This window comes from Neoarius graeffei, chromosome 5 (assembly GCF_027579695.1).
Source record: "Neoarius graeffei isolate fNeoGra1 chromosome 5, fNeoGra1.pri, whole genome shotgun sequence".
Lineage (NCBI taxonomy): Eukaryota > Metazoa > Chordata > Actinopteri > Siluriformes > Ariidae > Neoarius > Neoarius graeffei.
Window position 1 is genome coordinate 39,271,493 of NC_083573.1, and position 139,796 is coordinate 39,411,288.

Below are 139,796 nucleotides of genomic sequence, written 5' to 3' on the forward strand. Positions count from 1 at the left end.
AAGCTGGAATTAAAATGGATTTTTGAAGGGTTAGCACAATTTGATTTACACAACATGTTTACCACTTTAAAGGTAATTTTTTTATTTTTTTGCTGTGACACAAACAATAATTAAGATGAAAAAACAGAAATCTGGTGTGTGCATAGGTATTCACCCCCTTTCATATGAAACCGTTAAAGTGCATATCACGGGTAAATTCAGGAGCAAGATCAATGTAATTCTCCTATTTTATATTAAACTTTGGTCAAATATCTGTCACATTTTGCATTTTGTGCAATTTTTTTTACCTTGCGCAATACCAGAAAAATTCAGTTGAAATCAAGCCATTTGAGGCGAATTCGTCCGCCTCTGAAAAAACTTGGCATTTGGATTTCCCAGCAAACATTGATTTTCATGACGTCACGTGCGGGACGCCTCCCTCTGAATCCTACATCAGCGCTGGTTTGTTTATGAGAAAACGACCTGGTGGTTTTCTGCAAATTTCTTCAACGTTATCACGTAATTATTAAAATGGTTAACAGATGTATCGCAGGAGGGTGTAGCAACAACAATCATGATGGGATTAGTACTCATCGTTTTCCAAAAGACCGGACAATGAGAGAGAAATGGGAGCGCTTCGTGCGAGGCACCCGGAAGCCAAGGACCAAAGCAAAGCCGAGAAAAAGACCCAGGAAATCGGCGATTCACAAGTCAACTGTTGCCAGGGTAAGAAATAAGAGAGACTATATTCTAAATTAGGTGTTCCTCTGTTTGTGTGGTACACGGACAATGTTATTTATTGACACACACAAAAGTAAACAACACGAAAGCGCTGGGCGATAATACACTTACAACCCCAATTCCAAAAAAAGTTGGGACAAAGTACAAATTGTAAATAATAACGGAATGCAATGATGTGGAAGTTTCAAAATTCCATATTTTATTCAGAACAGAACATAGATGACCTATCAAATGTTTAAACTGAAAATGTATAATTTAAAGAGAAAAATTAGGTGATTTTAAATTTCATGACAACAACACATCTCAAAAAAGTTGGGACAAGGCCATGTTTACCACTGTGAGACATCCACTTTTCTCTTTACAACAGTCTGTAAATGTCTGGGGACTGAGGAGACAAGTTGCTCAAGTTTAGGGATAGGAATGTTAACCCATTCTTGTCTAATGTAGGATTCTAGTTGCTCAACTGTCTTAAGTCTTTTTTGTCATCTCTTCCGTTTTATGATGCGCCAAATGTTTTCTATGGGTGAAAGATCTGGACTGCAGGCTGGCCAGTTCAGTACCCGGACCCTTCTTCTATGCAGCCATGATGCTGTAATTGATGCAGTATGTGGTTTGGCATTGTCATGTTGGAAAATGCAAGGTCTTCCCTGAAAGAGACGTCGTCTGGATGGGAGCATATGTTACTCTAGAACCTGGATATACCTTTCAGCATTGATGGTGTCTTTCCAGATGTGTAAGCCGCCCATGCCACACGCACTATTGCAACCCCATACCATCAGAGACGCAGGCTTCTGAACTGAGCGCCGATAACAACTTGGGTCGTCCTTCTCCTCTTTAGTCCGAATGACACGGCGTCCCTGATTTCCATAAAGAACTTCAAATTTTGATTTGTCTGACCACAGAACAGTTTTCCACTTTGCCACAGTCCATTTTAAATGAGCCTTGGCCCAGAGAAGACGTCTGTGCTTCTGGATCATGTTTAGATACGGCTTCTTCTTTGAACTATAGAGTTTTAGCTGGCAAAGTCGGATGGCACGCTGAATTGTGTTCACAGATAATGTCACATCACACACATCACATCACATTATCTCTAGCCGCTTTATCCTTCTACAGGGTCGCAGGCAAGCTGGAGCCTATCCCAGCTGACTACGGGCGAAAGGCGGGGTACACCCTGGACAAGTCGCCAGGTCATCACAGGGCTGACACATAGACACAGACAACCATTCACACTCACATTCACACCTACGGTCAATTTAGAGTCACCAGTTAACCTAACCTGCATGTCTTTGGACTGTGGGGGAAACCGGAGCACCCGGAGGAAACCCACGCGGACACGGGGAGAACATGCAAACTCCGCACAGAAAGGCCCTCGCCGGCCCCGGGGCTCGAACCCAGGACCTTCTTGCTGTGAGGCGACAGCGCTAACCACTACACCACCGTGCCGCCCACAGATAATGTTCTCTGGAAATATTCCTGAGCCCATTTTGTGATTTCCAATACAGAAGCATGCCTGTATGTGATGCAGTGCCGTCTAATGTTGCTTTTCCACTACAAACGCGGCTGAGTTGGGCTGAGCCGTGCTGTGCTGAGTTGGGCTGAGTCGAGCTGAGTGGGGCTGTTGGAGTTGCATTTCGACTACAACCGTGCTGAACCGTGCTGGCTGGAAGTGGGTGGACACATTGGGTGGAGCTAGCGAAAGTGGGTGGACGTCACATGATGTCGTTAGGCGGCGCAAACAGTGACATCAGTGATCTTTTAAGCGGTAGTCTCACGACCCGGATAGTAAACGATAAACATGGAGGACATGGAGTCGTTAGTGTTGCTGGTCTTGGTGCTGTGGCTTGTTGCCACCGACAACGCCAACAGATACTGGCAAGAGCGTATAGATGAGGCGAGGCGCATAAGGCTTCAGAAATTCTCGTAATTCTTCTTCTTCCGGGTTTACGGTGTTTACAGATCCCAGCGTGCTCGCGGGGCGTGTGTGGGGCGTGTGAGGACACTCCTCCTCACCAATCAGTGCACAGGGGAGTGTCTGCTCACGCCCCTAGCCCCACTTGGCTCGGTTTGGCTCACTTCAGCCCCACTCCAAAACGGTGCGAGTTTTGGGTGCTAAGCAGGGCTGAAGCGAGCTGAGTCATGCTGTTCTGAGATAGTCGAAATGCGAGCCGTGTCGGGCTGAAGTGAGCTGAAGTGAGCTGAAGTGAGCTGAAAAAGGGTAGTGGGAAAGGGCCATAAGGGCCCGAAGATCACGGGCACCCAGTATGGTATTCCGGCCTTGACCCTTACGTACAGAGATTCTTCCAGATTCTCTGAATCTTTTGATGATATTATGCACTGTAGATGATGATATGTTCAAACTCTTTGCAATTTTACAGTGTCAAACTCCTTTCTGATATTGCTCCACTATTTGTCGGCGCAGAATTAGGGGGATTGGTGATCCTCTTCCCATCTTTACTTCTGAGAGCCGCTGCCACTCCAAGATGCTCTTTTTATACCCAGTCATGTTAATGACCTATTGCCAATTGACCTAATGAGTTGCAATTTGGTCCTCCAGCTGTTCCTTTTTTGTACCTTTAACTTTTCCACCCTCTTATTATTACCCCTGTCCCAACTTTTTTGAGATGTGTTGCTGTCATGAAATTTCAAATGAGCCAATATTTGGCATGAAATTTCAAAATGTCTCACTTTCAACATTTGATATGTTGTCTATGTTCTATTGTGAATATAATATTAGTTTTTGAGATTTGTAAATTATTGCATTCCATTTTTATTTACAATTTGTACTTTGTCCCAACTTTTTTGGAATCGGGGTTGTACTTCACATGTATCAAGGGATATGCGTGTCAGGGCTTGAGATCTTGGGACCTGTCAAACACATTAAATGTATATACAACCCTGCTTAGCCGATTCCATGTGTGTAGCTTATGAAATCTTTCTCCTACAGTAGCCAGTACTCTTCTAAATGAAGAAATATATAAATACATAAAAGTAATTAGAAAAAAATATGATTTATGTAACAACAGATAGATGAGCATTGATACGTGAATCCGTGGGTTTCGAAGCTCAGGCGACAATTCCATATTTCAATGCAAAATCGCTAGCTGCTAAACTTGGTTTACACAGACTGTGCACTGAACCCATGCAAGCTCTCTCAGCCTGCTGGTGGATCCGCACGTGATGTCACGAATCTGGCTCCAGACTTCCTTGGGATTTTTCCAGATGCCTTTTGTTATTTTATTTTTTTCTGCTGTAGACAGATGGCCATGTGCAAAATTACCCTTCTGGATGAGTGTGTAAAGGGACATTCTTTCATATAAAAAACACAAAATTGGTCCAGGATATGCACTTTAAATAATAGCTGGTCCATCCAATTCACTTCATAAGTCACATAATTAGTTGATTAAGATCCACCTGTGTGCAGTTAAATTGCCACATGATCTGTCACATGATGCCTGTACAAATCAACCTGTTCTGGAAGGACCCTGACTCTGCAACACTACTAAGCAAGCAACATGAGAACCAAGGAGCACTCCAAACAGGTCAGAGACAAAGTTGTGAAGAAGTATAGATCAGGGTTGGGTTATAAAAAATATCCCAAACTTTGAATATCCCAGGGAGCGCCATTAAATCCATTATAGCAAAATGGAAAGAATATAGCACCACTACAAACCTGACAAGAGAAGGCCACCCACCAAAACTCACAGACCAGGCAAGGAGGGCATTAATCAGAGATGCAACAAAGTCACCAAAGATAACACTAAAGGAGCTACAGATATCCACAGTGGAGATGGGAGTATCTGTCCATAGGACCACTTTAAGCCGTACACTCCACAGAACAGGGCTTTATGAAAGAGTGACCAGAAAAAAGTAATTGCTGAAGAAATCACGTTTGGAGTTTGCCCAACAGCATGTGGCAGACTCCCCAAATACATGGAACAAGATTCTCTGGTCAAATGAGACTAGAATTTATCTTTTTGGCCATTATGGGAAATGCCATGTGTGGTGGAAACCCAACACCCTGAGAACAACATTCCTACAGTGAAGCATGGTGGTGGCAGCATCATGCTGTGGGGATATTTTTCATCTGCAGGGACAGGAAAGCTGGTCAGGACTGAAGGAAAGATGGATGGCACTAAATACAGGTCAATTCTGGAGGAAAACCTGTTTGAGTCAGCCAGAAGTTTGAGACTGGGACGAAGGTTCACATTCCAGCGGGACAATGACCCTAAACATACTGCTAAAGCTACACTGGAGTGGTTTAAAGGGAAACATTTAAATGTCTTGGAATGGCCTAGTCAAAGCCCAGACCTCAATCCAATTGAGAATCTGTGGCATAACTTGAAGATTGCTGTACACCAATGCAACCCATCTAACTTAAAGGAGTTGGAGCAGTTTTGCCTTGAGGAATGGGCAACATTCCCAGTGGCTAGATGTGCTAAGCTAATAGAGACATACCCCAAGAGACTTGCAGCTGTAATTGCAGCAAAAGGTGGCTCTACAAAGTATTGACTTTGGGGGGTGAATACCTATGCACACTCCAGATTTCTGTTTTTTTTAATCTTAATTATTGTTTGTGTCACAATAAAACAACAATGTTTACCTTTAAAGTGGTAGGCATGTTGTGTAAATCAAATGGTGCTAACCCCGCAAAAAATCCATTTTAATTCCAGCTTGTAATGCGACAAAACAGGAGAAACACCAATGGGGATGAATACTTTTGCAAGACTATCTATCTATCTATCTATCTATCTATCTATCTATCTATCTATCTATCTATCTATCTAAATTTAGAGCTTGGAGTTTCAAAATTCCCTTTATCGTTCTTTCCAAAGTGACCCAAAAAGACATGCACACATTTGGGTAGAATGCGTGAACTCAAAATGACTGACTGGAAAGTAAAGATTCTTCACTGTCTTAGTTGATTCGATGTGTGTAGGGCTGCATTATTAGTGTTTTTTCGCTGGTGTACTGAGCATCACAGAAACTAGAGTTTTCCTCCAAGCAGGAAATGTTACTGACAGCTGATTGTAAGGAAATAAATCATGTAAAAGGAAGTTTGTAAAGTTTTATGGTCATATCACTGATCGCAAGAAGTAAAAGTAATTACAAAAAATAAAGACTGGAACATTTTCTTTCTTTCACCAGCCAGTTACAAAAAAAAAAAGCAAAAAAAAAAAAAGCCAAAGTTCGGCTAGCTTAACGGGTGATTGTCAAAGAGGCAGAAAGTCACACACACACACACACACACACACACACACACACACACACACACACACACACACACACACAGCTACTGTATGAGTCATAGCCATGCAGTGAGGTAGAGCTCTGCTTCAAAGAGAAGCCACCATTCAGCAATTACATGCTCTCTCGCTCTCTCTCTCTCTCTCTCTCTCTTTCAGAGATCATTTTCAGTGCATTATGACATTCTTCTGCAGTCCATGTCAGACATACACATGATTCTGGAAAATTGTTTAAAGCATGAACAATGCATGAGAGCAGAAAGAAGAGGAGAAAAAACGGGGAGAACAGAGACAGAGCTAAATAACCAATGGTCCATGAGAATGCGACTGTAGTGAGTGAGAGGGAATGTGAGAACTTCACTGTGAGTGTCTATTGGTTCATATTCTCTCAGACCTCTTCTCTACCACTGACCCCACATGCTGCTCTCAGTCCCTCTCTCAAGCTGATCAATACTTAATTAATGACAGTTGTGCCGTTATCTGTTCCTATTATACGTGCTGGCTTGAACACGGAGTTTAAATGACTGCTATCATAAAGATATTTGACTGTTGTGAGAGAGTGACTAAGATATAAATGCCCTATTATAGGCAGAGATAAAGAGGCAAAGATCATGTGTATGTTTCTGCATATGATTGTGTATAAATCCGCATATGAATGTTTTCACAGTTATCTCCTGTCTGTCTTCCAGAGCTGGTGACTCAGAGCAGCACCCTGAGAGACAAGAACAACGTACCGCAGGGAAAGAGAGTGTGTGTGACAGAGAGAGAGCATGTGACAGAGAGAGAGAGAGAGAGAGAGAGAGAAAGAGAGAGAGCAGCAAAGGGAAAAGATATAGCAAAAGGAACAAAAAAGGGAGAGAAAGGGAGGGTAAGGCAGAGAGAGATGGAGTGACAGGATGGATACAAAAAACCGAAAGAGACAGATGATGCAGATGCAGGCTATAGGCCATCTGCAGGGCTTGAGCTGATAATCCTGTAGAGTAAGAACTACATCAAAGTCCAACGGAGGCCATCACATCCACCACAGCCATGATATATGAACATACATGACTAGATTGATTAGAGCATGCATATTAATTTAAAACAGGGAGAAAGTGAGACATGGATAAAGTGGGATGATTAGAGTCAGAAAGAGGGGGAAAAGCTGAGAGAGCCATCAGAGACTGCTACAGTGCTGCAGTTCTGCCTGGCTGCTAGAGGAAACCTGCTGGGTAAGTGTGGCGTGTGCCAAGCTCTGCATGGACAGAAGGTTTCTAAAAAGGAGGTTTAGATGTAAAGCCAGGACTCTGTGTGTCTGGGCATGAGGTTTGTTAACGACAGGAATATTCCTATTCGTTCACTGTATTTAACTTACAAATCTTATCCTGGCTTATTCTTCTTTGAGAGCAAGCGTAATAAAAATGTATTAATAAAACCATCGTGTTAAATGTGTCAATCATTAAGAGTCAGATAAGAAAAGTAAGAAGGTAAAAAAAAAAACACTACATGCATATTCTTTTAAAGCTTCCCTTACAAATACTCTTGTTTAAGAACCTCCCTCCCTCACTCACTCACTCACTAATCCATACTAACCACTTTACCCTGGTCAGGGTAATGGTACACTGAGTATAACATGGAAATCAGTGTTGTAGTCGAGTCACTGAACCTCAAGTCCAGTGTCAAGTCCCCAGTGTTCAAGTCCGAGTGAAGTCCAAATCATTAAAGAAAATTTCAATTTGAGTCCACTATTGATCCGAGTCGAGTCCAAGAACAAGACTCCAACAGCACCATTTGACAGTGGCTGTTGCTGCCTTTATGTGAAAGCGTCTCTGCTACTGTGTTGGACTAACTTTACTGCTCGACTGCACCATTTTAGTTAATAGGCTACAGATAAAAAAGCTTGTTCATCATTCAGCAAGCGCTGCTATCAACAGAGCAATGAAAATAGCACGTCACTTCCTTTTCTGGGTGTAGTCTTGCCAAATGATTGAAGTTCAATGTTCCTGTTGTCTCCTCAATAGTTCTTCTACATATGGAACACATAGCAGTGCATTTTTTTTTTCCCACTGCACAAGAAGTCTGCATAAGCAAAGCGGACAATCCTAGGGGTGTTCTCTCCAGGCATTTTAGTGCCATTAATGTTAGTTTGCTCCTGAACATGATGTATGAACAGGTGAATGTGTGTTCTCTTGCACGAAATTAGTACAACAATTAATGTAGATATAAACATTTTAAGCCAAATTATTATGGCATGTTACAAAAAATAAAGAAAAAATCTGAGTCCTCATCTCCAATTTACGAGTCCGAATGCAGTTAATGCACGAGTCTGAGTCCAAGTCTCAGTCAAGTCACGAGTCCTTAAAATTAAGGCACGAGTTGTACTCGAGTCCAAGTCTTGGACTCGAGTACTACAAGCCTGATGGAAATACACCCTAGAAGGGATGTGTCCATTACAGGGCACCATGCACACACACATTCACACTTTGGGGCATTTTATCTTAGCCAATTCATCGACTCACATACTTTTTGGGAAGTGGGGGGAAACGTGAGAACCTGGTGAAAACCCATGCAGACACAGAGAAAGAAAATACAACACATACAAAGAAAAGCCAGACAGACATTAACCTGAGCTCAGGATCCAACCAGGGACCCTGGAGCTGTGAGACAGCAAAACTACAAACTGTACCACACTTGTTAAAGAACCTATTAAAGCTTTTAGTGTGTAAGTACAGGACTTCCATGTTTAAAGCTCAAATTTACAAGGACCACTGGATCACTGCTAACCTGATATTTAGGTGTGTGTGTGTGTGGGGGGGGGGGGTCATTCGCACCAATGTGGTGAAACGGATATATTAGTGTGTTTGGTTCCTGTACAAGTGTATCATGCACTGTTACTTTGCTAGCAACTTTAACAAGTCAAAGTCCCTCCTGTGCCAGAACCTGGTCTTCCCAGGTAGTCTCCCATCCCAGGACTAACCAGGCCCTTAAGGTGCATTGGGCGGCACCAATTTCTGCTTCTATGGACCCTTTTCACGTGACGTCATGACAAACGTGGCCGCCATTTTGGACATGTACTACCAGTAGTTTACCACAGCCAACATTGAGGAACGGCAGCAAAGAAAGTGTTTATTTTCAGCAAGACTTCCATCATGCCACTATATTGTTGTGCACCTGGATGTAGTAACCATCAACAAACAAGGCAAGGGTTATCATTTTATCGGATCCCGGTAGATGCTGACCGACGGAGAAGATGGATAGCGGCATACCAACGCTTGTGTAGTGACCACTTTGTTGGAGGTAAGACGAATAAAATTAGCCAGAAAAGGCATTACATTGCTGTTAACATTCCATTCTAGTTTACTGTAATTATGATCTGGCAGCTATTTACACCGGATCCAGTGTAAATAGCTGCCGGAGCCAACGTCCGAGGTTCCGGAGCGCGCGCGCGCTAGCTCGCAGCCCCGGCCGGGAAGCGCGCGCGCTAGCTCGCAGCCCCGGCCGGGAAGCGCGCGCGCTAGCTCGCGACCCCGGCCGGGAAGCGCGCGGCTCCGGCAGCTAGCTCGCGGCTCCGGCAGCTAGCGGGCGGCTCCGGCAGCTAGCTCGCGGCAGCTATTTACACTGGATCCGGTGTAAGTAGCTGCCGGAGACAACGTCTGAGGTTCCGGAGCGCGCGCGCTAGCTCGCGGCCCCAGCCGGGAAGCGCGCGGCTCCGGCCAGGAAGCGCGCGGCTCCGGCCGGGAAGCGCGCGGCTCCGGCCGGGAAGCGCGCGGCTCCAGCAGCTAGCTCACGGCAGCTATTTACACTGGATCCGGTGTAAGTAGCTGCCAGATCATAATTACAGTAAACTAGTAAATACAGTTTTCTGCATCTCGCTCCTTTTTCTTTTATGTTTGTCGCCTTCCTCGCATTCAAACTGATTCGAGCCGAAGTCCACTACATGTCCAAAATGGCGGTCGCGTTTATGAAGGTCACGTGACTGAAAAGGGTCTATAGCCCTCAGCCTCTCATACAGCTAGGGTTACAGTGGGGGGTTAGTCCTCTGGTAACCATGAGAGTTTGACTCCCCACTCACATCTGTATTGCAGCGTGCCTTGCCAGACAAGCAGTAGGTACCATTTTTATGATGGTCTTTGGTATGACCCAACCGCGAGTAGAACTCACAATCTCCCAGTTGAGAGGTGGACATGCTAACCACTAGGCCAGCTTGTGGTATGTATTTTGCTCTGGTGCTTTTTTATTTCTCTCCGGATGCACTGGTAAACCTGTTGGACTGGCCACTGTTACAGAGTATGATCCTTATCTACATACAATCAGACACTTAGATTACCATCTTAAGCCAGAAAACTAGATTTGATTTATGTTTACCACCTTAAACCAAAAAGATCCATGAAGTATTCTTTGCTGGAACTGTATTAACATTATTAATTGGTGTGTATCCACTGTGTCAAGGAGATGGTGTAGTTGAGTATGTCAGGTTGGTAATTGCATTCTTAGGTTTTAATAATGAGAAGATTTCTCAATTGTATACTTTATTATGTCCCGGTCGAGAGGCAGACACGCTAACCACTAGACCAGCTCACGGTCAGGCACTCCTAAATTGTTTTTTGTATAGCTAGAGAATATAGCTTATCTTTTTTAGGCATGTATATTCTCGAGTGATAATTGGTCATTGATTATTGATCAGATCCTGGCCACAGAGCAGTTGGTGGCTGGCTACTGGCTACAGTTATTAATATGTACCTGGAAACTGCACCTAAAGTTGCAGCTAATAAATTAATTCATTCATTTTCATTTGTTCACTTCCTGGTGGGGACCTATGTGCATAGCAGCAGGCTGAGATGGTACAGATTTCAACATCTACTGCAGGATCCCCAGATGTTCCCCAAAGTATTTGGACACCTGACCATCATACCCATATGTGAGCCTTCCTGAAAGTTTCTAGCAAGTTAGAAGCACACAATTTTCTAGAAATTCTTTGTATGCTGGAGCATTAAGATTTCCCTTCAATGAAACTAAGGGGCCCAAACTTGTTCTGGCATCAATGCCACTGTGCACAAAGTTCTGGCCAGTTTCAGTTGTTTCCGACTATGCCAAGTGAAGAGTGTCATTTATATGTGATTGAGAGGTGGGAGTGTCGTCTCTTGAGTCTGTCCAAGTTATTCTGGTGGTTATGTCTGATCCCTTGATGGAGGCAAGTACGCCATCTATGCCTGTCATGAGCAGTACTGGTCCAGCTGGTGGGTTCTATCTTGAAGTCCTTCAGATTGTGCTTCAGCACATCCTTATAGCAAAGAGGTAAGCGCCCTATAGGACGAGTACCCTCCTCCAGTACACTGTGTAGTACATCATGAGGGATCCTGGTCTTTGGCATCCTCTCAACAACTCTCAACTGTACACAAAGTGACATGCATAAAGACATGGTTTGCCAATTTTGGTGCAGAAAATCTCAAGTGATGTGCACAAAGCCCTGACCTCAAACTCACTGAATACTTTTGTGATGAGCTGGAACACTACCTACATGCCAGGCCTTCTTGCTCACCATCAGCACCTGATCTTGCTAATGCTCTTGTGGCTGAATGGAAAATCCCCACAAAATTTAGTGGAAAGATTTCATGAAAAGTGGAGGATGTCATTACAAGAAAGGGGCAGTAAATCTGTAATGAGATGTTCAAAATGCACCTAGGAGTGTGATGGTTAGGTGTCCACATACTTTTGGCCATATCGTGTGTAATCTCTCAAGTGGGTCCTTGATTTGGCTGGAAGTTTCTGTCCAGCAGGTCACACCTGATACCACGGGGTTATCCTTACTGAAGGTTTAGTATGTAATCTTAAGCACTTGATGAGGAAAGCAAACTGTTTAGCCATATAAGATTTTCTTCGGTTGATCCTAGGTTCTAGTTGCAGTTTTTTTTTCACTATTCAATTTGATAATATTTTGACACACTGGATTACTAAATAAACTGATTTACATACAATATTACATTTATTACTTACAAATCATAATTATTTACAAGAACACAGAGTATCAGAGAACAATTGCCTTTTTTTTGATTCTGTGAATAGGTTTTAAGTAAGCACACACACACACACACACACACGATGTGCTTCAGCAAGGAATGCAAAATAGGGCAAAAACCCAGATCAAAATAAGTAACAGGGCAGCTATGCTCACTGGCCGACTAAACTAATTATCACTTTTTTTTTTTTATAAGAAAAAGAGCTCACTGAATTTTTGAGTTTTGAGGAAATCTCATTAATCAACACAAATACCACCACAGGCTAAAACAACAACAACAACAAAAAAAAAAAACCCTGATTGCAGTACTCCAATGGTTTGCTGTGCTTTGCTGCTTTGTGTTTCCTGGAGCAAATAGCTAAATTGCATTTGGTTTAAGTATAAAAATACTTCCACCAAGGTTTGGGCTTCAATAAATCTAATTTAGTTGGTATATTTCTCATTCTGTGCTTCTGTGCTTCAATTCTGTATCATTCTGTGCTTTTATGTTTTTGGTTATGCTGGTGGTCTTGGATGAAAACTGAATAAATGTCATTTTTGCCTGAACTATTTGGTTAAAACCCTGATGCTCACGGAGTCATGTATTATACACATTTAATCCGTACATGTGTATGAATAATTTGTTACTCATCCTTTATAAGTTAAAGTAATAAAATTATGAGCTACACAATACAAAGCTAATGCCAAAAAAGTTGTTGCATGCTCTATTTTGAGAAAACATGATTCCTAGAACCAAGAGTGCACAGAATAACCTTTCAGCTCCACAGGACAACACTCCTGTCCTTATATGACAGTTCAGAGAGGGAGAGAGAGAGAGAGAGGGGACATTAGGCACCCTACAGCTATTGTGCGCTCCCCTCAGGCTGTGTGTGCTGCTGCAGCGAAAGGCTATGTACTCATGTAGACTGCAGATTTTCTCATTTTAATTTTAACAAACACAGTCTTTGGCTGTTCAGGCATGTTGTGGGACTGAATCAGTCAATCTTCATAATAAAGGACAAAACAGAAACCATAGAAAAGATGCTTGTACATATTTAAAACCCATTTGAGAGAGAGAGAGAGAGAGAGAGAGAGAGAGAGACTATGAGCCGTTACATTAAATTTCACTTGAAACTGCATCATAAGCTTTGCACAAACTCAGATATACCTGTTTATGTCAGCAGTGACTGATCAATCTTGTTAAAGATTAAGCGATCTTGGGTCTGTGAAAGGTGCTATATAAATTAATAATAATAATAATAATAATAATAATAATAATAAGTGTTGCCAGGCAAAACAAACCTCACCCGGTAGCACCTATGATGAATATGAAGGAAGATATCACGAAAAAAAAAAATAGGTACCCTATTGGTACATATTACCCATACATACTGCTTATAAATAAAATTGTTTTCTGATACCATGTCCATACAGTAAATATAGCATATATATTTACTCTATGAGGCAGTAGCCACAAAAATGAAGCGTAATCCAAAAATGAACAATTTAAAAATCACAGAAGTAAAATATACCAAGTGCCTGTACTTTTATATTATTCTACTCTTACCTCTTAGAGTTTTTGAAACTGAAACCTCTGAACCAAGGCTGGCATACACACTCTGTCGTCATGACCCAAACTCTTATTTCCCAGAAATGGCCCGGCGCTAGAGCTCAGTGGAACACACTTTCCCGCTGTAATAAGCATAAACATGTCTGAAAGCGATTTCTTTAGTCCATTTATTTCAAATGGTGAACCGAATTGTATACACTCACCAGCCATTTTAATTGGAACACATGTATGCACATGCGCAGTGTGCGATTGTTACACTCTTACATTCTTACACCATGATGACGTAGTGGCTAGCGCCTCTATATGAGGCAGTAGACACAACAAAAACAATTTTAGGCCCACTTTACACGGGGACGGTCTGAAACAAAAACGCAAAAGTCCATTTTCGTTCTCACTTTTTTCCGCGTCTACACAACCATTTTCAAGGAGGAAATCTGCATCTATACGGTGACGCATAAATGTGTGGAATTCAATTGGATGTGCATGCCAGGCGGCTAGGTGGTGCTGTGAAAGACCTCCGCTATGTCTGCACGCATGCGCAACGTCTTCCGTCTTGTCTGACCTGCACATCTGTGCCGCGAAAACTTTGACTACTCTGGCTATGGTAAGTAAGAAAGTAAGTAAAAAAGTAAGAGCATACTATACCCGCCTCTGTTCATTAACGGTATATGTGCAGATTTGGTATAGATGTTCGAAGGACTCCTGGACGTTTATTAAAGCTGCCAGAGCAGCTTGAAGGTCTGTTGGATCGATGTAATCAAACATGCTCTTACTTTTTTACTTACTTTCTTACTTCCCGGGCTGGCATGTACAGTATATGACATATGTATGACGTAAACGCGTACCCGACGTGAGCAGATCCAAGCAGAGTTTCGCGTATTGGGTAGTTTAGACGGATATGCAATGGGGGCTGTTTTTAACTTATCCACTCTGGAAGGCGTTTTCAATTTTTTCCGTTTTTCAGCCTCGGAAACGCCGTCCCCGTGTAGACGAAAGGCACTTCCGATAAAATATTTAGTCGTTTTTACCCGACAGCGTCCTCGTGTAAACGGGCCGTTAACCTTGACCAGATGACCCTCAAAATGTTGGAGGTTCTATCTGAGATCAATAGCCATCTATCCTGAAAGTTTCATGAAGATTGATCCAGCCGTTTTCCTGTAATATCATTAACGAGAAAACAAAGAAACCTGACCGAAAACAATACCTCGCCCCCTGGTGGACTCCGTCCTGGGTGAGGTTATAATGTTACTGTTATTTTGCAGTGCATCTTCACTGTTTATTGAGTCCAAGATAAATTATATTAACATTTAACTACCGTACATCTTGCCACACTGACTGTTAACACTATTTTGCTCTATAACATTACAGTCACCACCTTCATCCCTTTAAGAGTGTGAAATTACTTAGAGGTGCATGAAAAAAAAAATTGAAAGTGTACTGAATCAAAAAGCAGACCAGCTTTTCCCAGGCCAGTGTAACTTGTCCACTTTTTTTTTTTTTTTTGCCTTTTCCCTGCTCCCATTACACCTGCACTATGTTCTTGGTGTTCTTGATTGCATGGTTTAGGCAAGTGAGAATAACACCATCATTCAGTAGTCAGACAAAAAAGCGACTGATTGATAATGGAATGGTAATAGTAGGGGGAAATTTTGGCTTTGTGCTCCATAGCCAAGCTCCCTACTGAAGAATCAAAAATACAGGCAAGATTTCATAACAATTTATGATGTACTTTTGTATTACGTGGAATATTAAAGGCTGCATATGTTTAAGCTCTTAAAGTTCCACATAAATGGTTCATCTTTAGTAAGTGCATTGTGCGCAATGTGGGAGAAATCACCCCAGATGGGACAGGTTATTCGTTATTTTGTTATTTATCTTAAAACACATTCTTCAGTGGTGCAGTTCGAGTCTGAGATTGGGTTATTAGCTGTGTGTAGATTTTGTGCGTGTTCTCCCCACTTCTGCTTGGTTTCCACCCTGGTTTCCTCCCACCTCCCAAAAGCATGTGAGCAGATGGATTGGTTATGGTGTGAATACGTGTGTATGGTGCCCTGTGATGGACTACGTGTGTATGGTGCCCTGTGATGGACTGGCATACCATCCGTGGTGTGTCCCCCACCTTCACCAACACCCCATCCACACCCCCCAGAATAACCAGATCCATTGCAACCCCAAACAAATACAGGGTGAGTCAAAATTATGTTAACACTAATGGATTATTTTTCTCCTGAATGTGTAGTGCACCATGACCTCTGCTGGCATAATTGGGCCCTACTTTTTTGACACCCCAACAGTGACGTCAGATGTCTACTTACAGATGGTGCAGCAGTACGCCATTGATGAACTTCCACTACAGATCCGATTGGTTTCTACCATTTAAGTGTTAACATATGGTAATTTTGACTAACCCTGTATAAAGTGCTTATTGAAAGTGAATGCGAGAGTAGCTATGAATTATTCTGTAACTATAGTGAAAGTAATAGGAAAAGTATACCATCGCCAAACTGAGGAACATGGTAAGAAGTCTGCACTCATCAATGGATTCTGAGAGTTTAAGGGGTTAAATTGCTACAATGAACGAAGAGTGGTGTTTTTCCGTGCTATGTTACCTCAGGCTCATCTCATCTCATTATCTCTAGCCGCTTTATCCTGTTCTACAGGGTCGCAGGCAAGCTGGAGCCTATCCCAGCTGACTATGGGCAAAAGGCGGGGTACACCCTGGACAAGTCGCCAGGTCATCACAGGGCTGACACATAGACACAGATAACCATTCACACTCACATTCACACCTACGGTCAATTTAGAGTCACCAGTTAACCTAACCTGCATGTCTTTGGACTGTGGGGGAAACCGGAGCACCCGGAGGAAACCCACGCGGACACGGGGAGAACATGCAAACTCCGCACAGAAAGGCCCTCGCCGGCCATGGGGCTCGAACCCGGACCTTCTTGCTGTGAGGCGACAGCGCTAACCACTACACCACCGTGCCGCCCTACCTCAGGCTTTGGGATAAATTTATAAATTCATATTCAGTATGTAAAATGTATCTCTAGAATTAATATATTTCAGTAAAGCTGCTTTCTGATGATGTCCACTGTTAAAAGAGCTATATGAATAAAACTGAATTGAATTGAATTAATTCAGACTCACATGAGAAAGCGCACCTGCGAAGTCAGATGTGGACTTTCAGAGGCTTGAATGAAACAGGGGATGTCACATCAACTAACTTCTCAATTTATCACAGTCTGAGAAATCCCTAGCAACCAGAATGTGACTGGCGTGGGTGAAAGTATTAGAGTGAAACAGGGACAGAGAGTGCAGGCAGGAGGGAGAGATAAAGTGTGTGTGTGTGTGTGTGTGTGTGTGTGAGAGAGAGAGAGAGAGAGAGAGAGAGAGAGAGAGTCGGGGATAAGGCTGAGGTATGGGTATGGAAAGTCCTTGGCCTAAAAAAATGAGATCAGACCAATGAGAAAGTGCGCGCCTGCTCGGGAGCGCGCTTAGTTCAAGCATAAACTACTGCAAACGCTCAGCCCCTGACTGGCATCTTCATTCTTCAGTGTAAGCTATGAAAATGCTGAAAGATTGCCACACGTCATGGCAGACTCTAATAATGAAGTAGTAAGCCCAGTGAGCATTCATAAGCACTGCAACACTGCAACCTTGGTGCTCTTGGTGCAAAAAAAAAAAAAAAAGACACAATACAGTATATAAAGTCAGCTATTAATCACACCAGCACTCACACATGCTGTATAAACTAACATTTGATTTTCTTATTTATGCTCCCCATGTTGTTTTTCTTTTCCTTTTAACACACTCCAGGATTTACCTTACATCATAGAAATACTGCATCTGTCAATATGCGTCATCTATGGCAATTAAACTCAGGTTTATCCTACAGAATGGTTCTCTGATCCATACAACACACTGTCCAGTCCACATCTGGTCCCTGTGCTTTCACTGACACGCATGCGGCACTGTAGCTACTACTGTACTGTACTTACAGAGAGAGAGAGAGAGAGAGAGAGAGAGAAAGAAAGAGAGAGAGAGAGAGAGAGAGATTACAGCACTGACTAGAAAATTCCTGCAAATTCTCATATACACACAGGACTCCAGAAGTGCAGCAAATACAGTCGCAACATATTCACGCAGCTGGAACATCTGTGCAAAGGGCGGAACTCCTGACATGCAGCTTGTATGCCTATACGATCTAGTAAAAGCGTGCTTGAGATCACGACAAACACCACACACACACACACACACACACACACACGGGTTAAAGATAAATCACGAACTCACCCTTCCCAAAGAGGCGACAGGATCCTGCCAACACAGCCGAGATTCTCACAGCAGAGATGTCCGGTTTAAAAAAAATCCCTGCTCTCTCTCTCTCTCTCTCTGTTTCTCTCTCTCTCTCTCTCTCTCTCCTCGGGTGCGCATATTTTCCCGCTCTTCTTTCTCTCTGCGCACTCTCTACTCCCCATACTGGAGTGATGCATAAGCGAAGGTAATGAAAATCTTTTTTTCTTTTTTTTTTCTTTTCCCAAGACTATTCTCCACTTCACTGTGTTCCACTGACTTATAAGATGCTGAGATCTTTTTCTCTCCCAAGCCAGTGGGTTTTTAGAAGAAGACTGCAGTGCACCTGTGCACAGATCCATGCTTTTCTCAAGATATAAAAGCATAAACCATGCGTCACTTCACACATCCATAAACATCAGCTCTGCATAGGGAATCAGTGAGCAGGAGAAATTTCACACTCCTTGACCTGGACAAATTTCATTCTCCTGGACAATTTCGTTCCTGGGCTGGGGATCCCCTTGTCTCATCAGAATGCTAAGTGAGTACCAGAACTCAGAGTAGCAAATGAAGTCAATTCATATTTCAAATAAACAGTAGCTAATGATAGCAAATGAACCCGAAACAGTACTTCAGTTCTATTCTACAACACAGTATTTCTCTTTCAGAGAGTGTTCCAAGAAAACTAAGACCCCATAACTATCCAGAGATCGTTCATATTAGTATTTTGCTCTCAATGACAAAATATGATGTTAAATCAGATAAAAAACTGCAGAAGAGACTTGCTGGATTGAAAATCGTTTGTACACTTTCAGGCAAAGTTCTTCAAAGGTCTCTTTGTATTATAGACCATTAGGGAGTGTGTACTTGTACAGAAACATAGACTAGAAAATGTCGTTGGAGTTAAGGGAACGGCTCCTGGCTCAGGTCTTATATAATTTATCACTATCAGTTTGTTGATGTAAGTTGTGATTTTTCTATGTATACTAAGGTAAAGTTTGGTGTTCCACAAGATTCTTTCTTATGCCCACTGCTTTTTTCTTTATACATGCTACCTCTGGGTAATGTTATTCATAAGCATGGTATTAGCTTCCTCTGGGGGAAGCCATAGCCTAATGGTTAGAGAGGGAGCTTTGGGACCAAAAGGTTGCTGGTTGATTCCAGCAGGAAGTGCTGAAGTGCCCTTGAGCAAGACACCTAACCCCCAAATGCTTCCCAGGCTGCTCTAGGTATGTTGTACATTGCTCTGGATAAGCGTGTCTGCAAAATACCATTAATGTATTAAGTTAAGGGTTCTTAGCTTCCTAATGGTGAGTATACACTGTGCAATTTTAGGCTGTTCCAGACCAAAGATAACCAATGTGGCAATATCTTTGGTTGCGGCTCCAAAACAGCGGTCCGACGTCACACTGTGAGGTGAGAGACGTTCAAAGATGGCTGTTGTCATGGTCTTGAGACCAAAGATAGCCTGGAACAAAATTCTGACAATGGCAGAAATTAAGGATGACCATCTCACAATGCAACCTACATCTGCTAACCAACTAATAGGAATGCAGCATATTTCATTCCTGCATTGATGCACTGATCAGTGTGGCACCTTGCGCTCAATTCTTGCTAAGCTTCCTTGTTTACCACCATAATAACGCAGATGGACGATGCACACAGATAACGTTATAGTCTCGTACAGACTGTGATGGAGTCTATGATTCGGTAGGTGTCATCATCGTACATTCCACATACATCAAACTTGATGCCATACCCAAGTTTATTAGAGCCATGTGGCATGGTATGGCTAGCAATAAACTTATACGATTGCTGAAATTTCAGTCTGTAGGCACCATTAAGGAGTTTTTACATGTGCAGAAAGAAAGACTAGAAAATGATAGACTGGAAAATATTGTTGGAGGTAAGGGAACAGCCCTCTCCTGGCTCAGGTCTTATTTAACTGATCATTATCAGTTTCTTGGTGTAAATGGTAATTTTTCTATGCATACTAAGGTCAAGTTTGGTGTTCCACAAGGTTCTGTCTTAGGCCCACCACTTTTCTCTTTATATATGCTACCTCTGGGTAACATTATTTGTAAGCATGATATTAGCTTCCACTGTTATGCTGATGATACACAGTTGTATGTTTCAGCAAAATCAGATGAGAGACACCAGCTTAATAAAATTGAGGAATGTGTAAAGGACATTAGACACTGGATGCTTATTAACTTCCTTCTACTTAACTCTGACAAGACAGAAGTACTAGAACCACATGCAGCTAGAAGTGAGTTTTCTGATTACATAATAACTCTGGATGGCCTTTCTGTTTCATCATGGGCGGCAGTAAAAGACCTCGGGGTGATCATTAACTCCAGTCTTTCATTTGAAACTCATATTGGTAATATTACGAGTAGAGCTTTCTTTCATCTCAGAAATACTGCTAATATAAGAAATATAATGTCACTACATGATGGAGAAAAACTAGTGCATGCCTTTTTTACTTCTAGGTTGGATTATTGTAATGCCGTACTGTCTGGATGTTCCAGTAGGTACATAAACAAGCTCCAGTTAGCTCAAAATGCAGAAGCAAAAGTCCTTACTAGAACTAGAAGATAGGGCCACATCAACCCTATCCTATCCACACTGCATTGGCTCCCAGTCAAATTTCACATTGATTATAAAATACTGCTCTCAACCTTTAAAGTACCAAATGGTCTCGTGCCACAGTACCTGAGCAAACTTCTGTCGCCCCTCACTTTCATGAGTTCACTTGGGCTTGTTGACGGTGTAATGGCTAGATGCTTTATGTCCCCGGGTGCCCTCATGTCTGTGTTACCTTCTGGCTCTCCCTTTTAGTTATGCTGTCATAGTTAGTCTTGCCGGAGTCCCCGCTTTGCACTCAGCGCAAAATGTATACTGTTCTTAACCATTAGGTGACAACAGGCAGATGTAACAACCTGTATTCTCTCTCTCTCTCTCTCTCTCTCTCTCTTCCCCCGTCTCTCTGTCTTTCCCTTTGTCTGTCTCTCTCTGTCAAGTTACATATCGAACCTGAGACACCAGTGATGCTGACCTCTCCTGCTCTTCAGACCTGCCTGATCCATCCGGATGCCCTACTTCTGGATGGAGTCTCTTCATCATTCCTGTGGAGGATGGCCCCATATGGATAGTCAAAAGTCGCACTTGGAAGATGGCTCTGGAGACTTACAGTTTTGCTATGATGTCTGAGGACTACAATTGACATGATAACTTTCATGAACAGTTTTGCACTCAAGTCTTCATCAATGAACAATTGATAACTTCAACAAAATACAGTAGTGCTTGAAAGTTTGTGAACCCTTTAGAATTTTCTATATTTCTACATAAATATGACCTAAAACATCATCAGATTTTCACACAAGTCCTAAAAGTAGATAAAGAGAACCCAGTTAAACAAATGAGACAAAAATATTATACTTGGTCATTTAATTATTGAGGAAAATGATCCAATATTACATATCTGTGAGTGGCAAAAGTATGTGAACCTTTGCTTTCATTATCTGGTGTGACCCCCTTGTGCAGCAATAACTGCAACTAAACATTTCCGGTAACTGTTGATCAGTCCTGCACACCAGCTTGGAGGAATTTTAGCCCATTCCTCCGTACAGAACAGCTTCAATTCTGGGATGTTAGTGGGTTTCCTCACATGAACAGCTCACTTCAGGTCCTTCCACAACATTTCCATTGGATTAAAGTCAGGACTTTGACTTGGCCATTCCAAAACATTAGCTTTATTCTTCTTTAACCATTCTTTGGTAGAATGACTTGTGTGCTTAGGGTCATTGTCTTGCTGCATGACCCACCTTGTCTTGAGATTCAGTTCATGGACATTTTCCTTTAGAATTCGCTGGTAAAATTCAGAATTCATTGTTTCATCAATGATGGAAAGCTGTCCTGGCCCAGATGCAGCAAAACAGGCCCAAACCATGACACTACCACCACCATGTTTCACAGATGGGATAAGGTTCTTATGCTGGAATGCAGTGTTTTTCGTTTCTCCAAACATAACGCTTCACATTTAAACCAAAAAGTTCTATTTTGGTCTCATCCATCCACAAAACATTTTTCCAATAGCCTTCTGGCTTGTCCACATGATCTTTAGAAAACTGCAGATGAGCAGCAATGTTCTTTTTGGAGAGCAGTGGCTTTCTCCTTGCAACCCTGCCATACACACCATTGTTGTTCAGTGTTCTCCTGATGGTGGACTCATGAATATTAACATTAGCCAATGTGAGAGAGGCCTTCAGTTACTTAGAAGTTACCCTGGGGTCCTTTGTGATCTCACCGACTATTACACACCTTGCTCTTGGAGTGATCTTTGTTGGTCGACCACTCCTGGAGAGGGTAACAATGGCCTTGAATTTCCTCCATTTGTACACAATCTGTCTGACTGTGGATTGGTGGAGTCCAAACTCTTTAGAGATGGTTTTGTAACCTTTTCCAGCCTGATGAGCATCAACAACGCTTTTTCTGAGGTCCTCAGAAATCTCCTTTGTTTGTGCCATGATACACTTCCACAAACATGTGTTGTGAAGATCAGACTTTGATAGATCCCTGTTCTTTAAATAAAACAGGGTGCCCACTCACACCTGATTGTCATCCTATTGATTGAAAACACCTGATTCTAATTTCCCCTTCAAATGAACTGCTAATCCTCGATGTTCACATACTTTTGCCACTCACAGATATGTACTATTGGATCATTTTCCTCAATAAATAAATGACCAAGTATAATATTTTTGTCTCATTTGTTTAACTGGGTTCTCTTTATCTACTTTTAGGACTTGTGTGAAAATCTGATGATGTTTTAGGTCATATTTATGCAGAAATAGAGAACATTCTAAAGGGTTCACAAACTTTCAAGCACCACTGTATTTGTGAATGTGAGTGTGAATGGTTGTTTGTCTTTATGTGTCAGCCCTGTGATGACCTGATGACTTGTCCAGGGTGTATCCCACCTCTCACCCATAGTCAGCTGGGATAGGCTCCAGCTTGCTCACCCTGCACAAGATAAACTGTTACAGATAATGGATGGATGTTAAAATCTGTATTTTTCTGTAAAGCTGCTTTGCAACAATATTTGTTGTTAAAAGTGCTATACAAATAAACTGACTTCACTTGATTTGTAACCCGCTTTGAATGGGAAAAACAGTTTGTGTTCAAGATGTAACCTTTCATTGGTGTGTAGCTTCCATGGTCATTCATTCATTCATTCATTCATTCATTTTAAGCTGCAGCTTTATCAGGGTTGATTAAACTTGCAGTGGATCTGGAGCCTATTCTGGGAGCACTGGGTGCAAGATGAGGGATACACACCCTGGGACATCTCAGGGTAACATGCGCACACACACATTTGCCCTTATTCCCACATAGCATATCTAGTCCACCTACTGGAATGTTTTTGGGAGGTGGGTGGAAACTGGAGAACCTGGACCCAAGTGGATATAAGGAGAAGGTACACAGAAACTCAACACAGACAGAAGCCCAAGCTCAGGACCAAACTAGGACCTTGGACCTATGATGCGGCAACACGACCCATTGCAATATCACTAATAATCAGAAGTGATCAAAAGCTCTTTCATACATGCTTAAGAACCAAGTGCAACAGTATAAATCTACATGTGTATACATGTACCGTACATACCCACTTTAATGTATATTTTCTCTCTTTTTCTCTCTTTTCTCTCTTCTTTTCCCTTGGGTTCCTTCCTTGATCTCTGTTGAGGAAATCTTGTATTTTTAGAAGCTACATCAGTAGCATACGGTACACTCTGACCCCAAACAGATTGAGACCTTATTATAAGATGAACACAGATTTTGATACAAGAATAAGATCTGTCAAGATTTGTCAGTTATTTGCTGAAATTGCTTAATTTATTCACAGTGTAGTCATACTGTTATACTGTACAGTATGTCTGTGTTCAGACTCTGGCTTGCAGAGATTAATACACACACCTGATACCACTTATTTAACATGTTCAATATGTTAAAGTATCTTTATATTATGACCAGTGAAGGAGGAAGAGTTTATATTTGATTATCCAGATGCCTTTTAAATGAACAGAAGCCCTTGTGAAATTCAATAGTTAAATGGCTCACAGGGTGACGAACAGATGAGAGGCAGGGACAGTTACAGTAAGGAGGTTATGTTGGATTTTAATAGGCAGGGGAACTGAGGGTGTCCCATTATATCACTCCATACCCTCCGGGAGACAGCCAGGATGAACTGACAAGAGGAGGAAGAGACAGAGTAGGAGAGGTGAAATGGAAAGTTGCCGAGAGAGGTGGATTTGCTTTCTCGACAGCCTCATCAGCAAGAATGTATAAGTCAACTGCTTCAAACAGCAATAAAAGACTGTGGCAGGAACAAAATACCTCAATAACAAACATTATTATACATACAGGACACTTTTTTGATGGAATAAAAACTTATTCTATTTCCTTCTAACAGATTTCATTCATTTGGTTTGATAGCATACAATATTGTTATCATATAGTTTATCCTACATGTATTACATCACTCTACCCAATGGAGAATGAGCGTGCAATATTGTTACGATATTGCACATTGTCAAGACAACACGATGTCACACATCAGAGTGTGAATATCCAATGAAAAACTTCTGTTGCGCATGCGCACAGCCATTTCTGTGTTTGCTGGGAAAGAGAAAGACATGTTGAACACCCGAAAGGCTACCAAAACTTCATTATGCTTCATGCATATTTACAAGAGAAAAACATACCAACGGACATTGAAAAACTGGAAAAGAGACACGTTGGAGATGTAAAACTTCTGCGCTAGCAAGCAACTGTGACAATTTATAAACCTACATGGCTGCCAGGTTTGCTTCGTTAAATATGGAAGATTTTGAGAGAATTTTGGCTGCTAGGTCGTTCCGTTGTGTGTAGTTGTCGATATCGATTTTAAAAGTAACTAAGTAAATTACACAGGGAAATTAATACTTAAGTATGAGTGAAAATACTGTGGCGAGTGTGCATGGAAGAAGAGTCTGGAGACAGAACTCTTTGTTTCTCGGTCGTTAGCCTATGCTACTTGCTCTCGATAGGACTGTGTGGCAGCGGGGGCGTGGTCAAGCGTCGGTCTGTGACTGGAGGGCGGAGTCAGGGAAGGTAAGTGGCAGAATCATTGCACCTGATGTTAATTAATGTTTGTGTGTCTTCCCCAATGACCGCGCCCTATTTAAGGAGAGAGAGTGAGAGCAGAGGGAGCTCTCTCCCCAACCAGATGACTGGTGCGTGTGTGTGCGCGTGCATGTGTGGCTGGGAGAGTAAATGTTGGCACTGAAAAGAGTTTTGTGAACTCAGTTCTGGCCTGCCGTCCTTCTGTGCGCCACCCATCCATACGAACTGTCACAGACTGGCTTGACAACATTATTAGCTTTCACTAACACTACTGATGAATGCTACACTGGCTGGAAGGTGACTGCACTGTCATGCTAACAGCACCAAGTCGTGGGTAAGCTAGTGTTGGCCTTCACTAACACTACTGATGAATGCTACACTGGCTGGAAGGTGACTGCACTGCCGTGCTAACAGCACCAAGTCATGGGTAAGCTAACGTTGGCCTTTGCTAACACTACTGATGAATGCTACACCGGTTGGAAGGTGACTGCACTGCTGTGGTAACAGCACCGAGTCGCAGGTAAGCTAGCATTGGCCTTAACTAACACTACTGATGAACGCTACACTGGCTGGAAGGTGACTGCACTGCCGTGCTAACAGCACCAACTTGTGGGTAAGCTAGTGTTGGCCTTTGAGAATGCTAATATGCTGATATGAAGAGAGTGTGTATGTATAATAATAATAATAATAATAATAATAATAATAATAGCTTTTTTCATGGTATATCAGATATATTCTATTCAGCTAGCATGATACTGAACTCGTCTTCGACTCGTTCAATATCATGCTAGCTGAATGGAATATATGATATACCACTCAATGCCAGCTAATATTATTTAATTATTGAATCCTTTTATCATATTTGATTGTGGTTCATAACTATTGAGAATATACAATTTTTGTCTTGTAATTTTTATGCAGTAGTGTGTTCTCTAACATCATAGTCCTTTCTTTCATGCATGTTAAAATCAGAACAAGAACTGCAGTAATCTGACAAGGTCAACAAAACATCATCAGTTATTTGCAGTTTGTTGAAAGGCACTTTATGGCCTTGGCACAAAGTATGATGTTTGGGATGTTTGGTGGAACCCCAACACTGATCATCACCCTGAAAACACCATCCACACAGTACAGCATGATGGTGGTAGCATCATGTTATGTGGATGCTTTTCATCAGCAGGGGTTACAAAACTGGTCAGAGGACAAGATGGATGGAGCCAATCCAAGTCAATCCTTCAATAAAATCTGTTCAAGTCTGTAAGAGATTTGAGACTAGGGTGGAAGTTTAACTTCCAACAGGATAATAACACTAAGTATATTGCCAAAACTACACAGAGTGTTTCAGAACCAATAATCTAAATGTGTTAGAATGGCCCAGTCAAAGACAAGAACTCAATCCAATTAAGAATCTGTGGGAAGACTTGAAAATTGTTATTCACCAACAATCTCCATCCTATCTATCTATCTATCTATCTATCTATCTATCTATCTATCTATCTATCTATCTATCTATCTATCTATCTATCTATCTATCTATCTATCTAGAAACAAGGTTGAATCTAAAACCCTAGAGGGGAACTTTTAACCCTTATGTGATTATATTGTCCATACAATATTATAATCAATCAAATAATGGTAATTTCTCATTAATCAACACTTTATATTAATAATATGCAGTAGGGTGCAAAAATTTGAGAGGATTCATGAAAATACTTCTATTTCTCAGTCTTTTCTAATTTAATACAACAATTTTCATTACAAATTATATTACTGACAACAACCTGAGGGAAAAGTAGAATCTTTGATATGGACTCCACAAGTTTGTGCAAAACCTTATGATCCATTTTAGATCAAATCAAACACAGCTTCAGTAGGAGAGCTTAGAAATGAGGAAAATCTGACCTTTTGGTTAAAGCAGTTAACATAGTACAATATCATTAATTTGCTTACATTTAAACAGGGACCTGGCATGGTGGTGTAGTGGTTAGCACTGTCGCCTCACAGCAAGAAGGTTCTGGGTTCAAGCCCAGTAGCCGACGGGGGCCTTTCTGTGTGGAGTTTGCATGTTCTCCCTGTGTCTGTGAAGGTTCTCAGTTATCCAGGTCATCGTAAACCATAGGTGTTAAAGAAGGCAACTGGACTTGCTTGAAATTCTTGAAGATGTTTCACCTCTCATCTGAAAGGCTTCTTCAGTTCTGTCTGACTAGTGGGGAGTTATTTATCCTCTAGTGGACCAAAAGCAAACCTAAGAAGAGTTGTTGAGGTCACATGGGTCGTTGACACTCTCAGTCGTCCTGTAGGTGTTAGGGTCACTGGAGGCCGAATACCTACACTGTTTGACTCTCACCACCCACTGGAACACAAATTGGGGGGTCATTAGAACCTTACATCACAGGGCTCAGAATATTCCTACAACAGTAGAGGGAAAAGAGAAGGAGCAAAAACACCTCAAGGAAGCACTTCAGAAGTGCAGGTATCCCAACTGGGCTTTCGTCAAGACCAGAAAAAGAAACATAATGGACAGGGAAGAAAACAACAACAAACACAAAAACTTTGTCGTTCCCTACATTTCTGAACTATCTGAGAAACTCAGGAGGATCTTCTACAAACACAACATCCCTGTACACTTTAGACTGAGTAACACTTTGAAGCAGAAATTGGTTCACCCTAAGGACAGAATACCCAGACACTAACAGGACAATGTAGTGTATGCAATTCAATGCAGTGAGGAATACATGGGCCTGTACATTGGGGAAACAAAACAACTGCTTCACAGGTGCATGGCTCAACACAGGAGAGCCAGTTCCTCAGACCAGGACTCTGCAGTCTATCTTCATCTCAATAACAAAGGACAATCGTTTCAGGACTACAATGTACACATTTTAGCCAGAGAAGATCGGTGGTTTGAAAGAGGAGTAAAAGAAGCCATTTTCGTCAACTGGAACGACCATCACTGAATAGAGGAGGTGGTCTGAGATACTATTTATCAGCCACCTACAATGCAGTCCTTGGCACACTTCCCAGAAAACTGAATACACATCCACACCAAGACTCAGCTGACTTCAATGACTCACATGATGGCAGAGAGAGTCAACGACCCACAGATCACCCTAATGGCCCTCTAGGCTGCTAACACCATTCAAACCTGGCCTCCAGTGACCCTAACACCTACAGGATGGCTGAAAGTGTCAATGACCCATGTGGCCTCAACGACTCTCCTTCAGGTTGCTTTTGGTCCACTAGAGGATAAATACCTGGAACTCCCCACTAGTCAAACAGAGTCAACAGCACCTTCAATTTCGTTGTACCTTTGGAAAAGTGACAATGACAATAAAGACTTATCAAGAATTTCAAGCAAGTCCTGTAGGTGCCTTCTTTAGCACCTATAGTTCTCCCTATGTCTGTGTGGGTTTCCTCCGGGTACTCTGGTTTCCCCCACAGTCCAAAGACATGCGGTTAGGTTAACTGGCTACTCTAAATTGTCCATAAGTGTGAACGTATGTGTGTGTGAATGGTTGAGAGGAGAAAACCTCTATAATAATCCGGTAGAGGGAAACCACTACTGTAATTTTCCCCTAGTAACTTTGATGGCTGAAGCAGTCAGTGCAGACCCACCATCAGGCAGAATACTAAAAAAGAAGAAATGGGGACCTTGAAATAGTGCAAAAATCTTGTATACTCAAGACTCAAGTTATTGAAAACTTGCTTTCATTGTTTGAAACATTTCAAAATTCCAAAAACTTTGGTTTATTTCCATCTATATAATCAGTGGCAAAGTTTGTTTGTTTGTTTGTCTTGAGCTAACATCGCCATTTCTCAATGGATTTTCACCAAATTTGGCAAGTCTGGGGATGACCTGGAATTTTGCATATATAAACAAAATTCATGTACGGGCCCCAGGGGGTCCCTGCTGGGCCCCTGGTTGGTGGATGTTTGGATTTTTGTTTGACTTGAGTTAACATCACCATTTCTCGATGGATCTTCACCAAATTTGACATGGAAATCTGGGGGCAACCCAGAATTTTGCAAAACCCAGACAATGCTGGGTAACCTGCTTGTTTAAAATAAAGACAAACCCCCACATTTTCAGTGTGGTCTCAGACTTTTGGACCCCAATGTATGTTAAATGTCTTTCACGTTTCCCTCCAGCTCAAGTCTGTGAAAGTAAATTGCATTAGAAGTCTTTCTTCAAATTTACTGCTTTCCTGTGTGTTGGCATATGGCTGTGCAGTTGGCACATTACCACTTCTCTGGATTTGCCTTTCTAATGACATTTTCTGTTCAATCATTTCATCTTTACTGATTTAATTTTGTCTTCTAGTGTCCTTTTGTTTTTACTCTAATATTTCGTTCCTGATTAAGATGAGATCCCCTCCTATCCCTTTTTACTCTTCTCATCTCAATTCCAGATCTTTCCTCTCCTTGCCTCTTCACTTCTCTCCTACCCATTACTATTCTTTTCTCTCCTCATCTGTCAACTTACCTTTCTTCCACTCTCTTCTCCTTCTTTCCCTTTTTCTTTGCTCCAGTCTTATCCCCTCCTTTCATCTTTCCTCCCTTCTCATCTCCCTTGTTCTCTATGGACACCATATCTCGCTGCAGTTCTGCTGCATGTCAGTGGAGGCTTCGGTTGTGACGCTGAATAGTTTTAGATTCTTTTCCAGGTCAGGTTTTCTGACTTAAACCAGGCCAGGCCTGAAACTGCACACACTGTTCAGACAGCCTATAGAGTCTCCCTAACCTCATTCACAGCCTCAAAACTAAACATATACACACACAAGCCTGAATATTCACTCCAAATATGTAATGCAATCCATCATCTGCTGATCTTTTGAGGTGATGTTACTTACTTGTGTGAAATTAAGCTAATGCTATAATGCAATGTAAAATGTTTTAATGAACGAATTGCTTTAATTTTTAAATTTTTTTTTAATACGAGAGTATCCATTTACTTCACTGTTACCAAGACGTATCTTGAATATTTTTGCTAAATCTGGTGACATTGGTTTGATTATTCAAATAGCAGAGTTTATAAGTGTTTGAGTAAATAATATTTTCAAATGTGAATTAATTGTGCCATTATAAGAAAATAATGAATGATGGAGTGGTGTGATGCATTACAACAGAAAAAAATTAAGTTCATTTCAAGAATGAGCACTTGAATATAAACCTGTGATTATGCCTTATCGCCAACGCTACAGTCAGAGCTGTACTGTGATAGAAAATTACACAGAAACTTCTGACCAAGCAGCTTCAAGAAATCAACAGTGCGATAATATGCAATAACTGTGTTGATGGCGAGAATCAGGAAAAGCCTATTTAGTTTTCCCTGAATTTTATGATTTTTTTGAAGGTCTAACTGATCTAACTTTCTCGTTTCCCTTCTTCTCTAAAAACCTCCTTCCAGATTTGCGCACAATTTAGCACTAGCCTTCATACTTCAATGGTCACCATTCACGGTTTCACTCCAAAATCTTATTTTCAAACAATAGTCACTTCAAAGCATATATTTATTTGAATATATTTCCTGTATGCAGAGATTTGTTAAGCATATACAGTATACTTTAATTCATGCAGCGATACATATATTTGCTTACATAACAGAAATTTCTAAAGATAACAAACAAGTGGCTCATCAATATACATTTGTTGTACATTATATTTGTTCAGAATACATTTCATATCTCCTTATCACTTATGGTAATAAAGACAATATAAGATGAAGTGAGATTGTCATTACAGAATGAGCTGAGATATTCTTTTTCTAAAATTCTGTGAAAGAAAAGGAAGTCATCAGCTTTAGACATCAACACACCGTGAAGATCTGTAACTAGTATTCTCAAAATGAAAATGAAATATTAGGTGTTAGCTGACTTTAACTTAACTAGCGACTTAAAGAAGTTATTCCAGTGGTTTTCCAGACACTATGAAAAATAATTTCCAGATACAACATTACTCTCAATATTCCATTAGATTTATGGAAAGACCTTCAATCTCTGTGCAATTATTTATATATATATATATATATATATATATATATATATATATATATATATATATATATATATATATATATCTCCATTATCTGTAGCCGTTTATCCTGTTCTTCTGGGTCGCAGGCAAGCTGGAGCCTATCCCAGCTGACTATGGGCGAGAGGCGGGGTACACCCTGGACAAGTTGCCAGAACATTGCAGGGCTGACACATAGACACAAACAACCATTCACACTCACATTCACACCTACGGTCAATTTAGAGCCACCAATTAGCCTAACCTGCATGTCTTTGGACAGTGGGGGAAACCAGCGCACCCGGAGGAATCCCACACAGACACAGGGAGAACATGCAAACTCCGCACAGAAAGGCCCTCGTCGGCCATTGGGCTCAAACCCAGAACCTTCTTGCTGTGAGGTGACAGTGCTAACCACTACACCACTGTTCCGCCTCCCATTTTTTGTTTACCACATAATTCCATATATGTTCCAGATGTTATTTCATAATTCTGATGTCTTCAGTATTGTTAGACAATGTAGAAAATAGTCAAAATACAGAAAAACCTATGAATGAGTAGGTGTATCCAAACTTTTGACTGGTGTGTGTGTGTGTGTGTGTGTGTGTGTGTTTGTGTGTGTGTGTGTGTGTTTCACTGGGTAACTTTTACTCTTTTTAGAGAGGGACCAAATGTTATCTGGTGTAGAGTATAATTTTCTTCAATTTCAGTAAATTTTACTCAGGCAAATTTCCTGTGTAATCTTTGTATGCTTCTTGAGACAACAAAACGTGCACCAGTGCTTGTTTGCTCTCTTTTCTTCTTTGTCTTTTTCTGACACTAATGATTTTGGTGTGCTCTGATTTTGTTGTCAATTTCAACAAATCTAAGCAATATTTTCAAAGTCATATGACTTTTTCTGTATTCAGCACATGTTCAGCTACAATGATATCTACGTAGTACAGTATGTATGTCATGACTGTACTTAAAAAAATACCAGATAAATGAAGATGTTGTAAAAAGCAGTTTTAGAAATGTGTTGGAATGTGTGAAAAAACATGACCTTACCCATTGTGATGAGCCATTTTTGTCACTTGAGGTGATTCTGTTCAGTCTTAGGAATGTATCAAACACAAAAACTTAAATCTGCTCCATTGATTTGGACAAGTAACTGGCCATCAAAAAGTTTATGTCCTATCGTTTTGGGATAAAGGGTTGGTAGTGGGAAGGGTACTCACTGAGAAGAGTAAAAAAAATCCATTCCATTCAATGAGAAGAGTAAAAAAATCCATTCCATTCAATGAGAAGAGTGAATACCCCTCCCACTGCAATGTTAATCCCATCAGGTCAAGTGATCAAAATGGTTTGTCACAATGGGTAAGGTCACGTTTTTTACACATTCCAACACAGTTCTAAAACTGATTTTTTATAAAAGCTTCATTTATCTCTTATTTTTTAAAAGTACAATCATGACACATATTACATAGATATTATTGTAGCTGAACTTGTGCTGAATACATAAAAGTCACATGACTTTGAAAATACTGCTTAGATTTGTTGAAATTGACAAGATCAGAGCATGCCAAGATCATTGGAGTGCCAGAAAATACCCTCAGACCCCAGAGGATTAAGAAAAGTATTTCAGAAGGGGTAGCATGGTGAAGATACAGCTTTCTAAGAAATTAAATAAGACATGCTTCACTCTAATGGCTGGGGATCATGAAGGCTGTATTCATGGAGAATAGCTTGTGATGCCTTATGGTCTGCATGGCAATGACAGTTGGAAGCTATAAATATGAGCAACCAAATAAGAATATTAAGTAAATGACATGCATTTAATCTCTTCACGTCCCAGGACCAATTATGCTTGGCAAGGAGTCACTGAATAATTAATGAATTAATGAGAATGAGTTAATGCTTCACTCATATTTTGTGTCATGATTGTGATGGGCTGTATGTTCTCAATATCAAAAATAAGACTATTTAATTTTGTCACATGCAAAATGCCGATTTAGGAGATAGAGAGGACTGCATTTAAAGCTCTTTATCATGCAATATGATAATATTATCATTTCTGTATGTGCTCTTTGAGTAGATAATATATCTATACCACTAGAGGGCCTGTGTGAAGAGAACGTTCATCAATGTTTTTATATCTAGTTTCCTAAAGAGGGAATCTGTACAGGCCCAGCTAATTTAACACTGGCCACTTTACTGTACACTAGCATGTTAGTAAAATATCCATTTTGAATAGTACTTACTGGAAAACACTGCACAACTCATGACTTTTGTAGAAGGTAGGTTTTTGTGATGTAGGAAAATCATAAATAGCGGTTAGTTTGGATAGGAACATTGTTTGTCTGTGCTGTGTGATCTCAGACAGCAGTGAGAGGGGTGCCAGGGAAATCAGGGTTTATGTAGGTAAAGTCCTGGAAATCTTCCTGATCGATGGCTGCAAGAACATCTGGATCAGAGGGCGTCAGGGCTGCGGAAGCAGCTGTGAAAAACTTGTCAAAATTTTCTCCTTTTTTCCCTCCCTATAAGACAAGGGAGAATAAGCAGCTATTATGTACAAATTCACAGACACATATGCTTACACACACACACACACACACACACACACACACACACACACACACACACAGTATACATATACACAGCAGAGTTATTTTACTGTCGAAAACAGTCACCTCTAAATACAAGGATGAGATAATTTTATGAATTATAATGCCATAATCAGATTTGTAAATCTTTTGCTTCTGATTGGAACTTTGTGGTTCCTCATATTACAGCAACAAATCTTAAATTACATCTTTACAATGCTCATAATACAATCACAAATCACAATTTATTAATTTACAGCTTTGTTTGCGAATCACCAGCTACGCTGACAGCTCACAATTGCAACTTGTGGGTTTAGAAATATCTCAAAATAGTTATGTTTTGAGGAAAGTAGGCAGGGTTGACATGAAACATTATGAGTTGAAACTATATACAGTGTAAAATCATCATATTAAGTGCTGTGATTTGTGAACCTATTACATGAGACAAAAAAAAAACCAATCCAAGCTTGATGCATGATTTATTACTATGCAAGTCAGAAAAGAAGTGCACACAGAATATTTGTGTTCAAGATGCAGGTTTATGACATTGACCTATACTTCTATTTTATATATATATATATATATATATATATATATATATATATATATATATATATATATATATATATATATATATATATATAAAACTATTATAGTTTCTGTGTTGTATTTACTGTATGTGCAATTTCTTTTTATCACATACAACACACAAGCTCACATACAATATACAAACTCTGGACACTACATGATACACACATACACACATACACACACATTTCTATCTTTGTAGGGATACTCACTGACATAATGCATTCCCTAGCCCCTAACCTTTGCCATCACAACTAAATGCCTAACCCTTACCCTAATCCAAACCTAAACCTAATTCTAAGCTGAACCCTGAAACTAAGTCTTAACTCTCAAACATCCCTTTAAAGAAGTGAGGACCAGTCAAAATGTTCTCACTTCCCAAAAATGTCCTAACTTTGTTGCTAAAAAAAACATATTCTGGTCCACAATATGTAGCAATTACAGGTGCGCGCGCGCGCGCACGCACACACACACACACACACACACAGAGTGCGCTAAGAGCTACATTATTGAGGGGAACTGACAGGCCTGGGCTTGAATGGTGGTTGAATCTCCAGTCTCTCCAGTCTGTCCCAGTCTATCCAGCGGAAGAAAGGATGCTCACGTATCTCTCTTTCTGCATCCTCTCCCCCACCCAGACGCTTCGCTGGATTCTTGGTCAAAAGCTAGAGAGAGAGAGAGAGAGAGAGAGAGAGAATGCACCATCACATTAAATATAATAATTTTAGAGCCAAGTGATTCTCTAAACCCTAGCTCAGAATTGGAAGATTTGCTGCAGCAGACACTGTAGACTTTTGCATTTAAATTGGTTTGTGGAGATTAATTTTTTTTTTCATATACTTGAGTAACTGTGCAAGTTTTATTATTTTTTTATTTTGCTTCTAAAAGCTCAGTGAAGTTAAATTATATTTCCTTTCTCACTCAAACAATTGCGTATTCATAGCCCACACAGTCAGTTGACTGAATTTAAGTTCATTGTAGATGCACAGGTTAATATACTTGAATAAAAACACAAGTGGATTACCCCTTTGCAAATGGCAACAGCCTCACGAGACAGAGTCTTCGGATACGATACGCTTTGCTCCATGATGGACTGGAACAACTCCTCTTCATCGATCCCATCAAATGGAGGCTGTGAGAGAGAGTGAAAGTATTATTATCATTATTGTTATTTTTGATTTGATCTTCTGTCCTCTTTATAGGCATTCTTTTATATAAGTAAATTTATTTGTTAAGTACAGTTCTTCACTTTCCCATGATGCTTTGGCAATTTTGTAACTATATGAGATCATGCCAATAAGCCATATTGAAATGAATTAAATTCATCCATACAGCAATTAACAATGAACCACATTTAGTACACAACAGTAAATAATCAGTTATACAATGGTAGGCATATCAGGTGAAAATTCAAATTCAGTCCAAATTGCTTGAAATTTGTCTCATTGAATTTAGAATTGAATGCAGAACAAATACTTTTTACAGAATTAAAATATGTTGCTCTGATCTTGAGATATTACAAATCATAGATTGAAGAAACAGCTTAATTTTAGAAAACTGCTGTAATATTATGTATGAGGATCACATGGTCCAAAATGGACCTCATTAACAAATGAGATCAAAAGTTTTTTCTAAATAACTTTTTTTTCAAGGTATTTACATGGAAATTTGCAGGCACATATATGGCTGTATACTGAATACAAAGTTTAAAAAAATAGTCAAAAACAATTATGCAAATTAGTATTTAATTAGTATTAATTATGCTAATTCGGTAGAATTGTTTAATCGGTACTCTCTTCTTCAAAGTTTCACCAAATTGCTTTATTTGTGCAATATAAAGCTGATCTTAACTCTCATTTATACATCACAAAGAAGGAGAAATGATAAAATATGCATAAATAAGCATTGAATGTGATTCACATCTACCATTCTCTATCAAAATAAAAAAGTAACAAAAGATTATTTCTAATACCCTCTTTGTGCTCTGTAGGTCTTTGTATTTCTAAGCAGGGCCTACTAGTGTTTATATGAAAGAATATAAATGATTATTTTGATTAATATTCACAGATTTCATGGCTAACCTCGAAAAAACTGTGATCACCATCCAGTAAACAGCTCCAGTTAATTGAATTTGACACTTGCGTTTCTGACTTCCGTTTTTTAAAAATCTCATTCCGACTACAAAGATCTCAATATTTTTCATCAAAACAACTACAGTTATACTCTAAAATAGTTATTTATTTACACGAATCAGTTTGATTTGAAAAAAAAGTAGGTAAAGCTATGAAAACTTACTTCAAAATCTCCCGTGAATCATAACATCAAAACTAGCTGATGGAAAATTTTGCTGAATACTTCATCAGAAACAGTGAGAACTAGAGAACATCCCTATAAAAGTTATCTGATTGATGTTCACGAGTAATCCAGTTGGAAACTGATCAGAATAGAGAGAGCCTGACCGCTTTCCCGTGACTCAAAAAGCACCGGCAGTTTCCCAACATCGCGTGAGCAGAGTTTTTACTCTGTTGTATCAACTTCAACCTGCCGTTACTCCCAAAATACTGAACAGATCTTAATGAGATACATTTCTTTGGAAAGCAGAGATTATAAGCTTTTTAACGATAGTATTCATCATAGAAAATATTCAAGAGTTAAGCAATGACAGATTTGGAAACTTTAATGAACGTCTGCATGGACAATTTTCACACAACAAACAGTGAGCATCTGATATGCCTAACAATAGTAATTCACTTTTATTTATTGTCTGGAGTAAAATGAGGTTAAAATTAGGGTTAGTGGTTATAAGTTTTGTTACACCTTATAAAAAACTATGCTTGCTGGGTAGACTCTCTAGGAATTTTCTGAGAGATTAGTTTCCTTACTTTTCCAATCTAAAAATACATTGTTATTTTCATAGCTGTGTGAATTGCACAGTGTCCTACTTGCCCATTCAGACATATCAAATGTCTATTTTTGGATTGTACAGCATGAGTCATTTAAAGTAAATGATCAATAATGTAAATAAATGCCAACACTAACATCTGAGAATGGAAATCATGTTACCTTAGAAAAGATAAAAATGCAGGGGGCAGTTTAGCAGATTAACCACTGGTCACTTATAGTTAACCACAAAGCCAACCGTAATCACTTAAATAGTTTCAGGAAGTATTTAAATAGCATTTTATAGTTGTTTTATTAACCTTTTGATAATTACTTTCATTAATATGTCAGTAATAGATATGAACGAATCATTAGTTTTCAGAATTTGACAATTGACACATGTTTATAACAAATGTCAACATTAACAAACATCAACAAATGTATTACATATATTACAATATACAGTACCAGTCAAAAGTAATCATTCCTCAGCTTTTCTGTATTTTGACTATTTTCTACATTGTAGAACAATACTGAAGATATCAAAACTATGAAATAACAGATGGCACATTGTGGCAATAGGGGCGTGGCCAAGCGGCAGTTTGTGAATGGAGGGCAGGGTCAGGGAAGGTAAGTGGCTAAATCATTATGTCTGATGTCAATTAGTGTGTGTGTGTGTGTGTGTGTGTGTGTGTGTGTGTGTGTGTGTGTGTTGCAGGGATGGAGCATAAAAGGAGGAGGAAAAAAGAGAAGAGCTGACTCCCGACCAGAATGCATGTGTGTGCATGTGTGGGAGTGAGTGAGGCTGAAAAGCTATATCTATAGAAATAAAGTTTGCACAAACTTCAGTTCCCGCCTGCCGTGCTTCTGTACTCCACCTGCATCAGGGATTCTCTACAGTGGTGCCAAAACCCGGGACGAGTATGGAAAGGAACCACCCCATGGAGTCCTCCCCAATGATGGAGCTCATTCATGCTCTCGCTGCTGCCCAGCAGAACCAGCATCAAGTGCTGACTGCCCTCCGAAAGGAACAAAAACAACGCTTTGAAGCCTTGATGCTGGCCCAGTGGGAAGATCACCAAGCATTCCGACATCTGCTGGTGTTGGCAGGGGCGTCCACCATTACCACCATGAACTCACGTCATCCTCATGAAGATGGGCCCATATGACGAGCCTAAAGCTTTCATTGCCCTCTTTGAGCAAGCGGCCCAAGCGTGGGGGTGGCCAATCGAGCAGTGCATGGCTCGCCTCCTCCCGCTCCTGACAGGTGAGGCACAGCTCGCAGTGCAGCAGCTCCCTGCCGACAGCCAGCTCAACTCCTCCGAACTCAAGAGGGCCATTTTGCAGCAGGTCGACCGCTCCCCGGAACAACATCGCCAGCGGTTCCGGAAGCTGACACTGGAGGAGGTCGGCTGACCATTTCCATTTGGCCAACAACTCCAGGATGCCTGCTGGCGGTGGCTGAGGGCAGAAGATGGCGACGCCGACAGGGTCATCGACCTGGTGGCACTGGAACAGTTCATCCCTTGGCTTCCGGAAGGAATGGCAGAATGGGTCCAGTGTCACCGCCTGGCGTCGCTCCAGCGAGCCATTGAGATGGCAGAGGACCATCTGGCGGCGGTTCCGATGACAGGCAGACGAGGTGAAGGCGTCCCTCCTCGTTTCTCTTCTCTCCCTCTCTCTCTCTCCTCCCTCTCCCCCCATTCCCCCACTGCGGAGGCAGGGGCTGACTCCTCCCCAGCCGGCCCATTGCACCCGTGGTGTTCTCCCATCTCCCTCTTCCTTGTCTGTGTCCTTCCACCCTCAGGTGAGTGACGCCCATAACACTGGTGCAGAGGGAAAGCCTGGGCTGGTATGCTGACGCGGTGGGGAGCTGGAGCATCTCCAGAATCGGGGCTCCGCAAGGGAGGTGGAGGCCATGATCTGGATCCCCAACGTGCCAGAGACCGCCCCCTATCGGGCCAGAACATATCGCATACCGGTAAGTGTTCAAGGGGATGCATATCACACTTTGGTGGATTCTGGTTGTAATCAGACCTCAATTCACCAATGCCTGGTGCAAGGTGAGGCATTGGGGAGAGCACAAGTGGTGAAAGTGTTGTGTGTGCACGGGGATGTTCACAATTATCCCTTAGTGTCTCTCCGTATTCTATTCCAGGGCAAATGCATAGAATACAGGCAGCAGTTAATCCTCGTCTCACCCACTTGTTGATTTTGGGTACTGATTGGCCAGAGTTTAAAAAGCTGATGGAATATTTAACACGTAGTGGGTCCTGCACTAGTAGGTCACAGGAAGATCCTGGTGTGGCATTGACTGGAGAAGCTGTCACAGAGCCGTTTACATCAGCACCGCAGCAGAGTGAGGAGTAGCCCACCCCTCCTCCCTCTCTTGGGGATTCCCTTGAGGATTTCCCATTAGAGCAGTCGCGAGATGAAACTCTACGACATGCGTTTGACCAAGAGAGAGTAATCGATGGTCAAACTCTTCAGCCCAGCGCGACACCAGCCTTCCCTTATTTTGCTATTATTAAAGATAGACTGTACTGAGTGATGCAGGACACTCAAACTGGTGAACAAATAACCCAATTATTAATCCCAAAAAGCCGTAGGGAACTTGTATTCCATGTGGTTCACTTTAATCCCATGGCTGGACACTTAGGGCAAGATAAAACACTAGCCCAAATAATGGCCCGGTTCTATTGGCCAGGGATTCATGGGGATGTCCGTCAGTGGTGTGCGGCATGCCATGAATGCCAATTAGAAAATCCTGCAGCCTCTCCAAAAGTGCCTTTGCACCCTCTCACTCTAATCGAGACCCCATTTGAGCAAATTGGGATGGATCTCATCGGGCCATTAGATCAGTCAGCACGAGGATATCATTTTATTGTAGTTCTGGTGGACTATGCAACATGATATCCGGAAGCAGTGCCTCTCCTCAATATCTCAGCACGCAGTATTACAGAAGCACTCTTTCGTATTATCTCCTGGGTCAGGATTCCAAAATAAATCCTGACAGACCAAGGCACTACATTTATGTCACGCACACTGCACGAACTGTATGGGTTACTGGGTATTAAGTCTATCCGCACCAGTGTCTGTCACCCACAAATGGATGGCTTAGTGGAGCACTTTAACCAAACACTCAAAAACATAATCCGGAAATTTGTAAGTGAAGCTGCACGTAATTGGGATAAGTGGCTCGAGCCCCTGTTACTTGCAGTACAAGAGGTCCCACAAGCTTCCACAGGGTTTTCTCCATTTGAATTATTATATGGGCATAAGCTGTGTGGCATTTTGGACATGCTATGAGAAAACTGGGAGGCGGGACCTTCGCCTAGCAAAAATGAAATTCAGTATGTTCTTGACTTGCACAAAAAACTCCACACCCTCATGCACCTTACCCAGGAGAATTTGTGGCAGGCAGAAGAACATCAAATCCGGCTGTATGACAGGGGCACGCACCTTAGAGAGTTCACGCCGGGAGACGAAGTGCTCATATTATTGCCCACGTCGAGTTCTAAATTAATTGCCAAGTGGCAAGGGCCCTTTGAGGTCACACGGCAAGTCGGGGACGTCGGCTATGAGGTGAAGCAAATGGATAGGGGCGGGGCATTGCAAATCTACCACCTCAACATTTTAAAACGCTGGAATGAGGGGGTCCCTGTGTCAAATAAAAGCAAGCAGCGCCGCGTTGGCATCAGTAGTTCCAGAGAAGGTGGAGCTGGGGCTGGAGGTAAAAAAGATAACATCTCGAACCACTCCGGTCCCTTGTGGAGACCACCTCTCACTGGCCCAACTCACGGAGGTGGCCAAATTGCAAAAGGAATTTTCCGACATGTTCTAGCCCCTTCCCGGTCGTACCCACCTCATAGGACACCACATCGAAACACCCCCGCTGGTGGTAGTGAGTAGCTGCCCTTACCGCTTGCCCGAACACAAAAAAAGGTGGTTTGGGACAAACTCAAGGCCATGCTTGAAATGGGCATAATCGAGGAGTCCCACAGTAACTGGAGCAGCCCAGTGGTCCTGGTTCCCAAGCCTGATGGGTCGGTCCGGTTCTGTGTGGACTATAGAAAGGTCAATGCGGTGTCCAAATTTGATGCATACCCAATGCCTCGCATTGATGAGTTGCTTGTTCAGTTAGGCGCTGCTTGCTTTTATTTGACACTGGATCTAACAAAGGGATATTGGCAAATCCCCTTGACTCCTCTATCCCGAGAGAAAACGGCCTTTTCCACACCGTTTGGATTACACCAATTTGTCACACTCCCTTTCGGGTTATTTGAGGAGCCTGCTACGTTCCAGAGGCTCATGGACAGGGTCCTCCACCCTCACGCTGCCTACGCGACCGCATATCTAGATGATATAATAATCTACAGCCATGATTGGCCATGGCACTTGGAACATCTGAGGGCCATTCTAAAGTCACTGAGGCATGCAGGCCTCACAGCTAACCCAAAAAAGTGTGCAATTGGGTGGGTGGAAGTAGGTTTCCACTTGGGTCACGGGCAGGTGCAGCCCCAAATTAACAAGACTGCAGTGATTGCAGCCTGCCCAAGACCCAAGACCAAAAAGGAGGTGAGATGGTTCCTGGGGCTGGCTGGCTATTATCGTAGGTTTATACCTAATTCTTCTGATGTCACCAGCCTGCTGACTGATCTCACTAAAAAGGGGGCTCCAGATCCGGTCCAGTGGATGGAGCAGTGCCAACAGGCTTTCTCTGAGGTAAAAACTGCACTGTGTGGGGGGCCACTTTTGCACTCCCCTGACTTCTCTCTCCCCTTTATTTTGCAGACTGATGCATCGGACAGAGGGCTGGGGGCCGTTTTCTCCCAGAAGGTGGAGGGTGAGGAGTGCCCCATGCTGTACATCAGCTGTAAACTCTCGATACCTGAAAGTAAATATAGCACCATTGAGAAAGAGTGTCTTGCCATCAAGTGGGCGGTCCTCGCCCTCCGATACTACCTGCTGGGGCGCCCTTTCACTATTTCTTCAGACCATGCCCCCCTCCAGTGGCTCCACCGCATGAAGGATGCCAATCTGCAGATCACCCATTGGTATCTCGCCCTCCAGCGGTTTAAGTTTGAGGTGGTTCACAGGCCGGGGTGCAGATGGTGGTGGCAGACTTCCTGTCCCGTTGGCAAGGGCGGCTGGTGCATAAGGGCGATTGGGCGACACACTGCCAAAATGAAAAAAAAAAGTTTTTTTTCTTTTTTTAAAACAAACTTTCACCAGCGCTGCTTGAGGCCGTTTTAATCTGTCTCTGGGTATCATTGTCCAATCAGGGTGGTCTTGCTTCTAGAGTACCGCCCCTTTTGGGGCGATTTCAGTCACGCTGAAAATCGCCCAAGAGTTCACTGATAGAGTCCCATGTTAATACATATATATTTTTTCTCCTAACTGACACTTCAATGCAATCTCTATGGGTTCCGGGGGGGCTTGCCCTAACGTGCTTAAGTCACTGCGAAGCGCGGTAAAGTTGCGTTCGATCCGCTCAGTTTCTGAGGTGAGATGGATGTGGAAAGCAATTCAGTGCAGTCCTTAAAAGAAGTTCCATTTAGTCAGCGATCAAATCAAGCTAAATTGGCAACAAAACAAGCTGGACCCCCCTCGACCAAATCTAAACATAAAACAAATTTTGACAAAGGGGGGGAAATCATATACTCGAGGTTTTACTTCAACATGGTCCCAGCGCAAATCCTGGTGAGCTAGCTGCGAGGACGCCTCAGCAGTTTTCTGCTCCCCCTGCTTACTTTTCCACCCTGGAGGTGGCTCCACGGACAACACTGCTTGGACTGTCACTGGAGTTTCGGACATGCATCGTTTGTCGGAGAAAATAAAAAAACATGAGTCATCAAAGATTCACATGGGCAGCTGCCTGAAATTTTCAGCTTTTGGGAGAGTGAACATCGCTACACAACCGGATGAGGGCTACAGGCTAGCAGTTCACCGCCACAACGATGAGGTGAACAAGAACAGGCACATATTAAACCCATAGACATATAAACATAGACGCCGCCTTCTGCGTAGAATCATACGTCATCCTCGCCGCCATATTGGATGTGGCAAAGTGGAGATTCTTCAACCGTCTCTGGTATAGCGTCTAGACAGTAGCCGAGAATAAAGATGCCTCATTCATGTGCTGCGTTTAACTGTACCAACAGGTTTACCATCCAAACGAGATCACATGGGATTACCTTTCACAGGTGAGACTGGAAAAATACTTTTCATTGTATTTGGTCATTATAACGTAATTTTACGAACAGATTTTTCTGACTTTGTGGCTAATATGAAGGATTTTGACAGAACAGGTCAGACAGTCAGGATCAGAGAGGGAGCTGTTCCTTCAGTCTTCAGTTTCCCAGCTCATCTCCACCGGGTAGGTGTATAGTTATAAGCAGTGAGAATTAGATAATACAGTGCCACACTATGATGAACGTTTTTGAACGTACGATGAATGTTTTTAACCTTTCTGAATGTGAAGGAATCAGTGATGTATTTTGTTTTGGTATGACGTTAGAACCTGGCCGAACTCAGTTTGGCGGTCATTCAGCTCACTTTATTCAACGAGAGTAGGTCTGTGTGGTGACTCAATAAATAAAACAGTACATTTTTATTTTCATTCACTATTTCCAGTTTTTCCACTATTTCCATCATTTATCATATTTAGTCTTGTAGGTTGGTTATTTTGGCCTCAGGTTTTGGTAGCTTGCTACGGTATGCTGACTGATTAGCTTACCTGAGCTATCTATCGCGTATCTGTCACTAGTTTGCAGTGTACAGGGTATTTCGCACACTATTTATAACCATCACATTAAAAGTTATATGTGTTGTTTTGATGCCTGTTTGTTTCCCAAATATATACGTGTGTGTCTTAATAGGTGAATAAAAGGCATTGAGTTAAATATTATTGTAGAAAGGGGCTTTATGAAGTTCAGTCCATTTACTTGCATTGGTTTACGGGGAAGATTTGCCACATCAAATATGGCGGACACTCTGACGTATCCCAGCAACGGGGCCACCAGCTCAATGTGGCGTCTACGGTATGTTTATATGTCTATGATTAAACCGGCTCACCCAATGTGTGAAATTTTGTGGAGTGTTCGAGTTAGCTCTATGAGGCAAAGACGAAACTGAGGGCTCCAGTCACCGTGGTGTTTTTCTGGGTTTGGTTGACTATTGACTTGCTACCTAGGTCAATTTACTTCAGTCCTGTGGACATTTATGGTCTGTGTAGACATAACGGGGAAAATTGCTAGCCTGGGCCCGCCCATCCTAAGGGTGACGCAACACGAGGGCCTGTTGCGAGCTTAGTCTGGCAAGGCAAGCTATCTCCAGCTCTTCCAAGCTCCCGAAAAATCGGGAGCCAATCAACTTTGAGCATCTCCAACGGCCCTGGGTAGAGGCGTGTTCAAGGCAGTGACGTAGTAGAACTGCGACCGGAAGCCATAAATTGTTTACAGAATCTATGCCGGAAGCGCTTCATTCACTAGAAACATTATGAACATGGAGCAGCGGCAAGCCTTTGACACAGCGGTAGATGCTGTATTGAAAGCATTCAACGGGAAGTTCTCATTGAAAATGGAGCAAAGAGCAGCCCTGGAGGTATTTATCTTCTTCCTGTTACTCAAGCAGTTTCCGTCGCGTCACATACGTCAGAGGAAAGAGTGATGTGATTGGTTTAAGCTTCGTCACAGCCTTTTCTGGCTTTGACCAGTAGCAAACTGAGGCATTTCAGGGAGGCGGGTCAACCACGCCTTTGGGAAACGGTTGGGCTTAATATCTTTGCCAGACCAAATGCTCGCAGAGCTTTGAAGTCGCGTTAGCCAGACTAGAAAATTGCCCCCCCTGAAAAAAAATTCAGGAGCCGCCACTGCCCGTCGGGGGAGGAGTCTGCTTCAGGCCGGACGTCTCCCCGGCCTGAGTCAGGTGGTGGGGGTATGTGGCAATGGGGACATAGCCAAGCAGCAGTTTGTAAATGGAGGGCGGGGTCAGGGAAGGTAAGTGGCTAAGTCATTACACCTGTTGCCAATTAGTGTGTGTGTGTGTGTGTGTGTGTTGCAGGGATGGAGCATAAAAGGAGGGGGAAAGCAGAGAAGAGCTGACTCCTGACCAGAATGCATGTGTGTGCGTGTGTGGGAGTGAGTGAGGCTGAAAAGCTATATCTATAGAAATAAAGTTTGCACAAACTTCAGTTCCCGCCTGCCGTGCGTCTGTACTCCACTCACATCAGGGATTCTCTACACACGTAATGGAATTATGTGGTAAACAAAAAAGTATTAAAAAACAAAATATGTTTCATATTTTAGATTCTTCAAAGTAGCCAACATTTAACTTGATGAGATTTCTGTTTTTTCATCTTAATTATTTTTTGTGTCACAACTAAAACAAACAAACAAACAAACAAACAAACAAACAAACCCGACAACAACAATTTGCACCTTTAAAGTGGTGGGCATGTTATGTCAATCAAATGATGCTAAACCCCCCCCCCCCCCCCCCAATCCATTTTAATTCCAGCTTGTAATGCGACAAAACAGGAGAAACACCAATGGGGGGGGGGGTGAATAGTTTTACAAGACACTGTTTGTAGGTTTGTTATCTATCAGTATATGCATCTCAAGCTCCTGTGCATGTTAAAACAGTATTAACTGTATATTACAATCAATATTACATATCATTATACATACAGGACACTTTTCAGATGGAATAAAAACATATGTTCTATTCCAGGGGTTTTCAAAGTGTGGGAGAGTCAGCCCCCCCTCGGAGAGCAAATAAACAACAGCGCCCCCCCTTACAATTTTTGTTGTTGCTATACTTAATGTTCCATTCGTATTTTTTAAAAATGGTTGTTGTTGTACACATTATTTTTTTCTTTTTCACATTTTAAACATCTGTGCTTTTTAAAACATCTTGTTTTACACATTTTAAACATCCCATAGCATCATTAGCTAGCACCTCTTGGCAGACAACACACTGTGGCAGTGGAGCATCTTCAGATCCAGTCCATGAAAATCCAAACTTTAAATAATCGTGGTCATACTTCCTTCTTTTTCCAGTCCCCCAGGATTCCGCGGGCCTTTTTTGTGATTGTTATGGGCTAAAATGTCTGATGTTGCGGGGGGTTTTCCAAAAAAATTGCGATGAAAGTTGCGGTGTTTTTTAGGTTTTTGTTGCGATTACATTGCGGGAGGAAGTGAAAGTTGCGAGAAATTGTTGCGATTTTCTCTTTTTGTGATTAAAACTGAGTGATATGTTAAATATTAAGTTATTACTGAAAAACTATTGATTAAAAAAACAAAGAGAAATGGTCCTATAAACAACTTTACCAATATAAAAGATTACCAGGACTACAAAAATGCAGAAAAATAGGCTTTACTTATCCAAATGCACCTGTTGGTTCAAAAGTTAAAGTGCATAGAACCTCACAGCACAACATGAAGTTACCTTAAAATATAATATAAATGCCTCAGCTTTTATGTAAGAAAAAAAACTATTAATACTAGTACTGTGTGCAGGCAGTCTCTCCTGAAGACTAAATTAAACAATAATTATAAACTAATAAAATAAATGGCTCAGGCTTCATAGAAGAAAAAAAACAATTTGAACAGAATCTCACAGTATGATGCTGAAGCTGCCTAAACAATGGAAAATAAAATACCATTTTGGCAAAAATGTTGGCATCCATTAATTTCTTGTATTAAGTAAAAAAAAAATAAAGTGCACAGTCCTTCAGTGTAAACATAACACACTTTCAGTGTTGCCAGATACTGCTGACATTTTCCAGTCCAAAATATGTTCAAAACCCGCCAAAATGCACTTGAAATCGCCCAATCTGGCAACACGACGCACATGCTGCTTCTCTTGAACACACGGAAGTAAGGCGGAAGGTAGTTTGTCGACGTCACCTCAAGACGACGCCAACGATTGGTCAAATTTGCGGGAAAGTTGCGGTGATTGGATATAATTGCAACACCGCCCTGAATTTGCGGGGATTGGTTGAATTTGCGCTGAAGTTGCAAATCGCAACATCCTGGAGGCTCTGTTTTTTTACTTGGCCCAGACTCTGTCTCCTCACTCACTGTAGCTTTAGGTACTAAAAACCGATCCATTTTGTCTCTCACGTTGCGCCCCCCCTGAAGAACTCTGGCGCTCTCCCACACTTTGAAAAGCCCTGTTCTATTCCCTTCTAGTGGGTTTTATTCATTTGGTTCGATAGCATGCAATATTTTTAGCATATCGCTTATCCTACATGTATTACATCATTCTACCCAATGGAGAATGAATGTTGAATATGGTTTACGATATTGCATAGTTGTCAAGACAGCATGATGTCACACATCAGAGCTGATGTGAATATCCAATGAGAACGTTTTCTGCTGCGCATGCATAGAAGCATTTTTTTATTCACCAGGAAAAAGAAAGACATGTTGAACACCCGAAAGGCTACCAAAACTTCATTAGATATTGTTCACGCATATTTACAAGAGAAAAACATACCAACGGACATCGAAAAACTGGAAAAGAGACACATCGGAGACGTAAAACTTCCATGCTAGTGAGTGACAGTGGCAATTTGTAAACAAACATGACCGCCAGGTTTGCTTCATTATATACGGAAGATTTTGAGAGAATTTTGAAAGAGAAAGACATGTTGAACACCTGGAAGGAATGTGTATGTATAACAGTAATATTATTGGTTGGCTTTTTTTTTTCATGGTATATCAGATATATTCCATTCAGCTAGCATGGTACTGAACTCATCTTTGACTTGTTCAGTATCATACTAGCTGAATGGAATATGTCTGATAGACCACTCAATGACACCCAGTATTACTTAATTATTGACTGCATAAAAATAATGCCTATTACATAATATTACAAAGAAAATTTACCCTACAAGAGTGACCTTATCCACCCTCAATAGAAAATGGTTTAAAAACAAACAATTGTTCATCACTTTTAAATGACTAGTTAAAAGAGTATACATACATGAACAATGAAAAAAACATGACATGAACAAACATATAAAAATTCTGAATAACTAGTATCTATCTATCTATCTATCTATCTATCTATCTATCTATCTATCTATCTATCTATCTATCTATCTATCTATCCACATTATTGATGTATTTATGAAAAAGTTATTATAAGATGTTACCTTAACATCTATAAGAAACTATTTCAATCCTTTCGGAAATTATTTAATTGAGTATTTCGGTTAAATAAACCTGCCAGTGGTTAATCTGATAGGTTGCCACCTGCACTTCTGTTATTTCTAAGGTTACTTTACTACATCAGATGTGATTGCTAGCTCTTGTTGTTGTTGTTGTCAACAGATTTTTTTTGCTCATTTACATGCAATAAACAATGATATGAACTATCAATTTAAAATGTTTTCTTAATTGCCAAATTCTGAACAATTTATTGCTTATTCATATCAATTATATAATGTATTAATTAAAGTTATTATCTAATCATTGGAGTGATCATTGCAGACAGTATTTTCTGAAATAGTCAATCTACTGTTTTTTAAAACACTCACATAGTAATCAATGACTGCATACACATTGTGTATACACATACACAATTTTACCCTCATAGGAGTTTATAATAGTTATGTATAAGTTACTTAAATTGTGGATAAAATAGTAGCTGCAAATAGCTTATTAGACTGAGCACTAAAGAAAGAGTACTATTACTTTCTCATTCTTTGTTTCTTGTGGTATATAATAAGTTCAGTGTTACTTTATTAGTGCTTTCAATCGTTTAAACAAAACTGGCAGAAGTGCATTTAAACTTTCTGGATAATTACAGCATAGCTTATACTTATACCTGGAAAACAACCTGCCTAACACATATTCAAATCTGCATAGAAAATACAACTAAAAGATTCTGCATGTATTCTGCCGTTACTTTCATATTTATGTTAATTACAAACTATTTCAAAGAAAGCATCAAATTATTCCTTGAATCATTCCCTTGACAATGTGCTTCATAAGTAGACAATGAGAATGTCTTTGTTTTTCCTGCTACTGTAATTGAGTTTGCATGAGGATGTATAATGGAAATTTTTTCAACTGGTTTAAGCAGTTGAGTAAAAAAAAAAAGATATTTGACAGTGATACTGATTACTTTGGGTGGCTCTTCTAAAAACAGTGAGCCGGAACCAGTCCAAATTGCTTGCAGTGGTTTCAGATGAGCGAACACAGAATTATCATCACATTGCAGGCCTGGGTGACTCATCTACAAATAATCTGAGGCTAGTTTTTAGAGTGTCTGTTTTAAGAACTTTGTTTCAGGAATTGAGTTCAAGGAATTTAAAGCATCTTTATAACAGTAAATTATGAAAGAGGGTGTATGTTTGCATACCTGCCCAGCCAGCATCTCATAGAGGAGAACCCCATATGACCACCAGTCTACTGCTTTACCATATGGCTGATATGCTACAATCTGATAAATGAACAGATAAACTAATAATTAAACAATGCTCCTAAAACAGGACTGTATCATGCAACTTAAAGGACAAGTCCACCCTGAAACACATTACATTTGTTTCTACTGAAGAATATATGATGTGTTTAACAATTCTGTTGGTAATTTCTTGGTTGATGCTGTAGTTTTATTTAACTCTGTGACAACTTTGTGATTGTCTGCCACTCTGACACAGGAGAATGTTGCTAGAACAGTTACGACAGAAGTTTTCAACAATCTGAAACATAACAGTCTCAAACCATCTAATTTGGCTGTTACCTCCTAAAAAGATACAAAGAACAACAGCTTATTTTCTCACTCACCATTTTACAGCGACCATCAAATCATAGGATTTCAATACATCTCTAGGATGTCCTTCATACAACCATTTCATCTGGTTGTAGCCTTGGCCAGGAGTAGATGTCATCATGTGGTTCCCGACCTTCAACAAGTGCTTTGACCATTACTACAAATTTCTCGAGCTGGTGGATCTGCAGTGGTGGTCAAAATCAATGTCCCTCTTCTAGGTTCCAGTCAATCCCTTTCCTTCTGTGCTAAAGCCAAAAGGAGACTCTTTCCATAGCTTCTGCAACCTCCAGGCAGCTGTTTTTCAGTCACAATCTCTGAATCCCATCATAGTCAGCAGACTCCAAATTGATTATGCAATTTCCCCAGTCTGATCTCCAGACTCCTTGATTTCCTGGGTTTAAAATTCATCCTGGCCCAAGTGGCCATTTGATTCAGCTGCTTCAGGACCCACCTTGCCTGAACTTGGAGTGATAATTCCATCCATGAATCCCCTGAGGTGGTTTTTGGTCCTTTGGTGCTGTAATAATCAGGTTAATTCCCATAACTAACAATATTGGAGACATTATGTATCCTGTTATGATATATTTTTTCCATGGACTGCTACTCTGCTGTCAACTTAATGGTTTGGAATTAGAACCTAATGTTTTTGAAGTAACTGGTAATCATGTTCTCAATGTGGTCTGGGATGTGGCAAGCCACGCCCAAGGCTGACAGGGCCTTATGTGTCCAAACTGCTTCACCTTTTGACTTGAGCAAAGACACTGTTATCCCCCTGTCTTGCCCCTAATAATGTCTCAGGAATTAAATCAAGATCCGCCTCAAATCTGGACCACTTTTTGATGATCATTTTGAGCCACTGGAATCATTTTCTTGGAAGTTGGGATAGGTTTTCTGGGGTGGTGGTGGTCTGGTCCTGCATGTGATTTAAGGAGGAAGTACATGTACAGTGTCTTGCAAAAGTATTCATCCTCCTTGGTGTTTGTCCTGTTTTGTCGCATTACAAGCTGGAATTAAAATTGATTTTTTGGGGGGTTAGCACCATTTGATTTACACAACATGCCTCCAACTTTGAAGGTGAAAATTGTTATTTTATTGTGACACAAACAATAATGAAGATGAAAAAACAGAACTCTGAAGTGTGCGTAGGTATTCAACCCCCCCCCCAAGTCAATACTTTGTAGAGCCACCTTTTGCTGCAATTACAGCTGCAAGTCTCTTGGGATATGTCTCTATTAGCTTAGCACATCTAGCCACTGGGATTTTAGCCCATTCCTCAAGGCAAAACTGCTCCAACTCCTTCAAGTGAGATGGGTTGCATTGGTGTACAGCAATCTTCAAGTTATGCCACAGATTCTCAATTGGACTCAGGTCTGGGCTTTGATTAGGCCATTCAAAGACATTTAAATGTTTTCCTTTAAACCACTCCAGTGTAGCTTTCACAGTATGTTTAGGGTCATTGTCCTACAGGAACAGGAATCTTCATCCCAGTCTCAAACCTCTGGACGACTCAAACAGGTTTTCCTCCAGAATTGCCCTGTATTTAGTGCCATCCATCTTTCCTTCAGTCCTGACCAGCTTTCCTGTCCCTGCAGATGAAAAACATCCACACAGCATGATACTGCCACCACCATGCTTCACTGTAGGAATGATGTTCTCAGGGTGATGGGTTTGCACCACACATGGCATTTCCCATAATGGCCAAAAAGTTCAATTTTTGTCTCATTAGACCAGAGACTTTTCTTCCATGTTTTTGGGGAGTCTGCCACATGCTGTTGGGCAAACTCCAAACATGATTTCTTCAGCAATTACTTTTTTCTGGTCACTCTTCCATAAAGCCCCGCTCTGTGGAGTGCACAGCTTAAAGTGGTCCTATGGACAGATACTCCCATCTCCAATGTGGATATCTGTAGCTCCTTCAGTGTTATCTTTGGTGACTTTGTTGCATCTCTGATTAATGCCCTCCTTGCTCAGTCTATGAATTTTGGTGGGCGGCCTTCTCGTCAGGTTTGTAGTGGTGGCATATTCTTTCCATTTTGCTATAATGGATTTAATGGTGCTCCGTGGGATATTCAAAGTTTGGGATATTTTTTATAACCCAACCCTGATCTATACTTCTCCACAACTTTGTCTTTGACCTGTTTGGAGTACTGCTTGGTTTTCATTTTGCTTGCTTCATAGTGTTGCAGAGTCAGGGTCCTTCCAGAACAGGTTAATTTATACAGACATTATGTGACAGATCATGTGACACTTTGATTGCACAAAGGTGGATCTTAATCAACTAATTATGTGACTTATGAAGTGAATTGGTTGGACCAGCCCTTATTTAGGGGTTTCATATGAAAGGGGGTGAATACCTATGCACACTCCAGATTACAGTATTTTTCATCTTAATTATTGTTTGTGTCACAATAAAAAAAAAAATCAAATTTAAAGTTGTAAGCATGTTGTGTAAATCAAATGGTGCTAACCCCCCAAAAATCCATTTTAATGCCACCTTGTAATGCAACAAAAACAGGACAAACACAAAGGGAAATGAATACTTTTGCAAGACACTGTAGGTGTGGAGAGATCCCAAGTTCTGTGGTGTGCTTCCTGATTGTAGTTTTCCTGTGTCTCATGAGCCTCTGTGCTGCACCTGCTTCTCTTTTCTTCCACATTTGAACCTTGCCTGTTGTATCTTTAGCCCTGTTGCTTTCTTGCAGATTTTAATAAGACATCCAAAATAGAAATAGTGGAGACAGCAAAATGTAACCTTTTGCACAACTGAAGATCATATACTGATTATAAATACTGATAAACTGATCATAAATACTGTCATTCAGGGTGGATTTTTTTCTTTAAGCCTATAAAAAGAAACTGTCAGTAGACAATTACTGTATGAAGTTGATATGCCTTAACGTTTTAAAATATTTACTACAAAGATTATATCTTTGTTAATAAGGAATAACAGAGAATACAAGGAATTGTTCCTGGGTGACTCCATCAGAGTAGATACACTGCTGTCTTGAGTCTATGAAAAAATTATCATAACGAAATTAAATGAGCTTAGTTAATGAGAAGGAAAGCCTAAGTGTGCAATTTAGAGGCCAATATATACACAGTATTTGTGTGTTTTGTGTGTGTATGAGCATGAATAAGACATTCATTTCCTCACTAGCAGGCACAGATCCTGCATTGTTTCCATGCAAAATGACAGGAAGAAAAAGATAAAGTTTTTACATAATGAAACCAATAACTGCTCAGTTAAAGGGGAATTCCACCAAAAGTGTTTTAGGTTCATGGAAAGTGTTCCTATGATTGTACAGTGGTGCTTGAAAGTTTGTTTGCTTTCAGTATCTGGTGTGACCCTCTTGTGCAGCAATAACTGCAACTAAACATTTCTGGTAACTGTTGATCAGTCCTGCACACTGGCTTGGAGGAATTTTAGCCCATTCCTCCATACAGAACAGCTTCAACTCTGGGATGTTGGTGGGTTTCCTCACATGAACTGCTTGCTTTAGGTCCTTCCACAACATTTCAATTGGATTAAGGTCAGGACTTTGACTTGGCCATTCCAAAACATTAACTTTATTCTTCTTTAACCATTCTTTGGTAGAACGACTTGTGTGCTTAGGGTCATTGCCTTGCTGCATGACCCACCTTCTCCTGAGATTCAGTTCATGGACAGATGTCCTGACATTTTCCTTTAGAATTCGCTGGTATAATTCAGAATTCATTGTCTAACAATGATGGAAAGCTGTCCTGACCCAGATGCAGCAAAACAGGCCCAAACCATGATACTACCACCACCATGTTTCACAGATGGGATAAGGTTCTTATGCTGGAATGCAGTGTTTTCCTTTCTCCAAACATAATGCTTCTCATTTAAACCAAAAAAGTTCTATTTTGGTCTCATCCATATAACAAAACATTTTTCCAGTAGCCTTCTGGCTTGTCCACATGATCTTTAGCAAACTGCAGATGAGCAGCAATGTTCTTTTTGGAGAGTGGTGGCTTTCTCCTTGCAACCCTGCTATGCACACCATTGTTGTTCAGTGTTCTCCTGATGGTGGACTCATGAACATTAACATTAGCTAATGTGAGAGAGGCCTTCAGTTGCTTAGAAGTTACCCTGGGTTCCTTTGTGACCTCGCAGACTATTACACGCCTTGCTCTTGGAGGGATCTTTGTTGGTCGACCACTCCTGGGGAGGGTAACAATGGTCTTGAATTTCCTCCATTTGTACACAATCTGTCTGACTATGGATTGGTGGAGTCCAAACTTTTTAGAAATAGTTTTGTAACCTTTTCCAGCCTGATGAGCATCAACAACACTTTTTCTGAGGTCCTCAGAAATCTCCTTTGTTCGTGCCATGATACACTTCCACAAACATGTATTATGAAGATCAGACTTTGATAGATCCCTGTTCTTTAAATAAAACAGGGTGCCCATTCGAATGAATGAATGAACCCTTTATTATCACTGTTGCCAGTGAAATTGACCATCAACCTGTCCTTACAGAGGGGGAACAGGACAGGAAGACAGGGATAAAAGAAAAGGAAACACAACATGAGGAGAGATAAGGAAAAAAAGAACACCCCCCACACTATGCTCCTGTCAGGAGTACAGTGTGGGAACATTTAAAAAACCTTTGCACATAAGCACACAATAACACAAGTACACTTTAAACACGGGACTTGGGGGGGAAGGGGGGAAAGAGGGGGCAATCGGGGTGGGGGTAGGGGGGGAGGGGAGGAGGTAGAGGTAACCCAGTGCAAGCAAGCAGCCGTTTGCTCCTGCAGCCATGAAGGCACTGGTCACGCACCCGCTTGTCACACTGGGGATGAAAATGGCAACCGCGGAAAGTTGGGGAAGGAATGCAAGGAATGTGAGAGCGTCTCCCAGCAGTGACCTTCAGGGGGAAATGCTGCCTCAGCAACGGCCTTAACCGAGGCCGGTGCTGTCTCAGGGAGCCGAATGTCGATAAGATATAAATTGCTTGGTCTTTCCAGACGCAGTCTTTGCATGTCCACACCACTCGTCCACATCTGTCCATTCCGTTCATTCTGTTCAAATTGGTCTCTGAAAAACATATTCCTTGCAAAGCCTAAAGCTTCGCCAAGATAACAACCATATTGTGGTTCAAGTTCTGAAAATCCACAGTCCGAGTGCCAACAGCTTTTCCCACCGCTCCAATCATATCGGGCAGCTTTGTGGGGCTTTGAACAGCTGTCACCATTGTCTGATTTCCTCGATATACCAGGGCAATGCCTAATCCAATCAGCAAAAGTCCTGTAATCATGGTTCCGAATAGGTAGATATCTTCAATGTCCTCCACAGAAAGAATCGGCAGGCACACGACTCGCCACTGCTCCCATGTGTCCATCGTGTAACCAGCTGCAAATGTTCCGGCAGGACAGGCAGGTTCCCCCGAACCCAGGCTTCTCGTCGAGAAGACTGTGTCAATTTCATTAGGAGACCAGTTTATCAATTCCATGCTTTTTTTAGTTTAGAAAGTAATGCGGGAAGAGTCTCTTCAAAAAGTACAGCAGATGAGACAAGAAAAAGAAGCACAAGCAGGGAAAAAAAGGAGGGAGAGGGATAGCAGAGAATGCGACCGCCTTCCGTGGAAGCGAGGAAAGAAAAAAAATTCAGATTCACACCTGATCGTCATCCCACTGATTGAAAACACCTGACTCTAATTTCACCTTCAAATGAACTGCTAATCCTAGAGGTTCACATACTTTTGTCACTCACAGATATGTAATATTGGATCATTTTACTCAATAAATAAATGACCAAGTATAATATTTTTGTCTCATTTGTTTAACTGGGTTCTCTTTATCTACTTTTATGATTTGTGTGAAAATCTGATGATGTTTTAGGTCATATTTATGCAGAAATACAGAAAATTCTAAAGGGTTCACAAACTTTCAAGCCCCACTGTATTACATTACTGGTTATGTGTGTGACAGCACATAGAGTAGGTGTGTAATAGAATGGCATTATTTATATCTACATCTGTTTTGTGGTCCAGATATCTGTATCTGTATTTAGATTTAAACCCAAAGTGGGTGTGGCCTAAACCTAAAGCACCCCTCCTCCTCTAATTTGTTAATTTGCTTAATTTCAGTAACCACTTTATTTAAATATGAACCCTAAATTTGAACCCTATGCTCCCAGGAACATATAAAAATAGTTTCCTGCATTGTCAGCATGGTAAGCAATAGATTCCTGCATCTGCAGCATTGCCAGGACCCAGTCCTACATCACTTGGTCTCAAATAGTGATGTAATCCTTCTCACAGAGTCATTATTTTTTGTCCCTCCAAGCTATATTTTCTCACAAATTTAGTTGGTCCTATTTTTTGAAAATATGAACAACCTAGCAGCATGATATAAACTACCATGATTCTGACTAGGCAGTTAATAAGGATGCTGTAAATGCATCACACAGTACTGCATGTGCACGATATAGATGCTCATGCTCATATATTCCATCCATTATCTGTAACCACTTATCCTGTGCAGGGTCGCGGGCAAGCTGGAGTCTATCCCAGCTGACTATGGGTGATAGGCGGGGTACACCCTGGACAAGTTGCCAGGTCATCGCAGGGCTGACACACAGAGCCAAACAACCATTCACACTCATCTTCACACCTACGGTCAATTTAGAGCCACCAATTAGCCTAACCTGCATGTCTTTGGACTTTGGGGGAAACCGGAGCACCCAGAGGACACCCATGCAGACACAGGGAGAACATGCAAACTCCATACAGAAAGGCCCCTGTTGGCCACTGAGCTTGAACCCAGAATCTTCTTACTGTGATATGACAGTGCTAATCACTACACCACCGTGCCCATGCTTATATTTAAATTACCTTTTTTTTTCATCCCACATGATCTGAAGGTTTAGTCCTCATAGGGACAGATATGTTGGAAATACATTAAATGACCAAAGGTTTGTGGACAACTGATGATCACACCCATATTTGGGTCTTCCCCAAACTATTGCCACAAAGTTGGAAGCACACAGTTGTCTAGGATGTCTTTGTATGCTGTAGCATTACACTTTCCCTTCACTGGAATTCAGGAGTCCAAACCTGTTCCAGCATGATAATAACCCAGTGCACAATATGAGGTCCATGAAGACATGGTTTGCCAAAGTTGAAGAAAGTGAGTGACCTGCACAAACCCCTGACCTCAACCCCATTGAAAGAAAGCCTTTGGGATGATTTGGAATACCAACTACATGCCAGGTCTCCTTTCCCGACATCATTGCTTGACCTCATTAATGTTCTTGTGGCTGAATGGGCAAATCTTCACAGCCATGCTCCAGAATCTAGTGGAAAGCCTTCCCAGAAGAGTGGAAGTTATTATAACTATGAAGGGGGACTACCTCTGAAATGGGATGTTCAGAAAGCACAGATGGATGTGATGGTCAGGTGTCAGCAAAGTTTTGGTCATATAGTGTATATTTCAGAATCTGAAATCAGCCAGACCCCGCCTTTCGCCCGTAGTCAGCTGGGATAGGCTCCAGCTTGCCTGCGACCCTGTAGAACAGGATAAAGCGGCTAGAGATGATGAGATGAGATGAGATGAGATGAGATGAGATGAAATTAGCCAGTTTAAAATGATAAATTGGTTTATTAGTCAGTAAATTTTAGTAAATTTGCTAATAATCTTTACTGGCTTGGTAGTTTAGTAAGTACCTAGTCATGTCTGGCTATCTAGTATTGATGAGTCTTATTGTGAAATTATATATCATTGAGCAGGAAATCAATGTGATGTGATGTTTTTGCACCTGACAAATGCTCTCAAATGGATTTGGCTCTGATCAACTAATAATTGTTGTTTACAGAAACCACATTTTTTCTTTATATTGCATTACTACAACCCCAATTCCAAAGAAGTTGGGACACTGTGTAAAGCATAAATAAAAACAGAATGTGAAGATTTTCAAATCATGGAAACCCTACATTTCATTGAAAACAGTGCAAAGACAACATATCAAATGTTGAAACTAAGAAATTGTATTTTTTTTTTGAAAAATATATGCTCATTTTGAATTTGATGTCAGTAACACATTTTAAAAAAGTTGGGACAGGGAAACAAAATACTGAAAAACTTGTGTAATACTAAAAAAAAAAAAAAAGGTCAATTGGCAACAGGTCAGTAACATGATTGGGTATAAAAAGAGCATCCCAGAGAGGCTGAGTCTCTCAGAAGTAAAGATGGGGAGGGGTTCACAGCTCTCTGAAAGACTGTGTGGGCAAACAGTGCAACAATTTAAGAATAACGTTCCTCAATGTAAAATTGCAAAGAATTTGGGGATCACATCATCTATGGGTCATAATATCATTAAAAGATTCAGAGGATCTGGAGAAATTTCTGTATGCAAGAGACAAGGCTGAAAACTGACGCTGTGATCTTCAGACCCTCAGGCAACACTATATTAAAAGCAGACACGTGTCTGTAGTGGAAATCATTGTATGGGCTCAGGAACACTTCAGCAAACCATTATCTGTGAAAACAGTTACTGCATTACTGCATCCACAAATACAACTTAAAGCCAGATATAAGCAATATCCAGAAACACTGCCACCTTCTTTGGGCCCAAGCTCTTTAACGATGGACTGAGGTGAAGTGGAAAATTGTCCCAAGGTCTGACAAATCAAAAGTGGAAATTCTTTTTAGAAATCATGGACACCACATCCTCCAGGCTAAAGAGGAGAGGGACCATCCAGCTTATTATCAGTGCACAGTTCAAAAGCCAACATCTGTGATGGCATGAGTCTGCATTTGTGCACATGACATAGGTAGCTTGTACATCTGGGAAGGCATCATTAATGCTGAATGATATATAAAAGTTTCAGAGCAATATGCTGCCATCCAGACAAAATCTTTTTCAGGGAAGGCCTTCCTTCTTTCAGCAAGACAATGCCAAACTGTTTTCTGCACATATTAAAACTGCATGGCTCCATCGTAAAAGAGTCTGGGTGCTAAACTGGCTTGCCTGCAGTCCAGACCTGTCACCCATCGAAAACATTTGGTGCATTATGAAGTGCAAAATATGACAAAGGAGACCCTGAACTGTTAAGCAAATGAAATTGTATATCAGGCAAGAATGGGACATTTCTCTTTCAAAACCACAACAATTGGTCTCCTCAGTTCACAAACATTTACAGATTGTTGTTAAAAGTAGAGATGATGCGGAGACTTCCGGTTGCAGGTGGCATGGAGTAGACTGGAGTTCCGCGGCTCCTGAGCATTTGTCATTAATATTTTAACTTATTTGCAAGGTACTTAACTACCCATTGCGAAATTCTGCTCAGTAAAGTTTGAGACTGTATGGCATCACCAAACTTCGTTTAATTGAACCGGAAGAAACAAAGTTTATCAAAGTGAGTAACCTCATGGCGAAGGATAACGTTAACAAGATGGAGGAGGCGCCGCTCACGCTACAAACACTGAGAGACGAACTTCAGCTATCTCGTCAAGCCTCCCTGAAAGACTTTAAAGCTGAAATTGTCACCCTTCGTCAGGATTTGTGCAAAGACATAGAGGCGCTTCGGACGGAGACAATCTCCAACACTCAAAAGTTACGTGAAGATGTACAGGAGGAAATTGTAAAACTCCAGAATTACCATAAAGAAGTAACTACGGAGCAGGCTAGTATGGGACACCGTCTAAACGACGCACTGGAACAGATTGCAAGACTTGAGAGTGAGCATGGCTCTCTTTCAGGCGAGCTGAAACGCTTACAGGAGAAATGTACTGATCTTGAATCCAGAAGTCGGCGACAAAATTTAAGGATAGTTGGTGTCCCTGAGGGAGTTGAAGGAGCTAACCTAACCCGTTTCTTACAAGAATTCTTGTCGGAGGTGTTGGGCCCTGAGAACTTCACATCTCCCCCCGTCATCGATCGTGCCCACCGATCCCTGGCTCTGAAGCCGAAGAAGGGTGAGCGCCCGCGCCCCATCATAGCACGATTACACTACTTCGCCGAAAAGGAGCGGATCCTGGGCATTTCCAGAGGAAAGGGTCGGCTACTTTATCAACAGTCCCCTGTTCACATCTTTCCCGATCTCCCTGCCGAGGTTAGCAAGCTCAGAGCCGCCTTCAACCCGGTGAAGGCAAAGCTGCGTGAGGCGAAGATGGACTACAGTTTATTCTTCCCTGCTGTCCTCTCCGTGAACATCGACGGTGTCCGGCACAAGTTCAACACTCCAGAAGCAGCTGAAAAGTTTTTTCAGACAAAGATCGCCCCGAACCTAGCTGTAGAAGGGTCATGTGAGTAACGAAATTGTTATAGTTCTAATGCGCCATAGGTGGTAGTTTCCCCCCCCCCCCTCTTTCTCGTTATGAGCTAGCCACCTATTAGGGCTTGCATTTGCAGGTCCAAAGCCCTCAGCTATTTTCATTTGAAAAAGACAATACTAGAGCGTGCCTGCCAGTGCCACGTTTTTGCCAAGTTTCACTTTGCTGTCACTTTTTTTTTTTCTATGTTGATTTGTACAAAACGCATGTGGTGGACTCGATGCATGCACTCAGTTTACTGGGCTGGACTGGACTGGAGTAATGCCCTGGCCTATGATTTCTATATAGCCTAGCCTACATGTATACTTCTATAAGATATAGTGTAATGTTTAAATAAGCTGAGAATTTAAGCGCATGTAGCACTATGGCTAGCCTATTATAGCAGAGCAGCCTTGAATCCCAAAAGGCCACTTGCACTTTGGTTTGCATGTTTAATATGCCACAACATAGGCCTAGCCCATTTTGGGGAGCACTTTTATTGGAATTCATATTTAATGGATTTTTTATTTTATTTTATTTTTTTATTTTATCTTCTGTCATATTTGGACTGGGCTTTTTCATGCACTGTCTGCACCTGATAGGCTCACTTGAGAGTAGCACAGTGCCATTTTTAATTTAGTCCAGCTTTCTTTATTTTACTCCACCATTGAATAGGCCATGGAATGTAAATGCAATGGGTTAGATTGAATTATAATTATCTATGTTTATAAAAAAAAAAAGGGAGTCGAGTTAAACAGGTGTTTAAGCAAGCTCTGAACTAGCTTAGGTGGTGCAGCGACTGTACCATGTTTCGTCCTAAGGTAGGCCTATTTAAGTTGTTTGGTCCTAAGGCCTTTCAGTTGGGGAAAGGCAGGAGTGGGTGGGGGGTGGGGTGTTTGTTTGCTGTTCTTGTTGCTGTTTGCATGTCTCTCATCTTACAAAAATGCCGCTTTGTAAAAAACTCATGTCTGAATTAAGTACAATAATAGGGAAAACACATGGTAGCTATGACTTCTTTTGATGCTAAAGAGGAATGCCTGGTGCAATTTGTCAGTTGGAATACGAAAGGTCTTAATACAGCTATGAAGCGGGGTAGAGTCTTGGGCCATTTAAAAAAACTTAAGACTGACATAGCATTCTTACAGGAGACTCACTTGAGGAACCAAGACCATTTTAGGCTACGAAAAGGGTGGGTTGGTCAGCTTTTTCATTCAACATTCCACTTTAAGTCTAGAGGGGCTGCGATTCTAATTAATAAGAACATTCCTTTCATTTCCTCCTCTGTTACCTCTGATCCACATGGTAGGTTTGTAGTGGTGACTGGGTCCCTATATAATACCCCCCTTACATTAGTCAGTGTGTACGGTCCTAATTTTGATGATGAGCATTTCTTTTCTACATTTTTTGCATCTCTCCCCGACCTGAACACCCACCGCCTGATTATAGGTGGGGACTTCAATTGCGTCTTGGATCCCAAGTTGGACAGGTCATCCAATAAAACCCAAACATTGACAAAATCTGCCAAACTAATTAGATCCTTTATGGACACCTTTAAAATTACTGACCCCTGGAGGTTCAAGTATCCGACATCTCGTAGTTATTCCTTTTTCTCCCCAGTTCATCATTCATATAGTCGAATTGATTATTTTCTTATTGATTGTAAACTTGTCCCTGCGATTAGGCGGTGTGACTACGAGGCTATTGTTATTTCAGATCACGCCCCGCACCAAATGCAGCTGGCTTTTTCCAACAAACATATGCCCAGGACTTGGCGCTTTAATAATTTGTTACTAGCAGATAAATCATTCACAGAATTTTTAAAATCCAACATTGAAGTGTTTTTGATTATCAATGACACAGGAGAAGTGTCCAAGAGCACACTGTGGGAAACTTTGAAAGCCTACCTTCGTGGCCTGATAATTTCCTACAGTGCGGGTACCAATAGACTGCATGCTGAACGTATCTCCAGTCTTACCCATGAGATCTTAGATTTAGATCACTCATATTCTGTATCGCCCAGTCCTGATCTTTACAAACACAGACTAGCTTTGCAAACAGAATTTGACCTGTTATCCACAAATGAAACTGCACAGCTTCTGTTGCAAACACGCCATAGATCTTACGAGCATGGAGAGAAAGCTGGGAAACTTCTGGCCTTACAAATCAGAAAATCAGCTGCCTCTAGAATGATAACTGAAATTCGTGCGCAATCGGGGCAAACAATTCTTGATCAGCAGGATATTAATGGAGAATTTGAACAATTCTATACACACTTATATTCTTCAGAGTCTGAAGGTGATCCCTCTTTAATTGATGATTTCTTCAGTAAGTTGAACATCCCGACTATTTCCAAAGAGGATAAGGCACAACTTGAAGAACCTCTGTCTCTTGAGGAACTAAATAACGCTATTAAGAGCATGCAAACCTCTAAAGCTCCAGGTCCTGATGGATATAGCTCTGAATTTTACAAAGCCTTTTCAGATCTCCTCTCTCCTGTACTTTTAGATGTCTTTAATGAATCATTCAGCGCTAATACACTTCCTGCCACTTTTTACCAGGCCTGCATTTCCCTTTTGCTAAAACAGGATAGGGACCCTCTTGACCCAGGTTCATACAGGCCCCTCAGCCTTTTGAATGTAGACACAAAGATATTAGCAAAAACTTTGGCCACCCATTTAGACAGGGTCCTTCCCACAATTATCTCACAGGACCAAACGGGCTTTATTAGGAATAGACTTTTATTTTCAAACCTTCGTAGACTCTACAATATTATTTACACTCCCAGCCCTTCCTCCTGCCCAGAGGTACTCCTTTCACTAGACGCTGAAAAAGCGTTCGACCGAATTGAATGGGATTTTCTTTTTTCTGCGTTGGACAGATTTGGATTCGGCAAAAAGTTCATCTCTTGGGTCAGTCTTCTTTATGTTTCCCCATCGGCTTCGGTTCAGACTAATGCTTTCAGGTCAAATTATTTTCCCTTGCGGCGTGGCACAAGACAAGGGTGTCCTCTTTCCCCCCTATTATTTGCACTTTCCATTGAGCCTTTGGCCATTGCCTTACGTTCACTCAATGGCTACCAGGGAATATTCAGAGGAGGGAGAGAGCATAGAGTGTCATTGTATGCAGATGACCTGCTCTTATATATTCAGGACCCTCTCACATCTATTCCCAATATTATGTCTGTTTTGAAAATTTTTGGCAAGATTTCTGGTTACAAGCTGAATTTATCTAAGAGTATACTGTTCCCCATAAACAACGCTGCTCAGGTTGTGTCTTATTCTCAGTTCCCATTCAGGTTGGTTAATGGATCTTTCAATTATCTGGGAGTAGTTGTAACAAGGTCTGTCCAGTCACTGTTCAAATTTAACTTTAAACCTTTATTTGATCGCACTATTAAGGATTTTGGTAGATGGTCCCATCTTCCTATGTCTCTAGCAGGGAGAGTTAATGCCTTGAAGATGAACATTCTTCCTAAATTCCTGTTTCTTTTTCAAACCATCCCCATCATCATTAATAAGTCTTTTTTCAAACAATTAGACAGTGAAATATCTAGTTTTATTTGGAATAAGAAAACCCCTAGAATTAGGAAAGATTTTTTGCAAAGACCTAAACGTTCTGGGGGCATGAGCCTTCCAAATTTTCAGTATTATTACTGGGCCTGCAACGTACGAGCTCTCTCTTTTTGGGATCAGACCCCTGACTCAGAAGAACAACCTGCCTGGTTGCAGATTGAGCAGGCCTCATGTCATCCTACTTCCTTGAGTGCGTTGTTATTCTCTTCCCTTCCAATACCTGTCGAATATGCCAAATCCAATCCTGTAGTGACAGAATCACTGAAAATTTGGACTAAAATAAGACAACACTTTGGCTGGCATGCTAAATCTCTTCTAGCCCCTCTATGTGCAAATCATCACTTTCATCCCTCTTTGTTAGATAATTCTTTTCAACTATGGGCTCATAATGGGGTCTCAAGAATGAAGGACCTTTATATTGATGCTATTTTCCCATCTTTTGAGGTGCTGCGTAGAAAGCTTAAACTCCCTCAGTCTCATTTCTTTCGTTTTTTGCAAGTTCGTGACTATACAAGATCTAATACAAACTCTTTCCCTAATGCTCCCACCCCCACCCAGATGGACTCTTTATTTTCAGTTGATCCTTCATCTAGAGGGGTGATTTCATACTTGTACAACCACATGTTTAGCCAGATAGATGTATCTCTAGATTTTCTGAAATTTGCTTGGGAGGAAGATTTGGGCATTGACTTGACAGAGGAGCAGTGGATGGGAGCACAGGAGGGGGTACACTCAGCATCCATTTGCACCAGACACGGGCTCATACAGTTCAAGGTGCTGCATCGCTTGCATCTCTCCAAAGTCAAGCTTGCTAAAATGTATCCTAACATTGATCCCTTATGTGACCGTTGCAGGGCATTTCCAGCTACACTGGGTCACATGTTTTGGCTGTGTCCAGAGTTATCAGATTTTTGGGTTTCCATTTTTAAAACCTTATCTGATGTTTTTGGTCACACACTTGAACCAGATCCGGCATTGGCTCTATTTGGGGTACTGAGTGAGGACAGTCCTCTAAAAGGGTCTGCGTCCATGGCAGCCAGGTTCATAGTTCTCTTAGCACGCAGATTAATTCTCTTGAACTGGAAACAGACACGCCCTCCCTCTCATACAGTATTGATCAATGATATTATGCAACATCTTAAACTGGAAAAACTGAAATATACTCTCAGAGGTTCTACTGATCGTTTTTATAGGACTTGGCAACCCTTTATAGACTATGTTGAATCCAGGCATTCCTCTTAACTTTTGCTACCTATATGAGACTATAGTATTGTAATGATTTTGATGTAAAGCGGCTCATTGTTGACAACAATGCTTGTTTGTTGGTGTTGCTGTTGTGTGTGTATGTATGTGTGTGTGTGTTAACATGAAAAATCAATAAACAGAAGAAAAAAAAAAAAGTAGAGATGATGCAACACAGTGGTAAACATGCCCCGTCCCAACTTTTTTGAGACATGTTGCTGACATCAAATTCAAAATGAGCATATATTTTTCAAAAAACAATAAAAATTTCTCAGTTCCAACATTTGAAATGTTGGTTTTGTACTATTTTCAATGAAATATAGGGTTTTCATGATTTGAAAATTATGGCATTCTGTTTTTATTTCCAGTTTACACAGCATTCCAACTTTTGTTGGAATTGGGCTTGTATTATGCCCTAAAGCACAATGTACAAGAGCAATGCTTAAATCTGCTGTGTGTAGATTTTGGGGGTTAGAAGCCCTATCTGGTAGAAAATACTATTAGCAGAAAAACATTGTTTATTGGGTAGTATGGTGGTGCAGCGGGTAGCGTTATTGCCTCCATGGTCTTTGGTTGAATCCTGAGCTTGAGTTATTGTCTGTGGGCAGTTTGGCATCCTCTCCCTGCTTCTACTGTATATGTGTGTCCTTTCACCTCCCAAAATCAGAGCCAATGGTAGCAAGCGAGCTACTTAAGTTTAGCTAGCTAACAAAAGCCTTGTTGTAGAGGAAGAGGTTTAATCTCTCTGCATGCTGTTTGCTCATAGTGATGTGAGTTTAATTACTGCCCACAGTAAAGCATGTGACTCTAAGGCCAATATCAGTGAGCTAGCTTTTTCTTATATGATTAGTGTATTTTGTTACCCAATCCAATGCCTGTATTTTAGTCAATTAGCCAATATTAGCTGTCTCTTTTAAAGAACAACATATGTAGATCCAAAATCAGTTTGGAGAATGATGAAATGTTTGAGATGATTTGAGAAACTATATCACAGAAGCATTTAAAAAATTCCACCCAATCTAACCACAGCAGCTTTGACTCTGATTTACTACTACAGGCTTGCCATGGAAACGCACAGCAGCTTAGGAACATATTGTTTCTTCCCTGACTCTCTCTCTTTTTTTTAAATTAAAAAAGGTATACTCTGCAGATATTAAATCTATGTATGTAACACATTTGCTGTGCATTTTGGGAATGTGTGTGAGGTGGATTCTGCCAGAAAAAAAAAAAGTGACTTTTGTTATTTTCATAATACACACTGATCATGCATCAAAAACATTGAATTAGGGCTAGATTCCCCTCTAATAATAACATGCTAATGCATGCGTACAAGACTCACATTCATTGCATGTGCACCTATACACAATGACATCCATAGAACACATATCACCTTGATTAAAAACAGTGAGAGTATAGTCATATTTACATTCACAAGCACAAATGTACACGCACACATGTGGTTACTGATAGCTGAACATACAATTTGAACCATCGTGTTAAGTTATTCCGACACAGAGGCACAGTCATGGAGAAAGAGAAAACAGCAGAAGACATACTGCATCTTGTACGAGGAGACAGGTGACTGGAGACGGTAAGACTGCATGATGTGGTCAAAAATATCTCATTGTGATTATATTCTGACATTTTGAAATGATTTGACAAGGTATATAAATAAACATAGACAACACGAGGCAGGACTGTATGATCTCAGCAAAGTGCATACATGTCTATTAAGGAAAAATCTTGATGGTTTTTAAAGGCTTCATTTGCCTTGATAGTGTTATAATTAGATTTTACTGCACCATTGCACCAGATGTCCTAAATATGAATGCAATAATTAACTCCTCTCATGATTGATATAATTACAGATATAAATTTTGCAAGAATCTGTGATGTGAATGTGTGTACAGTGTATTGCAAAAGTATTCATCCCCCTTGGTGTTTGTCCTGTTTTGTTGCATTAGAAGATGGAATTAAAATGCATTTTTTGGAGAGTTAGCACCATTTCATTTACACAACATGTCTACCACTTTAAAGGTGCAAATTGTTGTTTTATTGTGACACAAACAATAATTAAGATAAAAAACATAAATCTGGAGTGTGCATAGGTATTCACTCCCCTTTCGTATGAAACCCCTAAATAAAAGCTGGTCCAACCAATTCACTTCATAAGTCACAGAATGGGTTGATTAAGATCCACCAGTGTGCAATCAAAGTGTCACATGATCTGTCACATGATGTCTGTATAAATCAACCTGTTCTGGAAGGGCCCTGACTCTGCAACACTACGAAGCAAGCAACATGAAAACCAAGCAGCACTCCAAACAGGTCAGAGACAAAGTTGTGGAGAAGTATAGATCAGGGTTGGGTTATAAAAATATCCCAAACTTTGAATATCCCAGGGAGCACCATTAAATCCATTATAGTAAAATGGAAAGAATATGGCACCACTACAAACCTGACAAGAGAAGGCCACCCACCGAAACTCACAGACCAGGCAAGGAGGGCATTAATCAGAGATGCAACAAAGACACCAAAGATAACACTGAAGGAGCTGCAAAGATCCACAGCTGAGATGGAAGTATCTGTCCATAGGACCACTTTAAGCCATATACTCTACAGAGCAGGGCTTTATGGAAGAGTGGCCAGAAAAAAAGTCATTGCTTAAGAAAACACATTTGGGGTTCGCCCAGCAGCATGTGGCAGACTCCCCAAATACATGGAAAAAGATCCTCTGGTCAAATGAGACTAAAATTGATCTTTTTGGCCATCATGGGAAATGCCATGTGTGGTGCAAACCCAACACCCTGAGAACACCATTCCTACAGTGAAGCATGCTGGTGGCAGCATCATGCTGTGGGGATATTTTTCATCTGCAGGGACAGGAAAGCTGGTCAGGACTAAAGGAAAGATGGATGGCACTAAATACAGGTCAATTCTGGAGGAAAACCTGTTTGAGTCGTCCAGAGGTTTGAGACTGGGACAAAAGTTCACGTTCCAGCAGAACAATGACCCTAAACATACTACTAAAGCTACACTGGGGTGGTTTAAAGGGAAATAGTTAAATGTCTTGGAAAGGCCTAATCAAAGCCCAAACCTCAATCCAATTGAGAATCTGTGGCATAACTTGAAGATTGCTGTACACCAATGCAACCCATCGAACTTGAAGGAGTTGGAGCAGTTTTGCCTTGAGGAATGGGCAAAAATCCCAGTGGCTAGATGTGCTAAGCTAATAGAGACATACCCCAAGAGACTTTCAGCTGTAATTGCAGCAAAAGGTGGCTCTATAAAGTATTGACTTTTGGAGTGAATACCTATGCATACTCCGATTTCTGGGTTTTTTTAATTAATTATTCTTTGTGTCACAATAAAACAACAATGTGCACCTTTAAAGTGGTAGGCATGTTGTGTAAATCAAATGGTGCTACCCCTCAACAATCCATTTTAATTCTAGCTTGTAATGCAACAAAACAGGACAAACACTAAGGGGGATGAATACTTTTGCAAGACATTGTATGTGTGAGCTGTGGTTGGGGAATTAATGAACCTCAGGAGCAATGTAGTCCGGAGTGCCACAGAACGTCCGTGTGGTGTCTCCCTCCATCATGCCTTCTCTGCACATCCCAAAATCAGCAATCTTTATGTGGCCCTCACTGTCTAACAGCACATTATCCAGTTTCAGATCTCTACCAGGAGAGACAGAGAGAGAGAGAGAGAGAGAGAGAGAGAGCAAACGTTTCCTTGTAAGGGTCTGTCATACTGCACAGTATATGAAGCGTTAATAGGTTTTCCTGTCCTGTCCTGTCAGCAGTACCTATAGATGATGCCTTTGCTATGCAAGAAGAAGAGACCCACAGCTATCTCTGCTGCATAGAATCTGCCGAAGGAATAGTTTTCACTCACGTCAACATGTTCAGCAAGAAAGAGAATCGAAATACAGGGAAAAGGTGCAATACTTACGCAGCATGGGGCTCTTTAAATTTTCCAACAATCTGAATATGAAACATTAGATCTCCACCATTCACATATTCCATGACATAGTACAGGCGATCCTGCAGCAGGACAATAATCATACTATACTGAGAAGCATATTCTAAAAATCTTCAGAAAGTAAACCATTGACAAATGAGAAACCAATATCAAGTCAAATCAGTAAAGTGTTAAATGTAATAACATCAAGGTATAGTCCATTACAGTCTATTACATAATTATGCCCTGTCAATTTTAAATCCCTTGGACACAGACATCTCCCCCACACATTAGCACATTATGTAATCCCCCTTAGACAAAATTTTAAAAAGCAAGCATGTTCTCATTAAGTCACCCCCCCCAGACTATTAATGTCCTTGCTAAAGAGCATGAGGGCTAATTAATTAATTTAATAATTGAGGCTCAGATGTAGGCCAGCACACTCTTCTTTGTTAATGAAGTGAAATTTTTATATTACTGTAACACAAAATCAGAATAGAAGTGGTATGCTGACATCGCTTGGTCTAAGACGACCAATAAGCTGCCTGCAGTGATATGAGGGGCAATTGGGTCAGGATAAGGGCGGTTATGTGCGGAAGGATAGCCTGGAGCAAAAGCACTGCAGTTGTTGAGGCATATCTTAGATGTGTGCACATATGCACATAATGTGTGTGTACATTCTCTCTGTGCACACACATACACACCTCAGTCTGGAAGGCGCAAAAGAGAGATGTAAGGAAGTGTGGACGGCCACTCAATCCCAGAACTCTCCGCTCCACCATGGCACTCTCCGTGTCTTCATCCTGAAACAGCACATCTTTCTTCAGCACCTTCACTGCAAACAAGCGGTCGCTCCCTCTTTCCTCGGCTAGCATCACCTGCAGAAAATACAGGAAAAATGCACATTCCTTCATCATACACTTTCATACGACACGCTCAGAAAATAAAGTACATTATTGTACCTTTAAGGGTACAATAGTTTGTCACTGGGGAAGTACCCTCTAAAGTACTTACAGTATTTGTACACTTTATATACTGCTTGGGAACATATATGCACCTTTTTGGCCCTAAAAAGGTACACATCTTGGTCCAATAATGAGCCCGAGGGGGTACATTAATGTAGACTGTCCCTTGAGGAACAGAAATGGGCTCCCACTGTACCCCTATTTCTGAAAGTAGGTATTCTAACTTAAAAGCAGTAGGTTGTCTTTTGATATTTGCCTCCTATTTAAGACAGTCTTGATTAAGACATCACCACGACCCTGACTGGAACAAAGCAGATCCTGAATATGAATGAATAAATGATTCAAACACTGTATTATTGTTTATTATTCATTATTATTATTCATGTGTTAATAAATTTGTAACTTTTGATAATGGCGCTGACATTTTCATATACCCCTCATTATACAATCATATAACCCTTAACACATGAGAGGAAAGCAATTTAGTGAAGTAATCAGAATTCAATCCTGCAGAATCTAATATTTAATCGCATTGGCCTCTTGTCTGTCTGATTTTTCCCTCATTCTCATTTCCATGTAATTTCTCTCATCACTACCAAGCGAAATTGCCTCAAAAATAACTTCTGTAGGTCTAGCTGAACACAAATAAACACTGTTGGAGTTTTAATTTAACATGAATGTTGTTGGGGGTTTTTTCAGTGCATTTATAGTAGTAATGATCTGCAAATATGATCACAGCAGCCACATTTCTTTTCATGTCTTTATGGGCAGTAGGAAGCAGTTAAGTGTTTTACAATAATGACTAGAATTTTCAGTTCTAATTCTCGGACTAATCCTAACCCTATCAAAGTACTAAACCCAGCAGCATACTGTGGCCATAGATTTTGGTGTGGCAGGATGACATTAAATGACATAGACTCAAACTTAATTACAGTACCAGTCAAAAGTTTGGACACGCCTACTCATTTATAGGTTTTTCTGTATTTTGACTATTTTCAACATTGTAGAAAATAACAATGCAGCTTAGAGTCCTGGGCATGACTCTAAACTGCATCCGATGGCAAGGCTCCACCTTGGGAAAGAAGGAGCTGTAGGGAGAGTGAAGTGACCCTTTAGTTGTCATCACTCCTAGAAGTCTGAAACCGGCAGAGAGAGAGTGCCTTGCCACTTGGCTCAGATGGAACATGGGAAGAGAGAGTAAGGCTGACGACGCGCAACTCCCCCTCACTTTAATCAAAGTCCAGCGCAAGTCAAGACATCATCATCACCATCATCATCATTCGCTAAGTCTTGTGGTGACAGGGGAGTGGTGACGCTGGCAGGTGTGGATACACTGGGAGCTGGTAGTCACAAACCTGCTTGCAGGCGGCTCAGGGCATAGGGTCGCTCCTGATTGGAACTGAAGCAGCAGTCAAGTTTGGCAGCCCCCTGGGTGTCTGAGCAGTCCTTTTTTAGGATTCGCTCTGCTCACCTCTATGGCCTGAGGAAGGATCTAGAAAAGGTGATCCAAACATAGCCTGCTTTACCCCGTCAACCTGGCCTGCATACCATGGTGGGTGGGTATCCCAACCTTGCGGTCAACAGAAGCAAAGCAAAAAGAAGATGGCACCAATTACTATTGGTGCATGGAACGTCTGAACACTAATGGACAATCAGAACTCTAACAGACTTGAGCGCAGAACTGCACTAGTTGCTAGAGAACTCGGAAGGTATGGCATCCAAATTGCTGCCCTCAGCAAGATCAAACTCCCAAATGAAGGCCAGTTGGTTGAAGAGAAAGCAGGATACACTTTCTTCTGGAGTGGAAAGAGTGCTGACAAGCAACATGAAGCTGGAGTGGGATTTGCTATTGCTAGCAATCTTGTCAAGAAACTTTCCAGTCTTCCCGAAGGACAGAGCGACAGACTCATGAGCCTCAGACTTCCACTCTATAAGAAGAAGCATGCCTCAGTCATCAGTGCATACGCCCCAACCATGACAAATGCTGAAGAAGTCAAGGACGCTTTCTATGAAGACCTTGAACAGCTCATTGCTGCAGTACCCAAGGATGACAAGCTCATAATACTAGGCAACTTCAATGCAAGGGTAGGAGCAGATCACGAGACCTGGGAAGGTGTGTTGGGCAGACATGGAATCGGGAAGTGCAACAGCAATGGCCTCCTTTTGTTGCAGATGTGTAGCACACACAACCTCCTTATAACAAACACTGTCTTCCAGCTTCCTACCAGGAACAAAACCACCTGGATGCACCCATGAAGCAAACACTGGCACATGATCGACTATGTAATACAACCCCAATTCCAAAAAAGTTGGGACAAAGTACAAATTTTAAATAAAAACGGAATGCAATGATGTGGAAGTTTCAAAATTCCATATTTTATTCAGAATAGAACAGAGATGACATATCAAATGTTTAAACTGAGAAAATGTATCATTTAAAGAGAAAAATTAGGTGATTTTAAATTTCATGACAACAATACATCTCAAAAAAGTTGGGACAAGGCCATGTTTACCACTGTGAGACATCCCCTTTTCTCTTTACAACAGTCTGTTAATGTCTGGGGACTGAGGAGACAAGTTGCTCAAGTTTAGGGATAGGAATGTTAACCCATTCTTGTCTAATGTAGGATTCTAGTTGCTCAACTGTCTGAGGTCTTTTTTGTCGTATCTTCCGTTTTATGATGCGCCAAATGTTTTCTATGGGTGAAAGATCTGGACTGCAGGCTGGCCAGTTCAGTACCCGGACCCTTCTTCTACACAGCCATGATGCTGTAATTGATGCAGTATGTGGTTTGGCATTGTCATGTTGGAAAATGCAAGGTCTTCCCTGAAAGAGACGTCGTCTGGATGGGAGCATATGTTGCTCTAGAACCTGGATATACCTTTCAGCGTTGATGGTGTCTTTCCAGATGTGTAAGCTGCCCATGCCACATGCACTAATGCAACCCCATACCATCAGAGATACAGGCTTCTGAACTGAGCGCTGATAACAACTTGGGTCATCCTTCTCCTCTTTAGTCCGAATGACACGGCGTCCCTGATTTCCAAAAAGAACTTCAAATTTTGATTCGTCTGACCACAGAACAGTTTTCCACTTTGCCACAGTCCATTTTAAATGAGCCTTTGCCCAGAGAAGACGTCTGCGCTTCTGGATCATGTTTAGATACGGCTTCTTCTTTGAACTATAGAGTTTTAGCTGGCAACAGCGGATGGCACGGTGAATTGTGTTCACAAATAATGTTCTCTGGAAATATTCCTGAGCCCATTTTGTGATTTCCAATACAGGAGCATGCCTGTATGTGATGCAGTGCTGTCTAAGGGCCCGAAGATCACGGGCACCCAGTATGGTTTTCCGGCCTTGACCCTTACGCACAGAGATTCTTCCAGATTCTCTGAATCTTTTGATGATATTATGCACTGTAGATGATGATATGTTCAAACTCTTTGCAATTTTACAATGTCAAACTCCTTTCTGATATTGCTCCACTATTTGTCGGCGCAGAATTAGGGGGATTGGTGATCCTCTTCCCATCTTTAATTCTGAGAGCCGCTGCCACTCCAAGATGCTCTTTTTATACCCAGTCATGTTAATGACCTATTGCCAATTGACCTAATGAGTTGCAATTTGGTCCTCCAACTGTTCCTTTTTTGTACCTTTAACTTTTCCAGCCTCTTATTGCCCCTGTCCCAACTTTTTTGAGATGTGTTGCTGTCATGAAATTTCAAATGAGCCAATATTTGGCATGAAATTTCAAAATGTCTCACTTTCGACATTTGATATGTTGTCTATGTTCTATTGTGAATACAAATATCAGTTTTTGAGATTTGTAAATTATTGCATTCCGTTTTTATTTACAATTTGTACTTTGTCCCAACTTTTTTGGAATCGGGGTTGTAGTATGACAGAAGGACAGAGAAGATGTGCATGTAACCAAAGCCATGTGTGGTGCAGATTGCTGGACAGATCATCGACTGATTCTCTCCAAACTGAAGTTAACCATCTTACCAAAGTGGCGCCCACAAGGGAAGAAGTCACTCAAACGTCTTAATATCCACAAGCTGCAAAGACCTGAAGTGAAGTCAGACCTTACAGCTGATCTCAACAATGCCCTTCAAGAAGTGAATGTGGAAGATGGCCACACAGAAGAGAACTGGGCCTCATTCAGAAATACTGTGCACAATGTTTCCCTCAACCACCTAGGCAAGAGCAGAAGAAAACATCAAGACTGGCTTGATGAAAATGATCCTGAGATTTAGAGGCTGCTAGGAGAGAAACATCAAGCCCACAGAGCTTACCAGCAAGACATCAACGACCCTACCAAAAAGAGAAGCTACAACAGCACAAAGAACATTTTACAAGTGCAGCTCAGAGAAATGCAGGACAGCTGGTTGAAGAAGAAGGCTGACGAAATACAAGCATATGCCAACAGCCACAACTACGGAAAGTTTTATGAGGCTGTAAAGACCATCTATGGGCCCCAGTCATCTGGCACCACTCCTCTGCTGAGTGCTGATGGAACCACGCTGCTCACTGAAAAGAACTCCATCCTCACCAGATGGGCTGAACACTTCAACAGCATCCTGAACAGACCATCCACAATCAATGCAGATGCCATTGCCCGTCTCCCCCAGCAAGAAATCAACAACTCCCTGGGTGAATCACCAACAGAAACAGAAGTGCAGAAGGCCATCAAACTGTTGTCCAACAACAAGGCTCCAGGATCAGACTCCATCCCCTCTGAAATCTACAAGCTAGACAGTCCATCTATGAAAAAGAAACTGACAGAACTCTTTCAAGAAATGTGGGAGCATGAAACCATCCCCCAAAAGTTCAAAGATGCATCAATAGTCCACCTCTACAAAAGAAAAGGGAATAGACACGGTTATGACAACCACAGAAGAATCTCACTCCTAGCCACAGCTGACAAAATACTTGCACAAATCCTCTTAAACAGACTTAACCATCACCTGGAAATAAACAACCTTCTCCCTGAGAGCCAATGTGGCTTCAGAAAAGGTCGTGGTACAACAGATATGATCTTCGCTGCCCAACAACTCCAAGAAAAGAGCCAGGAGCAAAATGAAGCCTTGTACATCACCTTTGTGGACTTGACAAAGGCTTTTGATACTGTCTGCCGCAATGGACTCTGGGCCATTATGACAAAGTTTGGCTGTCCCGATGAGTTTGTGAAGATGGTGAGGCAATTTCATGATGGCATGCAAGCTCGTGTCCTGGATGATGGAGAATCCTCTGAAGCACCAAAATCCTCTGCATGCTGGTACCCACGCTGTTTAGCATGTTTTTCACCACCATGCTAACTGACACCTACTCCGACTCAGATGATGACATCAAGATAAGATCCAGAAGTGATGACGGAGTATTCAATCTAAGACAACTCCAGGCAAAGACGAAAGTGAGAATAGACCCAGTTTGTGAACTTCTCTTCACAGATGATTGTGCTCTAAGTACATCCTTAGAAGTGCTGATGCAAGAAAGCATGGACTCCTTTGCCTTTGCTTGTGACAACTTCAGATTAACCATAAGCATGAAGAAGACAGAAGTCCTTTACCAGCACTCTCTAGTAGATCAGTACGAAGAGCTCAACATCACGGTTAATAGAGAATCCCTGAAAAACACAGAGAGATTCACATACCTTGGCAGTACCATCAACCGCTTAGTGAACATCGATGATGAAGTCCATCTGAGAATCTTGAAAGCCAGCGCTGCCTTTGGGTGCCTGAGAAACTCAGTCTGGGAGAGATGCGGCATCAAGCTAGACACCAAGCTAAGAGTCTACAATGCAGTAGTACTGACATCACTCCTGTATGCATGTGAAACATGGACCACCTATGAACATCATGCACGCAAACTGAATTGCTTCCACCTCAACTGTCTCTGAAAGTTCCTCAGGATCACCTGGCGGGACAAAATACCTGGCACAGAAGTCTTGGGTCAAACAAATTCCATCAGCATGCACACCATGCTCAAGAAAGCACAAGTTCAGTGGGCTGGCCACCTAACATGCATGGATGAGCGTCGTCTGCCCAAGAAACTCTTCTATGGCTAGCTGTTCAGAGGCAAGAGAACGCGCGGAGGACCAAAAAAGCGCTTCAAGGACAGCTTGAAAGTGTCACTCAAAGACATGGGAATACATCCTGACAATTGGGAGCAGGTTGCTCAACAATACTTGTCATGGCGCTCTGCAATCCACCAAGACTGTCTGGCTTATGAAAAGAGAAGAATCCAAGATGCGGAGCTGAAGGGACAAGCCAAGAAGAGTAGCTCATCCAACTCTTCACAGCCAGCTCACTCCAACTTTGTGTGCCCGATCTGCCAAAGGAAGTTCCATGCTCGTATTGGTCTCATTAGCCATCAAAGAACCCACCGCACCTCTACATTAACTCATCAGTAAATCATTCACATCGTTTCGCCTGTCACAAATGATGTTCTTGGGCATCATCACAAACAACGAACGAACAACACATTGTAGAACAATACTGAAGACATCAAAACTATGAAATCACATATGGAACCTATATCAAGTTATGCGGTAAACAAAAATGTGTTAAAGAAGAAGAAGCCTTTATTTGTCACATGCACACTCAAGCACAGTGAAATTCATCTTCTGCATTTAACCCATCTGAAGCAGTGAACACACACATGCACCCACACATACCCAGAGCAGTGGGCAGCTATGCTACAGTGCCCAGGGAACAGTAGAGGTTTAGGTGCCTTGCTCAAGGGCATGTCAGCACAATGCTACCCCATCCATCCATTATCTGTAGCCGCTTATCCTGTGCAGGGTTATGGGCAAGCTGGAACCTATTCCAGCTGACTATGGGCGAGAGGCAGGGTACACCCTGGACAAGTCGCCAGGTCATTGCAGGGCTGACACAGAGGCAAACAACCATTCACACTTACATTCACACCTACGGTCAATTTAGAGCCACCAATTATGGCGGCGTGCATGGTTGCAGCAGCTCACGGCTCTCCTTTTCAGTGCTCTTTTTTGTTGTTATTGTATTTCTTCCTTGCTTGTTTGTGCACCGTCAGTTCTGTGAACTTCCTGTACACCCGCCAGACACTTTTGGACATCAGTGGCCAATACCAGATATCTGTTTCGAGCGATTTTCACTACTCGCATAAGATCCCAGACGACATAGCGAGACCGCCTGGCTCTCCGTGGATTGTTATCGGGTCTAGGAGGCGGCACAGATGGAGGAGGGAGAGGAAGCAGAAGCAGGGCCACAGGTCCGGTATTATGCTAAGGCTAAGAAAACAACCACACAAGCCATCTCTACCGAGCCTGTATCTCTCCAATGCCAGATCCCTGGTGCATAAAATGGACGACTCGGAGTTACAACTCGCTGGAAATCGCTATGTTCGTGACTGCTGTATTTTGATTATCACCGAAACCTGGCTTCACCCGGGAATTCCTGATGCTAGCTTGCAGCTAGCAAGTCGCACTCTGCTCCGCTGGGACAGGACTGAGGACTCCGGTAAGAGCAGAGGAGGGAGGCTCTGTATTTACGTGCATGATAACTGGTGTAACAATGGAACAATTATAGATAAACACTGTTCCCCAGACCTCGAGTACATGTCTGTAAGATGCCGGCCTTTTTTTCTACCAAGAGAGCTATCTGTAGTGATTGTCATGGCTGTGTATATTCCACCCGACGCCAGTGTAAACACAGCGCTTTCTCACCTGCTGAACACCATAAACGAACAGCAGTGAGCCCACCCTGACGGTGTTCACATAATTGCGGGAGACTTTAATAAGGCCAACTTGAAGACTGTACTGCCAAAGTTCTATCAACATGTCAAGTGTTCTACTAGAGGGGAGAACACTTTGGATCATGTTTACTCCAACATCAGTCACGCGTACAGAGCCATACCCCTCCACCACCTCAGCCAATCAGACCATCTTTCCCTCCTGCTCTCCCCAGCTTACACCCCTCTCAGACACAGAGCCAGGCCCACCATTAGGAATGTTACAACCTGGCCTGAAAATGCACTCTCCAAACTACAAGACTGCTTCAATCAGGGACTTATTTGAACACCAGGAGCTGGAGATATTCACAGGAACAGTACTGGACTATATCAAGTTCTGCATTGGGAATGTGACAGTGGACAAAAACGTCCGGGTTTTCCCAAACCAGAAACCCTGGATGATCAGCCAGGTCCGCTCACTCCTCAGGGCCCGTGATGCAGCCTTCAGGTCAGGTGACAGAGCTCTGTACAGAGCTGCTCGAGCTGACCTGAAAAGAGGAATTAAAAAAGCCAAGGTGGACCATAGGATGAGTATAGAGTCCCACCTGTCCAGCAACAATACATGGGAGGTGTGGCAGGGTATACAAGACATCACAAACTTTAGAGGCTGTGATGCGTCAACAGGAGACCTGAGTGCGCTGCTGGCAGAGGAGCTAAATTGCTTCTTTGCTCGCTTTGAAACATCCCAGCAGAACTCATCTGCTCCAGCCCTGCCCCCACCCCCACCTGGTTCCTGCACCACTCCATTCACTGTTCAGGAGCATGATGTCAGACGGATGCTCCTGGCAGTGAACCCCAAGAAAGCTACCGGCCCAGACAGAGTACCTGGCAAGGTGCTCAGAGCGTGTGCCCATCAGCTCGCCCTCACCTTCATCAGGATCTTCAACCTCTCCCTGGCTCAGGGAGTCATCCTGTCCTGCCTAAAATCAGCAACAATAATCTCAGTGCCGAAGAAGTCTCCCGTCACCAGCCTGAATGATTACCGTCCTGTGGCCCTCATTCCGGTGATCATGAAGTGCTTCGAGAGACTAGTTCTTCAGCACATCAAGGACTACCTCCTCCCAGACTTCAACCCCCACCAGTTCGCATATCGTGCGAACAGATCCACAGAGGACGCCATTGCCGTAGCTCTCCACTCTGTGCTGAACCACTTGGAGCAGCACCAGAGCTACGTCCGGATGCTCTTTGTGGATTACAGTTCAGCCTTTAACACAATAATCCCAGACATCCTCATCAGAAAACTGGACACTCTCGGCCTCCCCTGTCTCACATGTGCCTGGATAAAGGACTTTCTCACCAACCGGCCCCAGACTGTAAGACTTGGCCCCCACTTCTCCTCCACCCACACGTTGAGCACCAGCTCTCCACAGGGCTGTGTGCTGAGCCCCCTCCTGTACTGCCTCTACACCCATGACTGCAGTTCTACCCACAACAACAACCTCATCGTCAAGTTTGCTGACGACACCACTGTGGTCGGACTCATCTCAAAGGGAGACAAGGCAGCCTACAGAGAGGAGGTCCTGAAGTTGGCAGCCTGGTGTTTGGAGAATAACCTTGCTCTGTACACCAAGAAAACCAAAGAGATCATCGTTGACTTCAGGAAGCACAGCACTGACCTAGCCCCCCTTCATATCAATGGCGAGTGTGTGGAGAGGGTCCACACCTTCCGGTTTCTTGGTGTTCTCATCTCCGCCGACATCTCTTGGACAGAGAACATCACGGCAGTCATCAAGAAGGCTCAGCAATGGCTACACTTCCTGAGAGTCCTCAGGAAGTACAACCTAAACTCCAACCTGCTGCTGACCTTCTACTGCTCATCCATTGAGAGCCTGCTGATGTACTGTATCACAGTATGGTACGGCAGCTGCACTGCTGCAGACAGGGAGAGGCTCCAGAGAGTAGTAAAGGCAGCACAGAAGATCATCGGCTGCCATCTCCCCTCCCTGATGGATATTTAAACCTCCCGCTGCCTCAGCAAAGCTAAGAACATTACCAAGGACAGCTCCCACCCTGGCTTTGATCTGTTTGACCTGTTGCCCTCAGGGAGGCACTACAGGTGCATCAAGACAAAAACAAATAGATTCAAAAACAGCTTCTTTCCAAAAGCCATAACCACCCTGAACTCGAATATGCACTGACTTTATAGTCTAAACCCCCCCAGCCGCCGGACTCTCCCTGCGCAATACTTATAATGTGCAATACCCGGACTTTCCCTGTGTAATACTTATAATGTGCAATACCCGGACTTTCTCTGTGCAATACTTAAAATGTGCAATACCCGGACTCTCCCTGTGCAATACTTAAAATGTGCAATACCTGGACTCTCTCTGTGCAATACTTATAATGTGCAATACGTGGAGTCTGTCTGTGCAATACCCCACTCCATAACGTGGAACACAACACTGTACATAGCATCCCCCCCTTTTTTTCCCCACTATATTCTTTGTTCTGTGTTTATATTGCATATTTTTATGCTGTCTGCACTGTGATTGGAGATGCTTTTAATCTCATTGTACATGTGTATAGTGACAATAAAGGCATTCAATTCTATTCTATTCTAATTAGCCTAACCTGCATGTCTTTGGACTGTGGGGGAAACTGGAGCACCCAGAGGAAACTCACACAGACACAGGGAGAACATGCAAACTCCACACAGAAAGGCCCTCGTCGGCCACTGGACTCGAACCCAGAACCTTCTTACTGTGAGGCAACAGTGCTAACCATTACACCACCATGCTGCCCCAAAACAAAAATATATTTTATATTTTAGATTCTTCAAAGTAGCTTCCATTTACCTTGAGGAAGCTTTACACACTACTGGCATTCTCTTAACCAGCTTCATGAGGTAGCCACCTGGAATGCTTTTCAATTAACAGGTGTGTCTCATCAAAAGTTAATTAGTGCAATTTCTTGCCTTCTTAATGTGTTTGAGAGCAAACAATAAATAGTAAATAATAAAAATACAGTAAATAGCCCTATTCCACAACTGCAGTAATCCATATTATATCAAGAACCACTTGACTAAGTAAAAAGAAATGACATCCATCATTAGTTTAGGACATGAAGTGTCTTTTAATTAAAGCTATACTGCCTTTCAGATTTTTCAAGTTTAGGTCATAAAAAGAATTTTCCCTGACACCCGATTATTTTTGTTTAGTGGACCGAAAGCTACTGAATTCAAATAACAGACTTCCAATTTTATTAGTTTTTTTTTTTAAATAGAACAATTAATGAATCTAGGGCCACATGGCCCAAAATTCTCCTCTATTTTTTCCTGCTTCACTATGACCCAATTCAAGATACTACATCATGCATCACGTGGTGGGCTTTCCCTGTTTGTGCAAGGCATTGTGGGATACAAATTTGAAACAGGAGAGAAAAATGGAGGACGTGAGTGTGTGAATGAAACGTGGAAGACAGACTACAGTAACGGAAAGCGAGAAGAAAAGACGTTATGTTGCGAAGGAAAGGAAATGCAGGACCAAACTAATAAATATTGGCGGTCAGCGAGCACCTCGGTGTGATCAGCTGTTCATTTAGCGACAAAATGATGTAACTGTCAGTGCACGGTCAAGATAAACCTGTAGATGGCAATAGTGCAACACTGTGGCTGTCAGCTGCCATAAAACCCGAAAGAAGGAGAAGAAGAAGAAGGTAAATCTGCATATGTGCACACGGACTTCCTCTGTCTGCTTGACTGCGCGAAACGAGCGATTTCATGCAAATTATTTGCTGGGAATCACCTCAAATTAAATAACTTCCCAGCCATAGAATGGCCTGATATTTTTGAAATACTGCAGAAATAAACATATATCGCAATGACCAAATTTCAGAGGGAACTCAATTTCACAGATTTTATGAAATCGAAAGGCAGTATAGCTTTAATAAAAATAAAGAAAAAACATTCAGATAGAAGGTGGGTTCAAACTTTTGATGCTGTATTTTAAGAGGCTATCAAGCTTAACTTTTGCAAGAGAAGTTTTATAGGAACAGGCAATAATAGGCAATATATTGTTATCCTGTATACAGTATAGCAGATTGTTTTGAGCAGTTATAGACCTACCTTTGGTCAACTTTGTTGGATACAGCAGGTATGTTTTCACTGTCACAGTATGCAAAGCAGCAAAGAGCTAATATCATTAACCAGAGTTGGCAGCTTTCAGCAAAATTTCCAGCCCAAATACATCCCAAAATCTACACAAAAGACCTCAAACTAGCCCAAGAAATTTGCACTGGGGAAAAAAAATACATGTTTTTCTTCTTTTTCTCAGCGTTTGTGTAGGGAAACAAGGTCACCATGGTGCACATGCGTTTCTGATTTTACCCACTTTACCCACTGCCCCTGTCTTTGCAAGATACAACTGAATTGCTTCTGTCCATTATAGATCATCGATACAATGTTGTACTTACACTTAGCCTTTGTTTGCGAATGTTTATTAGATTTATTTCTGATTATTTGCTGTTAAAGAAGATCTCGGCACCACTCGCTAAACCACTAAACCCTTAAATGATAAATGCTACCTGCTTTGTAATTCATTTTGGATAACACTGCTTGCCATGTGAATACATGTACAGTAAATGTAAGTCATCATGTTTTAATGGGAGGGGTTGTTATATGATGCCATTTTATATGATGTATTTTATATGCACATAGCTGATGTCTGAGCTTTGAGGATTTAATTGTTATGTAGAAATTTAGGATTTGTTTATTTTTTTAAATAAATGTGTCTAATTGTGAAAATATGTTAAATAATGTTTAAAAAAGTGTGTTTTATAAATGTTTAAAAGTGTGTGTGTGTGTATATATATATATATATATATATATATATATATATATATATATATATATATATATATATATATATATATATATCATCCTATGCTTTCAGATATACTTTAAAAACGATGTACTGTACACAGTTTTCTGGGCCTGAAATGAGCTCTGCCCCCAGTTTGAACAGAGCAGTGTTTTCATTGTATTTCCTTTAAGTATAGATGCATAAAATCCTTCCCATATCTGGCAATTTGATGATGAATATGCATAAGGGTTATGTCTTTTGTTGTTGAGTGTATTGTGGTGTTTGTGCCTGTGGTACCTTGCCAAAGCTGCCCTTGCCTAGCACCATAAGGAAGTTGAAGTCATGTAGTCCAACTCGGCCCTTTCCTACTGGCAAGCTGGTGGGTCCAGGACTCACAACAGGTGGGGTGACAGCAGGCACAGGTGTGGGAACAGTAACAGGAGCAGGCGGAAGAGAGGGAGAGACAGCAGAGTCTGGCTCCTGTTGAGAAACAGACAAACACAGAAACCGAAAGAGACATTTATGTAGAGAGTTATGTATGAATTACCAACCAAGGCCATCGATCACTCATGAGTGGAACTCTACTGCCCCCATGTGGGCATGTTTAGTAAAGAAAATCATTAATGGCGCATGAGTCTCAACATCTTTGTTTCCATGGCGCTCAGGGAACCCTTTACAATTTTTAAAAAATCCTGTTAACATTCAGGAAATATATCACCAGAAATTCACTGGATTTAATTATTTAGTTCATGGGTTTTTGGAGCTGGGATAGAGCAAAAAAATGTGGACCATTTGGGGATCTCTGAGGATTGGATTGCGAAGCACATCACTGAAGACCTGAAAGAGACTGCAGGTGTGTATCAGGTACCTGTAGGTCTGGATCAGGTACAGGGATATTGTAGTACTCTCCTTCATCCTGGTTGAGCAGTTTAAACCATCCGCTAACAGGACGACGAAAGATCTCACTCACTCCAAAGGACAGAGCTCCCATGAAGTCATTCCGTGAAGTGCGATCCCAGTCCCATATCTCTATTGATAAGCGCCTGTCCCACTGCCTGCCTCTCACTGAACTATAGACACAGATAGATCAATAGACAGAGAAAAGGAGATAGAAGAGCAAAAATAGAAGTGGGGAACATGCAGTGTAAGAAAGGGAAATGGCAGAATTGAAAAGCTTAACCAGAAATGTACATACAATCCAAAGCAGGAAAGATTTTAATGTGGTTTGTTTGTTTGTTTGTTTGTTTGTTTGTTTGTTTGTTTCAAAACAAACATGCATGTGGACACACACTCACAAGACAAAGCTTTCATTCCAGACGGGGTTTAGAGTGGAACGAATAGTCTTGGTTTTCTGCTTGCTGTGGCTCTTGGGGTCAGGAATAAGTTTGAGCTTCACATAGGGGTCAGACAGGCCATTAGGGTCCATGGGAATCAGATTCCGTGCTTCACGTACTACAGACACAGGAGTACATTAAAACAAGTTACAGTGAACAAAAATTAAAGTATCATTTTTGTCAGCCAGTGTATGGTGTGCTAATATTTCAGGCTAACTTTGGGAGGTCCAGACCAAGGTCACGACCAGTTCTGATCGAGGGAGTCGAGGTGGAGGCTGTGGATTCCTACAAGTATCTCAGGCTGTGGCTGGACAGCAAGCTGGACTGGACTTGCAACACCAAACACTTATACAGGAAGGGACAGAGCAGGCTAGACTTCCTTAGGAGGCTGCTGTCCTTTAACATCTGCAGGAAACTCCTGTGGATGTTCTATCAGTCTGTGGTCGCCAGTGTCCTGTTTTACACTGTGGTGTGCTGGGGGGGGCAGCACATCCAAGAAGGACACATCCAGGCTGGACAAACTGATCAGGCAGGCCGGCTCTGTGGTCGGCATGAAGCTGGACTCTCTGGTGATGGTGGCAGAGAAGAGGTCTATGGACAGACTATTGAACATCATGGACGATGCCAGTCACCCTCTGCACACCGTCATCAGTAACCAGAGGAGCCTGTTCAGTGACCGAATGCTCCTTCCCAAGTGCAGGATGAACAGCCTCAAAAACTCCTTTGTCCCTCACGCCATCAGACTGTACAACTCCTCTCTGGGGGGGAGGAGGGGTAACAGGAGGACAGAGGATGGGAAGGAGCAGTAGCCTAGCCTAACAATAAGCAATACCGGACAATGTGAATGTAAAGTGCAATATCTCTCCTGCCGCCACCCCCCCTTCTCCTCCCCCCCTCCCCACATCTTATTCTTTTTATATTTGTATATGTAAGTAATTTATTTTAATTTATCTAGAAGTTTTCTCTATTTATTTTCTCTGTTTATCTGTAATGATGCTGCTGGAATCTTAATTTCCCTGAGGGAACCCTCCCAAAGGGATCAATAAAGTTTAATCTAATCTAATCTAATCTAATCTAATCTAATCTAATCTAATCTAATCTAATCTAACTATTATATGTTAACTCATTTTTGACAGCCTGCAAATTTAAATTGTAAACTAAAACTATTGAAGTGTGTGTATATGGATTGTGTGTATATGGATTCTTCTCTTTCATTTCAGAAGAAAATAAACAGTTGCTTGGGTTCACTGTGACTCTGAATTAAACACCCCTTTTTGAGGTGGATGGGCATTTGTTTCTATTCAATTCATTAACCAAAAGAGTCTCAGAAACATACCATCTTCATCAACACTGTATGGGGTATGACTTGTGAAGTATGATTAGAATTTGATGGAGATGTTTGACTTTGTAATACTTTTGTACTGTCAAATACACACTTTTAATTTACAGTAAACCTCTTCAATACCAGTTACCTCATCTCATCTCGTCATCTCTAGCCGCTTTATCCTGTTCTACAGGGTCGCAGGCAAGCTGGAGCCTATCCCAGCTGACTACGGGCGAAAGGCGGGGTACACCCTGGACAAGCCGCCAGGTCATCACAGGGCTGACACACAGACACAGACAACCATTCACACTCACATTCACACCTACGGTCAATTTAGAGTCACCAGTTAACCTAACCTGCATGTCTTTGGACTGTGGGGGAAACCGGAGCACCCGGAGGAAACCCATGCGGACACAGGGAGAACATGCAAACTCCGCACAGAAAGGCCCTCGCCGGCCACGGGGCTCGAACCCGGACCTTCTTGCTGTGAGGTGACAGCGCTAACCACTACACCACCGTGCCGCCCGTGTTGAGTGATATCTCATCTCATCTCATTATCTCTAGCCGCTTTATCCTTCTACAGGGTCGCAGGCAAGCTGGAGCCTATCCCAGCTGACTACGGGCGAAAGGCGGGGTACACCCTGGACAAGTCGCCAGGTCATCACAGGGCTGACACATAGACACAGACAACCATTCACACTCACATTCACACCTACGGTCAATTTAGAGCCACCAGTTAACCTAACCTGCATGTCTTTGGACTGTGGGGGAAACCGGAGCACCCGGAGGAAACCCACGCGGACACGGGGAGAACATGCAAACTCCACACAGAAAGGCCCTCGCCGGCCCCGGGGCTCGAACCCAGGACCTTCTTGCTGTGAGGTGACAGCGCTAACCACTACGCCACCGTGCCGCCCGTGTTGAGTGATATATCAGATATATTCCATTCAGCTAGCATAATACTGAATGAGTTGAAGACGAGTTCAATATCATGCTAGTTGAATGAAATATATCAGATATACCATGAAAAAAGCCGGGCAATATTATTATTATACATACACATTCCTTTCAGGTGTTCAACATGTCTTTCTCTTTCAAAATTCTCTCAAAATCATCCGTATTTAACGAAACAAACCTGGTGGCCATGTTTGTTTACAAATTGTCACAGTCGCTTGCTAGCGCGGAAGTTTTACGTCTCTGACATGTGACGTCATGTTGTCTTGACAACCATGCAATATCGTAAACCATATTCAACGCTCATTCTCAGTTGGGTAGAGTGACGTAATACATGTAGGATAAGCGATATGCTAACAATATTGCATACTATCAAACCAAATGAATGAAGCCTGCTAGAAGGGAATAGAACACATGTTTTTATTCCATCAAAAAAAGTGTCCTGTATGTATAATAATCTGCTTGATTTACTCTATGCAGGACAGCTGGAATAGAGATTATTGCTGACTAATAACAACGGAAAGAGCAAATGCATGCACAATATTGCTGCTGGGAAAAAAGAAATTATATATGTGTGTGTCAGTTTAATTAATTAAATTATTGAAAAGTAAAACAGAAACTAAAAATATAGAATACTAAATAGATTTCTAGGAATCTTAGACAAAACAATAAGATAAATAAAATACTAGTAAAGAACTATATAAAAAAAAGAAAAAAGCTACCTACTCTGTCAGGCATAAGGATTTTCCCCCCTTGTGTGAATGTCAACACTGCTCTCTGCTGGTGAACAGCTGAACCGTGACAAACAACCACTACTCTCATTTTTCTGTTTTTAATCATTACCCACCCTTGTGACAAATAGCCAATTCACCGAATTCATGACAGTATCTGTAATCTTCTAATCTCACCTCTTATCTCCACCTCTAATCTGCTCTCACCTGTAACTGTAACACCTCCCATTTATTCTAACCTGTGACTGTAATGCTTGACCTTCATCCTTACCTTTAACTTTAACCCCTGCCTTTTTCAGCTGTGACTGTTATTCAGTCTTACTTTTACTCTCAGTTAAGACCTTTCATTATTATTAACCCGAACCTGTGTCTGTCATGTCTAAATTGGTCCAAGCTGAAGATGTATTCACACTGGAGCAGAAAACCAACTGCCAGCTAAACGACTTTAGAACAATGGTGGCAGTAAATGAAGAGACACCCATATTTCTCAGTCCTCTGCCAACACATTCTCTCATTATCCAAGACAACTTCCTTTTCTACCACACATTATGTCAAAGAAAGCTGATTGATTTGCACCATTAGAAGACCATCACAGTGATGCATCTTGCATACATGAAAAGGTTTCAGTTATTTAGCACAAAAGTCTTTTAGCACAAATCCAAAGTCTTTTAGCACAAGTTCTAAAGTCTCTTAGCAAAACTCTAAGTTCTTTAGCACAAGATCCAAGAACACTTAATCTTTATTATGAATACTTACTGATCATGTTTAAAGATGCTTGATGGATTTTTTTTTAATGAAAGTTGCCGAGATTCCAATCAAAAACGAGCGATTGTATTTCCCCACTCCACCATCTTGAAACCGCCATGTTTGATGTAACCCGTATGTTAGTCACCAATCTTCCCTCCAAATTATTTAACACAGCACGTACCCTGACACGGTACATCGCTACAGCCAACTTCCAGGTTTGTTTTGTCTTTATTAAAGTGTTAATCTTAAATTATATCATATTTATTATTTACAATTTGCTAAATTTGATAAAGAATGAAAAGTGAAGCTAAATTTACAAGACAATAAAAGTTTAAAGAAAGCATTTTGTTTGATGTAAATACAAAAGACACCAAAGAATTGGATTTTCAGTCCACGTTTCAGGGATCCTTTAACTGATCCTTAATGTGCACAGTAGCAGAAATTCCAGCTTCCAGTCCCTAAGCAATCATAATAAACCCATTCCTATATCAAGATGAGTATTTTTTTAAATTATTGTGACTATAATCCAGAGTTGTTCTAAAGAACATAGAATTGTGCTCAGAGACTTTAGAACTTGTGCTAAAATACTTTAGATTTGTGCTAAAAGACTTTTGTGCTAAATATCCGGATACCCATGAAAATGCAGCTTCCTCCAGGTAAGACACCTCAGTTTACTATGCTGAGTCTGGTACAGCAAAATAATAAATATCTGAAGCCCATATTTGGAGGTTTCCACTTGGCTGTGGACTAGTGGAACCTGCTGCTACCCTTTAAAATGTCTGCTGTCAAGGATGCATCCACTAAGCATCCACTGCCTTCTCACTATTTGAACTTTATTGAATATGTCTAACAATGATGCATAATAGTCAGCCAACTGGGAAACCATAGAGGGGCCATATAAACATATGAAACAAAAGGCTTGAGCCTGTTTTTTACCCTCATTTTACCACGACCTGGGAGTATGTCAACTTGGACCAGGCTCAAGACTCAGCCCACCAAAGGCAGAAATGTTGACAAAGGCATAAAGGACCAGCAGATGGGGGCAGCCATGGTATGAAGGTTAGAGAAGCAGCCTTGGGCCCAAAGGATTGCCAGTTTGATTCCCAGGACTGGCAGGAAAAATGTGAGGGGAGTTGAATGAATGAATAGCACTTTTCCCTCCCTCTGCATCATGGAAGTGCCCTTGAGCAAGGCACCTAACCTCCAACTGCTCCCAGAGCGCTGTAGCATAGCTACCCACTGCTCTGGGTATGTGTGTGTGCTCATTGCTCACTTGTGTGTGCACATGTGTGTTCAAATGCTTCAGATGGGTTAACTGCATAGGAGGAATTTCGCTGTGCTTGAGTGTACACGTGACAAATAAAGGCTTCTTTGTCTAGATGTGTTCGGCACCACATCTGATCAAACCCACATCATCCAATACCAAATCAAAACTCCACCAGGAATATTTGCTCAGCACTGTTTTTCTATTTGAGCCTTCAATTCTATAATAAGTCCTGAGTAGACAAACAAACTCATAGTGTAACAGGGAAGGTCATGAGATACCTGTATCATCGATTTAACAAAGAGCTATTGGCATGTAGCCTTTTTGCCCCCAAAGGTCCCCCAGTATTCACCACCTCTAGAGGCATATAGATATATAGGAGCCTCCAAAAGGGAGCCTTCAACCTTCAAACACTTTATGAATATCATCCAAAAAACAGGTACATACCTTCCTTGAGGCTATTACTATTGATTTATGACTTAATTCCCCTTTGTAGCCTGACTCCTTTTAGATAGGACAAAAAAGCCCAGCCCAAGAAGGTAAGATGAACAGCAGCAATACAGATAACATTCTGCAAGCTGAAGGAGGATCTTACATTTAAAGTGCTGATAAACCTTATTGTCAGACAGTGTTTCATGCTCCAGACAGATGAATCTGAGGTATACTTGCGGATAACATCCATCCATCCATCCATCTATCTGTAATCTCTTATCCTGTGCAGGGTCACAGGCAAGCTGGAGCCTATCCCAGCTGACTATGGGTGAGAGGTGGTGTACACCCTGGACAAGTCATCAGATCATCACAGGGCTTTGTGGATAGCACTGTTACTGTTTCCCAAATGACCAATACATGAGTTGTAATATTACAGTGCCTTGAAAAAGTATTCATACCCCTTGAACTTTTTCACATTTTTCTACCTTACAACCACGAACTTAAAAGTTTTTTTATTGACATTTTATGTGATAGACCAACACAGAGTAGCACATAATTGTGAAGTGAAACGAAAATGATAAATGGTCTTCAAAATTTTAAACAAATAAAAATCTGAAAAATGTGGTGTGCATTAGTATCCAGCCCCCTGTACTCTGATACCTCTAAATACAATCCAGTGCAATCAATTGCCTTCAGAAGTCATCTAATTAGTTAATAGAGTCCTACTGTTTGTAATTTACTCTCAGCATAAATACACTTGTTCTGCGAAGGCCTCAGTGGTTTGTTAGAGAACACTGAAGAACAAACAGCATCATGAAGACCAAAGAACTCAGCAGACAGGTCAGGGATAAAGTTATGGAGAAGTTTAAAGCAGGGTTAGGTTATAAAAAAATATCCCAAGCTCTAAACATCTCAAGAAGCACTGTTCAATCCATCATTCAAAAATGGAAAAAGTATGGCACAACTGCAAACCTACCAAGACATGGCCGTCCACCTAAACTGACGGAGCAAGCAAGGAGAGCACTGGTCAGAGAAGCAGCCAAGAGGTCCATGATCACTCTGGAGGAGCTGCAGAAATCCACAGCTCAGGTGGGAGAATCTGTGCACAGGACAACTATAAGTCGTACACTCCACAAATCTGGCCTTTTTGGAAGAGTGGCAAGAAGAAAGCCATTGTTGAAAGACAGGTATAAGAAGTCCCGTTTGCAGTTTGCCAGAAGCCATGTAGGGGACACAGCAAACATGTGGAAGAAGGTGCTTTGGTCAGATGAGACCAAAGTTGAACTTTTTGGCCTAAATGCAAAGCGCTATGTGTGGCAGAAAACTAACACTGCTCATCACCCTGCACACACCATCCCCACTGTGAAACATGGTGGTGGCAGCATCATGCTATGGGGATGCTTTTCTTCAGCAGGGACAGGGAAGCTGGTCAGAGTTGATGGGAAGATGGATGGAGCTAAATACAGGGCAATCCTGGAAGAAAACCTGTTGGAGGCTGCAAAAGACTTGAGACTGGGAAGGAGATTCACCTTCCAGCAAGACAGTGACCCTAAACATACAGCCAGAGCGACAATGGAATGGTTTAGATCAAAGAATATTCATGTGTTAGAATGGCCCAGTCAAAGTCCAGACCTAAATCCCATTGAGCATCTGTGGCAAGACTTGAAAATTGCTGTTCACAGACGTTCTCCATCCAATCTGGCTGAGCTTGAGCTATTTTGCCAAGAAGAATGGGCAAAAATTTCAGTGTCTAGATGTGCAAAGCTGGTAGAGACATACCACAAAAGACTTGCATCTGTAATTGCAGCAAAAGGTGGCTCTACAAAGTATTGACGCAGGGGGGCTGAATACTAATGCACATCACATTTTTCAGATTTTTATTTGTTTAAAATTTTGAAGACCATTTATCATTTTCCTTTCACTTCACAATTATGTGCAATTCTGTGTTGGTCTATCATAAAATCTCAATAAAAAATGTTTAAGTTCATGGTTGTAAGGTGGAAAAATGTGAAAAAGTTCAAGGGGTACAGTATGAATACTTTTTCAAGGCACTGTACCTGATAAAAAGGTCCACCACAGCTATGTGTACACTTCTCTTGCTTACAATTACTATGGATCAAGTTGACTCAGACTTCTGGCTTGGTGTGGTACCAGGCCTCAGGTAAAAACATCAAACAGTACCAAGTGCTGCCACTTCAGCAACATGAACAGCTGAAACTGTAATAAATGTGCCTAGACCTAAGGCAGTAATGGGCTGAATCACACAATTACTGACACTCCAGCTAAAAAAGTCACTTGTTGTTTGGAGATAACTCTTACTATTTTGTAAGGACCCTCCTAATGCCTTCTGTCTTTACACATTCCCTTGAGGAAGAGGAATCTGACCCATAGATGAGACTCCCAAGCAGTCCAGAGATCTCTGCACTCTGAAGATCAACTGCACCTACTGCTCCACTCTTATAATCTCTTATAATTCAGTGTAAGGCTTCCAAGTAATTTCCTTAGCGATGAGCACTTCCTTTTTCTCTCACCTGTGACATATATATCCTCCTTCTCTCCACGCACGCTCAGGTGGATCCGTCCTCTTTTTTCAGTGTGGTCATGCCCGCATAGACTGGGTACACTGTTCTCACATCGCTTATGAACGTTCATTTCACAGCCTCACACAAACATACAGACAGAAAAAAAAGATTACTTTAGTCATAATTAGCTTTGAGCTTGTGATCAATTCTATTTTTTTTTTGCCATTTTCTTTTTTCTCTATTTGTAATGACTTTTTGCAAGACACATATGAACTACTGACCATGCAGCAAGCTTGGAAGAAGTGGAAGCACACCTATTTGTGTTGTCTCATATGAATCCTATGCAGTGTTGTAGTCAAGTCACTAAGGCCAAGTTTACATTAGACTGTATCTGTCTCGTTTTCTTCGCGGATGCACTGTCCATTTACATTAAAACGCCTGGAAACGCCGGGAAACGGGAATCCGCCAGGGTCCACGTATTCAATCCAGATCGTGTCTGGTCCGGTGCTGTGTAAACATTGAGAATACGCGGATACGTGGATACGCTGTGCTGAGCGCCATCATTGGACAATGTCACTGTGACATCCACCTTCCTGATTCGCTGGCGTTGGTCATGTGACGTGACTGCTGAAAAACGGCGCGGACTTCCGCCTTGTATCACCTTTCATTAAAGAGTATAAAAGTATGAAAATACTGCAAATACTGATGCAAATACTGCCCATTGTGTAGTTATGATTGTCTTTAGGCTTGCCATCCTTCCACTTGCAAGTGGTAAGTGACGCGCATACCCGATATGCACTGATAGCACACACACAGCAGCTCAGTCCCGAATTACTGCTCGTGCACTTCACTCGCGCGCTGTGTGAGCTGCGCAGGGCCGGAGTGCGCACCCTCCAGAGGGCACTCGCTGTTCAGGGCGGAGTGATTTGGAGCGCAGGATGCCTGCGGAGCCGAGCGTATCCGTGTATTGGCGTTGCTGTGTGCACGCGAATCGTGTATTGGTGTTGCTGTGTGCACGCTAATCGTTTTAAAAACGTTAATCTGATGATCCGCTGATACGGTCTAATGTAAACCCCACCTAAACCTCAAGTCTGAGCCCAGTCCGAGTCCCCAGTGTTCAAGTCCAAGTCATTAAAGGAGTCGAGTCCACTATTGATCTGAGTTGAGTTCGTGAACAAGACTCCAACTGCACCATTTGACGGTGGCTGTTGCTGCCTTTATGTGAAACCGTTTCTGCTACTGTGTTGGACTAACGTTACTGCTTGACTGCCCCATTTTAGTTAATAGGCTACAGATAAAAAGCGTGTTCATTGCTCAGTAAGCCCCACCCACTATCAACAGGGCAAATAACATGAGAGTGGGTTAACACTGGCTAGTTCATCAGTCAGCAAACCCTGCTATCAACAGAGCAATGAACATAGCATGTCACTTTCTTCTCTGGGTGGAGTCTTACCAAATGACGATTGAAGTTTGAGGTTGTCCCCGTCATCTCCTCGATAGTTCTTCTACATATGGAACACATAGCAGTGTATTTTTTCCCACTGCACGAGAAGTCTGTATAAGCAAAGTGGACAATCCTAGGGGCGTTCTCTTCAGGCATTTTAGTGCCATTAACGTTAGTTTGTTCCTGAACATGACATATGAACAGGTGAATGTGCGTTCTCTTGCACAAAATTAGTATAAAAATTAATGTACTGTAGATATAAATATCTTATGCCAAATTATTATGGCATGTTACAAAAAAATAAAGAAAAAATCTGAGTCCTCATCTCCAATTTACGAGTCTGAATCCAGTTAATGCACAAGTCAGAGTCATCAGTGTTCAAGTCCAAGTCAAGTCACGAGTCCTTAAAATTAGGCCACGAGTCGGACTTGAGCACTACAAGCCTGATCCTATGCACATGATGGACATTGAATTTATCAGCTGTGCTAAGAAGGATCAAACTATATCCTAAATTTCTAGGAATTACAGTATCAACAAACAAGCCACACCTCTTTGTGGCAAAATCACTATTAATATACAAGCCAATCAGAAAAATATATTACACTGACATAATTCCAAATTATTTGTTGGACATAAGGCCTAGTGCTATCATTCAAATATCTTCCTGCTGGGCATTTTTCCCAAAACTAATCAGAGGCTACTTCATTCCATTTGTGCTTGCTGCTTCCAGATTGCATATTTGTGTCTGGAACTGAAACTAAGCCAAAGCATATTAAATGGCCACTGAACGGGACATTTAGAAGACACACCATACAGAATTGAATGCAAATGAAAATGTCAATGCAAGGCAAAGTTTCTGCAGAGAAACAAACACAGTCCTGAAATGAGAACAGAATACGAGAACAGAATCCCTGTCAGTCATCTATCATTAGCTTGTTCCAGTCAGAAAGAAAATATATTATTACTCTTCTTATTTTTGTTGACCCAACCCAGTCTGGACATATTGGTACTTTGGGAATTATTTACCTTGTTTAAGTTCTTGTGCAAATCACAAACAATGTTTAATGAGCAGAAAGAACTATGTTTAATTCCTGCAAATCAGATCTGTTTGGTTCTCCTTTGGTGAGAATCTATAATTAACAGGTCAGAATTCGTGTATAATGCCACCATCACTATTAACCAGTCCAATTAACACAAGCTATGAAAGAAGACACATGCTCATTCGGACTCCTATCTCTACGATTACATCCCTGATAATGACATGTCATGCGCATTACACTGGCAACATGGCTGATGAGAGATGCTAATTAAATAGATTTCATGCTTGTTAAGATGTCATGTTATTAAACATAATGTCTGTTAAAATTCTGCATTTCCACCATACCACTGTGCATTTATCATCATGATTGATCGATTGATTGATTGATTGATTGATTGATTGATTGATTGATTGATTGATTGATGCACTGTGCACTGATGATCAAATGTATCTGTATCCTAGTTATAACGGAATATTCCTTAAATGGTGTATAATATGGTGATCATTTCCTGAAACGAAATAATTTGGCACCACTTGTTACTCTGCCATCTGCTCTAGTCATAAAACATTGGAATAATAGTAAACTATTACAGGATGTTGTTCATTACAACTAAAGCCTTTTACCATCATTATGTGGCCCTTGATGATTTTATGGGTTTTTAATTTGATTGCTTCACTCCAAAATGTGTTGAATTACAGTCATACTCACACACATGCACACATGCGCACACACACACACACACACACACACACACATATACACTCACTGGTGCATTTCATGCCCTGGTGAATGAGGCCATAGAGCAGAGAACCACAGTGATCACAGAAGGTTGGACTGGAGTAAGTGTGTATCTTAAACTTGTGTTTACTCTTCAGATCCTATGGGAGAGAGAGAGAGAGATGACAGGAGAGGGGTTTAAATTAGGACTCTGATCCCACTGATACTGCCCTTTTCTCTAAAAATAGAAGAGATATGATGAGTTCATCTCTACACACCTGTAAACACACACACACACACACACACACAGAGGAAGGACTCCATTTTGAAGTGACTATGAGCCAATTAGCTCACGCTATTTTGAGACAGCTGAATGGTGGATCAATAAATCTGTTTAGCCCAGCTGCAGAACCTGAATCTTCCAAAATATCTATCTCTCTTTCTTGTCTCCCGACTCTCTCTCTGTTCTTATTTCCCACACTCAGCTCCTTTCATCTGTCTGCTCAGTACTTCCTCTTCTCTGTCACTCTTGGCAGAGTTCCCGCCCTTTTTCCCCCATCATATGCCAATCACGCTTCTCTCCTCCCTCTACTGTGTCAGTCAGTCTCAGATCTCTCCATAAGCAGACCATCATGTCACACTCTCCCTCTGGCACCTACATACTCACATATATGGGCACACGGACACACATCATTAGTTTATCTATTGTATTTAAAATAAAAGACAAATGCTTGTCAGTCAGATACAGCAAACAGATAATGTGCAGGAAAGGGGGGAAAATCTGTGTTCCTCTCATTAGATTTCTCTCCCTCTCTCTCCTATATATATATATATATATATATATATATATATATATATATATATATATTACTGCTGTTCGCCTTTCTGTTGTTAGGCTTAACAGTTCAATACACCATCATCACATCATTACACCTATCCTCCTTTCAAAGGGAGGGGGTTAATCCGCTTGTGCTTTCCTGATGTCTTTTGATGTACTTCATTCATCTTCAGCTCTTCAGAACTAACAGGATCTACATTCATGGAACTAGTATGAGATGGAGGTACCGTAGAAAGAGAGAGAGAGACAGAAAAACACGGAGAGGGAGGAGTGAGGAAGATGCCCCACACATTCATACCTCTGCTTTAGGTGCAGTGATGCTTCCAGGACATGTAAAAGTGACAAACTCGTGACAGCGTTTGTGCACCACAAAACTGCAAACTAAAACACATTTACATTACATGTTAAACAATAGTTGAACTTATTTTAGCTGCTAACCAAAGCCATAAATGGGAAAAAAGGTGTCTTCATGAGTTACCTTGGCACTGGAATCCTTGTTTTCCTATACCCCTTCAAAAAGAGAAAATGGATAGAGAAGTTAATGAATATTCACTCTGTGTCTCAGTATATCCTTCTGACAAACAGTCACATCTATATCATTCAGGAGAACAGAGAGGAGGCCTGTGCATGCTTTGAGAAATAGATTGCTTGGACTGAATTTTGTCTCAATTCTTTGTAGGGCTACACAATAACAGCTAAAGTAATAAGTATGATTATTTATTTGAATACTGAAATCATAATTATTTTTTAAAATATTTTATAATTATTGTACTTCACTGATATTATTCTGCTTCAACCAAGTACGTTTTGACACACTGTACATGTCATGATGATGCAATCATGACTAGCATACATTACCTAGAGGTTTTAGCTTTGCCTGTGTAGATCTCCATTGAGTATTTTTATTCTATTCATGCAGATTTAAAGGTAGACTGCCTTTCAGAATATTCAAGTTTTGGTTATAAACATTTTTTTCCCTGACACCCAATTATTTTTGTTTAGTGGACTGAAAGCTACTGAATTCGAATCACAGACTTCCAATTTTATTAGTTTTTTTTAAATAGAACAATTAATGAATCTAGGGCCATGTGGCCCTACCGGTAAATTCTCTGTTATTTTTTCCTGCTTCATCATGACCCAATTCAAGATACTACGTCATGCATCACGTGGTGGGCTTTCCCCATTCATGCAAGGCATTGTGGGATACAAATTTGAAACAGGAGAGAACAATGGCAGACATGAGTGTGTGAATGAAATGTGAAAGACCAACTACGGTAAAGGAAAGTGAGAAGAAAAGACATTATGTTGCAAAGGAAAGGAAACGCAGGACCAAACTAATAAATATCGGCGGTCAGCGAGCACCTCGGTGTGATCAGCTGTTTGTTTAGCGACAGAATGATGTAACTGTCAGTGCATAGTCAAGGTAAACCTGTAGATGGCAGTAATGCAACACTGGATGCCAGCTGCCGTAAAACCCAAAAGATGAAGAAGACGACGATGACTAAGGTAAGCATGCACATGTGCACATGGACTTCCTCTGTTTGCTTGAGTGCGTGAAGTGAGAGATTTCATGCACATTATTTGCTAGGGAATCCCTTCAAATTAAATAACTTCCCAGCCACAGAATGGCCTGTTTTTTTTTTTTAGATATTACAGAAATAAACATATATCACAATGACCAAATTTCAGAAGGAACTAAATTTCACCAATTTTATGAAATTGAAAGGGCATCTACTTTTAATATATAATATCTAGTGCATATAGGTGTAAATTATTATTGTTGTGTTGTAGGTAGTTTGACCTGTAACCTGCAACTGTAAAGTCAGTGCATTAATTACATTATGGGGCCAATTATTTTGCACCATGTAATTATTTTGCCCCCCCCCCCCCCCCCCCCCCCATGTGTCCAAAAAAGCTGCTACAGCATTCTCACACTGAAAAATTGTCAGAACATACTCTGATTCATTCACATAATGAACCATGTCTGGAAATGCCTGGAAATTTTAGGATGTAATTCACAAAAATCAATTAAAAGATTCCTCTAACATTACCCAATGAGCCAATATAACAGTTAATTATGTTTAATTAATTGATGAAGCCAGATATTGCAATCACGACAGTCGCTTTGAACTTAAATACCAAAGCTCTGAAAAAAAAAGATGAGAGAGAGAGAGAGAGAGAGAGAGAGAAAGCAGACCATGCTGGTGACTGAAGGGACATATGGCTCCCTGTAGCTCTGCACTGGCTGGACCTCTGCAGTCGCTCAGAGAAAGATCTGCATAATTGAATTCATCCCTGCAGACCCGAGCTTTACACCCCCCAGGTGATGATGTGCATATAAGCATGCTATACAGTAAATATGCAGTATGTATGTAGCAGAGTCTCACTTCATTCTTTGAGAGTAAAACTGAGCAATAACCACCCAGTAAAAAAGAGAATAACAAATGTGGAAGGAAACCCATGCAGACATGGGGAGGACATGCAAACTCCACACAGAAAGGTCCCCATCGGCCACTGGGCTCAGACTCAGAACCTTCTTGCTGTGAGGCAACAGTGCTAACCACTACACCACTGTGCCGCCCAACTATCAACATCCATCCATCCATCCATCCATCCATCCATCCATTATCCGTAACTGCTTACCCTGTGCAGGGTTGCGGATAAGTCGGAGCCTATCCCAGCTGACTATGGGCGAGAGGCGGGGTATACCCTGGACAAGTCGCCAGGGCATTGCAGGGCTGACACAGAGACAAACAGCCATTCACACTCACATTCACACCTACGGTCAGTTTAGAGCCACCAATTAACCTAACCTGCATGTCTTTGGACTGTGGGGGAAACCGGAGCACCCGGAGGAAACCCACATAGACACGGGGAGAACATGCAAACTCCACACAGAAAGGCCCTCGTCGGCCGCTGGGCTCAAACCCAGGACCTTCTTGCTGTGAGGTGACAGTGCTAACCACTACACCACCGTGCCGCCCAACTATCAACAGAAACATGGAATTGTGTTCATAATGTGTCCATTTATTTGTTCAAGTAACTGGTAAAAAAATAAGAAACTGAAATGGCATTATATGAAGGTAAAGTATAAAGGCAAAGGTGGCAGGTTTGTTATTACTTGTGGAGTTTTGTTGTCATTTGTATGGTGGGCAGATTTTCATTCTCAATCTGAAGTGTTATTGTGATGGGTAATGCTAATTCTAACAGCACAACAGGAAGGCTGCAAATCTTGGCACTTCGTATCTATTGCAGTGACGGACAAACGACTTTGGCCAACTCCCAAGTTGGCAAGAACGGGAACCAGACTAACTGAAATATGTGGCTGTTTCAAGAGATGAGGTCTCAACCCACTCACACTGCTAGTCACTTCAACATGACACATGGTGAGACTGGAAAAGGCATTTTAAATGCAGGTCAGTCATCTATTATATTGATCCAAATATCCACAGAGGCCTGATGAGGATAGTTTTACTATTAATTAGATTTTGAATCTTAGAATTTGTGTTGATCAGCAGCAGTTACATTCATGTAATTTAATTCCATGCTGAACTGATACTGGATCCAGATGGCTTTGCAGAAATTAAGTTGATTGGGCTCTCAAATAACACAACTATCTAATGTTTCACCCAATTGCTGGATTTCAGTAACATGACATTTCTTAGCGGTTTTACTGTAAGTGAAATAGCTGGTGGTCTAAACGGCTGCCGTAGTGCAAGCAACTAGCGATAACTTATCAGAGTATGCTCGTAATCTAGAAGCCACTGCTCGCATTAGATATACTCAGAAGATTGCTATGTGCAATGGAATCGACCCCTACAGTCTGAGAAAGAAGGATTTGTCATATGATCTTGAAAATTACCCTTCAGTCGAGTTCCCCGACATCTCGAACTATCTGGTGTTGAAGACGTCCTTCTACACCACAAAACAGATGAAAAGCGTGGAAGAGTATGGAGGCTTACAACTTTTTTGTATGTGGCTGGGTAAAGGACCTCAGTATCAAGTTGCTGCCGAATGAATCCTGTATTGTTTTTGCCCATGTAAGTATGTTTTTTTTTAAGCTTTTCATTTGCATCTTTACAACGAAGTGCTGCAAGTTGAAGTGTAAACAAACAACAGTTCGTTTGATTCTCACTTGTGTTGGCTCTTATCTCTCAGGTAAACCATTCACAAAGATCATCAGAAACCCCTTTAAAGACCTGGATCTTATGGCCCTTTTCCACTACCCTTTTTCAGCTTGCTTCAGCTCACTTCAGCCCGACACGGCTCGCGTTTCGACTACCAAAAACCAGCACGACTCAGCTCGTTTCAGCCCTGCTTAGCCCCTAAAACTCGCACCGTTTTGGAGTGGGGCTGAAGCGAGCCAAACCGTGCCGAGTGAGGCTGGGGGCGTGAGCAGACACTCCCCTGTGCACTGATTGGTGAGGAGGCGTGTCCTCACATGCCCACACATGCCCCGCAAGCGCGCTGGGATCTGTAAACACCGTAAACCCGAAGAAGAATAATTACGAATTACGAGAATTTCTGAAGCCTTATGCGCCTCGCCTCATCTATACGCTCTTGCCAGTATCTGTTGGCGTTGTCGGTGACAACAAGCCACAGCACCAAGACCAGCAACACTAACGACACCATGTCCTCCATGTTTATTGTTTACTATTCGGGTCGTGAGACTACCGCTTAAAAGCTCACTGAATCAGTGACATACAGAGCATCGTGGACGAGTTCGCGGAGCGCAAGGCTCGTCGTATGCCCTTCAAATAATGCGCGCAGTAGGCTATTGATGTTTTATTATGAGCCATGTACAGTATGTCGCCTAATGTTTTTTTGTTTCTGAGTTACATGTTCGTTTGAAGGACTTAATGTACAAAATAACATAGTTGCACCCCGTAGTGTTGAAATTGGTAAACACAGTGCATTCAGTGAGGTTTGCACCGCCCTCCTTTTATTTCTGACTCTTCCTGTCACCGTTGCAACCTCTGAGCGCTCATTCGTATGCCCTTCAAATAATGTGCGCAGTATAGGCTATTGATGTTTTATTATGAGCCATGTACAGTATCCTAATGTTTTTTGTTTCTGAGTTACATGTTCGTTTGAAGGACTTGATGTACTAAATAACATAGTTGCACCCGGTAGTGTTGAAATTGGTAAACACCGCAGTTGCGGACATTTTGTAGCCTAAAATGATGTTATGATAAGCTTTAATAAAGGGCCCGGTCATTTGCCCCACCCCCGGCCCGGCTCTGACTTGTTCCGCCACTGTCACTGATGTCACTGTTTGCGCTGCTTAACGACATCACGTGACGTCCACCCACTTTCGCTAACTCCACCCAATGTGTCCACCCACTTCCAGCCAGCACGGTTCAGCGCGGTTGTAGTCGAAATGCAACTCCAACAGCCCCGCTCAGCTCGACTCAGCACGGCACGGCTCAGCCGCGTTTGTAGTGGAAAAGCGGCATTAGTTAAACAAGACAGAGAAGTGATCACGGTGCATTGTAACTGTATGGCTGGGGAAGAATCTTGTCGTGACCTTCATGCATATGGACTCTGTGAGGAGTAAACAAAGAAACAGCTGGGGACTTTAGCACTTCGTGATTAAAAAAATACCGTAAAATAATGACACATAGCAAGAAAAGTACTTGGAAAACACTAAGGACATAGCTGAGAGGGACATACAAACCTTTCACCAAGTGATCACTGCAAACTCGAGCATGCTTTGACTCGGCTCCCTTCGATTTCAGCGAGAGGTTCAAAAACCACCTTTCTCCATGTCTTTTTGTGAAATCCTGTGTTCGTTTACACTTTTTTTTATTAGTTCACGGAGAACCCTGAAGAAACTTTTATCAGTTTCATGGTTTGATTGAGTTGAACAACCTAAAACAACGCAAGCGTAAGGCATTTTTCATGCGAACAATGCACCTTCTTCATACAAACGCTTTGTCAACTGAGCTTTGGTAGACCACCAGCTAAAGTTTTGAATAACTAATAAGGCGGATGTGACGTCATATGAAACCCAGCAATTGCCTGGAGATTGAGAGTTTGACTCGTCACAATGCTTTCTACTAACGAGTCCAAGAGAGTGTAACTGCTTTGGGAGGAAGGGCGGGACACCTTTCCTGTTTCCCCAGTTGACCGATTTGAGGTTGTCTGCAGATAATTTACTAAATGCCAAAAGCTAGAAAGTGTGGACATGTTGTTAAGAATCAGCCGATTTGTTTCCTGTCAGTTAACTGAAGCTATGGCTACATTAATACGTTTGAGTTTTAAAGTGCATCAGTGTTGCTATGTTTATGTTTGGCGTCCATATTAGTTCAGAGTTTTTGAGCCTTGAAACTCAAGACTTGGAAATGCTGCTGACCCCATTTTAGTATGAAAACTTCGGGGTAGCGTTTTAGTGTAGACATGGAAAATGGAGACACTTAGAAATGATGACGTTGACAACTGTGTTCACTTCCTGATTGGGTCTTTATCAGTCACCATGTATCCCTTCCTAATTTGCGACGCTCTGATCAGATGACCCTTTTCTGAAAGAAAACATGTAGAATCAGCTGTTTATACGAGCATGCACATGCCTAATGTACGTGAATGGTCATGTGATATGCGTTTTCAGGTGTGTTAGTATGGACGAGGTTATTTCTGATACGGAGCTGAAACAATGGTTTGGATGGAGATTGTTTTAATTTTAAGATGCCATTTTTAAAATAAAACCTATTAATGTGGACATAGCCTTATAGTCTGGAGATGGCCTGTCTGTTTGTACTGTAGTCTCAACTGGATTATCCAAAGATTTAAAAAAACCAAACAAAGTAGCTAGTAGGTGGGAATTATCAATGATGTAACTGGGAGGAAATGAGAGAAAATATAACATGTTGACTGGAATTGATACTCAGAAGTAGAATCTATATAGTTGAAATGAATGGTTTGAGATTGCATCAGTAGTAGGTATTTATGCTGCAATCCAGGATCCAAATATAGCAGTATTTCATGATAATATAACAAAATTTTGCTTTTTGTCAGGTAAAAAAACGCCTCCAGATACCTTTAGCATGAATTATTTTCAAGAGCTAAAGGTTTAGATCTCTCCCAGCAAGCAGACATTTGGGCATTTCGTAAGTGTGGATGGTGAAACATGAATGTAAAGTACCAGATGAAGTCTGTGCAGTGGCTGCAGAAGGTGGGCTGTTTGAAGAAGCGGGCTGTGAACTGATGGTCTTTCACTTCTACAATCCTCTTGTGCTTGAGTGCTCCTTTCCTCTGGAAGACTGGAAGTCTGGGGGGAGGAGAGAGGGGAGAGGGCAAAGGAGAAGAGGAGGGAGAGGGAGAAGGAGAGGACAGGGACAGTGGCGAAAGAGAAGGAGATGGAGAGACTGGTGTAGACATGCTGCTGTAGGAAGGATGGGGCAGGGGAAGAGGAAGGATGGGGCAGGGGAAGAGAAAGGAGGTTAAAAAAGGCGAAGAGAATGGCAAGATGAAGATTTGCAGGTGGAGAATTAGAAGAAAAGATTAAAGGTGAAGGAAGGAAACAGAATGGGGAAGGAGATGGGGATAAGGTTTGTGTGTGTGTGTGCATGTGCAGATGGCAGTTTGTGATGTGGATGAAGTCAAGAGAAGGAAATTCACGAGAGAAAGAGAGAGAGAGCGAGATTGTGAGTGAACAGAATGAAAGGGAGGTTAACACACACACACACACACACACACACACACACACACACACACACACACACACACACACACTTTCACTGGGACTCCAAAGCACATAGTGATTAGTGTTCTTCTTCACTCACACACACACACACACACACACACACACACACACACACACACACACACACACACACTCCATATCACCATGTCAACCATGCGCACCACCTGCTCCTCCACATCCCCATCTCCTTCCCTCCCTCTCTGCTTTACACTCCTTTTCCCATCACACCACTCATTATATTCAGAAGGAGCATTAGATAAGATATCATGAAGTTTTCCCCAGTCTCTCCTCTTCTGAATACCACTTCTTAAATCTAACGTAGGTACTGATTCAGATAGATTCACAATCAGATTCTAGTGCAAAAAACAAAGGATCGATCTCATCCACATTTATTTCGTAGGGCCAGTACAGGGCAGCTAGTGAGTGATGAACCACATGCCGGATCAAATGTAGCAACAGGAGATGAGAAGGGATAACAGAAGAGCACCTCAGACAAGAGACACATAAATTGATTAGGAAAAGAAGAGAGGAGAAAATGAGGAAACCTTAACAACCTGAAGACAATAAATCACCTGCAATGACAGAAAAAAAAAATCAATGGTCAAGTATTTTTTGAGGCAAAAGAGTACATTAATAGAAGTTAACAAAGGTCAAGGCAAGATAGACAGAACAAACAAAAGTGAAGAAATTACCCGTTTGTGGTTGCTTTGCTGACAGATCCTGTTAAACGCTCACTCACTGTTCTCCCTCTTCCCTTTCCTTGGTGGATGTCAGGTTCACGGCTTCTTCAGCCCTGACTCATAAAAAGTAGAAGAATTGAGATCATGCAGGAAACCAAAACCAAAAATAGGGAAAACCCTCTCTCTGAACAGCCCCCAAAGGGGAAAAAAAAAGAAGAGACAGAAAGTTGAAAGTTGAGTGAAGCTTTCCAGGAATGCAAGAAGACGTAGGAGGAGTAGAGGGCTCTCTATTCCTTTATCCAATAGAGAACGAAAAGGGGCAGAGACTCTGAGGCGATTTTCACTTTCCAAGATTGATTCTGTTTTTACCAACAGGAAGAGTGTGTGAGGTAAAGAGAGAGAAAGTGACACACAGAGAGAGAGAGAAAAGCAAGGGGTAGATGAGGAGAGATAGGCAGCAGTTCATTTTTAAAATCTGGGTTATGTCTCTCCAGAGAGTGAAAGAGAGACGGATGGAGAGAGATAGAAAGAGGACAGAGAGGGGGAGACATCGGACAGCTTGGTTAGCTAGCATCTCGGCTTGTCAAAAGTGTGTCAAAACTGTTGACCAGAGTACAGATCATTAGAGATCCTTATCTGCAGCCTGACATGTCAGCCTCTGAACACGTGCCATGTTCTTACTTTGAACTGGACTCATCGGGTGGGTTGGGAGCAAACAATATGGCTGATAAGCATGATGACACCAGTAAAGGAGCATGTCATATTATGTCATATATGTGGAATTAGAAGAAACCCAGACATGGTACAGTCTGTGATAACTAATTCCCTCACACAGGTGGCTGACTCAATCCAGGTCACTGTGGGAGGATTGAGAAAAATATAGCAAGATGGCTGCTGTGCTGGGAGGACAAACAGGGCTAAGGGAAAGAGTGCAGTGAAAAATCAGGACAATGTGCTGCTCTCTTTGACAGTGGTGAAGAGACAAGTCTGGACAGAACAAAAACATTCTCACACCCATTGGCAACATGGTGTGTGCATGTGCAATATAGATAGTAAGAGAGAAAGAGAGCATGCAAAAGGAAAGGGAGAGATGGTATGATCGTGCAGCAAGAGATAGAGGGAGTAAAAGGTTGAAGGTCTAATTATGTAAAATGTAGGTTATTAGTCTCCTGATGAGGACAGTGTGAGAAAATTAATTAACAATTATAATTAGCAAGATTGTTAGAGAGCAAAACGGTGTCATTGGGCGAGGATGTGTACAGGGTCAGACATGTACCTGTGTGGGGGAAGTTGTGTGTGAGTCACTGTCATTGAGAGTGCAAGCATGGAGGTCAGTACATTTTTATGTCTTAATTCCACATAGGAGCCCATGGAACAGTATAAGTTCAGATGAAGTGTCTGTCCTGATGATCAGATCAAGAGCAGAACTTCAGTCTCATTTACTTGAAATTTATCTTTAGAAAAGTGGTCCTGAAAGTGGGGTCCAGGGGTTCTGAAGCATTGTCAGGGGGTCTTTAGTTACAGTGGTGAAGATTACAGTGGTGAACATACTATTATGCAAGTTATACATGATGAATTACAGTGTTTGACTGGTCACTTGAACAGTAACCCAGAAAGAATTAGACTGACAGTATTTGTGGCTCATCCATGGTTGCGTGTGAGACAGAGCTTTAAAAACAAATGTTATTTCGTATAGTCTTCATTCACAATGTCATGACCAATGATTTAAAAAATGTTGCTACTGAACAGAAATAAACCAATGTTCCATTGGTTTGCTTGCCTTTCTAAATGTTGTGCAATTATGCAGTAGTATGCACAATGCCCCATTTAGCACCATGGTGTTGTTATTATTGCACCTATTTGTCAAAAAAGGCAACTGTAACAAGCCCTCATAGTGACCCATTGGGGCAAGAATCACTCTGCCCCATGCAGAGAGATTTCTCTTTTTTTTTTTCAGTGTGAGATGAAGCTACTTCACCCAAATGTGGATTTTTTCTAACCCTTTTTACTAATCTTTACAAGGGGTTCCATTAATCATGGAGGGCACTGAATGTATGTATGTACGTACGCTGGGTGCGATTTGCTGGGGGGGATGGTGGGGATCATCCCCCCCTCTGGTTTTTATCTCTGCTGAAAAAAAATCCTCGGGGACAACCCCGTCAATAAAACAAACAAACCAAAAAAAAAGTTGACATGACAGGCATGTTGTGACACAGTTTTCTATGGTCTACATTGCACTCACTTTCAAAATGGCCCGAAGTGGCAGCTTTGATGTTCACGAACGTCCCCAGCAAATAGATACATTGTAGATAATAACAATATCTTTGCATTCTATGCAGGGATGCAAACAGCGCGCCTTTTGGCGGATGCCGCCTTTTTCACGGCCGATTTTTTTTTTTTTTTTTAGGGGGGACGTTGGAGTGTCTGATTATAATTTCAAAGTAAATTCTGTATTAAAATTACTAAATAAGCAAATCCGTTACAGTCCATGAAACAGGAAGTATAAGGATGAGAAAAAAACCAGTTTAAATCGGAAAGCTGCGCACAATGTGAACTGCGCCATCAGAGCAAACTGTTCATTTAGTATTCATGTATTTTAGTGATTTTCGAGTCACTGTCCATTTAATCCGGAGGGAGAGAAACATCACAGCAATGCGACAAGCAATGCAAACTTTGTTGTGTTAGTGTTCGTGTATTTAGTCAGAGAGATAGGAAGATGAATTTACTATCTCTGGTTTAGTGTTCGTTTTCATTTAGTGTTATTCCTTTGATATCATCGGATGTTATTGAGCTGTTAGCCTATTGTTACCTTAATTTTGTGACGTTTCATGATTAAAAAAAAACATCCCCCCTTCTGTTTTTTTGACAAATCGCACCCTGTACGTACGTACGTATGTATTACCCTAAATCAGAAAAAGTTAGGGTGGTCTGGAAAATGCAAATTAAATAAAGAAAGCAGTGACTTCTAAATTTACTTTGACTTGTATTTCATTGTAGACAGTATGAACCAAACATATTTCATGTTTTGTCTTGTTAACTTCATTTGATTAGTTTATATACATCCATTCCTGCATGTTAGGCCTGCAACACTTAAAAAAATAGGGCTAGCAATGAGGTAAAACAATTAAATAATGATGTAATTTGAAACAGGTGATGTCAACAGGTGATTGTAATCATGATTTGGTACAAAATCAGTATCTAGGAAAGGTCCAGACTTTGAGGAGAAAGATGGGTCAAGGATCTACAGCTTGTCAACAGATGCATGAGAAAATTATTGAAATGTTTAAAAACAATGTTTCTCAAAGAAAGATAGGAAGAGATTTGGATATTTCACCCTCTATGGTGCATAATATCATGAAACAATTCAAGGAATATAGAGGAATTTTGGTGCATAAAGGGCAAGGGCGCAAGCCTAAGCTGAACACCTGAGATCTCCGATCCCTCAGACAGCACTGCATCAAGAACAGTCCTTCATCTATAGCTGATATAACCACATGGACTCAGGTTTACTTGGCAAACCTTTGTTAAGCACTACAATACAGAGTTACATCCACAAATGGCAATTAAAACTTCACTGTGTATAAAGGAAGCCTTATGTTAACTGTGTCCAGAAGCACCATCAACTTCTCTGGACTTGGAGGCATCTGGGATGGACCAGCACACAGTGGAAATGTGTGTTGTGGTCAGATGAATCAGTATTGCAGGCATTTTTTGGAAGAAATGGATGCCATGTGCTCCAGACCAAAGATGAAAAGAACCATGTAGACTGTTATCAGCCACCAGTCCAAAAGCCAGGGTCTGTCATGGTATGGGGTTGTGTCAGTGCCCTTGGCAAAGGTAACTTATACTTCTGTGATGGCAGCATTAATGCAGAAAAGTACATTGAGATTTTAGACCAACATATGCGGGCTTCAAGACAACATCTTTTCCAGGGATATTTCAACAAGACAATGCAAAACCACATTCTGCACACATTACAATGGCATGGCTGAGGAAGAAGAGGGTGCCTGTCCCCTCTGTCCCCAATAGAAAAATGAAAAAAAAAAAAAATGACAATGACGATCCTGTATTGTTGCACACTTTAAGAATGGGACAAAATAAGACCTGTAACTTTTCATCATGTGGTGTCTTCAACCCCTAAACATATTTTAAGTGTTGTGAGAGGGAATGGCAACATTATAAAGTGGTGATTGCTTTACTGTCCCAATTTTTTTAAATGTCTTGCAAGAATTAGCATAAGTATGTATTTTGAAACACACACACACACACACACACACACACACACACACACACACACACTAAAATTAATGAGGCAAAACATTAAATAATGTGCTGTTGCATTGTTTTGAGTGCAATACAGGTAAAAAACGATTTATGAATCTTTTTTGTTGTTTTAATTTCAATAGCCCCTCCTAGAACTGCCACCTTATTGTGGTGGAGGGGTTTGTGTGCTTGAATGATCCTAGGAGCTATGTTGTCAGGGGCATTACGCCCCTGTTAGGGTCTCCCAAGGCAGACAGGTACTAGGTGACAGGCCAGACCAAGAGCAGTTCACCAAAACCCCTTATGAAGAATAATCAATCAAGGACCGTGATGTTGCCTGGTATGGTGCAGCCAGGGCCCCACCCTGGAGCCAGGCCTGGGGTTGGGGCTTGTATGCAAGCGCTTGGTGGCCGGGCCTTTGCCCAAGGGGCCCAGCCGGGCTCAGCCCGAAATGGTGACGTGGGCCCGATCTCCTGTGGGTTCACCACCCACAGAGGTAGCCGTAAGGGGCTGGTGCAGTGTGGATTGGGCATCAGTCGAAGGCAGAGGCCTCGACGACCCGATCCCCGGACACAGCAGCTAGCTGTTGGGACATGGAATGTTACTTCGCTGGGGGGGGAAGAGCCTGAGCTTGTGCGGGAGGTTGAGTGGTACCGGCTAGAGATAGTCAGGCTCACCTCCACACACAGCTTGGGCTCCGGAACCCAGCTCCTCGAGAGGGGCTGGACTCTCCACTTCTCTGGAGTCGCCCATGGTGAACGGCGGCAGGCTGGTGTGAGCTTGCTTATAGCTCCCCAGCTCAGCCGCCATGTGTTGGAGTTTACCCCAGTGAATGAGAGAGTCGCCTCTCTGTGCCTTCAGACTGGGGAGAGGGCTCTTGCTGTTGTTTGTGCCTACGGGCCGAATAGCAGTATAGAGTATCCGGCCTTCTTGGAGTCCCTGGGAGAAGTACTGAGAGGTGCTCAGACTGGGGACGCCATTGTTCTACTGGGGGACTTCAATGCTCATGTGGGCAATGACAGGGACACCTGGAGGGGCGTGATTGGGAGGAATGGCCTCCCCGATCTGAACCCGAGTGGTGTTTTGTTATTAGACTTCTGTGCTAGTCACAGTTTGTCCATAACGAACACCATGTTCGAGCATGGGGTGTCCATAAGTGCATGTGGCACCAGGACACCTTAGGTTGGAGATTGATGATTGACTTTGTTGTCATTTCATCTGATCGCCGGCCCTATGTCTTGGACACTCAGGTGAAGAGAGGGGCTGAGCTGTCAACTGATCACCACCTGGTGGTGAGTTGGATCCGTTGGCGGAGGAGGAAGCTGGACAGACCTGGCAGGCCCAAACGTATGGTGAGGGTCTGCTGGGAACGTCTGGCCGAGCACTCTGTCGGGGAGGTCTTTAACTCCCACCTCCGGGAGAGCTTCTCCCAGCTTCCAAAGGAGGCAGGGGACATTGAGTCTGAGTGGACCATGTTCTCTACCTCCATTGTAGACGTGGCTGTTCGGAGCTGTGGCCGCAAGGTCTCCGGTGCCTGTCGTGGTGGCAATCCCCAAACCCGGTGGTGGACACCGAAAGTAAGGGATGCCGTCAAGCTGAAGAAGGAGTCCTATCGGGCCATGTTGGCCTCTGGGACTCCTGAGGCAGCTGACGGGTATCGGCAGACCAGGCGTGCCACAGCTCGGGCAGTTGCGGAGGCAAAAACTCGGAACTGGGAGGAGTTCGGTAAGGCCATGGAGGAGGACTATCGGTCGGCCTCGAAGAAATTCTGGCAAAACGTCCGGCGCCTCAGGAGGGGGAAGCAGTACTCTGCCAACACTGTTTACAGTGCGGGTGGGGAGCTGTTGACCTCGACTGGGGACATTGTCGGGCGGTGGAAGGAATATTTCGAGGATCTCCTCAATCCCACAGTCACGTCTTCCATTCTTCCATTGAGGAAGCGGAGGCTGATGATGCAGGGGTGGACTCGTCCATTACCCAAGCCGAAGTCACTGAGGTGGTTAGCAAGCTCCTCGGTGGCAAGGCATCGGGGATGGATGAGATCCGCCCCGAGTATCTTAAGTCTCTGGATGTTGTGGGGCTGTCTTGGCTGACATGCCTCTGCAACGTCGCGTGGCGGGCAGGGACAGTGCCTCTGGAGTGGCGGACTGGGGTGGTGGTCCCTCTTTTTAAGAAAGGGGACCGGAGAGTGTGCTCCAATTATAGGGGAATCACACTTCTCAGCCTCCCAGGGAAGGTTTACTCCAGGGTACTGGAGAGGAGAATTCGGATGATAGTCGAACCTCGGATCCAGGAGGAACAATGCAGTTTTCGTCCTGGTCACGGAACACTGGACCAGCTCTGTACCCTTCATAGGGTGCTCGAGGGTTCATGGGAGTTTGCCCAACCAGTCCACATGTGCTTTGTGGATCTGGAGAAGGCATTCGACCATGTCCCTCATGGTATTCTGTGGGGGGTGCTTCGGGAGTATGGGGTTCAGGGCTCTTTGCTAAGGGCTGTCCGGTCCCTGTACGAATGGAGCAGGAGTCTGGTTCACATTGCCGGCAATAAGTCAGACCTGTTTCCAGTGCATGTTGGACTCCGGCAGGGCTGCCCTTCGTCACTGGTTCTGTTCATAATTTTTATGGACAGAATTTCTAGGCGCAGCCAGGGGCCAGAAGGAATCCTGTTTGGGAACCACAGGATTTCATCTCTGCTTTTTGCAGATGTTGTCCTGTTGGCTTCTGCAAACCAGGACCTTCAGCATGCACTGGGGTGGTTTGCAGTCGAGTGTGAAGCGGCTGGGATGAGAATCAGCACCTTCAAGTCCGAGGCCATGGTTCTTGACCAGAAAAGGGTGGCTTGCCCTGTCCAGGTTGGTGGAGAAGTCCTGCCTCAAGTGGAGGAGTTTAAGTATCTCAGGATCTTGTTCACGAGTGAGGGAAGGATAGAGCATGAGATCGACAGGCGGATCAGTGCGGCCTCTGCAGTGATGCGGTCGCTTTACCGGTCCGTCGCGGTGAAGAAGGAGCTGAGCCAAAAGGCGAAGCTCTCGATTTACCGGTCGATCTACGTTCTGACTCTCACCTATGGCCATGAGCTTTGGGTAATGACCGAAAGAACAAGATCACGGATACAGTTAGGCCCACATATATTTGGACACTGACACAAATTTTGTTTTTTTACCTGTTTACTGAAACATATTCAAGTTATAGTTATATAATGGACATGGACATAAATTCCAGACTTTCAGCTTTCATTTGAGGGTATCCACAGTAAAACTGGATGAAGGGTTTAGGAGTTTCAGCTCCTTAACATGTGCCACCCTGTTTTTAAAGGGACCAAAAGTAATTGGACAATTGACTCAAAGGCTATTTCATGGGCAGGTGTGGGCAATTCCTTCATTATGTCATTCTCAATTAAGCAGATAAAAGGCCTGGAGTTGATTTGAGGTGTGGTGCTTGCATTTGGAAGATTTTGCTGTGAAGAAAACATGCGGTCAAAGGAGCTCTCCATGCAGGTGAAACAAGCCATTCTTAAGCTGCGAAAACAGAAAAAACCCATCCGAAAAATTGCTACAATATTAGGAGTGGAAAAATCTACAGTTTGGAACATCCTGAGAAAGAAAGAAAGCACTGGTGAACTCATCAATGCAAAAAGACCTGGATGCCCACAGACGACAACAGTGGTGGATGATCGCAGAATAATTTCCATGGTGAAGAGAAACCCCTTCACAACAGCTAACCAAGTGAACACTCTCCAGGAGGTAGGCGTATCAATATCCAAATCTACCATAAAGAGAAGACTGCATGAAAGTAAATACAGAGGGTTCACTGCACAGTGCAAGCCACTCATAAGCCTCAAGAATAAAAAGGCTAGATTGGACTTTGCTAAAAAACATCTAAAAAACCCAGCACAGTTCTGGAAGAACATTCTTTGGACAGATGAAACCAAGATCGACCTCTACCAGAATGATGGAAAGAAAAAAGTATGGCAAAGGCATGGTACAGCTCCTGATCCAAAGCATACCACATCATCTGTAAAACACGGCGGAGGCAGTGTGATGGCTTGGGCATGCATGGCTGCCAGTGGCACTGGGTCACTAGTGTTTATTGATGATGTGACACAGGACAGAAGCAGCCGGATGAATTATGAGGTATTCAGAGACATACTGTGTGCTCAAATCCAGCCAAATGCAGCCAAACTGATTGGTCGGCGTTTCATAATACAGATGGACAATGATCCAAAACATAAAGCCAAAGCAACCCAGGAGTTTATTCAAGCAAAGAAGTGGAATATTCTTGAATGGCCAAGTCAGTCACCTGATCTCAACCCAATTGAGCATGCATTTCACTTGTTAAAGACTAAACTTCAGACAGAAAGGCCCACAAACAAACAGCAACTGAAAACTGCTGCAGTAAAGGCCTGGCAGAGCATTAAAAAGGAGGAAACACAGCATCTGGTGATGTCCATGAGTTCAAGACTTCAGGCAGTCTCCAACAAAGGGTTTTCAACCAAGTATTAGAAATGAGCATCTCATCTCATTATCTCTAGCCACTTTGTCCTGTCCTACAGGGTTGCAGGCAAGCTGGAGCCTATCCCAGCTGACTACGGGTGAAAGGCGGGGTATGCCCTGGACAAGTCGCCAGGTCATCACAGGGCTGACACATAGACACAGACAACCATTCACACTCACATTCACACCTATGGTCAATTTAGAGTCACCAGTTAACCTAACCTGCATGTCTCTGGACTGTGGGAGAAACTGGAGCACCCGGAGGAAACCCACGCGGACACGGGGAGAACATGCAAACTCCACACAGAAAGGCTCTCGCCAGCCACGGGGCTCGAACCCGGACTTTCTTGCTGTGAGGCGACAGCGCTAACCACTACACCACCGTGCCGCCGAAATGAACATTTTATTTACAATTATTTAATTTGTCCAATTACTTTTGAGCCCCTGAAATGAAGGGATTGTGTTTAAAAAATGCTTTAGTTCCTCACATTTTTATGCAATCATTTTGTTCAACCCACTGAATTAAAGCTGAAAGTCTGAACTTCAACTGCATCTGAATTGCTTTGTTCAAAATTCATTGTGGTAATGTACAGAACCAAAATTATAAAAATGTTGTCTCTGTCCAAATATTTATGGACCTAACTGTACAAGCGGCCAAAATGAGTTTCCTTCGCAGGGTGGCTGGGCGCTTCCTTAGAGATAGGCTGAGAAGCACAGTCACTCGGGAGGAGCTCGGAGTAGAGCCGCTGCTCCTCCACATCGAGAGGAATCAGCTGAGGTGGCTTGGGCATCTCTTTCGGATGCCTCCTGGATGCTTCCCTGGGGAGGTGTTCCAGGCATGTCCTCCCGGGAGGAGGCCCCGGGGAAGACCCAGGACATGCTGGAGGGACTGTCTCTCGGCTGGCCTGGGAACGCCTCGGTGTTCTTCCCGAGGTGTCTGGGGAAAGGGAAGTTTGGGCTTCCATGCTCAGACTGCTGCCTCCGAGACCCGGCCCCGGATAAGCAGAAGAAGATGAGATGAGATGAGATAATTTCAGTAGATAGATAGATAGATAGATAGATAGATAGATAGATAGATAGATAGATAGATGATGGTGAATATTGATATAATGAATATTGAAGTTATCAAAATGAATCATGCTATCTTTTTTGTCCATACTTTTTTCCTATCCCTGATTTGAAAGAATGATTAGCAAGCTTAATATATACTGTTATCTAGCTAGGTGCAACTAGCTAGGTTGGTAATGTGTCTTTGGACTGCAATTATCAGCAACCTAACACCATCATAATTGTACCAGCTGCATATAAAAATATAACATCTAATTTCAGTAAAGCCATGATCACCAAATTTGCACATTTGAGAGATTGACAAGTAAAATTTCCTTACAAATGAGGCACATTAAACAGTGACATAGTAGTGTTACAGTATGTCAGAGTTTTTTCATTTTTTGTTAGGGTCTTCATCTGTCCTGGGAACACTGGTCTTTTGATCAGATTGCATTCTTCTGTTTTCTTCTTGAAAACTGGTTTATGTACAATTAGTTTGTTCAAGTTCATTCAAGTTTTGGCAATTCACAGGGTTACTCTAAAAATTCACTAGAAAGTAGCCATACAGCATAAATCAACTATGATGGCCTCTTACCTTGTTTGAGGCGATGTTGTTATTAATGTTCCCTTCCCCACCAAAATCTGTGGTCATAAGCTACTCCTGAGCAGACCTATAAATAATATCAATTTGGACCTGGTGTGTTCTCTCTGTGGATAGCTCAGGAATCGAAAGCCCTAAATGGCCAATTTTTGGAATTTATTTTGCATTTCAAGGTGTATCCGACTATAAAAAAAGGAAAGAAAGAAAGAAAGAAAGAAAGAAAGAAAGAAAATCCCCTGCTTTAGACTCTCATGAACCAATCAGCTGATTCACAACATGTCCAAAGATGTTTATCATTATTTCAATTGTTTTTTAATTAACAAAGTACACACTGTGATCGTACTAGAGACAAATCGATTGTATTCAGGGCTTTCCCCAGAAAAGAAATATCAGAGCAGTGCTACTGATGCAGAGCCTGGCCCAGAGGACCCTGAAGGCTGCTAGGGAGGTCCTGGGGCATGCTCCCCCCATAAAAACTTTGAAATTAGAGACTTCAAATTGTGCATTCTGGTGACATCTAGGGCTGATTCAGCTACTGTTCAACATTATTAAATTTGCTGTTTTTTACCTTGTCAAATATGCAAGGGGCAAAATTTAAAGGGCAACATTAGATTTGAAATGAAAACACTTTGTAGCATGCCTCTTCATTTTCCATTTCCAGGATGGTGGCACGGTGGTGTAGTGGTTAGCACTGTCACCTCACAACAAGAAGGTTCTGGGTTCGAGCCCAGTGGCCGGCGAGGGCCTTTCCGTGTGGAGTTTGCATGTTCTCCCCGTGTCTGCGTGGGTTTCCTCCGGGTGCTCCGGTTTCCCCCACAGTCCAAAGACATGCAGATTAGGTGGCTCTAAATTGACCATAGGTGTGAATGTGAGTGTGAATGGCTGTTTGTCTCGATGTCTCAGCCTTGCAATGACCTGGCGACTTGTCCAGGGTGTACCCCGCCTCTTACCCATAGTCAGCTGGGATAGGCTCCAGCTTGCCTGCGACCCTGTAGGACAGGATAAGCAGCTACAGATAATGGATGGATGGAGGATACCAGGAACAGAATCGAGGTCAAATCATGCAACAGCGCCATCTAGTGACCAGCACCTAGAACGTAGTTTTATGTCTGGTTGCGATTGGCAGTCAGTGCATGCAGCGAAACCCTTTATTTTCACTTCTGGGTTGAGTACCAGGATAGTCTAGACCTATATTTTAAAATATCTTCCCATTTCTATAGTTTTTACTCATTTTCAGAGGGGAATATGAGATAGTTAGGTGCGGAAAGTACTCTGCATTTTTCAATTATTGGTATAATTTTTTTGTGTGTGTTCAAGTGACAGCATGGCACTGACATCACACAGCGCACTGGAGCACCGTGTAGCCAAGCTTTAGGGAAAGCCCTAATTTTTCATGAAACATTCACAGAAATGACTTGGACTTTACATAAAGTGAAAGCAAAAGGACAATCTGATAGTCTAAAGATTAGCAACAACTGCTGACATGGTGAGAATCAAGTGATAGACTAAGTCATGACAGGTCATCTAACTTAAAAAAAAGACCCTACTTTCTATTTACACAATGAAGCAGATTATAGAACAGCATCTATTCTGTTTACAAATCATGACCATACATCAATCTCCAGTCCAGAGCACGATCATAATATGTATTTGTACATGCAGTTCTGAATAACACAGAGATATGTAATAGAGAAATGAATGGTACAGGATACTGGATGAAGATGAATGAGGTTTGCCTATAAAAAAAAAGGTTCGTGTTGCATCGAAGAAAACAAATGCTCCATGCCAACAGAATGAGAGAATGATGGAAGAGTGTAAAGGGGAAAGGAGGACAAACCCATTTTCACAATGCAAATCAGCAACATACTTTATGCTTAAAGGATTTGACATCTGCTTTTTTGGGGGTGAAAACTATTCATAACAGCCAGAATGTATGAAGAGCCAGAAAGCTGTATAACTAAACATAACCACTCGCCCTTGGGGGTAATAAATGCAATTGTCTCGTAGAAAGAAGCACCCATTAAAATAGATTTAAGATTTTTCACATCTGTCATTTTTGTGGCCATCTTAATGTGCGGGACTCTGTCATGCTGAGAATTTAGGCAGGTGTTTTTCATGGATGTGTTTCTGGCTGAGGAGCAATGCACTTCTCCAGCTCATAAACATGAGGTATAGCTGCAGTGAAATACATTACTGCCATAAAGCACTGGGCCACCCTAAACAAACACACACACACACACACACACACACACACACACACACACACACATTTATAGACGCACTTCCTAGAAAGGCTAGAGAAAGTGAAGGGATAATTTGTTAATAGACTACTAAAAGAAAAGAGGGCATGATGAGAAAAAATAAAATCAAACAATGCATAAGTACGGCATTTAACATACAGAAAGAAAAGAGTGCAAACTCATTTCCAATATATATTGTTGGCTATATTGTACCATGTTTTATGCAGATTATAAAAAGCTGTTTTCAGAAACCATACAACTGAATAATCATGGGGAAAAACCCCTCCCTCTTTCATTTGTAAAGCTATTTTCTCATTCTGCTGACTGGACATGTCTCGTTGTCAAATACTCCTTATCTGAGGGCTTCCTAGCTCATTTCTTCCTCTCAGTTTAGTCAGGAAAAAAAAAGACTAAATGCAGTGAGTTTTGATTAGCAGGACCTCAGTGCTCTGGGCACCACCCTAGTCTAAATCAAGCTGAGCTCTTTCCTCACATCATTTCTGCAGTCATTTCTTGCTAATTTCACACTTATGCCGCATGATAGATAATTAAAATTTAAAACGGGAAGAAAAAGGCCCTGAGTGAAATTTCTGTGTCAATATCGATATGAGTTTTACTGAGAATAGAAGACGCAATTACAGAAGCAAATTGCAAAAGTTGCAAGATGACTTTCTTATAACAGATTTTATAGAAGTAGCTAAATTAATGTATTTGATTTAGATATGGGGGCGGCACGGTGGTGTAGTGGTTAGCGCTGTCGCCTCACAGCAAGAAGGTCCGGGTTCAAGCCCCATGGCCGGCGAGGGCCTTTCTGTGTGGAGTTTGCATGTTCTTCCCATGTCCGCGTGGGTTTCCCCCGGGTGCTCCGGTTTCCCCCACAGTCCAAAGACATGCAGGTTAGGTTAACTGGTGACTCTAAATTGACCATAGGTGTGAGTGTGAATGGTTGTCTTGTGTCTATGTGTCAGCCCTGTGATGACCTGGCGACTTGTCCAGGGTGTACCCCGCCTTTCACCCATAGTCAGCTGGGATAGGCTCCAGCTTGCCTGCGACCCTGTAGAACAGGATAAAGCAGCTAGAGATAATGAGATGAGATTTAGATATGCAAATACTTAAGAGACTTCGATTGAATAATTACAGCAGTGATTAATAAGTTTCAGCTGGCAACAATTCTTTTAACCCTAACTGATGCAGTGAGTAGCTTCTCCATGTCGGCAGATGTATCCCGTGTTTGTGAAAAAGATGTTACTATGTTTCAGAAGGGTCAACTTATTGGCTACTTTAATCAATTTATTGTTCCATCAATGATGGCAAGCTGTCCTGGCCCAGATGCAGCAAAACAGGCCCAAACCATGGTTCAACGGGATTACCACCATGTTTCACAGGTGGGATAGTGTTCTTATGCTGGAATGCAGTGTTTTCCTTTCCCAAACATAATGCTTCTCATTTAAACCAAAAAAGTTCTATTTTGGTCTCATCTGTTCACAAAACATTTTTCCAATAGCCTTCTGGCTTGTCCACGTGATCTTTAGCCAACTGCAGACAAGCAGCAATGTTCTTTCTGGAGAGCAGTGGCTTTCTCCTTGCAACCCTGTCATGCACACCATTGTTGTTCAGTGTTCTCCTGATGGTGGACTCATGAACATTAACATTGCCCAATGTGAGAGAGGCCTTCAATTGCTTAGAAGTTACCCTGGGGTCCATTGTGACCTCACCAACTATTACATGCCTTGCTCTTCGAGTGATCTTTGTTGGTCGACCGCTCCTGGGGAGGGTAACAATGGTCTTGAATTTCCTCCATTGGTACACAATCTGTCTGACTGTGGATTGGTGGAGTCCAAACTCTTTAGAGATGGGTTTGTAACCTTTTCCAACCTGATGAGCATCAGCGGTATTTCTGAGGTCCTCAGAAATCTCCTTTGTTCGTGCCATGACACTTCCACAAACATGTTGTGAAGATCAGACTTTGCTAGATCCCTGTTCTATTAAATAAAACAGGGTGCCCACTCACACCTGATTGTCATCCCATTGAGTGAAAACACCTGACTCTAATTTCCCCTTCAAATTAACTGCTAATCCTAGAGGTTCACATACTTTCGCTACTCACAGATATGTAATATTGGATCATTTTCCTCAATAAATAAATGACCAAGTATAATATTTTTTGTCTCATTTGTTAACTCCGTTCTCTTTATCTACTTTTAGGACTTGTGTGAAAACACCTGACTCTAATTTCCCCTTCAAATTAACTGCTAATCCTAGAGGTTCACATACTTTTGCTACTCACAGATATGTAATATTGGATCATTTTCCTCAATAAATAAATGACCAAGTATAATATTTTTTGTCTCATTTGTTAACTCCGTTCTCTTTATCTACTTTTAGGACTTGTGTGAAAATCTGATGATGTTTTAGATCATATTTATGCAGAAATATAGAAAATTCTAAAGGGTTCACAAACTTTCAAGCACCACTGTATGCTCCGACATCATCATCAGAGGAAGAGTGTGATCGATTCTACAACCAGCTTCAAATGTTGTGTGACAAAATCTGGACACAGGATGTTCTTATCGTGATGGGCGAGTGTGGTAAATCCCTGATGTGGGCAGAGTACGAAAGCATGGCAGTTGGGAACTGAAGTTCTTGCAAACTTTATTTTTTTCCTTTCAGCTTTTCAGCTTCACTCATGTGCTGCTCACAGACACGCACGCACGCACACACACACACACACACACACGTGTTCTGGTCTGGTCTGGTCTGGTCAGAGAGCTCTTCTCTGCTCTCCCCCTCCTTTTATGCTCCATCCCTGCAACACACACACACACACACACACACATTAATTGACACCAGGTGTAATGACTTAGCCACTTACCTTCCCTGACCCCACCCTCCATTCACAAACTGCTGCTTGACCACGCCCCCATTGCTACATACCCCCACCACCTGACAGAAACCCGGTATCTGCGTCACTCGGTACAACCAGTCTTTTATAATAGCGAAATAAGGGAAGGCCGGTGTTGCGCTTGGCTGAAGAGTTTGACCATCGATTACTCTCACTTGGTCAAATGCATGCTGCAGAGTCTTGTCTCATGACTGCTCTAATGGGAAATCCTCAAGGGAATCCCTAAGAGAGGGAGGAGGAATGGGCTGCTCCTCACTCCTCATGTCACTCTGATGCAGTGCTGACATAGACGGCTCTGTGACAGCTTCTCCAGTCAACGCCACACTGGGATCTTCCCATGACATACTAGTGCAGGACCCACTATGTGTTAAATGTTCCATCAGCTTTTGAAACCCTGGCCAATCAGTCCCCAAAATCAACGAGTGGGTGAGATGAGGATTATCCACCGCCTTTATTCTATGCATTTGGCCTAGAATACGGACAGACACTAAGGGATAATTGTGAACATCCCCATGCACACCCAACACTTTCACTGCTTGTGCTCTCCCCAATGCCTCACCTTGCACCAGGCGTTGGGTGAATTGAGGTCTGATTACAACTGGAATCCACCAATGTGTGATATGTATCCCCCTGAACACTTACCAGTATGCGACACATTCCAGCCCAATCAGGGGCAGTCTCTGGCATGTCGGGGATGCGGATCACAGCTTCCACCTCCCTTGTGGAGCCCTGACTCTGGAGATGCTCCAGCTCCCCACCACGCCAGCATACCAGCCCAGGATTTCCCTCTACACCGGTGTTATGGGCATCACTCACCTGAGGGGGGAGGACACAGACATGGAAGAGGGAGACGGGAGGACACCATGGGTGTGATGGGCTGGCTGGGGAGGAGCCAGTCCCCGCCTCCGCGGTGGGGGAATGTGGCGAGGACGAGAGAGGGAGAGAGAGGAGAAATGAGGAAAGGTGCCTTTGCCTAGTCCGCCTGCCATCAGAACCACCACCAGATGGTCCTCCGCCAACTTGATTGCTCGCTGGAGTGACGCCGGGCGATGACACTGGACCCATTCCACCGTTCCTTCTGGAAGCCAAGAGATGAACGGTTCCAGTGCCACCAGGTCGATGATCCTGTCGGCGTTGCAGTCTTCCGCCTTCAGCCACCGCCGGCAGGCATCCCGGAGTTGTTGGCCTAATGGGAACAGCTGGCCGACCTCCTTCAGTGTCAGCTTCCAGAACCGCTGGTGATGTTGTTCCGGGGAGCAGCCGACTTGCTGCAAGATGGCTCTCTTGAGGTTGGTGTAGATGAGCCGGCTGTTGGCAGGGAGCTGCTGTGCTGCAAGCTGTGCATCGCCAGTCAGGAGCAGGAGTACTGCGTGCTGCTTGAGTGGCCACCCCCACGTTTGGGCTGCTTGCTCAAAGAAAACAATGAAGACTTCAGGCTTGTCGTGTGGGCCCATCTTCATGAGGGTGACATGAGGGGAGTCCATGGTGGTGATGGTGGATGCCCCTGCCAACGCAAGTAGATGCCAGAATGCCTGGTGATCTTCCCACTGGGCCAGAATCAAGGCTTCAAAGCATTGTTCTTGCTCCTTCTGGAAGGCAGTCAGTGCTTGATGCTGGTTCTGCTGGGCAGCAGCGAAAGCATGGACGAGCTTCGTAAATGGGAAGGATTCCATGGGGTGGTTCCCTTCTGTACTCGACATCCCGGGTTTCGGCACCACTGTGGTAAATCCCTGATGTGGGTGTAGTACAGAAGCATGGCAAGTGGGAACTAAAGTTCTTGCAAATTAATTTTTTTCCTTTCAGCTTTTCAGCTTCACTCATGGGCTGCTCTCACACACACACACACACACACACACACACACACACACACACACACGTGTTCTGGTCAGGAGAGAGAGCTCTTCTCTGCTCTCCCCCTCCTTTTATGCTCCATCCTTGTAACAAACACACACATTAATTGACACCAGGCGTAATGACTTAGCCACTTACCTTCCCCGACCCCGCTCTCCATTCACAAACTGCCACTTGGCCATGCCCCCGTTGCCACAGTAACTTTAATGCGAATGTCAGAAACTCGGCAGAATCAAATGTCCTGGGAAAGTTTGGACTGGGCAAGAGAAATGACCATGGTCAAACCCTGGTTGAATTCTGCTTAGTCAATGACCTAACTGTGGCAAATACCCTTTTACAACATCATACTCACAGAGTATACACATGGAATCACCCAGACGGTGTGCACAGAAGCCAGATTGATTACATCTTGATCAGGCAGAGGTAGAGGAATACAATAGTTAATGTGCACACTTATCCTGGGGCAGACTGTGGCACTGACCATGAACTAGTATGTGCAAATTTTCGGCTCAGATTAAAAAAGTTAAAGAAGCCCATGCAACCCATCTGATATGACCTCACTAAGGCATCAGAGGCCTTCAGTATTGAAATCAAGAACAGGTTCTCTGTGCTGTTAGAACAAGAGGACAAACCTGATGAGCTTTGGGAGGAGGTCAAAGAGACACTCCGACAATCAGCTGAGAAGCATGTTCCAAAGAAAAGCAAGAAGAAACAGACCCCTTGGCTCTCAGAGGAAGCAATCAGAACAGCAGAAGAACACAGAAAAATGAAGGCCCATGCAAAGCAGGATGGAGAAGCAAAGGAGAAGTACAAAACTCTCCAGAGAATTCCAAAGAATGGCAAGAAGAGAGAAAAATGAATATTATGGGGAATTAGCTCAAGAGATGGAACAACATCGGGAATGAGGAAACACCAAAGAATATACTGCAAGCTCCGAGAAATCATCCAGACCTATCAACCAAGGGGTAACAACAACATCAGAGACAAGAACGGAGAGACACTCATGGAAATGACAGCTATTCTACAGAGATGGGCAGAATATACAGAAGATTTGTACAAAAAGATGAGAACATGCCTGAGCCAGAGTGTTACCAATGGGAAGAGGACGAGCCTGATTTGCTCAAGGAAGAAGCGAGGAAAGCCCTTCAAGAAATTGCAAATGAGAAGGCCCATGGTCATGATAATATAAATGTGGGGATGTGGAAATATCTGACAGAGGACGGATTGGACATGTTACATCAACTGTGCCAGCTGAGCTGGAAGACTGCCAAATGGCCAAGAGACTGGAAGTGATCCATCTTTATTCCACTCCACAAAAAGGTAACAAGGAAGACTGGGAACTAAAGAACAATTGCACTGATCTCACATACTAGCAAGGTGCTTCTGAAAATCATACAGAGGAGACTAAAGTGGTTTATGGATCTCTAGATCCCAAGAGAACAGGCAGGATTCAGACAAGGAAGAGGCACAAGAGATCATATAGAGATCTTGCAGTCATGTGACCGGAAAGTACACAGCCGCCATTTTGTCGGTAAAAAACACCGCTGAATACTGCTGCACTCGTGTACAAAATGGATCAATTTCAACCGATGGACTACATGGCTCATTTTTCTAATGAACAGATAACTAGATATATGTCTAAAATAAACGACCTATGGATTAGTGACCCTTATGGCTTACCGGACATAGTTTTCACGACTGTGTCAGTGGATATGGAACTGCCAGAGGTGGAATACCCAGATGTGTATAATTACCTCATTAACTTTCCCTCGCTGTTCAGTGGTGAAGCACTGCGTGCTTATAAATCTCTGGACAGATATCTTTACAGAAATTCAGGATTTGTCAGCCCCCCTCAGATGTGGCATCTTGTAAACAAGAAAATAACAATCCTCATTGGATGGATAAGTCACTTAAGTATTACTAGTACTGATACTAGATATATCAGTAGTATCTAGTATAGCACTGACCAGCTGATTATAGAATAGAATAAGGTAATTCCAGCTGTAATTCCAAATCGTCCGTCTTGTTTACCATGGATCTGGCATTGGAGAGGTAGAGGCTTGGCAGTGGAGGTTTGAGTGGCTGTTTTCTGAGCTTAGTCAGCAGGCCGGCTCTGCCTGCAGCCTCGCTTTTGCTTCCTCTCCCGGCGCCGCCTCCTTTGCCTGCCAGACCCGATAACAATCCACGGAGACCCCGCTGGTCTCGCTATCTCGTCCGGGATGTTGTGCATGCGATAGAAATTGCTACAAACCATCATTTTCTGCTGGAAACCAATGTCCAGTAAGTCCATACGGTTGTAGTGGATATTGAAGTCCGGTACAGACGAACAACACACAAAAATACACACAAAAAACATAAAAAACGTGCACAGGCAAGGACAGCTTGTAGCCGCAGCCGTTGTAGTAGAATTGTATAAAGTAGGGTTTTCCAGAAGAAAAGGTAGAAGTAGAAGCAGAAGTAGAACCAGAATGAAGTAGAAGGCGGAAATATGGCGTTTGACCGACAAGATGGCATCTGTTACAATCTGGATCGGCTGTGATGTCACATACAAGATCTCCATTGCAAACATTAGGTGGGTAACAGAAATAGCCAGAGAACGACAGAAGACTGTATACATGGCTTTCATCAATGACTTTAAGGCATTTGATAGCATGGATCATGATCTTCTGTGGAACAACCTGAGGGAAATGGGTGCTTCAAAGCATATCATTGCTATCCTAAAAGATCTCTACTCCAATCAAGAAGCCTGTGTGTGACTGAACAAGGTATCATCTGACTGGTTCAAGATTGGTAAGGGCACAAGACAAGGCTGCGTACTAAGTCCTGGACTCTTCAATCTATATGCTGAGAACATCATCAGGTATTCCTTCAGCGACAAGGAAGCTGGAGTTAGGATTGGAGGGCAAGTGATTAACAACTTAAGATACACAGACAACATGACCATCTTGGCCAAATCATGCGAAGACCTGCTTGATCTCATCACAGGCCTGAAACTGGACAGAAAAAAGACAAAGATAATGGTCATTGGAGGAAAGGATCCTTAGCTGAGCACCATTAAAATAGGTGATGAAGTTGAAGTAGTCAACTTTTTCAACTTTCTGGGCTCCTTCATCACACAAGATGGAGACTGCAAAATGGAAATCCTGCAGAGGATTGCCATTGGCAAGAGTGTGATGAAGAAAATAACCAGAATCTGGAAAGACAGAGACATTCAGTTGTCCATGAAAATACAACTTGTGAAAACTATAGTCCTACCTACCATTTTATATGGTGCTGAGTAGTGGACCATGACCATAGAAGCCAGTTGGAGGTTGCAGGTGGCAGAACTCTGGTGTTGGCGAAGATTGTTGAGAATTCCTTGGACCAGCAAGATCACAAACAAAGTCGTGATTTGAAGGATTGGGGTGGTAGCAGAAACGCCTTTAGACGGCATAGCACTTCAGCTAAAATTAAGATATTTTGGTCATGTGGTGGGCGGCATGGTGGTGTAGTGGTTAGCACTGTTGCCTCACAGTAAGAAGGTCCTGGGTTCGAGCCCAGCAGCCAGTGAGGGGCTTTCTGTGTGGAGTTTGCATGTTCTCCCTGTGTCTGCGTGGGTTTCCTCTGGGTGATCCAGTTTCCCCCACAGTCCAAAGACATGCAAGTTAAGTTAATTGGTGGCTCTAAATTGACCATAGGTGTGAATGTGAGTGTGAATGGTTGTTTGTCTCTGTGTCAGCCCTGTGATAACCTGGCGACTTGTCCAGGGTGTACCCCGCCTCTCACCCATAGTCAGCTGGGATAGGCTCCAGCTTGCCTGCGACCCTGTAGAACAGGATAAGTGGCTACAGATAATGGATGGATGGTCATGTGGTGCATATGCTGTCCTCTCTAGAAAAGGACATGATGTTGGGAATGATTGAAGGGAAAAGAAGGAGAGGCAGACCCAGAAGCAGATGGCTGGATGAAGTGAAAGCAGCCATGGCAATGGACCTGAGGGTTCTCATCTCTGCTGTACAGGATTGGGCTCACTGGAGGATGGTGTCAGCCACAGTTGCTAAGAGTTGTCCACAACTCAGCGGCACCAGGTAACCAGGATCAGAGATCACAAACACTTCATGAAGTCAAATTGTAAAAAAATTGTAGAACTCATGGCTATGCAGCTGTGTGGCCATAAGAAAACCACCTGCTAGTGAGGATAATCAGAAGAAAAAGGTTCAGTTTACTAGGGAGCATAAAGATTGAACTCTGGAGCAATGGTAAAAGGTCATGTGGTTGGTTGTATCCAGATTTATCCTGTTCCAGAGCAATGGGTGCATCAGGGTAAGAAGGGAAGCACATGAAGTGATGCCCCCATCATGCACAGTGGCCACTGTACAAGCCTCTGGAGGCAGTGTTATGATCTGTGGTTGCTTCACTTGGTCAGGTCGAAGGTCAACAACATTATCGGGCAATAAAATGAAGTCAGCTGAAGACTTGAATGACCAGTTTCACATCAAAGTTTCTTTTTTTTCCCCTTCATGGCATGGGCATAATACAGGATGACTATGCCAGGATTCATCAGGTTAAAATTTTGAGAGAGTGGTTCAAGGAGAATGAAGAATCATTTTCACACATGAATTGGCCACCACAGAGTCCTGACCTTAACCCCATCTTCTGGACGTGCTGGAAAAGACTTTACATGGTTCTACTCTCCTGTCATCAATACAATATCTCGGTAAAAAAAAAAAAAATTAATGCAACTCTTGACAGAAATAAATGTTATGATGTTGCAAAAGATTGTTGAAAAAATCCATCCATTATCCATAACCATTTATCCTGTACAGGGTCGTGGGCAAGTTGGAGCCTATCCCAGCTGACTATGGACAAGAGGTTGGGTACACCCTGGACAAGTCGCCAGGTCATGGCAGGGCTGAGACACAGAGACAAACAACCATTCACACTCACATTCACACCTACAGTCAATTTAGAGCCACCAATTTGCCTAACCTGTATGTCTTTGGACTGTGGGGAAAACTGGAGCACCTGGAGGAAACCCATGCAGACACAGGGAGAACATGCAAACTGTGCACAGAAAGGCCCCTGTCGGCTACTGGGCTTGAACCCAGAACATTCTTGCTGTGAGGTGACAGTGCTAACTACTACACCACCATGCCGCACTTGTTGAGAAAATACCATGGCGAATGTGCACCATAATCAAAGTTAAATGTGGCCCAATGGTGGACATCCATCCATCCATTATCTGTAGTTGCTTATCCTGTTCTACAGGGTCGCAGGCAAGCTGGAGCCTATCCCAGCTGACTATGGGCGAGAGGCGGGGTACACCCTGGACAAGTTGCCAGGTTATCACAGGGCTGACACACAGAGAAACAACCATTCACACTCTCATTCACACCTGCGGTCAATTTAGAGCCACCAATGGTGGACAGTTTTCTTTGTTTGTTTGTTTTTTGCTTTTTGTCCAGGCAGTGTCTATTTCCTTCCTAACATTACATCAATCTATGATCAGAATAATGACAATAAAGCCAATTACACTTGACTTATATAGGGGTTGATAATTGCTTTTCCAAATAATACATTTTATGTGAAATGTAGTTTTTCTCCCTGTTTACAGGACAGAATTATGATCTCACAAAAGGGGGTAATATTCTCCCTTTGTGAATCATACACCATACATGCACATAGCATATAATTTCTGCATGGGTGATCTTTAAGCCCTCCTCCACTCACCATGCCTGATGAAATTTTGCCACCCCAGCTGTGTCCACTGTCTGGCTAACTAATCACCCTAATTAGGGAAACTGGCCAATTACCCAATCAGGTAAAATGAGCTCCAGCACAAAGCAGCTCTCAAGATATCCAGATAAATGAGGTTTAAAAGAAGCATGATGAGAAAGCAGTGCTGAAGATCTTCAGCTGATTATGTACCTAGTTTTAAGACATGACTGAAGTGTCTTCTGCACAAAAATAATTTGTCTTAGGTTTAAATGGTAAATCATTGTGGTATGCTGTATTATGCCTTGTAATAATAAAACAGTTCAAACATTATGTAAACGTTCCCTGCAGGTGGGTGGAGCACAGAGGACGGCAGGACAGAGATCAGGGTGAACAGAAGGCTTTATTGCTGTACTTTTTAGTCTGACAATTTAAATAAACAATCAGAGACACACACACACTGTAGTCTCCTCTGGGGAAGCTCCCTTCCGCTCTCACTCTCCCTCCTTAAATAGGGCGCGGTCACTGGGAAGACACACACAAACACAGGTTAATTGTCGTCAGGTGTAGTGATTCTGCCACTTACCTTCCCTGACTCCGCCCTCCTGTCACAGACCGGCGCTTGACCACGCCCCCGCTGCCACATACCCCCACTGCCCGACTCAGGCCGGGCGGTCGTCCGGCCTGCAGCCGACTCCCCCCCCCCCCCCCCCTTGACAGGAGAGGAAGTCCGCCATGACCATCTGCGCCCCCGGCCTGTGGACCACCTTGAAATTGAAGGGTTGGAGTGCCAGATACCAACGGGTGATCCGCGCGTTGGCATCCTTCATGCCGTGGAGCCACTGGAGGGGCGCGTGGTCCGACCAGAGGGTGAAAGGGCACCCCAGCAGGTAGTAACGGAGGGTGAGGATCGCCTACTTGATCGCTAGACACTCTTTTTCAATTGTGCTGTAGCGCCCCTCACGCACTGACAGCTTCCTGCTAATGTACAGGATGGGGCGGTCCTCTCCCTCCACCTCCTGGGACAAAACCGCCCCCAGACCTCTGTCCGATGCGTCGGTCTGCAACACAAAAGGGAGAGAAAAGTCAGGGGAGTGTAATAGTGGCCCCCCACACAGTGCAGCCTTTACCTCAGCGAAAGCCCGCTGGCATTGCTCCATCCACTGGACCGGATCTGGTGCGCCCTTTTTAGTAAGATCAGTCAGCGGGCTGGTGACGTCCGAATAATTAGGTATAAACCTATGATAGTAGCCAGCCAGCCCCAGGAACTGTCTCACCCCCTTTTTGGTCCTGGGCCTCGGGCAGGCCGCAATCGCTGCTGTCTTGTTAATTTGGGGACGCACCTGCCCGTTGCCCAAGTGGAAGCCCAGATACCGTACTTCCACCCGCCCAATTGCACACTTCTTCGGGTTGGCTGTGAGACCCGCTCGCCTCAGCAACTTAAGGACGGCCCTCAGGTGTTGTAAGTGCCGCTGCCAGTCATTACTATAAACGATGATATCATCGAGGTATGCAGCCGCATAGGTGGGATGGGGGCGGAGGACCCTGTCCATCAGCCGCTGAAACGTAGCGGGCGCCCCAAACAGCCCAAAAGGAAGTGTGACGAATTGGTGCAAGCCGAACGGTGTGGAAAAGGCCATTTTTTCCCAGGATAATGGAGTCAAGGGGATCTGCCAATATCCCTTCGTCAAATCCAGTGTCGAATAAAAGCAAGCCGTCCCTAGTCGATCGAGCAACTCATCAACCCGAGGCATTGGGTACGCGTCGAATTTAGACACTGCGTTGACTTTTCTATAGTCCACACAGAACCGGACCGACCCGTCGGCCTTGGGGACCAAGACCACCGGGCTGCTCCAGTCACTGTGGGACTCCTCGACAATGCCCATTTCGAGCATGGTCTGAAGTTGTTCCTGAACCACCTTTTTTTTGTGTTCGGGTAGCCTGTAAGGGCGGCTACGCACTGCCACCCCCGGGGGCTTCTCTATGTGGTGCTCTATGAGGTTCGTGCGGCCGGGCAGGGGCGAGAACACATCTGAAAACTCGGCCTGTAACTGGGTGACCTCCGTGAGTTGGGTCGGGGAGAGGTGGTCTCCACAGGGGACCGGAGAGGTATATGATGCCAATGTTCCTTTTTGAACCTCCGGCCCCAGCTCCGTCTTCTCCGGAACCACCGACACCAACGCCAAGGGGACCTCCTCATTCCAGAGTTTAAGCAGATTGAGGTGGTAAATCTGTAGCGCCCCACCCCTGTTCATTCGCCTCACCTCATAGTCATCCCCGACTTGCCGTGTGACCTCAAAGGGTCCTTGCCACTTGGCGATCAATTTGGAGCTCGACGTGGGCAACAGTACGAGTACCTTATCTCCCGGAGTGAATTCTCTAAGGCGCTGTGGCAGTTCGTGTAAATGGGTGGAGCACAGAAGGACGGCAGGACAGAACTGAGAATACAAAAACTCTTTATTCAGCTTTTCAGCTGTAAATACACACACAGACACGCGCGCACACACCAGTTGTCTGCTGTGGAGAGCTATCCCTCTGCTCTCACTCTCTCTCTCCTTAAGAAGGGCGCGGTCACTGGGAAGACACACAAACACATCAATTAACAACAGGTGTAATGATTCTGCCACTTAACTTCCCCGACTCCGCCCTCCTGTCACAGACCAATGCTAGACCACGCCCCCGCTGCCACATACCCCCACTGCCCGACTCAGGCCGGGCAGCCGTCCGGCCCGCAGCCGACTCCCCCCCCCCCCTTGACGGGAGAGGAAGTCCGCCACGACCATCTGCGCCCCCGGCCTGTGGATCACCTTGAAGTTAAAGGGTTGGAGTGCCAGATACCAACGGGTGATCCGCACATTGGCATCCTTCATGCGGTGGAGCCACTGGAGGGGCGCGTGGTCCGAACAGAGGGTGAAAGGGCGTCCCAGCAGGTAGTACCGGAGGGCGAGGACCGCCCACTTGATTGCCAGGCACTCCTTTTCAATGGTACTGTAGCGCCCCTCACGCACCGACAGCTTGCGGCTAATGTACAAGACAGGGCGATCCTCCCCCTCCACCTGCTGGGACAAAACGGCCCCCAGCCCTCTGTCCGACGCATCTGTCTGCAACATAAAAGGGAGAGAAAAGTCAGGGGAGTGTAAAAGTGGCCCCCCACACAGTGCAGCCTTAACCTTAGAAAAAGCCCGCTGGCATTGCTCCGTCCACTGGACCGGATCTGGTGCCCCCTTTTTAGTCAGATCAGTCAGCGGGCTGGTGACGTCCGAATAATTAGGTATAAACCTACGATAGTAGCCAGCCAGCCCCAGGAACTGTCTCACCCCCTTTTTGGTCTTGGGCCTCGGGCAGGCCGCAATCGCTGCAGTCTTGTTAATTTGGGGACGCACCTGCCCGTTGCCCAAGTGGAAGCCCAGATACCGTACTTCCACCCGCCCAATCGCACACTTCTTCGGGTTGGCCGTGAGACCCGCCCGCCTCAGCAACCTAAGGACGGCCCTCAGGTGTTGTAGGTGCCGCGGCCAGTCATTACTATAAATAATGATATCATCCAAGTACGCGGCCGCATAGGTGGCGTGGGGGCGGAGGACCCTGTCCATCAGCCGCTGAAACGTAGCAGGCGCCCCAAACAGCCCAAAAGGAAGTGTGACGAATTGGTGTAAGCCGAACGGTGTGGAAAAGGCCGTTTTTTCACGGGATAATGGAGTCAAGGGGATCTGCCAATAACCCTTTGTTAAATCCAGTGTCGAGTAAAAACGAGCCGTGCCTAGCCGATCGAGCAACTCATCAATACGAGGCATTGGGTACGCATCGAATTTAGACACCGCATTGACTTTTCTATAGTCCACACAGAACCGGACCGACCCGTCGGCCTTGGGTACCAAGACCACCGGGCTGCTCCAGTCACTGTGGGACTCCTCGACGATGCCCATTTCGAGCATGGCCTCAAGTTCTTCCCGAACCACCTTTTTCTTGTGTTCGGGTAACCTGTAAGGGCGGCTACGCACTACCACCCCCGGGGGCGTCTCAATGTGGTGCTCTATGAGGTTAGTGCGGCCGGGCAGGGGTGAGAACACATCCGAAAACTCGGTCTGCAACTGGGCAACCTCCACGAGTTGGGTCGGGGAGAGGTGGTCTCCACAGGGGACCAGAGAGGGACGTGATGCTAATGTTCCTTTTTGAACCTCCGGCCCCAGCTCCGCCTTCTCTGGAACCACCGACACCAACGCCACGGGGACCTCCTTGTTCCAGAGTTTGAGTAGGTTGAGGTGGTAAATCTGTAGCGCCCCACCCCTGTCCGTTCGTTTCACCTCATAGTCGACGTCCCCGACTCGCCGTGTGACCTCAAAGGGTCCTTGCCACTTGGCGATTAATTTAGAGCTCGATGTGGGCAACAGTACGAGTACTTTCTCTCCCGGTGCAAACTCTCTAAGGCGCGTACCCTTGTCGTACAGGCGGGTTTGCCGTTCTTGGGCCTGCCGCAAATTCTCCTGGGTTAGTTGTGTGAGTGTGTGGAGTTTTGCGCGCAGGTCAATAACATATTGAATTTCATTTTTGCTTGGTGAAAGTCCCTCCTCCCAATTTTCTCGCAGCACATCTAAAATGCCGCGCGGCTTACGCCCATATAATAATTCAAACGGGGAGAACCCCGTGGAGGCTTGGGGGACTTCTCGCACTGCAAAGAGCAAGGGTTCGAGCCATTTATCCCAGTTACGCGCGTCCTCACTTACAAATTTCTTAATTATGTTTTTAAGGGTGCGATTAAACCGTTCCACTAAACCGTCCGTTTGTGGGTGATAAACGCTGGTGCGGATCGGCTTAATACCTAATAACCCATACAGTTCCTTCAGTGTTCGTGACATAAACGAGGTGCCTTGATCAGTCAGAATCTCTTTCGGGATTCCAACTCGGGAGATGACGCGGAAGAGTGCCTCCGCAATACTGCGTGCTGAGATATTGCGAAGAGGCACTGCTTCCAGGTATCGCGTTGCATAGTCCACCAGAACTAATATAAAGCGGTACCCTCGTGTTGACCGATCTAATGGCCCGACGAGATCCATGCCAATTCTTTCGAACGGGGTCTCGATTAATGGTAGAGGGCGCAAAGGCGCTTTTGGAATGGCCGCTGGATTTACTAACTGGCATTCGCAGCATGCCGTACACCACCTACGGACATCGCCGCGAATCCCCGGCCAATAGAATCGGGCCATTATTCGGGCTAGTGTTTTATCCTGCCCTAAGTGTCCAGACATGGGATTAAAGTGAGCCGCCTGGAATACCAATTCCCGGCGGCTCTTCGGAATTAAAAGCTGCGTGACTCGCTCTTTAGTTTGAGTGTCCTGCGTCACTCGGTATAATCTATCCTTCATAATCGTGAAGTAGGGGAAGGACGGGGTGGCGTTCGGCTGGAGCGTTTGACCATCGATTACTCTCACTTGGTCAAAAGCATGCCGCAGAGTCTCGTCTCGCGATTGCTCTAATGGGAAATCTGCGAGGGATTCCCCAATAGAGAGAGGAGGAGCCGGCGGCTCCTCACTCTGGTGCAGAGATGACGTAGACGGCTCTGTGACAGCTGCTCCCGCCAAAGCGACACTGGGACCTCCCCCTGTCAAATGGCAGGACCCACTCTTGACTAAGTGTGTCATTAAACCCCAAAATCCCGGCCAATCAGTCCCCAAAATTAAAGAGTGGGTAAGGCGAGGATTAACCGCCGCCTTCACTATAAATTTTTCCCCTCTGAAAATAATGTGGACCGACACTAAAGGGTAGTTGTGAACATCCCCGTGCACACATAACACCTTCACCAATTGTGCTCCCCCCAATGCCTCGTCTTGCACCAGGTTTTGGTGGATTGAGGTCTGATTACATCCCGAATCCACCAACGCCTGATATGTATCCCCTTGGATACTCACCGGTATGCGATACGCTCCGGCCCGATCGAGGGCGGCTCCTGGCGTGTTGGGGATCCGAACCACCGCGCCCACCTCCATTATCGAGCACTGCTGTTGGAGGTGGCCCGGTTCCCCGCAGCGCCAGCAAACCGGCCCGGGCTTCCTCTCTGCACTAGTGCTCTGGGGCTCACTCACCTGAGGGGGGGGAGAGACAGACACAGAAGGGAGACACGGAAGGGCACCGCGGGTGCGGCGGGCTGGCTGAGGTGGCGCCGGCCCCCGTCTCCGCGGTGGGGGAATGGGGCGAGGAGAAGACACAGGAGGAGGGGAGAGAGAGAGAGAAGAGAAGAGGTCATCTGCTGTCCTGCCGTCGGGACAGCCGCCAGATGATCCTCCGCCAGCTCGATTGCCTGATCCAGCGACGCTGGGCGGTGGCACTGGACCCACTCTGCGGTTCCCGCTGGTAGACGCGCGACGAACTGTTCCAGTACCACCTGGTCGATGAGTCCCTCAGCGTCGCAGCTGTCGGCCCTCAACCACTGCCAGCAGGCGTCCCGGAGTTGCTGGCCAAACGCGAACGGCCGGCCGACTTCCTCCAAGCGCAGAGCGCGGAAACGCTGATGATGTTGCTCCGGGGTGCGTCCCACCCGCTGGAGGACGGCCCTGCGAAGGTCCGCGTAGGCCAGCCGGCGGTCGGCGGGGAGCTGTAGCGCGGCCAGCTGCGCCTCTCCCATTAGCAGGGGGAGGAGGTGCGCCGCGCGCTGTTCCACCGGCCACCCCGAGGTCTCTGCTACCTGCTCAAAGAGCGTGAAGAGTGCCTCGGGGTCGTCCTGCGGGCCCATCTTCGTGAGGGTGAGGGGGGAAGGGCCCGCGGCGGTGGAGTTGGTGGACCCCGCCGACGCGAGGAGGTGCCGGAACGCCCGACGATCTTCCTGTTGCGCCAGCACCAGGGCCTCGAACCGTTGTTCTTGCTCCTTTCGGAGGGCGAGCAGCCCTTGGTGCTGGCTCTGTTGGGCGAGGGCGTGGATCAGGTCGGCGAAGGTGGAGGACTCCATGGGGCTGTTGTCTTCTGTGCTCATTTTCCCGGGTTTCGGCACCACTGTGGCAGTTCGTGTAAATGGGTGGAGCACAGAAGGACGGCAGGACAGAACTGAGAATATAAAAACTCTTTATTCAGCTTTTCAGCTGTAAATACACACACAGACACGCGCGCACACACATCAGCTGTCTGCTGTGGAGAGCTATCCCTCTGCTCTCACTCTCTCTCCTTAAGAAGGGCGCGGTCACTGGGAAGACACACAAACACATCAATTAACAACAGGTGTAATGATTCTGCCACTTAACTTCCCCGACTCCGCCCTCCTGTCACAGACCGATGCTAGACCACGCCCCCGCTACCACAGGCGCGTACCCTTGTTGTACAGGCGGGCTTGCCGTTCCTGGGCCTGCCGCAAATTCTCCTGAGTTAGGTGGGTGAGAGTGTGGATTTTTGCGCGCAGGTCCATAACGTATTGAATTTCGTTTTTGCTTTGTGAAGGTCCCTCCTCCCAATTTTCCCACAGCACATCCAGGATGCTGCGCGGCTTACGCCCATATAATAATTCGAACGGGGAGAACCCCGTGGAGGCTTGGGGAACCTCTCGCACTGAGAACAACAAGGGTTCGAGCCACTTATCCCAATTACGTGCGTCCTCACTTACGAATTTTTTGATAATATTTTTGAGGGTGCGATTAAACCATTCCACTAAACCGTCCGTTTGTGGGTGATACACACTGGTGCGGATCGGCTTAATCCCCAATAACCCATACAGTTCGCGTAGTGTTCGTGACATAAATGTAGTGCCTTGATCAGTCAGAATCTCTTTCGGGATTCCAACTCGGGAGATGATGCGGAAGAGCGCCTCTGCAATACTGCGTGCTGAGATATTGTGCAGAGGCACTGCTTCCAGGTATCGCGTTGCATAATCCACCAGAACTAATATAAAGCGGTACCCTCGTGCTGACCGATCTAATGGCCCGACGAGATCCATCCCAATTCTCTCAAACGGGATCTCGATTAACGGAAGAGGGTGCAAAGGCACTTTTGGAATGGCCGCTGGATTTACTAACTGGCATTTGCGGCATGCCGTACACCACCTACGGACATCGCCGCGAATCCCCGGCCAATAGAATCGGGCCATTATTCGGGCTAGTGTCTTATCCTGCCCTAAGTGTCCAGCCATGGGATTAAAGTGAGCCGCCTGGAATACCAATTCCCGGCGGCTCTTCGGAATTAAAAGCTGCGTGACTCGCTCTTTCGTCTGAGTGTCCTGCGTCACTCGGTATAATCTATCCTTCATAACTGCGAAGTAGGGGAAGGACGGGGTGGTGTTCGGCTGGAGCGTTTGACCATTGATTACTCTCACTTGGTCAAACGCATGTCGCAGAGTCTCGTCTCGCGATTGCTCTAATGGGAAATCCGCGAAGGATTCCCCAATAGAGAGAGGAGGAGCCGGCGGCTCCTCACTCTGACGCGGAGATGACGTAGACGGCTCTGTGACAGCTGCTCCCGCCAAAGCGACACCGGGACCTCCCCCTGTCAAATGGCAGGACCCACTCTTTACTAGATGTGTCATTAAACCCCGAAATCCCGGCCAATCAGTCCCCAAAATCAAAGAGTGGGTAAGGCGAGGATTAACCGTCGCCTTCACTATAAATTTTTCCTCTCTGAAAATAATGTGGACCGACACCAAAGGGTAGCAGTGAACATTCCCGTGCACACACAACACCTTCACCCCCTGTGCTCCCCCCAATGCCTCGTTCTGCACCAGGCTTTGGTGAATTAAGGTCTGGTTATAACCAGAATCCACCAACGCCTGACATGTATCCCCTTGGATACTCACCGGTATGCGATACGCTCCGGCCCGATCGAGGGCGGCCTCTGGCGCGTCGGGGGTCCGAACCACCACGCCCACTTCCATTGCCGTGCACTGTTGTTGAAGGTGGCCCGGCTCCCCGCAGCGCCAGCAGACCGGCCCGGGCTTTCCCTCTGCACCGGTGTTCTAGGGCTCACTCACCTGAGGGGGGGAGAGACAGATGCAGAAGGGAGAAACGGGAGGGCACCGGGGGTGTGGCGGGCCGGCTGGGGTGGAGCCGGCCCCCGTCTCCGCGGTGGGGGAATGGGGCGAGGACGGGACACAGAAGGAGGGGGAGAGAGAGAGAGAGAAGAAGAGAGAAGGGTCAACGTCATCTGCTGTCCTGCCGCCGGAACAGCCGCCAAATGATCCTCCGCCAGCTCGACTGCCTGATCCAGCGACGCCGGGTGGTGGCACTGGACCCACTCCGCGGTTCCTGCTGGTAAGCGGGTGATGAACTGTTCCAGCACCACCTGGTCGATGATCCCCTCGGCGTCGCGATCGTTGGCCCTCAACCACAGCCAGCAGGTGTCCCGGAGCTGCTGGCCGAACGCGAACGGCCGGCCGACTTCCTCCAATCGCAGAGCGTGGAAGCGCTGGTGCTGTTGCTCAGGTGTGCGCCCCACGCGCTGGAGGACGGCCCGGCGAAGGTCCGCGTAGGCCAGCCGGCGGTCGGCGGGGAGCTGGAGCGCGGCCAGCTGTGCCTCTCCCGTTAGGAGGGGGAGAAGGCGCGCCGCGCGCTGCTCCATCGACCACCCTGAGGCTTCTGCGACCTGTTCAAACAGCGTGATGAATGCCTCGGGGTCGTCCTGCGGGCCCATCTTGGTGACAGTGAGGGGAGACGGGCCTGCGGCTGGAGCGCTGGTGGACCCCGCCGACGCGAGGAGGTGCCGGAAGGCCTCGCGGTCTTCCTGCTGGGCCAGCACCAGGGCTTCGAAGCGCCGCTCTTGTTCCTTTCGGAGTGCGATGAGCGCCTGGTGCTGGCTTTGCTGAGCCGTGGTGAGGGCGTGGACCAGGTCGGCGAACGGGGAGGATTCCATGGGGCTGCTTGGTTGGTGCTCCACTTTTTCCGGGCTTCAGCACCACTGTAAACGTTCCCTGCGGGTGGGTGGAGCACAGAGGACAGCAGGACAGAGATCAGGGTGAACAGAAGGCTTTATTGCCGTACTTTTCAGTCTGACAATTTAAATAAACAATCAGAGACACACACACACACTGTAGTCTCCTCTGAGGAAGCTCCCTTCCGCTCTCACTCTCCCTCCTTAAATAGGGCACGGTCACTGGGAAGACACACACACAAACACAGGTTAATTGCCGTCAGGTGTAGTGATTCTGCCACTTACCTTCCCTGACTCCGCCCTTCTGTCACAGACCGGCGCTTGACCACGCCCCCGCTGCCACACATTACAATGTAGAATTTGTTAGAATTAGGAATTTGGTATGTGTGTGTGCGTGTGTGTGTGAGAGAGAGAGTAGTTTCACTTGATTTTATACAAATGAAGCAATAAAGAAAGCTATAAACAGTAACCACTTCCCCCTCCCTAACCAGGTCGGGGAAATGAAATATAGGAGTTTAAATGAAAAAATAAATGAAAAAATAAATTTCCATTCCCACCTTACATTTTCATGAACACCCTCTTCTTTTATATCAATGCATTTAATATTTTTTATCAACTAGTATGTAGATTGTATCTAGTCCCTACCTTTGATCTAAGCCTTTGTATATTTCTTATGAATAGTTAAGTCCATTTTTGATTAGCTTAGACATTACAAGCCGCTTTCATTTGATATGTATGGAAAAAAAAATTAAGAGACCACTGCAAAATTATCCATTTCTCTGGTTTGTCTATTTATAGGTATGTGTTTGAGGAACATTTTTGTTTTATCCTGTAAACTGCTGACAACATTTCCCCCAAATTCCACATAAAAATATTGTCGCTTAGAGCATTTAATTGCAGAAAATGACAACTGGTCTAAGCAACAAAAAGATGAAGTGTTTACAGATGAATGCATAGAAATCAATATAATATCCAATTTTAAACAACACAATATTAATGTTTGGACTTAGGATGAGTTCAGAAATCAATATTTGGTGGAAAAACCCTGACATTTAATCACAGCTTTCATGCATCTTGGCATGCTCTCCACCAGTCTTTCACATTGCTCTTGGGTGACTTTATGCCACTCCTGGCACAAAAATTCAATAAGTTCCACTGGGTCTGATGGCTTGTGACCATCCATCTTCCTCTTGATCACATTCCAGAGGTTTTCAATGGGGTTCAGGTCTGGAGATTGGGCTGGCCATAACAGGGTATTGATCTTATGGTCCTCCATCCACACCTTGATTGACCTGGCTGTGTGGCATAGAGCATTGTCCTGCTGGAAAACCCAATCTTCTGTGTTAGGGAACATTGTCAGAGCAGAAGGAAGCAAGTTTTCTTCCGGGATAACCTTGTATGTGGCTTGATTCATGTGTCCTTCATGAACAAAAACCTGCCCCATTCCAGCCTTGCTGAAGCACCCCAGATCATTAAAAAAGTTAATACTGACACCTTACTGTTTTAGCCAGCATTAACCTTTTCATCAGTTTGTGTTACAGTAGCTCTTCTGTGGGATTGGACCATATGAGCTAGCCTTCATGTTCCATACGAATCAGTGAGCCTTCGGCACCCATGATCCTGTCACCAGTTGTCTTTCCTTGGACCACTTTTGGTAGGTACTAACCACTGCATACTGGGAACATCCCACAAGATGTGCCATTTTGGAGATGCTCAGACCCAGTCATCTAGCCATCACAATTTGACCCTTGTCGAAATCACTCAGATCCTTACACTTGCCCATTTCTCCTGCTTCCAACACATCAACTTCAAGAACTGACTGTTCTCTTGCTGCCTAATATATCCCGCCCCTTGACATGTGCCACTGTAATGAGATAATCAGTGTTATTCACTTCACCTGTCAGTGGTTTTTATGTTATGGTTGATCAGTGCATGTTTACCTACCTACTCATTCATAGTTTTTTCTGTATCTTGACATTTGACATTTTCTACATTGAAGAACAATACTGAAGACATCAAAACTATGAAATAACATATGGAACATATAGGGAATTATGTGGTAAACAATAAAAGTGTTAAAAAACAAAATATATTTCATATTTTAGATTCTTTAAAGTAGCCAACGTTTACCTTGATGATGCTTTACACACTAATGGCATTATCTTAACCAGCTTCATGAGGTAGTCACCTGGAATGCATTTCAGTTAACAGGTGTGCCTCGTCAAAAGTTAATTAGTGCAATTTATTGCCTTCTTAATGTGTTTCAGATCAAACAGTAAACAGTAAATAATAAAAATACAGTAAATAGTCCTATTCCACAACTATGGTCATCCATATTATGTATATGTAATCTATATATATTCTATCCACATTTACTGGATATGAGCAATCATGCGCTCTGATTGGCTATTCTACTATTAGGATATCAGCTCATATATCGTGAGTAGAGAAAAACAAAATGGTGGCGCGTGTTGCTGAACCAACCGAGGAGGAAATAAAAACTCTACTCGAAAACAAAACCCCCAAAATGATCGAGTTTTTAAAAGAAACAGAAATAGCTAAAATAATGTTGTTCCCACCCCCAATATCTCCTGTTCCACACTCCACCCAGTTAGTGGCAGTAATGGATCTTTAAGTTGGTTTGCCAACCACCAAAAAACCCTAAAGAAGAAGAAGAACCCCCCCATACAAAAAAAGCAACAAAATATGGAATAAAAGTATTTG

General features: G+C 43.2%; 1 protein-coding gene across 1 annotated transcript; it reads right to left on the minus strand.

Annotated features, from left to right (window-relative positions):
* Positions 1-33,333: 33,333 nt before the first annotated feature.
* On the minus strand, positions 33,334-103,137 carry prkcg (protein kinase C, gamma). Its single transcript, XM_060920507.1, has 16 exons — positions 102,902-103,137; positions 96,239-96,270; positions 96,059-96,141; positions 94,972-95,083; positions 91,731-91,859; positions 83,709-83,865; positions 83,282-83,483; positions 82,711-82,893; positions 69,583-69,756; positions 68,870-68,961; positions 68,724-68,786; positions 68,457-68,595; positions 49,408-49,488; positions 35,174-35,281; positions 34,674-34,814; positions 33,334-33,495 (listed from the first exon to the last, which is right to left on the minus strand). The coding sequence occupies exons 1-16, from the start codon at positions 103,135-103,137 to the stop codon at positions 33,334-33,336; spliced, it is 2,094 nt and encodes a 697-aa protein (XP_060776490.1).
* Positions 103,138-139,796: the final 36,659 nt, after the last annotated feature.

Bases quoted from the DNA above. Each gene is read 5' to 3' on its own strand.
- prkcg (XM_060920507.1), bottom strand. From the start codon at position 103,137: ATGTCTACACCAGTCTCTCCATCTCCTTCTCTTTCGCCACTGTCCCTG. The intron at 95,084-96,058 runs GTATGAATGTGT...TCTCTCCCATAG, and splicing joins TCACTGCACCTAAAGCAGAG to GATCTGAAGAGTAAACACAA. The intron at 68,596-68,723 runs GTACTGCTGACA...CTCTCCTGGTAG, and splicing joins AGCAAAGGCATCATCTATAG to AGATCTGAAACTGGATAATG.